Raw genomic sequence first — 144095 nt, forward strand, 5'->3', positions numbered from 1 at the left:
GCTTAGTGCGTGGAGCAGCAACGGGCCGGACCGGGCTGACGATACGCACTCCTGGCTTGGTGCGTGGAGCAGGAACGGGCTGGACCGGGCTGACGACTCGCACCCCTGGCTTGGTGCGAGTGGCAGGAACAGGCCGACCCGGGCTGGCGACGCGCACCATAGGCTTGGTGCGGGGAGCAGGAACAGGCCGGACCGGGCTGACGATACGCACCCCTGGCTTGGTGCGTGGAGCAGGAACAGGCTGGACCGGGCTGGAGACTCGCACCATAGGCCTGGTGCGGGGAGCAGGAACAGGCCGGACCGTACTGGGGACACACACCACTGGCCCTACGCAGGGATCTGGAATGGGCCGGACCGGACTGGTAACACACCCCAGTACCTCTCGCCGTGCCTCTACACCTTCCATCCCCTCTTCGACCAGTGGCCCCCGTAAACTGGCGGCCTCCTCTGCCAACCCGCTGGGCCGCTCTGTCGCGGTCTCCTGCTGGCCCGTCGTCCACGGCGTTAGCCCCCCCCTAAAAAAATTCTGGTCGTCTCTCCTACCCGTGGACCAGGTCTCCATGTCCCTCGCCAGACTTTCGCCCTTCTGCTTCCAAGTCCGGCCCTTCTCTTCCTCACCCGGCTTGACCCAGTCGAGGAGGCGAAGGAGATCTGCTAGAGATCTCCCTGGCGATGGCTCCTGGACACGCTGCTTGGTCCAGTCTTGGTGGGATCTTCTGTCACGTTCGTCAGTAAGAGATGAGGACGAAGGCGCAGCGTTGCAGACGAACATACTCTTTATTTATGATACACGATCGAAAACAACAAAACGATAACGTGACAGTCAATGGTCAAACACAAACCAACACGAACAAGATCCCACAACCACTGTGGGCAAACAGCCTGATTAAATGTGGTTCCCAATCAGAGACAACCAGCCACAGCTGACACTCGTTGCCTCTGATTGAGAACCACACTGGCCAACATAGAAATGAAATACATAGATCTACACACCCTGGCTCAACATAACAGTGTCCCCAGAGCCAGGGCGTGACAGTTACGTTACAGCCTTATTCTAAATTGGATTAAATTGTTTTTTCTTCTTCATCAATCTACACACAATACCCCAGAATGACAAAGCAAAAACTGGTTTTTAAATTTAGCAAATAAAAAAATTAAAAATAAACGGAAATAACACATTTACACAAGTATTCAGACCCTTTACTCAGTACTTTATTGAAGCACTTTTGGCAGCAATTACAGCCTCAAACCTTCTTGGGTATTACACTACAAGCTTGGCACACCTGTATTTGGGGAGTTTCTCTCATTCTTCTCTAAAAATCCTCTCAAGCTCTGTCAGGTTAGATTGGGGAGCGTCACTGCACAGCTATTTTCAGGTCTCTCCAGAGATGTTCGATAGGGTTCAAGTCCGGGATCTGGCTGGGCCACTCAAGGACATTCAGAGACTTGTCCTGTTGGAAGGTGAACCTTCGCCCCAGTCTGAGGTCCTGAGCACTCTGGAGCAGGTTTTCATAAAGGATCTCTCTGTACTTTGCTCTGTTCATCTTTCCTACTACTCTCCCTTTCCCTGCCGCTGAAAAACATGCCCCACAGCATGATGCTGCCACCTCCATGCTTCACCGTAAGGATGGTGCCAGGTTTCCTCCAGATGTGACATTGGTATTCAGGACAAAGAGTTCAATCTTGGTTTCATCAGACCAGATAATTTTGTTTCTCATGGTCTGAGAGTCTTTAAGTGCCTTTTGGCAAACTCCAAGCAGGCTGTCATGTGCCTTTTACTGAGGAGTGGCTTCTGTCTGTTCACTCTACCATAAAGGCCTGATTGGTGGAGTGCTGCAGAGATGGTTGTCTTTCTGGAAGGTTCTCCCGTCTCCACAGAGGAACTCTGGAGCTCTGTCAGCGTGACCATCGGGTTCTTGGTCATCTCCCTGACCAAGGCCCCTCTCCCCCGATTGCTCAGTTTGGCCGGGCGGCCAGCTCTAGGAAGAGTCTTGGTGGTTCCAAACTTCTTCTATTTAAGAGTGATGGAGGCCACTGTGTTCTTGGGGACCTTCAATGCTGCAGAAATGTTTTGGCACCCTTCCCCAGATCTGTGCCTCGACACAATCCTGTCTCAGAGCATTCCTTCGACCTCATGGCTTGGTTGTTGCTCTGACATGCACTGTCAATTGTGGGACCTTATATAGACAGGTGTGTGCCTTTCCAAATCATGTTCAATCAATTGAATATACCACAGTTGGACTCCAATCAAGTTATAGAAACATCTCAAGGATGATCAGTGGAAACAGGATGCACCTGAGCTTAATTTAGAGTCTCATAGAAAAGGGTCTGAATACTTATGTAAATAAAAACCTGTTTTCGCTTTGTCATTATAGGGTATTGTGTGTAGATTAATTAAGAAACATTATTTATTTAATCCATTTTAGAATAAGGCTGTAACGTTTTTAAAAATGTAGAAAAAGTCAAGGGGTCTGAATACTTTCCAAATGTATATATTTTTTTATTTATTTTTACAAAAATGTAACCTCTTATTTTTGTTGGCACAAACCTACTTATATACTTTCATTTGTTTGTATGGGTTACCTTCAGACGAGTCCCATGACACCAGTGTTAGTGAGAGTCTCCCCTTTCCTATGTTCGGTATGTCTGATGGTCTGACAAACACTGCTGTAGCTCGGCCACCTTCCACCGCAGATGCTAAAGGCCAACATCAGTGGATAAGTGGATTGAGACGCAGCCCATGCAACAAACCTGATATCTCTAGCTTAAACTGACACATTTTTAAGTGGCTTTTTGTATTATGTGACTTAGATTGAAGCACAGGTGTGTCAATAGACTCTTAAACGGGCGCAAATGGCGCAAGGCGTGGGGCCCGAGGAATAAACACACACTGGCATAAACTCACACAGATGATCCTGGATTCCAGGCCTAAGTCTGAAAACATGATATGTGTGTTGAATTATTGATTTTAAATGATGTGATAAATGCAATAACTGTATTCCTAAATATCATGGTTAGTCTACATAGTTTATTAATTTCATAAATATGTGTGCGTAAAATGTGTGCCTATCAATTACTCATAAAGATCAAATAGTGTGTGATGTTATATTTAAAGGTGTTATGTTCTAATTCATAGTAATTAATTCAAGGAAATTGATACTTTTTTCTTTAAACTCTGGGATTTAAGGATATGTGGTGGTTCAGCATTTCTCCCAGAACACGACTGTAATCATTTAGGTTGTGTTTAGTAGAAATCCAATGCACTTAACTTCCAGAGCGAATAACAGGGGGCTGCAGAAGAGAGGTACATTTATCGATAAAATAATTAATTCCAACCAAATCCCTCCTCCCGTGAAACGTTCACATCCCCTGGCTCCTCCATCACAGAAAAAAAGGAGCGAACCTCCCTTGTCACACACTCACTCATTGACCGCGCGGTCCATAGAAATGTTAATAATTCTTTCCGGATAGTGAACGGTGAGGACCGCTGAAGGAACCGGAAGAGAGGGAGAGAGAGAGAGATAAAGAAAAAGAAAGAGACGGTATTTGGAGAAATCTCCAGCCCAAACTGACCATTAGAAAGCTCAGAAAACCAGTGCTGGCTCGCAATGAGATGCTGAGCGCCACTCTTCGCCAACCGGCTGCTGTTTCATCCAGGGGCAGACTCCCGGTGAAGAAAACTCTACATGGGCGTTTTTACCATCTCTGTTGATTCTCAAGGATCCACGGTTGGATATTTTCGAAATGAACCGAATGCAAGATGTGAGCATCGAGAAGTGTTGTAGAGTGTATCCGCTGCCTCCTCAGCCGCAACAGTCATGTCCACTGAACACAGTGATTCAGTGATTTAGTATTTATTTTAATGATAAATGCGAAAAAGGATTTACATTTTGACATTAGGACTTCCCAACTTTTCGCTGTGTTTTGTTGTCAGTTTTGCAGTCTCTGTCTGTGAAACAAAGATCTCAGGCTACATCAAGTCCGTGGAAAACAGCGACTTGAGATCTTTCCCAGACTGAACAACATTTTACGGCTGTTTCCCCCCTCTCCCTCTGCAAGCATCTCCTCTGGGTGGGATTGCGCCCGATGCTTGCCCATTGTTTGTTTTTTGTTCTGTCTTGTCATTTGTTTGCTTGTTTCACATAATGGTATGATGATTAACATGCTTAGCCATAAAAGCCAAGGAAATTTATTGAAATCATGCATGCAACGTGACAGTCATGCGTTTTACTATGCAAAATCACTATGACTGAATGAAAAAGCAAGCATGGGCTTATTATATGGATCTATTTCGGGGTTGCCTTTTTGTACGACTTGGCAGATCCATCCTAACTTCCTTTGTGTGTGCATGCGAGTGTGTGCGTTCTTGTCTGTGTGTTGCCACTGATAGCCCCTTTAGACGGCATTAAAGACCTGTCTGTGTGTGCCTGGTTGCAGTTACACTGGAAGTCGCCACCCATGTGGCCCTCGAGAGTGGGGAGCAGGCAGCCCTGTCCGCGGGAGTCAGCGCTCCGCAGGGCGGCCATCAGTGGCAATGTCCTCGCCCTGCCGCAGCACCACGTCCCCACTGGCAGGAGTGTCCGGGTTTTCATCTGCGCCAACCCCGACGGTAAGACAGTTCTGGCCAGGGAACAAATGTGCTAGTCCTTGGATGACACATGGAGAAACTTTTTAATCGATGACCCAATCTGCAGAAAAGTGGGATGCTGTGTAATCATAATAGGCCTATATTCCTGGCGCTTGGTGACACATGTAGGCCAATATTTCTGGTGCATGCATGGTGACACCTGTTACGCACAAGCAATGATAGGCCTACCCAAATCAGTACAATTACAGACATAAAGATTGATTTAGAATTCGCACTGCCCATGAGCAAATTTTATTAATCTAATTTCAAAGATTTATGTCAGATCTTTCCAGTTCTTGAGAAAAAAAAGGAGCGTTGAACGAGGGGATAGGTAGGTCTGTAATCTATTGTGTCCCCATCATAAGAGTCCATATAAACGACAGGACAGGAGAGTGCCATATCACAATGCTCTACCAGCCCTGTCCCTGACTAATGTGTTGAGGAGAGCACAGGGTGTGATGCGGAATGGTCCCCGGTTCAACAATCACAATAGCCTTGTTCAATTCACTTAGTTACAAGCCAAACCCACTCGACCGAAGAGGGTCGATTATGCTTGTAGTATTCTAGGTGGTCTACCGTTCAGTCAACGATGGTCATAATGGGTGAATAGCCAATTATAATATATGTCACTTTGTTTTGAAGTGCTATTTTAATTGTTATTCAGGTTAGTCTCAAGCAATGTCAGAGATACTATGAGGTAGGGATACTCCATAAGGTTTGTGAGAAAACGTCAATGATGCACAAGGCTGTGGGGTGGAGAGGCGGGCCTGGCTACACAAGGGGGGAAAGGGCGGCTTAGCCCCCTCAGTTAAAACGTGTGTCCCTTCAGTTTGATGTCCCTATATAAAAATAGCAAAAGTTCAAATGATTGAGTGACAGGTTGGTGCAAAATCTATATCTCCGTTGCGCTGTGTCAGCAGAGCGAACTGCGGTGTGTGTAGGGGGGCTATGGAAAGCCACTGGGGTGGTTAGGTATGACTCCTTTGGGTTTCCATAAAAAGTTGAAAAAGCACTTCTCATATGTGGTAGGCTAAGTGAATAACATGATACGCCTCCGTCTGTAGCATTTGATTTTGATTGAAAAGGGTGGGGTCAAGTTTAGCGTTGAAGCTGCTTCACTCAACTCTGCCTCAAGTCCCACCACTACAGAGTTTAGTTAGCTTATTAGCGCGCTGTAAAAAGTGTTAGTTGTGACAGCATTGTGAAGTTCCTCTCTGACATCAAATGCAAGCCTTTGTACAACACAGAAGTAAGACTCTAGTCCACCAACCTGGTCTCAGAGCATTTCGTATTATTCTGTACGTAAATCCAAGACGCTCCAATTAGTATGATGTGTTATGTTTTGTATGGTATGTATTAATTTGTGGATGTCCATCAACCATTTCGTATTATATGTTACGAATTACAATTGGTATTATATGTTACGTATTTGCAAACTTACAATATCTTACGAATTTTCACAATATACAATATGTGACGAATTTGCTATACGTATGATATGTTACGAATTCTAGCTAGGTGGCTAACGTTAGCTGGCTGGCTAACGTTAGCTAGATTAGGGGTTAGGGTTAAAGTTAGGGTTAAGTGTAGGAGTTGGGTTAAAGGGTTAGGGTTAGGGGAAGGGGAAGGGTTAGCTAAAATGGTTAAGGTTAGGGGAAGGATTAGCATGCTAAGTAGTTGCAAAGTAGTTAAAAAGTAGCAAGTAGTTGAAAAGTTGCTAATTAGCTAAAGTGCTAAAGTCGTCCGTGATGAGATACGAACAAGCCATCCAGCCCAACTGACCAACAACCCTACTTTCAGTAAGTAATCATCTGTCTTATGTAACCTTACCAAACGTAACATAAACTATATTTACAAAATCATGTAAACACCCCTTCAAATTAGTGGATTGGGCTATTTCAGCCACACCCGTTGCTGACAGGTTTATAAAATTGAGCACACAGCCATGCAATCTCCATAGACAAACATTGGCAGTAGAATGGCCTTACTGAAGAGCTCAGTGACTTTCAACGTGGCACTGTCATAGGATGCCACCTTTCCAACAAGTCAGTTTGTCAAATGTCTGCCCTGCTAAGAGCTGCCCTGGTAAACTGTACGTGCTGTTTTTGTGAAGGGAAAACATCTAGGAGCAACAACGGCTCAACCGAGAAGTGGTAGGCCACACAAGCTCACAGAATGGGACCGGCGAGTGTTGAAGCGCGTAGCGCCTAAAAATTGTCTGTCCTCGGTTGCAATACTCACTACCGAGTTCCAAACTGCCTCTTGAAGCAACGTCAGCACAATAACTGTTCATCGGGAGCTTCATGAAATGGGTTTCCGTGGCCGAGTACCCGCACATGCCAAGCGGCGGCTGGAGTGGTGTAAAACTCGTCGCCATTGGACTCTGGAGCGTGGAAATGCGTTCTCTGGAGTGATGTATTACACTTCACCATCTGGCAGTCCAACGGACGAATCTAGGTTTGGCGGATGCCAGGAGAATGCTACCTGCCCCAATGCATAGTGCCAACTAAAGTTTGGTGGAGGAGGAATAATGGTCTGGGGCTAGGCCCCTTAGTTCCAGTGAAGGAAAATCTTAACGCTACAGCAAACAATGACATGTTAGATGATTCTGTGCCTCCAACTTTGTGGCAACAGTTTAGGGAAGGCCCTTTCCTGTTTCAGCATGACAATGCCCCCGTGCACAAAGCGAGGTCCATACAGAAATGGTTTGTCGAGATTGGTGTGGAAGAACTTGACTGGCCTGCACAGAGCCCTGACCTCAACCCCATCGAACATCTTTGGGATTAATTGGAACGTCGACTGCGAGCCAGAATTAATCGCCCAATATCAGTGCCTGACCTCACTAATACTCTTGTGGCTGAATGGAAACAAGTCCCAACATCTAGTGAAAAGCCTTCCCAGAAGAGTGGAGGCTGTTATAGCAGCAAATGGGGGACCAACTCCATATTAATGCCAATGATTTTGGAATGAGATGTTCAATGAGCAGGTGTCCACATACTTTTGGTTATGTGGTGTATCATACTAATTTCAGGGTCCCGGATTTACATTTACTACTGTTATGTCTAGTCTATGAGACCAGGCTGAGGCTACAGGGCTGCTGAAGGCAGTTTAAGTTTACAGCCACCATGATACACAGAATCCTCAGTCTTCTCGGTCCTCCAAAATAAGTACTCCAGTCAAAAGCAACGGATCTTTACACTGGAGTCAAAGTGGTCTGCAGTGCGTTGGAGTGCATGGAGAAGCTGAGGTGCGACAGCGAGTTTGAAGCCATTTGGGCACAGTGCAGTGCCAGCTGGCACTGACGCACCACCAGCTCCAAGCAAACAACGACGTTATGTAAGTACAAGCTCCAGCAATACCTGGTGGACAGTACAGTAGGCCAGCAGGACAGAGGTGAAGAGTGTAGATTTCACGCCAACCTGTCACTTCTTGGTCAAAAGCACTTGGTATTTGAACTTTTATGTTTATTGTGGGATAGCGTGATATAAGCAGAATTCAATTAAATTCCAATGCAAGAACCCAAATGATGCCCCTTTATAGCTAGATATCAGTATTTTTCAACATAGAAATAGATGCATTCTATTATGGTTTTCGTGGTTGTAAATGGAACTGTACATATTGGAAACATGTTTATGGTAGGCTGGCATTGCTTAATTAATTACGTGGGTCGAATTTGATCCACAGAAGTGTATTGTGCCATATCACAATGTGTTGCTGTACTCATGAGTGGCATGATTTTCCATGTTTGAAGTGGCTTATTTGTTTGTCAAAACAGATGTGCATGGCTGCATCTCACTGTAGTAGGCTGTAGGCTATGTTTTGGTTATTTGGATCTCCATTCACCTTTTGTTTACTGCGTTTGTTTACTGTTAATGTAACTAGCCTAATTATAAATTGTGTCATGCCTTTATCGATCTGATATTTTGTTTACTAGGCCTACTTGGTAATGGTGTTCTGTTCTGTACGCATTCATTCGTTCGCATTCGCAGTTGTGTCAGTATTCTAAGCCAAATTGCAATCCAGTATTTCAAATCAAATCAAATCAAATCAAATGTTATTGGTCACATGCGCCGAATACAACAGGTGCAGACATTACAGTGAAATGCTTACTTACAGCCCTTAACCAACAGTGCATTTATTTTTAACAAAAAAAGTACAAATAAAACAACAACAAAAAAAGTGTTGAGAAAAAAAGAGCTGAATGGCAGGAAGCTTTTTTGAGGATCTGAGGACCCATGCCAAATCTTTTCAGTCTCCTGAGGGGGAATAGGCTTTGTCGTGCCCTCTTCACGACTGTCTTGGTGTGTTTGGACCATGATAGTTCGTTGGTGATGTGGACACCAAGGAACTTGAAGCTCTCAACCTGTTCCACTACAGCCCCGTCGATGAGAATGGGGGCATGCTCAGTCCTCTTTTTTTTTCCTGTAGTCCATAATCATCTCCTTTTGTCTTGGTCACGTTGAGGGAGAGGTTGTTATCCTAGCACCACACGGCCAGGTCTCTGACCTCCTCCCTATAGGCTGTCTCATCGTTGTCGGTGATCAGGCCTACCACTGTTGTGTCGTTGGCAAACTTAATGATGGTGTTGGAATAATGCCTGGCCATGCAGTCATGGGTGAACAGGGAGTACAGAAGGGGACTGAGCACGCACCCCTGAGGGGCCCCCGTGTTGAGGATCAGTGTGGCAGATGTGTTGTTACCTACCCTTACCACCTGGGGGCGGCCCGTCAGGAAGTCCAGGATCCAGTTGCAGAGGGAGGTGTTTAGTCCCAGGATCCTTAGCTTAGTGATGAGCTTAGAGGGCACTATGGTGTTGAATGCTGAGCTGTAGTCAATGAATAGCATTCTCACGTAGGTGTTCCTCTTGTCCAGGTGGGAAAGGGCAGTGTGGAGTGCAATAGAGATTGCATCATCTGTGGATCTGTTTGCATGCATGATTACTAGGCTATTACTTTCATCATTTAGTTTGCATTATTTTACACACAGACAGAGTGTACGGCTGCATTCACATAGGCTGTTTGTAATATGTGAACAACCTTATCTATCTTGTAGCCTATATTCATTACCAAAACGACCTTGCTTTAACCTACAAATTTCACGCCAACCTGTCACTTCAAAAGCACTCAATCAATATACTCTGCATATTCAATCATGAGTCTCTGCATTTGAACTTTATGTTTATTGTGGTATAGCGTGATATAAGCAGAATTCAATATAATTCCAATGCAAGAACCCCCCAAAATTGTGCCCCCTCACCGATTTCAACTAACCTTAGTCACTTTATCCTGGCACCGGGTCGAGAGGTGCAGGCATTCACTTGCAGAGTTGCTCTGTTTAAATACGGCCTCAGGGAGGGTGTAAAAATAGGCTTTCTTAAACAGGAAAAAAACAAGGCAAGAGAAGTAGTGTAAGACACACACACAGAGATGGCAAGATGGAGGGTGGGATTAAGGGAAAGAGGGAGAGAGAGAGGAAGGCACACCCATAGACAAAAACAGAACCAATTATGCATGATTACCCTGAATATACAATAAATGTCAATAGAGTGATCAAATGACCTAAAATTCCTCTGATTTTGTACCGGTTTTATCCATATCCAATGGCACACATAGTAGGCTTAATTTGCCAACTGTTGTTCGTACAATCATTAGTTGTGGGCAACATGCAAATGTTACTAGGAAGAGCACGCACAGTAACTCTGAAGATGCTTAGGAATCAGAGGTCCAATAGGAATGGATGAAAAATATTATGTTTTTGTATGGCTGTACATTTGACACACTGTTTAAGGAAAGATATTGACACACTGTTGACAAACTGTTGCTATACAACAAAATACTTATCACGTTACAGCATACAGAACTAGACATTTTGTTGTGAATTCATGATACTGCTGCATGGATCTAGCCTACACATTGATTCTACACCAAAGCACAGATACATTGTTGTGGAGAGAGAGAGAGAGAGAGAGAGAGAGAGAGAGAGAGAGAGAGAGAGAGAGAGAGAGAGAGAGAGAGAGAGAGAGAGAGAGAGAGAGAGAGAGAGAGAATTGGTGTGGCGAGAGAGAGAGAGAGCGAGAGAAAGACAGAGAGAGAGAGAGAGAGAGAGAGAGAGAGAGAGAGAGAGAGAGAGAGAGAGAGAGAGAGAGAGAGAGAGAGAGAGAGAGAGAGAGAGAAATAAGAACAGAGCTTCAGGCCTTCTGCTCCTGAATTAACTCCTTCAGTATCTGTGACCAGCACCAAATGAACAGCAACTCTTATGAACTGGAAAGTGTTTTTCCAGAAATAATACAGTAATACCCTGCAGTGCAGGTGCAGTGCTGTTCCACTATGGGCTCTAGAGGGCGCAATTTATGCACTATATTGAGTTACAGTGGTATTATCATAATAACCATGACAAAGCTGGAATAATTATATGATTGCCTACACCTGGATACTGCCAGGTGGTTTTAATATCAGGTGTCCGATCATAACAAGATTAGCTTTTGTTCTTGTCTCATACCCATTAAATAATTTGAATATTCAGACAATTAGGCTACACACTTTCTCTTGACACTTGAACCTTGCATGCAATATGACAGTGTCATATTATAATTTGTCATAACCTGACATGTTATAACTCTTAATTACATCTACTATGTCAGCCTTATGACTGATTATCTAGGTCTTATGACATATGGCTTAAGTAGTGTTGCCACCTCGGACCTCGGGGAAAAGTTATCTAAAAGTATAAGGCACACTAGGGGAACGAAAATCACTTCAGATATAGTGTGCACTAAGGAAGAGATGACCTTAAATATGGTGTGCTCATGCTTTCCCAGAAATAAGTACAGTATCATAACAGTTTTACTGCCTTTTTTACTGTGTTACAGTGTTACAGGTTTATGTGCTCTCTGTCTGGTTGTGGATGTAGCCTGTGATGCACCATACTGTCACTGTCCAGACCAGTATAGTCAAAGACCATAGACCATCTTCTCACTCTCTTATTGATGATTCTGCCTTTAAGAAGTATCTTACCGACCACTGCAACAATGTGTCTGCCACTACTTCAAGGGGCAATCTGGGATTCAGGAGTCGTTCAAGAATCAATGCTTATATAATTAATTTCAAAGTCGAAACATGTCTGGACCTTTAAAATGTCCCTTTAAATGTATGTAGCAGTGGAGGCTGCTGAGGGGAGCATGGCTCATAATAATGGCTGGAATGGACTGTAATGGATAGAATAGAGTGAATGGAATGGAATGGTATCAAACACATAAAAAACATGTTTTTGATACCATTCCATTTACTCCATTCCAGCCATTATTATTAGCCATTCTTCCATCAGCAGCTTCCACTGGTATGTAGGGTATGTGCACATTAAAACCGAGATGAATTGTGGTGAACAGATCTTTGTCACAATCTTGCCAATGAATCATTCTGACTTCAGGCTGGGCTTTAATTTTCAGCGTCAGAGCAGTTCACTGCTCAACCTGTGTGTGTGAGTGTGCGTGCGCGTGTGTGTGCCTGTGTGTGTATCTGTCTGTGTGTGTGTGTGTGTGTGTGTGTGTGTGTGTGTGTGTGTGTGTGCGCGCGTGTGGGTGTGTGTTTGCATGATCTGCCATGGCTACTTTTCCTGATCAATTAAAAACACCCCCTTATCACTCTGTCACTTCCCAGACAGCTGCTGTATGCCAAAGAAAAGGCTATGGCAATTCATATTCTTCCATATCTATGGTCACTTATTAGAATTTGTGTGTGTGTGTGTGTTTGTGTGTGTGTAGGGCTGTGGCGGTCACAACATTTTGTCAGCCGGTTATTGTCAAGCAAATAACTGTTGGTCTTACGGCAATTGACCGTTAATTAACATAAACACATTTAGTATCTCCTGGCTTCCACACATAGCCTACAAGCCACTGATGCAGACCTTTGGAACATCTACATTTAATAAAGTATAATAAATCAATGTAATATAGCCTACACCTTCACAATAAATCCTTTATTTATTTTAGACAGGTCTAAAGAAGCATGATATGAAGAAAATGTAGTCTATTTCAGAAGAAAATAATAGCATACTCCGAGTTGTCCTAATGTTAGGTCCTGATGTGGCCATGCCAAATGGCTGTTAATTTATCAGACAAGATTTGCTTAGAATTCCATGGCATTATTTTATATTATTTAATAGTATGAAGAATAGAATTGAACAAAGCTGAATAAAATATAAATATTTTCTCCAAACAATTTAAGGGAGTGTGCACATGCGGCTATTCTGTGTTGAGCGGTTAACATAGAAATAGGTACTACTATATGCTTAATTTAGAGTTATTAATGTAACTTTAGTTGTTCTACAAACGTTGGGCTATATGTTTTGATTTTTAATACATTGTAAGGCTGCATGATGAGACTCTAATGATGATTTGAAAAAAGTTGCTTGAAAGGCATGAGCTCTGCTTAGTTTTTTGTGCAGGCTGTACACACTTCATCAGTCTCTCATTCACAATTTGACAAGCACTTAATAATGCCTCGAATTTCACAGCGGCATCCCCTTTGTGGCAGTAATTCACCCTAAAAAAATCAATGCCTTTTGAGGCCTGGAGTGCTGCGCAATCGCAATCCCTGAGTGCTGCGCAATCCGAAGCGACTCTCACTCACATGGCTCTCCATCACGTCATCGGGTCCTTCTCACAGGCTACAAGTGAAGACAGACACATTGGGGATGCAACTGCGCACGTCCTTATCCAATTCCGAGGTGCATATTGAAGATATTAGAAGAACTGTCCACATTTACTTTTTGTCAGCCAACAAAATGAGTAGGCCTAACGAACAGAAAAAGCACTAGCCTATGTCAATCTACTATACCCCATAGTACAAAAGTCGACCTATTCTATTCTGTGCAATAAATAAATATTCCAAACATAGTCTGGGACAGATCCCAAATTAATACAACCGCTAGCATCAAAAAAACATTTTTTACGCAATGTGGCTGACGCAGCAGATCAGAACGTTTAGCTTAAAGTGTTGATAAACTATTAGGCTATTTCTTCACATTATAAGCGCAGCAATGCACACATGGGAGTAGGCTATAAGCGCGAATGTTCCATTAGTGGGAAAACACCATTATCAAAAGACCGCAAATGTGATTATGCATGTAATGCTTTTACTATAAAGGTGCATTTTTATGGTGAAAATGATCTTCCCAAAACTTGAAACTCACGCGCTGCTTATGTATGCCAGTTAGGCTCTACACCCCTTTTAAAGCAGATTAATGTGCTTCATTTTAAGAAGTTATTTGGCCACTTTAGTTGTGGTACAAACCTTATCAAAACATATAGGCCTATGGGCTAGGCTACATGAGGTGTGCGACTATGATTCCAAAAAGTCACAAAAAAAAGGCAGTTTCTTATGCTGGGCATCATTCACAAGTGATAATATATCATTCACAAGTGTTAGGCTAAAATTGTCACCCAACAGACTATTCTTGATTTAATCTTGTCTTTACATATACTAAATAATATATGTGGGAAATTTAGAATGGCCCATTATCATGCACCTGTCTCGAAACAGGGGCAGCGGGAAAAAATACATGTCATCAATGCACTTAAATAGCGAATGGAGGACGCTTTTCCTGTGGCTCATTGTCATGTCAGCCAGGTAGGCTATACTCCTGTTGTAAAGATAAACAATGTACTTAATATTAGGAAAGTTGAGAAATAAATATAGTAGGCCTAGCCTATAGAAAGCTGATGGGATCCTTCTCTTTTTAGTAGAGGCCATCACTCTGTTTTCACGCGCAATTGCATAGCCTATAGAAATGTTGTGCAACATGAGCTCATGGGCTCTCATTAAGTGTTTGATTAGATTTTCTATTACATTTGCATTTATGTCAGAGTGATTAGAGGGACAATAGAGTGCGGAGTACCAGGCAGTTAGCAAGTTTGGTAGGCTACTAATGACCATTAGCAGCATCAGCGCTTGGAGAAGCCTAATTACCGTGACTAAACTGTCACATAGAATTTGACTGCCTTCATGACTCATGACCGCCGGTGTGGCGGTAAAACGGTCACCGCAACAGCCCTATGTGTGTGTGCGTGTGTGTATACGTGTTGCTGCGTGTGCGTGTGTATGTGAGTGTGTACTCGATAAACCTACCTACAGTATTTAGCTCCATATTACCTCCATAGAAGATGCCTTGGGTGTCTAAAAGCATTGGTGATGTTATTAATAATAGTATGTCATTTAGCACACGCTTTTTTCCAAAGCTACTTACAGTCATGTGTGCATACATTTTTACGTATGGGTGGTCCCGGGGATCGAACCCACTACCCTGGCGTTACAAGCGCCATGCTCTACCAATTGAGCTACAGAGGACCACAGTTTAGTGAGTGTATACATTTTCATACTGGCCCCCCGTGGGAATCGAACCCACAACCCTGGCGTTGCAAGCGCCATGCTCTACCAACTGAACTACACGGAGCCTGCATTTTGTATGCAAGCTCGAGGGTGGTTCTCCTTGGGATACGATGCATAAAATGATATATTCCTCCGCATGCACACTATCAGACAATCTATAACTCTCCTCTGAGATGAGAATTTTTTTACCCTGGATTTCTTTTTTTTTTTACTTAAAAAATGCTTTTTAGTTAGACACTCTGATTCTATTGGAGATATTATTCAAGGTCTCCAACTTTCCTCTCTGTATATATATTTTCTCTTTCACTTTCTCTGGTTTAGAATCTCAATCCTCTCCTCATCCTTTCATTTTAGTCATTTAGCAGACGCTCTCATCCAGAGCGACTTACAGTTTTTAGTGAGTGCATACATTTTTCACACTGGCCCCCCGTGGGAATCAAACCCACAACCCTGGTGTGCAAGTGCCATGCTCTACCAAATGAGCTACAGGAGGCCTCCTTCTATCTCTCTGTCTATCTAGCCTTCACTTCCCTCCATCTGGTCTAGAATATCGCTTTCTCTCTCCCTCCATCCTTTCTTCTTCTCTTGCTCCTTCAGATCATTGTCAATCATGTCAGAGGTTTAACTTTGAAATCTATAAAGCCAGTGAGAATGTTACAGCCCGGGCCATTTCAGGATCCAATCTGCTGAAAGAGAGGGAACGCTATGGAGGGGACTGACAGTGTCACCGGTGGCTCTTATTTAATAGATTTGTTTCTCGGGGAGAAGAGGAGCGATTGAGTCAGTTAAGCGTCTCTCTCTCTCTCTCTCTCTCTCTCTCTCTCTCTCTCTCTCTCTCTCTCTCTCTCTCTCTCTCTCTCTCTCTCTCTCTCTCTCTCTCTCTCTCTCTACGGCTTCTGGTTGGGGTATGTACGTACGGTCACTGTGGGGACGACGTCATCGATGCACTTATTGATGAAGCCAGTGACTGTTTTGCTAGCACAGACTGGAACATGTTCCGGGATTCTTCAGATAGCATTGAGGAGTACACCACATCAGTCACTGGCTTCATCAATAAGTGCATCGATGACGTCGTCCCCACAGTGACCGTACGTACATACCCCAACCAGAAGCCATGGATTACAGGCAACATCCACACTGAGCTAAAGGTTAGAGCTGCCACTTTCAAGGAGCGGGACTCTAACCCGGACGCTTATAAGAAATCCCGCTATGACCTCTGACGAACCATCAAACAGGCAAAGAGTCAATACAGGACTAAGATTGCATCGTACTACACCGGCTCTGATGCTCGTCGGATGTGGCAGGGCTTGAAAACTATTACAGACTACAAAGGGAAGCACAGCTGCGAGCTGCCCAGTGACACAAGACTTCCAGACGAGCTAAACCACTTCTATGCTCGCTTCGAGGCAAGCAATACTGAAGCATGCATGAGAGCACCAGCTGTTCCGGATGACTATGTGATCACGCTCTCCGTAGCCAATGTGAGTAAGGCTTTTAAGCAGGTCAACATTCACAAGGCCGCAGGGCCAGATGGATTACCAGGACGTGTACTCCGAGCATGTGCTGACCAACTGGCAAGTGTCTTCACTGACATTTTCAACATGTCCCTGACTGAGTCTGTAATACCAACATGTTTCAAGCAGACCACCATAGTCCCCATGCCCAAGGACACTAAGATAACCTGCCTAAATGACTACCGACCCGTAGCACTGACGTCTGTAGCCATGAAGTGATTTGAAAGGCTGGTCATGGCTCACATCAACACCATTATCCCAGAAACCCTAGACCCACTCCAATTTGCATACCGCCCCAACAGATCCACAGATGATGCAATCTCTATTGCACTCCACACTGCCCTGTCCCACCTGGACAAGAGGAACACTTACGTGAGAATGCTATTCATTGACTACAGCTCAGCATTCAACACCATAGTGCACTCAAAGCTCATTACTAAGCTAAGGATCCTGGGACTAAACACCTCCCTCTGCAACTGGATCCTGGACTTCCTGACGGGCCGCCCCCAGGTGGTAAGGGTGGGTAACAACACATCTGCCATGCTGATCCTCAACACGGGGGCCCCTCAGGGGTGCGTGCTCAGTCCCCTCCTGTACTCCCTGTTCACCCATGACTGCATGGCCAGGCACGACTGCAACACCATCATTAAGTTTGCTGACGGCACAACAGTGGTATGCCTGATCACAGACAACGATGAGACAGCCTATAGGGAGGAGGTCAGAGACCTGGCCGTATGGTGCCAGGATAACAACCTCTCCCTCAACGTGACCAAGACAAAGGAGATGATTGTGGACTACAGGAAAAAAAAGAGGACTGAGCACGCCCCCATTCTCATCGACGGGCTGTAGTGAAACAGGTTGAGAGCTTCAAGTTCCTTGGTGTCCACATCACCAACGAACTGTCATGGTCCAAACACACCAAGACAGTCGTGAAGAGGGCACAACAAAGTATATTCCCCCTCAGGAGACTGAAAAGATTTGGCATGGGTCCTCAGATCCTCAAAAAATTATACAGCTGCACCATGGAGAGCATCCTGACTGGTTGCATCACCGCCTGGTATGGCAACTGCTCGGCCTCCGACCGCAAGGCACTACAGAGGGTAGTGCGTACGGCCCAGTACATCACTGGAGCCAACTTTCCTGCCATTCAGGACCTCTATACCAGGCGGTGTCAGAGGAAGGCCCTCAAAATTGTCAAAGACTCCAGCCACCCTAGTCATAGACTGTTCTCTCTGCTACCGCACGGCAAGCGGTACCGGAGTGCCAAGTCTAGGTCCAAAATACTTCTCAACAGCTTCTACCCCCAAGCCATAAGACTCCTGAACAGCTAATCATGGCTACCCGGACTATTTGCACTGCCCCCCCCCCACACCCTATCTTTTTACGCTGCTGCTACTCTGTTAATTAGTTATGCATAGTCACTTTAACTCTACCCACATGTACATATTACCTCAACTACCTCAACTAGCCGGTGCCCCCGCACATTGACTCTGCACTGGTACCCCCCTGTATATATAGCCTCCCTTCTGTTATTTTATTTTACTTCTGCTCTTTTTTTCTCAACACTTTTTAGTTCTTGTTGTTTTATTTTACTTTTTTATTAAAAAATAAATGCATTGTTGGTTAAGGGCTGTAAGTAAGCATTTCACGGTAATGTCTACACCTGTTGTATTCGGCGCATGTGGCCAGTAAAATTTGATTTTATTTTATTTGAATACCAGTGAGACTCTTCTCAGGCAATTTTGGCACCTTGCTGCCACTTAACTGATGTACTGTTACTGAGGGACAGATTTTCTGAGCGTAAGTTAACCTGTAGACCTATCTACCTGTATCTTTCCAGAAGTAATTAAATCATAGATCCAATGAGGACCAAGAGACCTTGTCTTGGTGTTATGATTTTATGACTGGCATAATAGAGTTTAGAGTGTGCTACTTTCCCTGTTGTGTTATCATGAAGGGGAAAGGCACAGGTCTCGCTTTTCCAAAGCATTAACATTTCAGCCATGTTGACCTTAATGAGACAGCAAACGAACTGCATACAATCAATAGAAATTAGAATCAGATGCTGTAATGTGGCAAGTATATATTTGCAGTTTGAGTTGTGCTGTTGAGTTGTGTTTGACCTCCTGTCCCATACTGTAATATATTGTATGTACTAATATTTGAAAGAAATATATCTAAATAAATGTATTACTCATATACATTGTATATAAAACATTCCTAATATTGAGTATTTTTAAGCCTTGAGACAATTGAGACATGGATTGTGCATGTGTGCCATTCAGAGGATGAATGGGCAAGATAAAATATTGAAGTGCCTTTGAACAGGGTATGGTATTAGGTGTGAGGCTAATTGAGGCTGGGTTTTTCACGTTTAACAGTTTCCCGTGTATTGAGAGTGGTTCACCACCCAAAGGACATCCAGCCAACTTGACACAACTGTGGGAAGTATTGAAGTCAACAAGGGCCAGCATCCCTGTGGAACGCTTTCGACACCTTGTAGAGTCCATGCCCCGACGAATTGAGGCTGTTCTGATGGCAAAAGGGGGGATGCAACTCAATATTAGGAAGGTGTTCTTAATGTTGTGTACACTCAGTGTATGTACATATATTATAATAGATGCATTTTCCGTAGACATAATTTACAAACAAAGCATTTATGTTTAGTGAGTCCGCCAGATCAGAGGCAGTAGGAATGACCAGGGATGTTCTCTTGATAAGTGTGTGAATTTGACAATTTTCCTGTCCTGCAAGCTTTCGAAATGTAACAAGTACTTTTGGGTGTCATTAAAATATCAATAGTAAAGTAAAGGACAGATACCCCAAAGAACGACTTAAGTAGTACTTTCAAGTATTCTTACTTAAGTACTTTACACCACTGCCCAGGACATATTGCAACACATGTTGCCACGTACAGCATATTGCCCGTAGCATGTTCCTTTCTCTCCCTTTGTAGCAGTACATTTACTATACTCTACATTCACTATATGTGATGCTACCCTATAGCATGTGCCAATGTGATTGACAGTGTCCCATGACTAAGACCCTTTGCTGAAACATTGGGTTTATGAACTGGGTAACTGGCTACTAATGTTTGACATTTAAAAATAGATAAACACTCAGGAGATGCTGTATACTGAGTTCTGATTGTTTTTCAACACTGTTTGGCATCATATCCTCACAAACGCTTCTATGCAGCAAAGCTTTTTGCTTAGTTGACAATGTCCTGCATCGTTTTCAACGTGTCTGACACATTATTCTAGCATGTACCTATACATACACACATGCTCTCTGCTCATGTTAACCCAATGAGTCCCACCGTAACCTTGGCGCGTTTTGGACTTCTAACCCCTTTTAAACATTGTGTTTGAGCTATGCAGACCTCTGGGTTGCACCATTGGATTAGTCTATTTATTCTGCATCCGTCCAACCATTAGCCATTTGTGGGATTAATGGGGGCTGAGCTAGAGCGGCGTTTGTGAGACAAGGGCAGATCCCGAAGGGGCCTGGGGCCGGTTTTCTATTACAAAAACGTCTGTAGAGTCCGAATGGTTTGACCTACGAACTATAAAAAGCAATCTATGAAAAGATGAGACTCTCACAAACACTTTTTAAATTTTTATTTATGACGCTCACAAGCTACATGAGTCGTTAAAATGTAAGGGGTTCTTCAACATAGAAGATAATAGGAAATCCCAGGACATAGTGTCTATAATACTGTAAACTCCACACAGTTGTCACTGACTAGTTAGATATTAATTTCCCAGTGAGGAAACAATTTATGTACTTACAGCATTCATAAAAAAATATTTTTATCAGATCTTTGCTTTGGCTGACCTTTTAAAAAAATTGACATTTGTCAATAAAATGTATAAATGCAACTGTTTATGTCAAATTGTTTTGTGTTCTACTTGTAGCCCTGGTTATCCTGAAAGGAAAATGGTAAAATACTTCATTGTGAGGCTAAATATACAGGCTGGACATGCAGATAAATTAAAAGCCCATTTTTGCTGGGATCTCGGGACTGATAGGGTTAACTAACTGACACTAATACATGGCTGTAGACAGACAGGCTTCTCCCACACACACACACGCTGTGTGCTGTGATGTCCATGTTAATGACCATGGCCTCATTGTCATATCGCTGTCGGCCATGCCGAGAGACTTGGCCTATCGGACACATCCTCTCTCTCTCTCTCTCTCTCTCTCTCTCTCTCTCTCTCTCTCTCTCTCTCTCTCTCTCTCTCTCTCTCTCTCTCTCTCTCTCTCTCTCTCTCTCTCTCTCTCTCTCTCTCTCTCTCTCTCTCTCTCTCTCTCTCTCTCTCTCTCTCTCTCTCTCTCTCTCTCTCTCTCTCAGAAATGATGGCAGCATAAGAGCCTACATGCCAGAGTAAGAGCCTACAACATGGACATTTCAGCTGTAGCTGTCAGTAAGAGCTCTGGCATGGGTTTGAAGAGAGAGACTGTGTGTGTGTGTGTTTCCGAGATAACAGGCGCTTCCACTCTGCCATGTCTGCCACACACACTTTATACACACACACACATCTCTGTGCCCGGCCGATGTCAACATGCCATACCTCATCATATCTGGGGAAAAGAGCTGTGGTTTACCATATAGTTCAGCTGGGCCAAGCAAGGAAGATATAGAGTGCTGAGAAAAGTGTTTACTTTTTAGAAATGCACATATTTTATAACAGAAAAGAAGCCTGTGTCATCCAAATGCCAACAAAATGATCTAACCCTAAAAATTGTGCCCTAGTTTTGTAGCATGACACAGTCTTGAGCGGGGGACACATTTGAGTGTGACACATTCATTTTGATGATGTGTTCCATCATCAAAGGGACTTTGGCTCTCCTGGGCAGGTTCTATTTTTAACTGTCTGTCCATCCAGACCTATCCCCCTGGAGTTGGGGGGGGGCGGGCCCTGTCCTCTCCAATTATTGTAGCCCAGGGGAGGGCAGTGGAAAGGAGAGAAAGACAGAAGGAAGGAGGAAAGGAATTAAAGAGGGACAGAATAATGACCCATAGGCCCTCATTAGTCTGAGACACCCCACAGACCCTAATTATGCCATGCCATGTAATATCCTACATACAATACTTCCCAATTATAACAACCTCAGTAACCTAATCTGTCAACACTGCCATTGTTGACCCTTCCCAATTTATGACCTTCGTTGTAGCATAATAATAATAATAATAATAATAATAATAATAATAATAATAATAATAATAATAATAATAATAATAATAATAATAATAATAAATGAAGACACTTTTATCCAAAACAACTTACAGTTATGCGTTTTTTAAGTATAGATGGTCCCAGGAATATAACCCACTTCCTGGCTTTCCAAGCTCCATGCTCTACCAACTAAGCTACAGAGGACCATGTTGCCATATTGGGAAGTCTGTTATAATCATATCAATGAAAATATTTTTTTGTGGATGTCTTCATACTAATCAATGTGTTCTCTTTGTCATTTTGATTTCAGACACAGAAGCAGAGAGGAATGCACTGAAAGAGCATGTATATCCCAAACTACGAGACTTCTGCAGAGAGAACTATGGGATTGAGTTCCAGGTAAAATTACATTTCCAATCTTTCTCTTTTGCAGTCTTGCAATGCAAGAAATATGTTTTTAAGAGGTTTCCAATATTGATCAAAAAGAGGTTTAAAATTATTTCAAATACAATTGTATACAATTGTATTCATCGCATGCTTCGTAAACAACAGGTGTAGACTAACAGTGAAATGCTTACTTACGGGCCCTTCCCAACAGTGCAGAGAGAAAGAAAATAGAGAAATAATAGAAAAATAAAACACGTATTAATAAATACACTATGAGTAATCAAAACTTAGCTTTATACACGGGGTACCAGTACCGAGTCGATGTGCAGGGGTATGAGGTAATTGAGGTACAGTGGCTTGCGAAAGTATTCACCCCCCTTCGCATTTTTCTTATTTTGTTGCATTACAACCTGGAATTAAAATAGATTTTTTGGGGGGTTTGTATCATTTGATGTACACAACATGCCTCCCACTTTGAAGATGCAAAATATATTTTATTGTGAAACAAACAAGAAATAAGACAAAAAAAATCTTGACACATCTAGCCACTGGGATTTTTGCCCATTCTTCAAGGCAAAACTGCTCCAGCTCCATCAAGTTGGATGGGTTCCGCTGGTGTACAGCAATCTTTAAGTCATACCACAGATTCTCAATTGGATTGAGGTCTGGGCTTTGACTAGGACATTCCAAGACATTTAAATGGTGAACCACCGTCCCAGTCTCAAATCTCTGGAAGACTGAAACAGGTTTCCCTCAAGAATTTCCCTGTATTTAGCGCCATCCATCGTTTCAATTCTGACCAATTTTTTGTCCCTGCCGATGAAAAACATCCCCACAGCATGATGCTGCCACCACCATGCTTCACTGTGGGGATGGTGTTCTCTGGGTGATGAGAGGTGTTGGGTTTTCGCCAGACATAGCATTTTCCTTGATGGCCAAAAGCTCAATTTTAGTCTCATCTGACCAGAGTACCTTCTTCATATGTTTGGGGAGTCTCCCACATGCCTTTTGACTTATTTTTTTCGTTAAGCAATGGCTTTTTTTCTGTAAAGCCCAGCTCTGTGGAGTGTACGGCTTAAAGTGGTCCTATGGACAGATACTCCAATCTCCGCTGTGGAGCTTTGCAGCTCCTTCAGGGTTATCTTTGGTCTCTTTGCTGCCTCTCTAATTAATGCCCTCCTTTCCTGGTCCGTGAGTTTTGGTGGGCGGCCCTCTCTTGGCAGGTTTGTTGTGGTGCCATATTCTTTCCATTTTTTAAATAATGGATTTAATGGTGCTCTGTGGGATATTCAAAGCTTCTGATATGTTTTTATAACCCAACCCTGATCTGTACTTCTCCACAACTTTGTCCCTGACCTGTTTGGAGAGCTCCTTGGTCTTCATGGTGCCGCTTGCTTGGTGGTGCCCCTTGCTTAGTGGTGTTGCATACTCTGGGGCCTTTCAGAACAGGTGTATATATACTGAGATCATGTGACAGATCATGTGACACTTAGATTGCACACAGGTGGACTTTATTTAACTAATTATGTGACTTCTGAAGGTAATTGGTTGCACCAGATCTTATTTAGGAGCTTCATAGCAAAGTGGGTGAATAGATATGCACGCACCACTTTTCCGTTATTATTATTTTTTGAATTTTCTGAAACAAGTTATTTTTTTCATGTCCTTCACCAATTTGGACTATTTAGTGTATGTCCATTACATAAAATCCCCCCCCAAAAAATTACAGGTTGTAATGCAACAAAATAGGAAAAACGCCAACGGGGATGAATACTTTTGCAAGGCACTGTAGATATGTACATACAACTAGGAATAACGTGACAGATAATAAACAGTTACAGCAGAGTATGTGATTAGTCAAAAAAGTTTGTGCGAAATAGTTAAATAGTTAACCAATAGCTACCCAGACTAACTACTTAGCAGTCTTAAGGCTTGGGGGTAGAAGCTGTTCAGGGTCCTGTTGGTTCCAGACTTGGTGCATCGGAACCGCTTGCCATGCGGTAGCAGAGAGAACAGTCAATGACTTGGGTGGCTGGAGTCTTTGACCATTTATAGGGCCTTCCTCTGACACTGTCTAGTATATAGGTCCTGGATGGCAGTGAGCTCAGCGCCAGTGATGTACTGGGCCATATGGACTACTCTATGTAGCACCTTGCGGTCGGATGCCAAGCAGTTACCATACCAAGAGTTGATGCAGCCAGTCAAGATGCCCTCATTGGGGCAGCTGTGGAACTTTTTGAGGATCTGAGGGCCCATGCCAAATCTTTTCAGCCTCCTGAGGGGGAAGAGGTGTTATAACGCCCTCTCCATGACTGTGTTGGTGTGTGTGGACCATGATAGAGCCTTAGTGATGTGGACACCGAGGAACTTGAAGCTTTCGACACTCTCCACTACAGCCCCGTCGATGTGCTCGGCCCTCCGTTTCCTGTAGTCCACGATCAGCTCCTTTGTCTTGCTGAAGTTGAGGGAGAGGTTGTTGTCCTGGCACCACACTACCAGGTCTCTGACCTCCACCATATTAGCTGTCTCATCGTTGTCGGTGATCAGGACTACCACCGTTGTGACGTCGGAAAAAGTAATGATAGTGTTGGAGTCATGCGTGGCCACACAGTTGAGGGTTAACAGGGAGTACAGGAGGGGACTAAGCACGCACCCCTGAGGGGGTTGAGGATCAGCGTGGCGGATGTGTTGTTGCCTACTCTCACCACCTGGGGGCGCCCGTCAGGAAGTCCAGGATCCAGTTGCAGAGGGAGGTGTTCAGTCCCAGGGTCCTGAGCTTAGTGATGACCTTGGAGGGCACTATGGTGTTGAACACTGAGCTGTAGTCAATGAACAGCATTCTAACATAGGTGTTCCTATGTTAGTCCCCTGTAGCTCAGTTGGTAGAGCATGGCGCTTGCAACACTAGGGTTGTGGGTTCGTTTCCCATGGGGGGCCAGTATGTAAAGGTATGCAATCACTAAATGTAAGTCGCTCTGGATAAGATATAATCCATCTGGCCCTGAGGCCTTGTAAAAGTTAACCTGTTTAAATGTCTACGGGGAGCGTGATCACAGTCGTCCGGAACAGCTGATGCTCCCATGCATGGTTCAGTGTTGCTTGCCTCAAAGCGAGCATAGAAGGCATTTAGCTCGTCTGGTAGGCTTGGGTCACTGGGCAGCTTGCGGCTGGGTTTTCCTTTGTAATCCGTGATAGTTTACAAGCCCTGCCACATCCAACAAGCTTCAGAGCCGGTGTAGTAGGATTCTATCTTAGTCCTGTATTGACGCTTTGCCAGTTTGATGGTTCGTCGGAGGGTTTAGTGGGATTTCTTATAATCATCCGGATTAATCTCATGCTCCTTGAAAGCAGCAGCTCTAGCCTTTACCTCAGTGCGGATGTTGCCTGTAATCCATGGCTACTGTTTGGGATATGTACAGTGGGGAGAACAAGTATTTGATACACTGCCGATTTTGCAAGTTTCCTACTTACAAACATGTTAAAAATCCAGAAAATCACATTGTATGATTTTTAAGTAATTAATTTGCATTTAATTGCATGACATAAGTATTTGATCACCTACCAACCAGTAAGAATTCCGGCTCTCACAGACCTGTTAGTTTTTCTTTAAGAAGCCCATTTTTAACATGTACATATTACCTCAACTACCTCAACTAGCCGGTGCCCCCGCACATTGACTCTGCAACGGTACCCCCCTGTATATATAGCCTCCCTACTGTCACTTTATTTTACTTCTGCTCTTTTTTTTCTCAACACTTTTTTTGTTTAAAATAAATGCACTGTTGGTTAAGGGCTGTAAGCATTTCACTGTAATGTCTGCACCTGTTGTATTCGGCGCATGTGACCAATACAATTTGATTTGATTTGATTTGATTTGATTTGATTTGTTCTCCACTCATTACCTGTATTAACTGCACCTGTTTGAACTCATTACCTGTATAAAAGACACCTGTCCACACACTCAATCAAACAGACTCCAACCTCTCCACAATGGCCAAGACCAGAGAGCTGTGTAAGGACATCAGGGATACAATTGTAGACCTGCACAAGGCTGGGATGGGCTACAGGACAATAGGCAAGCAGCTTGGTGAGAAGGCAACAACTGTTGGCGCAATTATTAGAAAATGGAAGAAGTTCAAGATGACGGTCAATCACCCTCGGTCTGGGGCTCCATGCAAGATCTCACCTCGTGGGGCATCAATGATCATGAGGAAGGTGAGGGATCAGCCCAGAACTACACGGCAGGACCTGGTCAATGACCTGAAGAGAGCTGGGACCACAGTCTCAAAGAAAACCATTAGTAACACACTACGCCGTCATGGATTAAAATCCTGCAGCGCACGCAAGGTCCCCCTGCTCAAGCCAGCGCATGTCCAGGCCCGTCTGAAGTTTGCCAATGACCATCTGGATGATCCAGAGGAGGAATGGGAGAAGGTCATGTGGTCTGATGAGACAAAAATAGTGCTTTTTGGTCTAAACTCCACTCGCCGTACAACCCCAAGAACACCATCCCAACCGTGAAGCATGGAGGTGGAAACATCATTCTTTGGGGATGCTTTTCAGCAAAGGGGACAGGACGACTGCATCGTATTGAGGGGAGGATGGATGGGGCCATGTATCGCGAGATCTTGGCCAACAATCTCCTTCCCTCAGTAAGAGCATTGAAGATGGGTCGTGGCTGGGTCTTCCAGCATGACAACGACCCGAAACACACAGCCAGGGCAACTAAGGAGTGGCTCCGTAAGAAGCATTTCAAGGTCCTGGAGTGGCCTAGCCAGTCTCCAGACCTGAACCCAATAGAACATCTTTGGAGGGAGCTGAAAGTCCGTATTGCCCAGCGACAGCCCCGAAACCTGAAGGATCTGGAGAAGGTCTGTATGGAGGAGTGGGCCAAAATCCCTGCTGCAGTGTGTGCAAACCTGGTCAAGACCTACAGGAAACGTATGATCTCTGTAATTGCAAACAAAGGTTTCTGTACCAAATATTAAGTTCTGCTTTTCTGATGTATCAAATACTTATGTCATGCAATAAAATGCAAATTAATTACTTAAAAATCATACAATGTGATTTTCTGGATTTTTGTTATAGATTCCGTCTCTCACAGTTGAAGTGTACCTATGATAAAAATTACAGACCTCTACATACTTTGTAAGTAGGAAAACCTGCAAAATCGGCAGTGTATCAAGTAGTTGTTCTCCCCACTGTACGTAAGGTCACTCTGGGGATGACGTCGTCGATGCACTTACTGTATTAATGAAGCCTGTGACTGATGTGATAAACTCCTCAGTGCCATCGATTTAAATCACTGAGTAAGGTTACATTCACACAATAAAATGATTATTGTTGATAGTCAGATTAATATAATAGTTTGCTTAAAACGTTTACATGCTTTGCAAGAAGAACAATTTCCCTAATAATCCTGTTTACTTGGACACCTCTGAAATCAGGCTACCTGATGGGACTTAAATTAATGCAGAAATCGGCAATCAAAATCAACGTTCTACAACAGAGACCATTTTATTTTTGCTAAGCCTATTTGATTCTGAGTTCGAACATACATAATACCTTTAGAAAGTTTTCAAACCCTGTGACTTTTTCCACATTTTGTGGATTTTGTGTCACTGGCCTACACACAATAACTCATAATGTCAAAGTGGAATTATGTTTTTAGACATTTTTACAAATTAATTAAAAATGAAAAGCTGAAATGTCTTGAGTCAATAAGTATTCAACCTCTTTGTTATGGCAAGCCTAAATAAGTTCAGGAGTAAACATTTGCTTAACAAGTCACATAATAAGTTGCATGGACTCACCACTCTGTGTGCAATAATAGTGTTTAACATGATTTTTGAATGACTGCCTCATCTCTGTACCCCACACATACAATTATCTGTAAGGTCCCTCAGTCGAGCAGTGAATTTCAAACACAGATTCAACCACAAAGCGCAGGGACTTTTTCCAATTCCTCGCAAAGGGCACCTATTGGTAGATGGGTAAAGCATAGTGAAGTTATTAATTACACTTTGGATGGTGTATCAATACACCCAGTCACTACAAATATACAGGCGTCCTTTCTAACTCAGTTCCGGAGAGGAAGGGATTTCACCATGAGGCCAAATGTGACTTTAAAACAGTTACAGGCTGAGATAGGAGAAAACTGAGGATGGATCAACAACATTGTAGTTACTCCACAATACTAACCTAAGTGACAGAGTGAAAAGAAGGAATCCTTTACAGAATAAAAATATTCCAAAACATGTACTGTATCCTGTTTGCAATAAGGCTTTATGTCCTGAATACAAAGCATTTTGTTTGGGACAAATCCAATACAACACATCACTGAGTACCACTCTTCATATTTTCAAGCATGGTGGTGGCTGCATCATGTTATGGAGATGCTTGTCATCGGCAAGGAATAATTCGTTTTTTTAGGATAAAAAGGAATGGAATAGAGCTAAGCACAGGCAAAATTCTAGAGGAAAACCTGGTTCAGTCTGCTTTCCAACAGACACTGGGAGACAAATTCACCTTTCAGCAGACAATAACATAAAACACTAGTGGCCTAGTTACAGTTTTGAAAACCCATGGCAAGACTTGAAAATGGCTGTCAAGCAATGATCAACAACCAATTTGACAGAGCTTGAATCATTTTTTAAAGAATTATGTACAAATATTGTACAATCCAGGTGTGCAAAGCTCTTAGAGACTTACCCAGAAAGACTCTGGGTAAGACAACTGTAATCGCTGCCAAAGGTGATTCTAACATGTATTGATTCAGGGGTGTGAATACTTATGTAAATGAGATATTTACATACTTCATTTTCAATACATTTGCTAAAATGTCAAAAAACATGTTTTCACTTTGTCATTATGGGGTATTTTGTGTAGATGGGTGAGAAAAAACTAACAATTTAATTAATTTTGAATTCAGACACAACAAAATGTTGAATAAATTAGGGGTATGAATACTTTCTGAAGGCACTGTATAAAGTTTGTATGTGAAAACTATTTCTATGATGCATACTTTCAGTTTTTCCGAACTCACTTCACTCGCACATAAGAGGGAGGTTTACGCTACCGGTGCTGTCACATGCGCAGATCAAATACACTGCTGGATTAAGCTGTTTGCATATTTTCATAATTTAAAAGTTTGCTCAGAAAACCAGGTGTTTTAATTGACGTATGCTTACTTCGATTTTGACCTTACCCCAATTAAGATAAGCAGAGTAAAGTGTTTACAAGACAATTTGCCATACTAGGCCTACTGCCATAAATCAGTTTAATACCGAATTATTAGTCTGCATGTAAACTTACTCACTTTATTGACTGGTTCATTGATGAAAGCAGAAACAAACTCAGCCACATGCCTTGAAGGGTCCCACGAGCGATCTGCGCAGACTTTAAGGCAGACAGAAGGGCAGTGGAGATAAGGAATGATGGTGAACTCTGTAGGATATCTCCCTTTGATAAGACTGTGTTTGTGTGTGTTTGTGTGTGTGTGTGTGTGTGTGTGTGTGTGTGTGTGTGTGTGTGTGTGTGTGTGTGTGTGTGTGTGTGTGTGTGTGTGTGTGTGTGTGTGTTTGTGTGCACATTGTCGTGAATGAGCCTGGTCAATATGACCGGAGGACTCCTCCAGTCTCCAGACAGGACTCTGGTAACACTGAAACAAGGAAGAACAAAGACTCAATCACAAGCAGCTGGAGAGCAGCATAACCCAGTCAAAGGCAGGGAGGAAATGACGGGTGTGGGTAGACTGTATGCAGATGTTCCTCTGCTGGAGGGCGGAGGTTCATCTTATATCGCGACATCCCCGTCGAACTCAAGCCCTGGGTTAGAGCTGGTGGAGCTGCCGGATGGCACATGGGCGTCTTCACGTATGAAGGAAACTTTGCTTAAATGTCACGTGTAAGGGAGAGGATGTGTTGCGTGGCTGTAGTCAGGTGAGGCATAGTGTCACGGTTTCGGCCGAGGCTGCCTCTCTTCCTTGCTCGGGCAGGCTTCGGCGTTCATCGTCTCCGGAATACTAGCTGCCACCGTTGTATGTTTCTATGTTCGTTTGTTCTGGTCTGGTATTGTACACCTGTTATCGTTTAGTGTCATTAGTGTCCTATAAGTTCTCGTTGTGTTTGTCAGGTGTTGTGTGCAAGGTAAGCACAGAGCTTAAGTGTTAGAAGCAACTGTAGAGTGTAATTTCTATAACAAATCAATAAAATCTATCAGTTGTGAAACCAAAAAAGGAAGTGTTACTAGTTTTCATTAAGTAGTTAATTTATTTGTTGAATAAAGTGTTAGGAAGTAAAGTAACATTATAACAACTATAGGCTTAGGGGGTTCACCTTCGGTGCACCATGGCCAGACCATATTGTTGACTCAAGCAGGAAACCAAAAGGGGAGCTCGAGGGTAACTGTGTTTAAGGCATACTAAAGGAGTACTGGGAGTCTAGCCTATAGGGTGTTTGTCCTCTACCCAGACAAAGTGCTGAACCCCTGCTTTCAGTTGTTAGATTCTAAATAAACAGAGTAAAACTCACGGACGACTAGTAAAGCTCAAACCAAGTTTATTCACCCACTGGGTCACACAGCTGCATAAGACAAAGACATGTTTACACAAGCACATATTTATACTTTCATCCTATGCTGAGTCTCCTCCTTGCACATCTGGACAGCCAATACATCTCTGTTGCTAGACAGGACTCTAGTGACTCTAGTGCTAGACAGGACTCTGTTTATTATCTATGCATAGTCACTTTAACTCTACCCACATGTACATATTACCTCAATTACCTTGACTAACCGGTGCCCCAGCACATTGACTCTGTACCTGTACCCCCTGTATATAGCCTCCCTACTGATATTTTATTTTACTGCTGCTCTTTAATTATTTGCTATTTTTATATTCACTTATCTATTTTTTACTAAACACTTTTTTTATTTTCTTAAAACTGCATTGTTGGTTAAGGGCTTGTAAGTAAGCATTTCACTGTAAGGCATTTCACACCTGTTGTATTTGGCACATTTTGATTTGATTTGATGCCTGTTCTTTCTCACTTCATCTGACCTGACCACTGCACAAATTCCTCACTCCTCCCAACTCACATCTGTCCTACCTTATCTGTTGACTGGAACCAGACTGTGACCCTTCTCCTCTCCATAGGATACCTGAGATTTAACAATAACATGTTATTCCTGCACTCCCCTTTCTCACTCAGTAGATGTATATACCCTCAGTTCTAATATGGTAACATGAATAAGGATATTTAATATTTCAAGTTTAAAGTTAGTACCCAACACAGTTAAAGATAATTTAACTGAAACCCTATACCCGGGACTTTGCGAGTGTGACTCTCCCGTGAGCATGCTGTCCGGTCAATTAGAAAGGGAGGACCAGCCGCTAGCAGGAGTGTCTGGGATTATACCGCGCTTATAACAAATAGTTAAACCTCGTGGCGGAACGTAACCTGCATGAACAGTGAGAAACCACACAGTAAGAGCCGCGCCACGTATTAAAATAGTACAGAGCAAACTATACATAAATATTGGATTACTCGTTGGTGTTATACCCAAAAAAGCCCCCGCTGATACGTAGTGTACCGTATCACAAACTACCTATGAAGTGTAATCAGTAGGTACACAGTAAAAACAGAAGTGTTAATTTAACTCCTATCGAGTTGAATTTAACTCTGTTTCAGATAACATTTGGTCCCACTCAAAATCAGTGTAAAATGTACTCTTTGGTCAGTGTAAAACTTTTAGAGTTAATTCTACTCCATATTGTGTAAAAAATAACAATGAAATGTGTCAAAATATTTAACACTGTAGTTTAATCACACTGTTGAGAGTAATATGATTACACTGTATAGAGTTAAGTCAACTACAATTTTACTTTAAAAAATGACACTTTAAAGTGTAATGATATTTACTTTTCATTTCTCTACAGTGTTTTTTTATTTTTTATTTAAATCATATGATGTAGTGTTACTGAATTATAGAAATATCAATACTATCAAATAAAACAAAGCACAATAATACAAGATGAGAGCACCCACATGTATTGAAAAAAAAAAGTATAATTTCAATGTCCGTGAATTTACATTGTACACCCATTGCCTTGTCTATGACAGAAGTATAACATCATAAAAATGTTCACCAGAGAAAGCAATATGGCACAACAAGGAGAGCTGTGTCATTTCCTCCATATGACCTTTGTATGTCAAAAGGTCTAGGGTAGTGCAGGTTGTCGACATGAAAAAAAACTAAATCATGCTTTGATCTGATCACCTCATATGCATGGAAATGTTCTTGAAAAGTTACTGTAACTAAAGGCACTGTGAGTAGTAACAGTTTTTCACACATTATCAGAACTGACTCAATCTGATAAAACAAGGGCACTTCAGAGTCAACTTCGCCACAGATAACCAAGTGTGGGCGATAAACATACCCATTATGTTTAGCCCAATTAACCTTCATAACCTGAATGCTACTGGGCACTTGCATTGCCAAAGCAATTTCAGAACCTCCTTTTACCATATTTAAAGCCACCATTTTTCCTGGACCAATATCTAACCGACTAAAAGTTGTTGATCTTCGCCAACTATATGCCATATGATTCTGATGCTTTTTTGCCAGCGTTTTGGTAATATTTTTAAACGATTTAAGCTGTTTTTTGAAAAAATTATGTTTGCCTTCATACCTCATACACCAACTATGAAGTACAGGCCCTATTTTCTGGATGCAGCGGGGATAGTGGATAAGAAAATGGTGCTTTGGTAAAAGTTTTTTCTGAGGATACAACTTCTTAAACAGTGTATGGTGATCAACAATCAAATGTTTTAAATATACACATAGACCTTGAGATAACATGGGCGAGAATATAATGTTAATTATTTGCAATAATAAAAGAAGCAGGCCCCAGTGTTGGTCAGTAGAAGTTACAAAATCTCCAAAGATAAGAGGAACATTCCTAAGTAAGCACCAGGACTGAATTGCATTCAGTCCCAGATCATTAGATCCTTCACTTAAATTAACAGTCACAGGCCTGTTATTTCTCTCTGTGAAACCATAATCAAAACTTTGTATTCTTGAATGTATTTCTCCTGATGTAACATGTTTTTCATTCAAATACAGAAATAATAACTTCAATTCGTACTGGCCAACCCCTTCTAACACATCATGCATCACATCAACTGAGAAGTTCTCAGTTGTGTGAAAATACCTCAATGAATTTAATATGCATGACCTTTTCACACCAAAAACATACGGAAGGGATGGATTACAAGCCATTTCTTGACAGTGAGCAGTATGCATATCTTTGGTGCGTAAAACTATTTTGGAAGAATCTTCAGAGAATTCTGTTTGAAAGTCCTCCTTTTCTGCTAAACAGAACCTGCAACAGTACCTTGCACTGAAAGACTCCACCAGACCAAACAAACTATGCAAACCCAAATTATCACCTGTTACCTGTACTACAGTGCCACGTACATAACCACTGTATAATGGAATCTCAATACCATCGCTCTCTAACACTTTAATGTCTCGAACAATGGGAGCAAAAATTTCACTAAAACCATATCGTTTAACATCTTGAGTATGAAATAAGGCGCACAGGCGTATGTTAGCCAAAAAAGAATTCCATTTTGGAGAGAAGTTTCTTAAAGTAAAATATACTCCACCCAATTTATGAATACCTCGCTTGGAACCCAATGGGTTGGCGACCTCAAAATCATCATAGAACATCTGGACCTGTATTGTCTGCTTCTCAGTTGAGAACAGGGGGTGACTTTAAAAAAAAGATCCATCACAAATATCTCTCAGTCTAGAGTTGCTGGTAGCTGAGCTTTGCAACATTTCTGCAAAATACTGACTTTTAAATATTGACTGCAGTGTAGATAAAATTGGAATATACATGAATTTATCTTGAACTACTACCTGATCATATGTTCCAGTCTTTTTATTTCGTCTTGTGTCAAATCTTGAACCAATCACACATTCAACTGGTTCTACTATTTCCCACTTGGCAGTCATAAATTTTGATCGCTTGTATTCCGAATTTAGAACTGTGAAAGGATTCTCTAACCCCTCAAAACACGCCTCAACTTTCTTGCACATTTCTGTTTCTCTTTCATTACTAAATACATGCTTTATCACTGTTTCTTTAGCATGCTGATGAATATCGTGAACAATCTCTTCCATGGAAATCACTACAGTATTTACTGTACTTTGACCAACACCTGCTGCCTTTAGATCAGAAATAACAGCTGCACAACTATTTACAATGTATGGCGAAGATAACTCTGACTCAGCCTCTAAACATTCAGTCGACACTTCAACATGAGAAATATTACTGGTGTTGACGGTACTTTGAGGGTCTTCTTCTATAGAATCTACTAAACTTTCTCCGTGGCACTTGTTAAGATGTTTTCTAAAACCAGAAAAGCTACCAAAAGAACGTGAGCATCCTTCTTGACCACATTTCAGAAAAAGAGTCCTGCCTGTACATAGCCCATGAATTATCTTAAGGTGCTTAACAAGGTTGTTTGGACTTCCATGGTCACTTTTGCAAAGAAAACACTTCATAGTTTTATCTCAACTAACGCACCATTCTTGCTCGCAACTCAGCAACTCTAGGAGTCTCCTTTGTTTCCCCCATGTCGATGTTATAGATGGTTGTTTGCACAAAAGTGAAAAAGCTGCTCAAGGAAGAACTGTATGACGTACCAAATACGTAATGGGCTTTAAAGACTTCGTCAAAAGCTCCTACTGAACCTGTTGCCTTGCATGGAAGAGCATGCTTGTCAACCACAATGAAGTAGGAGTGAATGCTGCTCTGTGTGGATCCCTGGGCGAGAAGGTAGGGCTGACTGCTTTGGGTGATGTTGTCAAGATGCTGCTGCACACTGGTTCCAACCTACAAAAAAAACACATTCAACAGAATTGTTTTGGTGACTAACCTCTGACAATAGATAAGATCACCTCAAACTGTGCACAAGATTGAGATGATGGAATATATATTTTAAACAACTGTTAAGCATACCTTTTGAAATCTGATGAGCTGATCTACAGCTTGATATGCAGACATCTTTCCCGGCCTCTTTCTACCTTGTGCAGATGGTGGTAGCAAATGTAGCAGCAGCAAGATGGCAGACATGTCACTGTCCCAGCCTACAAATAAGTAAATAAAAACCTGGTTAACATTGTGCCGTAGCATAACATTCTTATTCACAACTTGCACCATTATGGACATATAATGCACACCTACATTATCCACATAAAAAGTAAAACAGTTCATTCATACCATTCTCAACTTCAGCAGCTGACTCAGCATTGCGCATCAAATCCAAGAGTTCTGTGGTGGATACAAGTCCATGGCTTTCCTTTATTACTTTTGCTTTGAAAGTGGTTGGCCACTTCTCCAAGAATTTGTTGGCTGTGGCCTCACCAAACAGAAGTCTGAAATCTTGTTCTATCTGCAATGTAACACACAAAGACAGAAATAATGAGTGTTACCTTATTCTTCATTGGATATTTTTGGTGATGCAGTGAATTAAGTTGTCATACCAGTCCTGGTGTGTCCAGAAATCTTGGGAAGACCGAGAAGACATCTGATGATTTGGCTTCATCGTTGACCATTGCTTGCCGATATATGAAGGTCATTTTCATCTTCTCACGGACAGTGTTTTCATCAGCAGAGTGTCTCAAAACAGCAATAGCTGCTTCCACATCCTCATCAGATGGCTCTCTGTCATAGGTGAAGGGCTGACGATCACGGCCTGGCCCACCAACATAAGACAAAATACAGTGTTAAGAAATCCTTTCTGTACAATTCACAGGTCACCATTATAATTACATGTCACTGATCAGAAAACATACCTTTAGGAGATTTGCTGACTGAGGCACCTCTTTCCTCTGCTGTTTTTCTTTGTATGGTCTTCAATCGCCATGCAAGGTATCCGGAACCACTCTCCGGATCGTAGTAATGATCCTATATTATTATAAATAAATTATAAAGGAGTACTATTCCCATTTCATAGAGTGAATATGTGCATAATGTTGCAATAACCCATTTACTTACATATCCATGTTGTGAGTATGGGTCTTCTAGATAGGGAAACAAAGCTACTATCCCCTGTGCATACATCACTCTGACACTTTTGGGGGGGGATGTCCTAGCATATGAATTCAAAGTTAACATCACACTGAATTGATATTGCACAACACATTTTACATAATTAATAACCGGAAAATAATAACAATGTTTCTTTACAGCCCATCTATATGCTTAATGCTTACCCATGTGTTTCTGTCATCTCAGCAGCAAGTATGTTGATCATCTGTCTTCTGGTGGCATCTGTCAGAGATTTGGTTTTTCCATACTCTTGCATAATGCGTTCACCACCAGGCTTTGATGTTAGGATTTTTTCAATCAGCTATAGGTGGAAAGAAATGTGCTTTCCGTAATTGTAAAACAATATGTAATGCTGTCACATGATGAAACAACATTCAGATTGGACTTAACAGCAATGTTCACCACTTACTGCTTTTGCCTCATAGTTTATGTGGCATGGCCTTTTAGGCTGGCTTCCTTCGCCAGCCGCTACTTCTTCAACATCGTCACACACAGTGAAATTCAGAATGATGGTGTCATCAGATGTACCCGAGCATGATGATGAATGAGAGGTATCTGTTCATTATGAAATTTGTGCAAAACATAGAAACATATTACAATAAACTGTTATTTTTAAGACAATAAAGGTTCTCATTCTGGCCTTTAAACTAAAAAACTAATTGAATGAATGAATACCAAGTCCATTGCCCAGCATGATTCTGAAAGTTCCAGGTGACTCCTTTACTAATTCTTCAAAAACATCTGAGTCAACTTCTGTGTCAGACTGGTCATACACCTTAATGTCTGGCTTTCTGCTTTCTGGTATGTTGAATTTTAGACACACTGTTAAAAAAAGAAGAAAAAAAAGAAAAACATGCATTCCCTTCTCACAAGAATCCAAGTTCATACTTAAGGTTGCCTCATGTGTTCACAAAATGATGAAAGACAAGGATCTGCACCTGATTTTATGTTACTGAAAATATAAAGCACAGCAGAAATGACTATAGACCTAAATAGATATCATAAGATAATAGCTTAATGCTGTATTATTTTGTCAGTAGGGTGATATGTATTGCTTTAACCTATTATACCTACCTTCTTTCAAGAAAGCATTGAATGTCAGCTCAGATAGCTTGACGTATTTCTGCTCTTCCCCGAGCTGAACACGCAACAGCATTTTGCCTCTGTTAACAAAGAAAATATATATTCAAAATCATCATTTAGTGCTGGTTCAACTAAGCGTTAGCTAACTATCCATTTATCTCAGTAGTACTAGCTACGCAATGCACTATGCATTACTTAGACGTTACACTGCAATTACAAAGGCTGAAGTAGACAAAGTTGTGCTGGTTGAATATAACGTTAAGCTGCCATTTTCTGCAGCAAATGGGTGTAGGCTAGTTCAAGTTTAGAGGCACATTGTCCCATTAGCTACCAAATAATTAGCTATGTGTCAAAGTTAGCTAGCTCATTAGCCATTTTAGTTCGAACAGTAGCTAACCATTAAAATGGTTAAGCAATGTTAAACAAACCCGTCATGCAAATCAGTGATCTAAGTTATCGTTTTATAACACCAACATTAGCTGGCTAACTATCAGAAGCATGCTAACATTACCGTTATATATAGCTTTATAAAAAACAGTTAACGTTAGTGTAAGGAAGCCTGGGAAGCTATACAATAACGTTAGCTAACAATACTATCTGTATAAATGTTTTGTTGTTAGCGAACGTTATTTTACGTATTTACCATTCTGACAAACTTCATTCGTGAAAATATTGCAACACAAAGAAAGACAGTTACCGATACTGATTGCAAGCTAGCTAACCGCATGACAAGCACAATCTGCGCTCATGCCAAACGGTGGTGTCCTTCAAACGAACTGATTAGCTAAGTTAACGTTACCTATTTTTAGCCATATGAAACAGCAAGCCATTCACAAAAATATCAAACATATTCCATGGGTATATCATATAACAGTTATTACTGTCAACCATCTGAACTTACAAGCTAATTTAGCTGGCTGATGACGAGGTCACTGCAAGGGGGACCGCCGCATGGAACTCGTAACTTAAAATATGACCTTGACATCAGCACAACTCTAAAATTATGTAAAGTTAAAAAATACCGGTTTGGTGTTGAAAAAACGGGGATGTAACTTACCTAGCAATATCTGTGGCCTAGCTACTCCTTCGCAATCTTCCTCCACCAACGTACGTGCCAAACTTCAGCAAAGCAGAGTGGCGGGTATTCATCACTGCTGTAGAGTTGAAATTGTCACTGCGTATCTGCAGATTTTTACACTCACTTTTAACTCCACTGATAGAGCAACTTTACTCTCAAAAATGTTGAAAATACTCTATCTGGGTTAAAATAACTTTACTCTGAAATATTAACACCCCATTTTTTACTGTGTAGGAGTGAGCTAGCCTCTGTGGCAAGCAGGGATAGACCAAGAGGAATTACCAAGTAGTTAAGTGGAGAGAGAGAGAGAGAGAGAGAGAGAGAGAGAGAGAGAGAGAGAGAGAGAGAGAGAGAGAGAGAGAGAGAGAGAGAGAGAGAGAGAGAGAGAGAAAGAGGGGGCTTAGCTGTGGTAGGCTGGAAGGATCTTTGTCCCTCCATCCGTCCCACGAATTGGTTTGTAAATTAGACTCACAAAAAGCTTTACAACAATGTTGCTAATAGTCCATGAGATCCAAGGAATGAACAGTCCCAACAGCTTCCAAACACCTAGTAGAGTGGTACACGCCGATCTGACTTAAAACTTTCCTAAAATACGTTAGAGGAAAAACTAAAAGAAATGGAGGAACTTATTCAAGAAAGATCAAGTGTAATATGTTATAAAAAAATTAAGCGAACTGGGTGGAATATGGGGAAAAATGCACCATTTAAAAAAAAATCTTCAACATAGAAATGCTACCAAAAAGAATTTACTGAAACTTGTTACAAATGACGGAGTCACCCATGATTCACCAAATTATATTTTGAAAGAGGAAGCAAAGTACTTTAAGCGTATGTTTTCTCCAATAACCAGGCAGGCCAATAGGAAAACTCGTAATTATCAGCTTCCATTCTGTCAGCGCATAAAACCCCTTCGCCAGGCCAAATATATACACTCCTTTCTTGAAACATTAATATCTTAACAGCCTTATCTATTATAGACATGTTACGCAGTGGCGAACCTATAGGCCTTTAGTATGTGACAGGTTCGTGATTCTGAAAGATCAACAACCGTAATACCAGCGCACTCAAGTAGGAGAGTGGTGTAGTGGAGGGTATACACAGGTATAAATCGTACACCCACTTTTTTTCAGTGGGCATTGTGTATACTCACTTCTTAATCCCTACTGATGCATACAAAGTAGTGTGGTGGAGGTATATGACTTATCAATGATGTAGTGCAATAGAGAAATCATGCACAAAGTAGCCTACACAATCGCAAAGCACTTGAAATATATCAACATACGCGCCACACACATAGCCTAGTCTCAGCAGAATATCATCTGCAGGCAACAAGAGTGTGCAGCTCTCAACAGGTTTTGGCATGGAGCAGCTCACAGAAGAATGACATTGGTAGCCGGTAGGGTAGGAAAGACATTTCAACAACCAGTAAATGCTAACTAAGGCAACAATGGGTATGCAAACAGGTACATGTATTGAAAAAAATGTGTCCAAAGTGTTGGTTAGTAGGCTGTTTGTGTTGCGCAATGGTCATCATGCGCTGTTTGCATCAGGGGCATAGACATGGATGGGTCTGGGTGGAAACAGGCCCTCCCACTGGGGAGCCAGGCCCTGACAAGCCCACCCAATCAGATTGATGTCGTTTAAGCGTTGTTGTGGACTTAGACCATCACATTTTTAAATTTTTTAAATTAAAAAAATCAGTGATTTTGAGAGTGACAATCTGAAAAATATATTAGAAAACTCATAAAAAACAGGAAAATATTGGATTTTTTCACACAGGGTGCCTTTCCTTCACTGGGCGGGCCATTTGGGAACTTTTTGGCAAAAGTAGAGTATACCCACTTCTCCATGCACAACTACACCACTGCATAGGGCCGATGGAAAGACAGCAGTCACACACAGTATGATGTTAAAGGATACGCAGTCCATAAACTCGGACATAATAAGCCAGTAGGTTCCAATCATAAGAAGCCAGCTCTGCTACGGCGTGTAAAATGGTCAGAGTGAGGTGTTCTCTCATTTGTGTCTGGAAGTAGCTAGCTAGCAAGCTAGCCAACTTTAGCCAGTTAGCTTGGGTGCTTGGTTGGGACAAGCATGCATTTGCAGGCAAGCTGCAGAAGGACGAGGAGGCTACAATTCTCTATCGTTTATCAGTGCAATTTTGACGGCCAACTAGCTGAATAAGTTTGAGAGGGTTTATCTAATGTTCCTTCATTAGATTTTAGCTCATCTTGCTCTGGCTAGCATTAGTTGTTGATCTTGTTATTGTGGATAACTGAGGGAGAGAGAGCCTACCTTTTCATTGTTGTTTGAACAATAGGACTGTAAAGTTCCCAAATGTACGAGGACTCCCGTGGTGTTTACATATTTGGATAAATCTATTCAGGTGTATTTTGGCGAATGTATTTGGTTTAATTTACTGCAGTGTCTATTAGTTGTCCAAACGCACAGCTGCTTTCCCACTCTATATTGCTATCGAATGTTCACAAATGCCTTAGCATACATAATTCACAAACATTCTAAGAATTTATGAAAATCTGAAAATGACCATATCTAAGTGGTCGCTTGTCAGAAAATGTTTTTAAAAAGTGTCATGTTCTTCCTGGGGGTGTATATGAACAGATTTTAATAAGGTTTCATGTTGCGGAAATGCTGTCAGTTCCACTTTAAATGCAACAATGTTTCACACACATAAGTTACTTTTAAAGAGCTGGCTAACAACAGCAAGCGCGCTGTAATAAAAAACACAGTTCCACTCACCAGATGATGATCATTTGAAACTTTACTTTTTGTTGAAAGTTATTCTTGAAAAGGGAGAAGCTAACAAATTAGCAACAACATCCTCTTTGATAACACCTGCTGCAGCTGCTGTAAACTAGCCGACAACAAAAGCTATCTAGCTAGACTGTGGGAAAACTACTGCTCGCTATTGCACAGTAACTTGTTGGCCTTCAAGAAGGCAGAAGTTTACATAAATGTTTGTAAAAACGATGCCACCAATTAAGTCAAAATGTGATTGGTTGATTCCACTGTCACTCCAAAATGTTGCCCTAATACAGTTGAATGGCAGATGCCTTTATCTAGCTTCTGATGGCCTAGCCAACGGCTGACTTAGCTAGCTAGATTTATCTCCCCAGAGACCAGCAAAGAAAAATCCTGATTAGATATTTTTTTCTCTTCAGTGTTACCCATTTCCTTTCCAACAAAAACTGAAGAGATTAAATTACAACATTATTGAAAATAAAATATGATATATATATATTATAATTATTATTAATTCATAAATCCTTAGCCCTTCTCTGAAAGTTTAGAAGGACCATTGTTCCCTACTGTGTTTGGGTTAGTAATAATAATAATAATAATAATAATAATATGCCATTTAGCAGACGCTTTTATCCAAAGCGACTTACAGTCATGCGTGCATACATTTTTTTTTGTGTATGGGTGGTCCCGGGGATCGAACCCACTACCTTGGCGTTACAAGCGCCGTGCTCTACCAGCTGAGCTATAATTTGTAGAGTGGGCAATAATTTGTAGAGTGGATCTATTTTCCCTCAGCATATATTTTTTCACTATTCTGAATGTCTAAAGAATCCATATGTTGTCCTGAAATATGAACACAGAAATACTGGACATTTTTAACTTATTATTGTGGTGATTTGACAAAATTACAATCATGGTCTTGAATTGGACTCACATGTTTCTGGTCTCAGTCTTGACTTGGTCTCGGACTTTTGTATGTTTGCCCACTGACAAAGACATGATCAGTCTATAATTTTAATGGTATGTTTATTTGAAGAGTGAGAGACAGAATAAAAAAAATAAAAAAATAAAAACGCATGTCAAAAATGTTATGAATTGATTTGTATTTTAATGAGGGAAATAAGTATTTGACCCCTCTGCAAAACATGACTTAGTACTTAGGGAAAAACCCTTGTTGGCAATCAAAGAGGTCAGACGTTTCTTGTAGTTGGCACCCAGGTTTGCACACATCTCAGGAGGGATTTTGTCCCACTCCTCTTTGCAGATCTTCTCCAAGTCATTAAGGTTTCGAGCCTGACGTTTGGCAACTCGAACCTTCAGCTCCCTCCACAGATTTTCTATGGCATTAAGGTCTGGAGACGGGCTAGGCCACTCCAGGACCTTAATGTGCTTCTTCTTGAGCCACTCCTTTGTTGCCTTGGCCATGAGTTTTGAGTCATTGTCATGCTGGAATACCCATCCACGACCCATTTTCAATGCCCTGGCTGAGGGATGGAGGTTCTCACCCAAGATTTGACGGTACATGGCGCCGTCCATCGTCCCTTTGATGCGGTGAAGTTGTCCTGTCCCCTTAGCAGAAAAACACCCCCAAAGCATAATGTTTCCACCTCCATGTTTGACGGTGGGGATGGTGTTCTTGGGGTCATAGGCAGCATTCCTCCTCCTCCAAACACGGCGAGTTGAGTTGATAACAAAGAGCTTGATTTTGGTCTCATTTGACCACAACACTTTCACCCAGTTCTCCTCTGAATCATTCAGATGTTCATTGGCAAACTTCAGACAGGCTTGTATTTGTGCTTTCTTGAGCAGGGGGACCTTGCGGGCGCTGCATGATTTCAGTCCTTCACGGCGTAGTGTGTTACCAATTGTTTTCTTGGTGACTATGGTCCCAGCTGCCTTGAGATCATTGACAAGATCCTCCAGTGAAGTTCTGGGCTGATTCCTCACCGTTCTCATGATCATTGCAACTCCACAAGGTGAGATCTTGCATGGAGAACCCAGGCCGAGGGAGATTGACAGTTCTTTTGTGTTTCTTCCATTTGCGAATAATCGCACCAACTGTTGTCACCTTCTCACCAAGCTGCTTGGCGATGGTCTTGTAGCCCATTCCAGCCTTGTGTAGGTCTACAATCTTGTCCCTGACATCCTTGGTGAGCTCTTTGGTCTTGGCCATGGTGGAGAGTTTGGAATCTGATTGATTGATTGCTTCTGTGGACAGGTGTCTTGTATACAGGTAACAAACTGAGATTAGGAGCACTCCCTTTAAGAGTGTGCTCCTAATCTCAGCTCGTTACCTGTATAAAAGACACCTGGGAGCCAGAAATCTTTCCGATTGAGAGGGGGTCAAATACTTATTTCCCTCATTAAAATGCAAATCAATTTATACCATTTTTGACATGTGTTTTTCTGGATTTTGTTGTTGTTATTCTGTCTGTCACTGTTCATATAAACCTACCATTAAAATTATAGACTGATCATTTCTTTGTCAGTGGGCAAACGTACAAAATAAGCAGGGGATCAAATACTTTTTTCCCTCACTGTATGAAATTATGTAGTAACCAAAAAAGTGTTAAACAAATCCAAATATATTTTATATTTGAGATTCTTCAAAGTAGCCACCCTTTGCCTTGATGACAGCTTTGCACACTTTTGGCATTCTCTCAACCAGCCTCATGAGGTAGCCACCTGGAATGCATTTCAATTAACAGGTGTGCCTTGTTAAAACATAATGTGTGGAATTTCTTTCCTCCTTAATGCGTTTGAGCATATCAGTTGTGTTGTGACAAGTTAGGGGTGTTATACAGAAGATAGCCCTATTTGGTAAAAGACCAAGTTCATATTATGGCAAGAACAGCTCAAATAAGCAAAGAGAAATGACAGTCCATCATTACTTTAAGAAATGAAGGTCAGTCAATCCGGAACATTAGAAGAACTTTTCAAGTTTCTTCAAGTGCAGTCGCAAAAACCATCAAGTGCTATGATGAAACTGGCTCTCATGAGGACTGCCACAGGAAAGGAAGACCCAGAGTTACCTCTGCTGCAGAGGATAAATTCATTAGAGTTACAAGTCTCAGAAATTATAGCCAAAATAAATGCTTCACAGAGTTCAAGTAACAGACACATCTCAACATCAACTGTTCAGAGGAGACTGTGTGAATCAGGCCTTCATGGTCGAATTCCTGCAAAGAAACCACTACTAAAGGACACCAATAAGAAGAAGAGACTTGCTTGGGCCAAGAAACATGAGCAATGGACATTAGACCGGTGGAAATCTGTCCTTTGGTCTAATTAGTCCAAATTTGAGATTTTTGGTTCCAACTGCCTTGTCTTTGTGAGACTCAGAGTAGGTGAACAGATGATCTCTGTAAGTGTGGTTCCCACCGTGAAGCATGGAGGAGGAGGTGTGATGTAGCTCAGTTGGTAGAGCATGGTGCTTGCAACGCCAGGGTTGTGGGTTCGTTTCCCACGGGGGGCCAGTATGAAAAATGTATGCACTCACTAACTGTAAGTCACTCTGGATAAGAGCGTCTGCTAAATGACTAACATGTAAATGTAAATGGTGCTTTGCTGGTGACACTGTCTGTGATTTATTTAGAATTCAAGTCACACTTAACCAGCATGGCTACCACAGCATTCTGCAGTGATACGCCATCCCACCTGGTTTGCGCTTAGTGGGACTATCATTTGCTTTTCAACAGGACAATGACCCAAAACACACCTCCAGGCTGTGTAAGGGCTATTTGACCAAGGAGAGTGATGGAGTGCTGGGTCAGATGACCTTGCCTCCAAAATCACCCGACCTCAACCCAATTGAGATGGTTTTAGATGAGTTGGACAGCAGAGTGAAGGAAAAGCAGCCAACAAGTGCCTAGCATATGTGAGAACTCCTTCAAAACTGTTGGAAAAGCATTCCTCATGAAGCTGGTTGAGAAAATACCAAGAGTGTGCAAAGCTGTCATCAAGGCAAAGGTGGCTACTTTGAAGAATCTCAAATATATAATATATTTTGATTTGTTTAACACTTTTTTGGTTACTACATGAGTCCATATGTGTTATTTCATAGTTTTGATGTCTTCACTATTATTCTACAATGTAGAAAATAGTAAAAACAAAGAAAAAACATTGAATGAGTAGGTCAAATCAAATCAAATCAAATTCCATTTGCCACATGCGCCGAATACAAAAGGTGTAGACATTACCGTGAAATGCTTACTTACAGCCCTTAACCAACAATGCATTTATTTTTTTATAAAAAAGTAAACTAAAAGAACAACAACAAAAACGTGTTGAGAAAAAAAGAGCAGAAGAAAAATAAAAGAACAGTAGGGAGGCTATATATACAGGGGGGTACCGGTGCAGAGTCAATGTGCGGGGGCACCGGCTAGTTGAGGTAGTTGAGGTAATATGTACATGTGGGTAGAGTTAAAGTGACTATGCATAAATAATTAACAGAGTAGCAGCAGCGTAAAAAGATGGGGTGGGGGGGCAGTGCAAATAGTCCGGGTAGCCATGATTAGCTGTTCAGGAGTCTTATGGCTTGGGGGTAGAAGCTGTTGAGAAGTATTTTGGACCTAGACTTGGCACTCCGGTACCGCTTGCCGTGCGGTAGCAGAGAGAACAGTCTATGACTAGGGTGGCTGGAGTCTTTGACAATTTTGAGGGCTTTTTTCTGACACCGCCTGGTATAGAGGTCCTGGATGGCAGGAAGCTTGGCCCCAGTGATGTACTGGGCCGTACGCATTACCCTCTGTAGTGCCTTGCGGTCGGAGCCTGAGCAGTTGCCATACCAAGTGGTGCTGCAACCAGTCAGGATGCTCTCGATGGTGCAGCTGTAGAACCTTTTAAGGATCTGAGGACCCATGCCAAATCTATTCAGTCTCCTTAGGGGGAATAGGGTTTGTCGTGCTCTCTTCATGACTGTCTTGGTGTGTTTGGATAGTTCGTTGGGGATGTGGACACCAAGGAACTTGAAGCTCTCAACTGTTCCACTACAGCCCCGTCGATGAGAATGGGGGCGTGCTCAGTCCTCTGTTTTTTCCTGAAGTCCACAATCATCTCCTTTGTCTTGGTCACGTTGAAGGAGAGGTTGTTATGCTGGCACCACACGGCCAGGTCTCTGACCTCCTCCCTATAGGCTGTCTCATCGTTGTCGTGATCAGGCCTACCACTGTTGTGCCGTCGGCAAACGTAATGATGGTGTTGGAGTCGTGCCTGGCCATGCAGTCATGGGTGAACAGGGAGTACAGGAGGGGACTGAGCACGCACCCCTGAGGGGCCCCCGTGTTGAGGATCAGCGTGGCAGATGTGTTGTTACCTACCCTGTGTCCAAACTTTTGACTGGTACTGTATATATATATTTTGTATGTGTATATTTGTGAGGGAAAATATGTGGGGGATTGGAGATGATGCAGACAGTTACATTGATGGAAGCCACAATCTATCTGCAATATTAAAACGTTCCTAAACTAAGCATGCTGAAAACAAACAAGACCTCTGCAGAGTTGCACACACTGTCAAAACTGCCACGCCAAGCCGGAAGAGCCATATTTACGTTCTCCTTCCTGACAGCTGGTGCGCACTTAAAGTGGCAGCACACAGTGAAGGCTCCGTGCAGGATTTCGCCACAACCTCGCACAAGTGTGTGTGTGTGTCTTCCCTTTATTGTCTCTTCCTACCATGAATTTATTAGCCCCATTTTCCCCCTGTGGCTCTCACAGATCTGGTATCATTTACATTACAAATGGCTGGTGTGGCACTGCGAGGAGAGATTTTGTAAACAAATCCAGGAGAGCCTTTGGAGTGAAGATTGTTTTTGGAGGATTTGTCAAGCTTTTCCCATTGATATCCGACATGTGATGCTTTGTCGGGCCGAGCGACCTCTGAAATTGGTGATTTGGAAGTATAGTAACAGGACTCATTGAAATTGCTCTTCAAACCAGAGGGGGCACTACTATGGTAGTATGCTACTCTGCCATTAGTCAAGCTGCAGTGATTGTAGAGTGGCCACATGCCTGGCTGGTGAGTCATGGGGCTGCCGTGGTTACAGCTGATATGATATATGGAGTGCCTGGGAGACTGTGAGTGAGTCACCATTGGTTAAAGTGAGTAACCTCCGGTTACCATGTCTCCTGTCTTAAAGGGGACCTCATCCAACAGGGTGTGAGTATGTACTACTGTAGGGCTAAGCTTACACGTCTGCCTTTGTGTACTACAGATTGTGTATAGTACACGCGTGAGGCAGAAGATTCACTGGCTGTATGTGCTTTTGCAATTTCTAATCTGGTTTGAAAGCCTTCAACAAGTGGTCATAACAGTCCAAGTAATAAGTCCCTCAAGATATCCAGAGATATGAACGGCTAGTTACATTTGATATGGTTTTCCATAGATGCTTCAGTGTTTCAGAAGTCAGCACAGTTACATAAACAGTCACAATGCCATACATCAACACACACACTAGCATAGACACACAAACGCACACACACAAACAAAGTCTAATAAGTGGCCGTAGATATGGCAGAAGATGAATTGCCATAGCCTTTTCTTTGGCATACAGCAGCTGTCTGGGAAGTAACGGAGAGATAAGGGGGTGTGTTTAATTGATCAGGAAAAGTAGTCGCGGCGGATCATGCACAAATACACCCACACGTGCGCACACACACACACTCAGGCATGCACACAGCCTGTGTGTTGATACGACGTAGCGAATCCCGATTCTTCTCGGCTCTTCGTCAATTGACTTCGTTTGCATCCTGAACGTTTTTCATAACGGAATGGAGAGGGGAAATCCGTATGACACGGGGCTAGGAGCCTTGGGCTGCGTTCCCATTCAGTCAGTTGCAGAGTGGCCTTTCCATGGTTTTCTCTGCGGTAAGGGGATCAGGATGGGAGGTGGGGACTTGAGACGGGAATATGGGAATGTAGATGGGTTTATGGGTTTAGTCTTTAAACACACTCTAAAGCCAACCACCACACAAGGTCATGCAGGATCTTGTGTGGCTGTTTAATGTACAGACGGTGGAGGTGGTTATTTGGAGTTGCTGTTGTGGACCATTTGGAAATATTGATACTAGGATATTGATAAGATTACAATTTGTGATTGTGTGTGTGTGTGTACGTGCGTGCATGTGTGCGTGATTCGGCTCAGTATACCGTAGATTTATGTCTGAGAAATGGCATTCGTTTCTCACTAGTCTGGAAACTAATTTGTCTTTCTCAGTCATCACAATTGGGTTCATGCTATATAGAGATAAGCCTTCTGTGCAACACTTCATTGTGATATGACACACTTTTGATACAGTAAAATAACTATCACAGTAAATAATTGTTTTGATAATGGGGTACCAGTGAGAAAGTAAATGCTTTATTATGGTTGGCAAAACATGGCTGCCATTCTCTGAGCTAATCTCAGTCATAGACACACCCATCATACACACACACACAGATACACAAACACACACACACACCTGTCACCACCAGAGATGAATTACAATAGCAGCTCTTCCGCTACAGTTGATGGGATATTGTTTAATGGCTGTCAGTCAAACGTCTCTCCAGCGGCCTAACAATACTAGCTACCGAAGAGAGAGACAGAGGAGAGGTGAAACTCGCTTTCAGTTTTTCTTTGACTATTTACGCACTCTATAATGCCACGGTTTGAAGTCGATGAAATAAGCTTGTCATTTTAGCTTTATCAAAAAGCCAGAGAGTCTGAATATATCATCCACACAAGGCGACGGCTTCAAAAACACTCTCAGAGCTGTGTTTTCGTAATTATTTCTCTTCTTTAAGCCTCTCAAAGTGTTTTCTGAAGAAGAAAACACGTCATCAATGTATTTTTCTCAAACCTGCTAAGTTGTAGGCTTGATATGCTTACCTGGTTTGTTGTTCTGAGGAGTGCTTTCAGGATAATTATTTTAGTGCTTCGAAACCACATCACAAACACAGTTCTAGGATCAAACGGTGTAAGACAGATGGGAGAGTTGAGATGTTTTCCTTGTCTTCGTTAGAATGCCCTAGTTTACCAACTGTTTTCCAGTTACATTAATTGAACTTGTGCTCCTCTAAGAGAGAGTGTGGGTGAAAACTGAAATTGAGCGTTGGCAGGACAGCAAAAATGCGGATAGTCAAGTACATTGTATACCTTTCTCTGTCTCTGTATCTCCGTCTTCCTCTCTCTCTCTCCCTCGTTATATCTCTATCTCTCTCTCTCTATCCCTCTCTCCTAGGGATCGGGGTTTGAAATAATTCACTATTCTAATAGTATCATTCATTTTTGACGGATATCCAGATATTCGAAATACATGTGTTTTTTTCAACGTTACGTTTTAAACTTGAGCACTGCTGCACGAGGTTGAGACTGGCGCTCTATTGCTGCAGCTGCCTGCGAAGGTTATAAAGGGGCGGTGTATGTAGCGAGCAGACAGAGGGAAAGAGAGAGACGCCAAGGCAATTCGGCAACAGCCAAGACTAGCTAACTTGTAGCAGCCACAATATTATTTATCATCCCATAAAACAGTGCCTGTCTTGACTGGAGTAGCCTAATGAAGCTAGCTAGCTATAGCTAGCTAGGCTAATTGAGGCCACAGGCTGCGCTTTCTCCCCAACCCCATTCAGATAAAACAATAGCCTACCTGTTGGTTGCTCGTTGTAGCTTACTCTTTCTCATTTCACTAACTTGTAATTCCGTAATTTTATTCCATCTTGCATTACATTAGTGAACTCTCACTTCACTTGCTACACATTGAGCATCTTTGCCGCTTTCATTGGCCAACATAAACAACAAGCTACACACGTGAAGGCTACCGGTCGGCTACCAGTCTTTTTTATGAGGCGCACCGTGCACCTCATAACAACTACATTGAAAAGTTTGTTGTTTTATTACATGTATAATTTGAAATGTCATGGTATATCCTTTTATGTAACAATGTAACATGGATCATTTAATTTAGAAAAAGCTTTTTCTGTGTTCAAATCAGGTTAAAATAGGCCTATATTAGGCCATTTTTTAAAAACTGGGCAAAACTGTATACTCACAGAAGTATTTAAATACTAACGTCGGTTCGGATATTCGAATATTCGAATAACGGTGCTCATCCCTACTCTCTCCCTCCCCTCATCTCCTGCCGTTGGTCCAGCATCTCCATTCACTGTCCTGGTCTCCCTCCCTGTCTGCTACACAGAGGTCAGATAGGTGACCCTTCTCCTCGCCACTGTCCTCCACTAAAATTGAAAAGAAAGATCGGGAGCGACGATTGCCCTCACACGTTAACGCAATTATTCAGCCACTCAGCACCCAAAGAAGTCAAAACCAATCCCAAGAGGATGTTCCTTTCCGCCTTCTGAGTTGAGGAGCTGTTTCTCTTCAGAAACAGCCCCATTATAATACAGTAAAACCATGTCGTTCCTGCCCTCACGTCTTCATTCTGGACCTTAACATGGTGAACTTCACCCATGGGTGAGCCAAAATGTCAGGGGTTTATCTCTAATTGGCCCTAAGTGACATTTTGGATCTGTATCATTAGCGGCTGTCTGAGACTAAATGTTTGACCGCCTGCAGCATGAAAAATGCCAACGGCGCTGCAATGCTCTCTGTCGGGGACCACAGGAATTCAGCTCTCTACCACTAGCTAGCGAGCCATTCACATCCGTAGTGGCACGACATGAGCATGAGCAGTCCCACTGTGCCCCCATAGCTAGCTAGCTAGAGAGCTAGCTAGTCACAAGAGCTCACAATGGCTTTTCATTGGATCTGCAAACTGTCCATGAAATTTCAGCAATATGATTCGCAGAAACAAAATGGACAGTTTGCAGATCCAATGAAAAGGTATTGAGAGCTCTTGTGTCAGTGAATCATATCGCTGAAATTGGAAGAAGGGTGGGATTTACTAACACAACAACACATCAGAAGCAAGTTTATCTGCTAATGCAAACCAACAGGAAATAACATAGATAATAACGTTAGCTAGTTAGAATGAGTTCAACGGCATGTAGTTATTAAGATGAAAAAGTTGTTGCGTTTAAAGTGTATGTGAAAGATGCCTTTACTCATACATATGTAAATTCACTAATGACAGCTTATGACACATGTTATAATGTGTTATATAGCTGTTATAATGGCCTTATGAATGCATGCATAAGGACACCTACAGTAAAGTGCAACTTCTTTTTTACACGGAAGCAGGTTTGTTGTTTAGTTCCATTTACAGACAGGAAGACTTCCCACACAGAGCAGATGAGTTAAACAGCAGCTCATAAGGATATGAGGGTTATAATATTCATCACATGCTTAATGATACACACCACACTATTGTTGAGTTGGTAATTCTAAATCAACAGTCTTTTAATATTAACTCTATTTATTTCGGTGTTATTTTGCCTCAGAGGGATTCTGTTGTTTTTATATTAGATTTTTTTGCCTGATAGGCATGGAGGCCTAATCCTCAAGTCTAGTAGTCTGACATTCAATAAAGAAAAAGTCTTATTTTGCACTTGACCTGCCACGAGCAAACAAACTTCCATGGGCAATAGAAAGCAGCTTAACTGAAGCTGCCTCTGCCTCTTATGTAAGAAGCCAGAACCCCTCATCTACCACAGAGGGATGGAGAGATGAGAAAAGGATGGAGGGAGGGAGAGAGAGAGGGGGTGGAGGAGAGAGAAACATATATATAGAGAGAGAGGGGGGATGGAGGAGGAGATAGGGAGGGAAGGATGGAGAGAGAGAGAAATACAGGGGAGATGTAATGTTGTGGCTTTTACATTGTGTAAAGTGTCCTTGGGATCTGAAAGGTACTATACAATTAAATGTACAGTATGTAATTATTATAATCATGGCTAATGGCAAGGAGAGAGACATGGAGGACGAGAGATATGAAAGAGAGAGGAAAGAGAGGTTGGGGCGGGAGGCACAGTGAGAAGGAAAGTGACAGAGAAATAAGAACTCTGCAGAATGATTGAAACCTAAAGCCAATGCCAGTAGGGAACATTCTCCATCTATACTGTATTCTCTCTTTTATTCATCCCTTCGTCCCAATCCCCCTATCCAAACACCTCTAACACCTCTCTGAATTCCTGGAGACCGTGTCACAGCTTTTTCCTCCTTCTTCATTCCTCCATCCATCCCCTTCTTTGCTCAGACCAACGGGGATGTGGGTCAGAGGTGGAAATTGAATTAGCGAGGCGGCTTCCCCCGCGGCGCTAGGTGAGAGAGATGACTAATGTCTTCATTTGGGTTTTAATTACTGGGCCTTTACCAAATCCTCCACCTGCCAGCTGTACTGACTGAGAGAGGAAAACTCTTTATTATGACACACACAATGTTCTGTTACACCTCTCTAATCTCCCATAAACACAAGGGTGATTTGAGCTTATGGCCCCCAGTGCAACTAATCGTGACATATAAGGAATCGGAGGCTATTATTGAGTTGGTACGCTGAGGGGCGTCATGATATTAGGTTATGAGGTTTTTTTTGTGTACCTAATGAGTGTTGATTGATTGATTTTGTCACATGTTTGGGTTGATTGTGCTGTTTATTTTTGATTGTATGATTTGTCTTCATTATGTGACTGTTACACTGCTATCGCCCCTATTGGCCACCCAACCCAAAATATTTTAATTTTAAAAGATGTAATGAAATTAAAACAACAGTTTGACTATAGCACGAAATTGAATGCAACTGGACGAATCATGACGAAATATAATGTTGTTGAAGGCCAGAGGCTAAGTACAGGCAATGGCAAATCATTTTTAAGATTCCTTTCTGGTGGGGAGGAGGTGTGTGTGTGTGTGTGTCTGTCTGTGTCTGTGTCTGTGTGTGTCTGTGTGGTGCTTATATGATGGAGCAGTGACTATCTGATGAGGAAAGGGTTGTCTTACCATAAGTAGGGAGGTTATAGGCCTACATCATGGGCTGGATAGAAGCAGTCTACCATCTTCTGAACTGGATAATAATTGCTTTATTTGCCTCATCAATAATAGAAACATAAATAATATTGTTTGTTCTATCTCTCATAAAGCTGTGATTGAGAATAGCCTAGGCTTAGGCTATTGACTTTCATTCTTGTTATTTTTGAAAGCCACAATAACTTTAGGAAAACACCTTTATAGGATAGAATATTGGGGAAATAAGCTACTGTTCATAACTTTAACTTGTCTTAAAGCTTTTATGATAGGCTTAGTAGGAGGATAGGTTATTGGCCATTTGGTTTTTAACCTGTCATGGAGGGTTTTTCCCATCCCGCGTGGATCAAATCCTTAAACGAATCACGACGCGGCATAGGATATTAACAGTGACAACAATTGGCTGCTATTTAAGTTATAGTTTGACTGTCAAGTCCATGTATTGGTGTGTGGCCAGCGACTTTTATAGATAGACCACCCCGGATTTTCCGTGCCATTTCCTGGCCATTTACAGTGCATTCGGAAAGTTTTCAGACCCCTTGATGTTTTCCACATTTTGTTACGTTACAGCCTTATTCTAAAATTGATTAAATCGTTATTCCCCCTCATCAATCTACACACAATACCCCATAATGACAGAGCAAAACCAGATTTTTTGAAAATGTAAAATAAACTGAAATATCACATTTACATAAGTATTCAGACCCTTTTGTAAGTACTTTGTTGAAGCACCTTTGGCAGCGATTACACCCTTGAGTCTTCTTGGGTATGACGCTACAAGCTTGGCACACCTGTATTTGGGGAGTTTCTTCCATTCTTCTCTGACAGGTTTTATGAGGAGCGTCGCTGCACTGCTATTTTCAGGTCTCTCCAGAGATGTTCGATCGGGTTCAAGTTCGGGCTCTGGCTGGGCGGCTCAAGGACATTCAGAGACTTGTCCCAAAGCCACTCCTGCATTGTCTTGGCTGTGTGCTTAGGGTCATTGTCCTGTTGGAAGGTGAACATTCGCCCCAGTCTGAGGTCCTGGGTGCTCTGGTGCAGCTTTTCATCAAGGATCTCTCTGTACTTTGCTCCGTTGATCTTTACCTCGATCCTGACTAGTCTCCCAGTCCCTGCTGCTTAAAAACATCCCCACAGCATGATGCTGCCACCACCATGCCTTTTGGCAAACTCCAAGCAGGCTGTCATGTGCCTTTTACTGAGGAGTGGCTTCAGTCTGGCCATTCTACCATAAAGGCCTGATTGGTGGAGTGCTGCAGAGATGGTTGTCCTTCTGGAAGGTTCTCCCATCTCCACAGAGGAACTCTGGAGCTCTTGGTTACCTCCCTGACCAAGGCCCTTCTCCCCTTATTGCTCAGTTTGGCCAGGCGGCAAGCTCTAGCAAGAGTCTTGGTGGTTCCAAACTTCTTCCATTTAAGAATGATGGAGGCCACTGTGTTCTTGGGGACCTTCAATGCTGCAGAAATGTCTTGGGGACCTTCAATGCTGCAGAAATGTTTTGGTAACCTTCTCCAGATCTGTGCCTCGACACAATTACGGACAAGTCCTTCGACCTCATGGCTTGGTTTTTGCTATGACATGCACTGTCAACTGTGAGACCTTATATAGACAGGTGTGTGCCTTTCCAAATCATGTCCAATTAATTGAATTTACCACAGGTGGACTCCAATCAAGTTGTAGAAACATCTCAAGGATTATCAATTTCGAGTCTCATGACAAAGTGTCTGAATACTTATGTAAATAATGTATTTCTGTTTTTTATTTTTAATACATTTGCAAAAATTAAAATAAAACTTTTTTCGCGCTGTCATGATGGGGTAATTTTATTTTATTTAATCAATTTTAGAATAAGGCTGTAAAGTAACAAAATGTGGAAAAAGGGAAGGGCTCTGAATACTTTCTGAATGAACTGTAATTAACTCTGCGTAAGTCCTGCTCATCCCAACAGTACAAAACCAAAGATATTGATCTGTTTTAAGAAATCAATCTTATGTCACCGTGATGACTGTAAACTTTTATGCTAAACAGGTGTAGACCTTACTGTGAAATGCTTACTTACAAGCCCTTAACTAACAATGTATTTTTAAGAAAATAAGAGTTAAGAAAATATTTACTAAATAAAATAAAGTTTTAAAAAATTAACACAGTAAAATAACAATAACAAGGCTATATACAGGGAGTAACCGTGCCGAGTCAATGTTCGGGGGTACAGGTGTGACGAGGTAATTGAGGTAATGTGTACAGTACCAGTCAAAAGTTTGGACACACTTAAGGGTTTTTCTTTATTTTTACTATTTTCTACATTATAGAATAATAGTGAAGACATAAATAAACATGAAATGACACATATGGAGAAGTGTTAAACAAATCCAAATATATTTTATATTTGAGAATCTTGCTAGCTCACATGTCAAAAACCTTGGAAATGAACTATTTTCCTTTAGCAATCATACAATATTTTTTTTATTATAATAAAGGACAGGCTTTAAAGTATCCAAAACAACCCAAATCAAAATGTTCATCCCAAACATTCTTTGTTGAATTGGGGCTTTTTGCCAACAATGAGTGGGCGCTACATCCGACGGGTTCTTGTAGGCCGCCACCCTTTACAGCTCTATGCCAGTGAGCCCTAGCCCAGCCTCCGGGTGATAGCAGAGAAAGAAGACGAAGCGAGACACCCCACTCCCTAATTTTTGAACTAAGTAGACCAGACCCAGCTGCTATCGCAATGGGCCCGGTTTCCTGATGGAACTTAGGCTTGCGAGTGTTTTAACGATGCATCTTTCCTACAATGGCCAAAGATGTAACATGCATTTCCCAAAACACCACGCTGAGAGAGCAGTCACTAAATGCGTCGGAGCATGGTTCGATACTGAAATGGTCGAAGGAAAGGGAGCGCTGCTCTCAGATCAGCTTTCTCCATTCAAATTATTTCACAATACTGATGAGCAGAGCAGCTCCTAGAGAGATATTACCACCTACGGCTGCAAATACTGAGGTAGCTTATTATAGTAACCGATTTAGCACATCATTGCGCGCACATCATTGCGCACGTTAGGCTACACATCATTAAATATATTGGGACAAATTACAGACAGTAGCATGAAAGCAGCAAAATAAAACTCAATTGATTGAACATGGAATGTTTTTCAATATGATTGAATATGAATGTTTATATTGTAATGCAGTAATCTCAGCATAATTTTATACATCGCTTTTTTGTATCAATTGCAAAGGCATTGGCTACTTTGTATTTGTAGTCAACTTCGTTCTGAAGTTATCAGCAGTCAAAGAGAGACAGACAAACCTTGTGGTTCTATGTTTAACGGAGACCTTCTGTGTATAAAGTAATGCAGGAGGGCAAAAAAAGCATCTAACAACGCACTTAGCTGTTCTACAAGTGTTCTGAGGCAGGTGTTCGATTACGAGTGTTTTCAATTGCAACGTTAATAACGATGGTTTGGAAAACAGATCAGAGATTTAACTATGCTCCTACGAAGGTTTTAACGATGAGCTTAGCCTTAAAACGCTTTTGGGAAACCGGGCCCTGGTGTCTGTGGGAGAGCCACACCCTTAAGCAGACCGGAACTGACAATGATTTTCAGTGTTAAACAGCCTAAGTGAACTATCTTCATTTATCCACCATCTTTGCTGATAGCACCAACCACTAGCCTGCAGGTCCACAACAACCCAGCCAATGAACACGGGCTAAGCTCCAGCCCTTCCTGCCACTCCTGCCAATCATTTGGAGGATAGCTCCCCAGAGGGCTGTAAGTCAAACAGAAGGCCCACCCACCCTCCGTTTGCAGTGAATAGTTGCTATTTGCGGTGTTCAATTATTTGGCCTGTCAGTCAGTTCTGTTATGCTCACTGCCAATGTGTCAGTCAAAGTGAGTCTTTCCTTGGCTTTCTGACAAGCCTACTGAACATGATGTCTAGCATGGACTGCTAAATCATTCTGGCCTCTCCCCCATTTTGCACCTTCAACGAGTACTCAACACTAAGATGAAATTGAGAGTCAAAGGACGGTTGATATTTGAAAACACCTAAAAACTCACATCCATTTTACTCTCCAAACTATTTCCTTGTCTTGACATGCCAATCACAAGCCACCCATCTGTGGGGTTAGTAACACCATCCGGTTTTCAGGGAAAATGGAAAGAGAGCCCGTGATGTGACTTCCGCTTTTGGACGTTAACAAGGCGACACTCCATCTTAACTCCTCCTCCACATTTACTGGATTGGTTTAACAGTGCAGAAGAGATCCTCCCCAGATAGTTTTTTTCTCTCATCAGGACCAGAAAGAAAGAAATGCTGCTTAGGCATTTATTTTACGCCTGCTACATTAGGTTAATCACGAGCGAACATCCCTAATACACCTTACTCATTGTTAAGGGCAAAGTACATGGTGTGCCCATACTGCCCTATGAATGCAGGCCAACCGAGGGCACCTGGGAAATGTAGGCCAACAAGAAGAAACCCAGTGTCAAATGAGGGAATAATGGTGAATGTAGGCCAACAGACGGAACACAGGGTCAAAAGAGGGCACCATGGTAAATGTAGGGCAACAGGGCAAAAAGAGGGCACCATGGGAAATGTAGACCAACAGAGGGAACCCAGGGCCAAAAGAGGGCACCAGGGGAAATGTAGGCCAACAGAGGGAACACAGAGAGTCCAGCAGGCTCTCAGAGGCTGATTTTGTCCTGCTTCTAAAGGGCGGCAACAGCAACAGCTTGGCATGGCCACACTCGTTTATGTGGTCCTCTCTCATTCCATCCATCCGGAGGAGATTTCCCCCGCAGCGTGTTTGCACTCAGAATTCTCTGCGCCGGTGACACTGATTTTGACAAATGTGTCTGGGGAGATTGCCCCTGGCATAGCACACACACACACACACAGGTACATACACACACCCGTACGCACACACACCCCAGTGTGTTTCGGATGCCGTCTGTCACTCTCCATTCCACCTGTCCTCATCGCCCTGGATGACAGAGTGGACTCTCAGGCATGGGGAGAGTATTTGAGAGCCAAGTGGGCACTGTTCTGTTTATGTGTGTGTGTGTGTGTGTGTGTGTGTGTGTGTGTGTGTGTGTGTGTGTGTGTGTGTGTGTGTACGTGTGTGTGTGTGTACGTGTGTGTGCGTGTGTACGTGTGTGTGTGCGTGTGTGTGTGTGTGTGTGTGTGTGTGTGTGTGTGTGTGTGTGTGTGTGTGTGTGTATGTGTGTGTCAGAGGCCCTAATCAGTTCAGGGGTAATTTAATAATCCTCTGGTGTGACACAAACAGCGGCAATCAGATCTCTGTCAGGTTTCGAGCGGTGAACCTCCTGCTTTTTCTGTGCTCTATCTCTACTGTTCTCTATGTCTCATGTCAACAAAGGAGATTGGCAACCTTTGCTCTCAATATCCACGATGGAGTGGAAACTCCTAGCTATTATTTTCACTCTTCTTCTATTGGCCTTTTCATGTGGAATATGACTGTTTGGATCGGATTGTGAGCTGTATGTCTATGTGAACCTGATCTACACTATAACTGTGGTGAAAACAAAGCAAAACCCTGGTCCAAATGATTACTGGTACTTGCCAAAGAGAACGATCTAGGTTTGAGGACCAAGGACCTTGTGAACAGGAAACTGAATTCATACTGTATATGTAATATATACATTATTTATGTCATGTATTACAATCTCTCCTTTGTAGGTGGTGGACCTGTACTGGGGGATGGACCCAGAGGAGTGGGACAGTCCGAACCTGCAGCGTCTCAGGATGAAGCTACTAGAGGAGTGCCTCCAGACATCTGCAGGTCCATGTTTTGTTGTGGGTATAATAAGCATGTTTATAAGCCTTTAATTAACCGCCCTGTTCATAACACCCTGCTGAGATGTTCATTTTACTGTTTTGTGTGTCTGTTGTCACATGGTTGTTCATTGACTAGATGGATATTCTTTCCCCCCGTCAGTCTGTCTGTCTTTCCATCTGCCTGTCTGTCTGTCTAGTCATCCATCCATCCATCTAATTGTTGAACACTTTTTGCACTCAGTTCGGTACTTCCAGTTTCAACAGGTTGTTGGTTTGGAACCCTTGGCTTGCTGTTTCAGAGAGATCAGTATATTGATAAATGGTCTCGGGTTGTGTGGGTTATCAATTCTATCTCTTCTAGATCATATCTGGTCAGAGGAGGTAAAGACCCGCAGGTGTGGGATTGATAGTGAATTATGCAAATGTGAGTAAGTCATTTTGATGGAGGGGATGAGATTGTAATTATGGTCAGAGATCAGAGAGAGTGATAGGATAGTGGATAGGGGCCTTGCCCCAGGGTCTACCTTTTTACCCCTCTCTTTTAATTTACGTATCTTATATCTTCATCCCTCTGCCCCTCCAACCACTCTGTCTCTCGTCTTTTCCCTCTCCCTCATCTCTCTCTCTCTCTCTCTCTTTCTGGCCTCTCTATTTTTCTCTCTCCCTCTCCTTGCCCCTCTCTCCCCCTCCAACTCTCTGTTTCCCTCTGCCCCCTCTCAGATTGTAATAGCTGCCAAGGTAAGGGGTTGATCTGAAGCTTTGACCAGAGATGAGTCTCTTCTTCAGAAATAAAAAGTCCTGTGTGGCTCTCTGCATGCATTAATATCAACCTAGGAAGATTTGTTTAACCACCTTAACCCTGGCTGAACCTGGCCAGTAACAGACACACACACTCATGAATACACACGGTGGAGCGTATACACACACACACTGAAACACACACACGCGCATGCAGACGCATGCACGCAAACACACACGCGCGCGCACATGCACATACACAAACACACACACACACACACACAGACATAGCATCCCTAGGCAGCCCAGTCTTAAGATAAGGAGTGTATGGGTGGAAGGGAATATAGAGAGGCCTCTCTGTACAGTGGCTTGCGAAAGTATTCATCCCCCTTGGCATCTTTCCTATTTTGTTGCCTTACAACCCAGAATTAAAATGGATTTTTTGGGAGTTTGTATCATTTGATTTACACAACATGTCTACCACTTTGAAGATGCAAAATATTTTTTATTGTGAAACAAACAAGAAATAAGACATAAAAACAGAAAACTTGAGCGTGCATAACTATTCACCCCCCAAAAGGCAATACATTGTAGAGCCACCTTTTGCAGCAATTACAGCTGCAAGTCTCTTGGGGTATGTCTCTATAAATTTGGCACATCTAGCCACTGGGATTTTTGCCCATTCTTCAAGGCAAAACTGCTCCAGCTCCTTCAAGTTGGATGGGTTCTGCTGGTGTACAGCAATCTTTAAGTCATACCACAGATTCTCAATTGGATTGAGGTCTGGGCTTTGACTAGACCATTCCAAGACATTTAAATGTTTCCCCTTAAACCACTCAAGTGTTGTTTTAGCAGTATGCTTAGGGTCATTGTCCTGCAGGAAGGTGAACCTCTGTCCCAGTCTCAAATCTCTGGAAGACTGAAAAAGGTTTCCCTCAAGAATTTCCCCTGTATTTAGCGCCATCCATTATTCCTTCAATTCTGACCAGTTTCCCAGTCCTTGCCATTGAAAAACATCCCCACAGCATGATGCTGCCACCACCATGCTTCACTGTGGGGATGGTGTTCTCGGGGTGATGAGAGGTGTTGGGTTTGCACCAGACATAGCGTGTTCCTTGATGGCCAAAAAGCTCAATTTTAGTCTCATCTGACCAGAGTACCTTCTTCCATATGTTTGGGGAGTCTCCCACATGCCTTCTGGCGTGCACCAAACGTGTTTGCTTATTTTTTCTTAAAGCAATGGCTTTTTTTCTGGCCACTCTTCCGTAAAGCCTAGCTCTGTGGAGTGTACGGCTTAAAGTGGTCCTATGGACAGATACTCCAATCTCCGCTGTGGAGCTTTGCAGCTCCTTCAGGGTTATCTTTGGTCTCTTTGTTGCCTCTCTGATTAATGCCCTCCTTGCCTGGTCTGTGAGCTTTGGTGGGCGGCCCTCTCTTGGCAGGTTTGTTGTGGTGCCAAATTCTTTCCATTATTTAATAATGGATTTAATGGTGCTCCGTGGGATGTTCAAAGTTTCTGATATTTTTTTATAACCCAACCCTGATCTGTACTTCTCCACAACTTTGTCCCTGACCTGTTTGGAGAGCTCCTTGGTCTTCATGGTGCCGCTTGTTTGGTGGTGCCCCTTGCTTAGTGGTGTTGCAGACTCTGGGGTCTTTCAGAACAGGTGTATATATACTGAGATCATGTGACAGATCATGTGACACTTAGATTGCACACAGGTGGACTTTATTTAATTAATTATGTGACTTCTGAAGGTAATTGGTTGCACCAGATCTTATTTAGGGGCTTCATAGCAAAGGGGGTGAATACATATGCACACACCACTTTTCCGTTGTTTATTTTGTAGAATGTTTTGAAACAAGTTATTTTTTAATTTCACCTCACCAATTTGGACTATTTTGTGTATGTCCATTACATGAAATCCAAATAAAAATCCATTTAAATTACAGGTTGTAATGCAACAAAATAGGAAAAACACCAAGGGGGATGAATACTTTTGCAAGGCACTGTATGTGCTGGAGAGGGGGCCTTTAATCATAGGATAGCATAGATACACATGCACAAACACACACAAACTTTTGACAGCTTGCCCTGTGGATGAGCTATTGCAATCACCCGACTAGCTCTGGTTTTTCCCGGGTGGCTCAATAACTGTGTTAAGAGGCCTAACTCCTTAGCTTGAAGAAGCACTGTGTACACATACAGCACACACACACACACCAGCAGTGTGTACACACACACATATACACACACACACACACACACACTAGAACCCTCTTGAATTATACTCCCAGCACCTCCTTGCAATCTGTCTCTCTGTAGTTGAATTTTTTTGGATATATTAGAACCCTCTCTCAGTTAACGGGTTATCATCGCCTGGTGGGAGTCAATTTTTAGATCAGTGTGTCTACTCTAAGGACCCAGCCCTGCCCTAGCTTCTTTTTTCACATAGAGGGAGAGATACATTTATAGATGTGAAAGCTTGACAGATGTTGTCCCTTGGTTCTTGTGGTAATGTTGCTGAGAGCCATATTTTCCCTCCTCTGAAGTGACTGACTGATACACTTTCTTTGATCAGTGGCAGACGTGTAGTCAGAGATGCGGTTGACAGTTCAGGGTTGTGTTTGTCGATTGAGAACTAAGGGTTTTGGGTGGATTCTCCTTATTGTTTACATTGAGTCTGACAAGTGAAAAGCAGTGGTGTAAAGTACTTAAGTAAAATACTTTAATGTACTACTTAAGTAATTGTTTGGGGTATCTGTACTTTACTTTACTATTTATATTTTTGCCAACTTTTACTTTTACTTCACTACATTCCTAAAGAAAATAATGTAATTTTTACTCCATCAATTTTTCCTGACACCCAAAAGTACTCGTTACATTTTGACAGGAAAATGGTCCAATTCACACACTTATCAAGAGAACATCCCTGGTCATCCCTACCGACTCATTAAACACAGATGCATCATTTGTAAATGATGTCTGAGTGTTGGAGTGTGCCCCTGGCTATCAGTCAATAAAAATAAAATAATAATGGTGCCGTCTGGTTTGCTTAATATAAGCAATTTGAAATGATTTATACTTGTACTTTTACTTTTGATACTTAAGTACATTTGAGCAATTCCATTTACTTTTGCATGAGTCATTTTCTATTAAGGTATCTTTACTTTTACTCAAGTATGACCATTTAGTACTTTTTCCACCACTGGTGAAAAGCTGAAGACCTAAAAACTGCTATATTAGTAGAGTGCGAGAATAGAATATGACTGTAGAGATGATTTAGGATTTTTAGATACAGTAAGTACACATGTTATAAAGCAGGAGCTCAGGCTAATACAGAACTCTACACACACACACTCTACCTCACACACACACACTTTCCTTCTCACTCACACAAACTGAGGCGTACAAATCCCGCCACAGTAGCAAAACCAAACCAGAACCCTCCTCGGTCTCCCAGCTCCATGACTCACAGATCCACCCCCCACCTCCTTCCCCAGTCTTTCCCACTGCCTCCCTCCCAGGCTGAGCTGCATTTTCCCCCAGTGTCCCTGTTAGCCAGCACAGCCCCGGAGGTCCCCCTAGCCTGCCTGTCCTCCTGCCTGCTTCTCCACATGGCGGTGCGAGTCACTTCAAAGCCTGTACTGCCACTGTGCCCTGGGCGAACGCAAGGCTCAGAGGAGGGATGAAGGAATTGTGGGATGGAAAGAGAGGGAAGAAAGGGGGGATGGGGATACTTGAGGGATGTTACAGAGGCTCCTTGGTGATATGGGTTCCACCCTGGCCTGTGAGAGAGAGAGCGAGAGAGAGAGAGAGAGAGAGCGAGAGAGAGAGAGAGAGAGAGAGAGAGAGAGAGAGAGAGAGAGAGAGAGAGAGAGAGAGAGAGAGAGAGAGAGAGAGAGAGAGAGAGAGAGAGAGAGAGAGATTAAATACTCCTCCGCTGGATTCAGCAGCTTAGAGCAGGCTAAGCATTGCCTCCTGTGTCTGTCCACAGTGGATGGGTTTGGACCAGAGAAGCTTTGAAATCCTCATTGCCTCCTCCTCCCATGGTCTTTCTGTCAGTATACACAACATCACTAGTGTTTTATTGGCACTTTACTATTAGATAACATTCCTTTACAATTAATATTTACTCTAGAGGGGTGTAATAGTCATAGACCATAAAATTATGTCTCTGTCAATGATGCATACTGTTTAAACAGTGTATGATGGGTGCTTGACACTTCTTTAATGTGTTATCTGTTATGGTTATGACATTCTCACAGATAAGACAGGTGACACTACAGGGCCACTAAATACACACACACACACACACACACAAACACACACACACTCACACAAACACCCACACAGAAACCTGTCTGGGCTTTTTCAAACCTGTCAATCTGTCGCCGCAATAAAGTAGGTTTCCATGGCAATTGCAGGGGTTGGCATGGTGATGGTGTCATTGACCAGAGATTAAGCATGACAATGAGGCATGACCTGTTTTCCTAGAATTCCCACATGTAAAATGATGATTCTTTCAGAACACCACAAGGACATACAGTATATCCATTCACAAAGTACAGTTGTTTTACCTGTTTTGCTACTTTTATAAGTGAAATGCAGTAATACTATAACGCAGCATTCTTACAGTACAGTCTCCTGCGATTCAGTCTACATGATGTAGTGTTAAGGCAATATGCCTGGTTGGAGACTTGCATTCTGAGAATGTTGTTTTACAGGGCAATTGCATGAGGAAGCCATCTTAACACAAAAAGACGGTAAATCGGAAAACCCCATAATCAGACATAATCACACATCCCAGTCACCATAGCGATAAGAAGGCCTTATCAGAAGGGATTTCCCTAACGCCTGCTGTTCAAACCAGTGATTAGTGAAGATGATTGATGCTGGTTGGTATCAAACAGTTTTCAAAGCGTTCAACGTGATGTAGTATGTAGATTTGTACCAGTCTCTGTGAAGTATCCCTTTACTGTGATTCTTCTGATAGATTATTCTAGTTCCATGACATCTTGATTCAGATTTTCCATGTATACATTTGTTCTCCTGTATTCCAATAGCACCAATATATGTGTTCCTTTCCCCTCACATGCAATGTGCAGCACAATGGAAAGGTTTGATAGAGAGCGATTTTATAGGCAGATTTATTCATTGATTTGTTGATTGATTTATGTGTCTCCTATAACAGTCCATCTTATTCAATCTGTACCCCACACCTCAAAAGCCAAATTGCATATAGGCTGGAGTGAAACCCTCCCAAGCATGTGAGGGAAGAGCAGGGCAGCTAAAAATTGCTATTTTTATCCCATTCTGTTAAGTGCAAGGAGACAAAGCGCTCCGTTCCAAACCTTTGGGCCGCCTCCTTGCTCCCTTCTCCTCCATCCCTCCCTCCCTCCAACCCTCCCTCCTCTCCATAAAAACATAAAAAGTCAACCTTGGTGACAGAGAGAGGGACAGCAGGCGGGAGGGAGAGCTAGGGATAAGATGGAGAAAGAGGGATGAGTGAGAAAGAGGGGGAGAGAGGGTAGGATTCATACCCCTTGACTTATTCCACATTTTGTTGTGTTACAGGCTAAATTCTACATGGATTAAATATATTGTTTTTCTCACCCATCTACACACCATACCCCATAATGATAAAGTAAAAGCGTGTTTTTAAGAAATGTTTGCACATTTATAGAAAATTAAATACAGCAATATCCCCTGGGTCAATACTTTGTAGAAACACCTTTGGCAGTGATTACAGATTCTCCCGAGTGGCGCAGTGGTCTAAGGCACTGCATCGCAGTGCTAGCTGTGCCACTACAGATCCTGGTTTGAATCTAGGCTCTGTCGTAGCCGGCCGCGACCGGGAGACCCGTGGGGGGGTGCACAATTGTCCCAGCGTCGTCCAGGGTGTGGAAGGGAATGGCCGGCAGGGATGTAGCTCAGTTGGTAGCGCATGGTGTTTGCAACGCCAGGGTTGTGGGTTCGATTCCCACGGGGGGCCAGTATGAAATAAAAATTAAAAAATTAAAAAATTCAATTAAAAATAATGTATGCACTCACTAACTGTAAGTCGCTCTGGATAAGAGCGTCTGCTAAATGACTAAAATGTAAATTACAGCTGTGAGTCTTTCTGGGTATGTCCCTAAGAGCTTTCCACACCTGAATTGTATAACATTTGCCCATTATTCCTTTCAAAATTCTTCAAGCTCTGTCAAAATGGTTGTTGATCATTGCTAGACAACCATTTTCAGGTCTTGCCAATTATTGTCTAGTAGATTTAAGTCAAAACTGTATCTCGGCCACTCAGGAACAGTAGCTGTCTTCTTGGTTGTCACGACTTCCTCCGAGGCTGCCTCCTCTCCTTGTTCTGGCAGGCTTCGGTGTTCATCGTCACCAGCCTTCTAGCCACTGCCGCTCCTCATCTCATCATTCCATTTGTTTTGTCTTGTTTATTACACACACCTGGTTCATATCCCCTCATCAGTACCTGTATAAGTGTTCCCACTGCCCCCTTGTCTTTGTGTGGGATTGTTTATTGTGGAGGATAATGAAGCTCAGTGGAGCTCCGTGTATTTTGTATCGCCAGGATATTTCCCTGTGTATTTTCCAGTGCTCCTTTTTTGCGCACTGGAGTGTTTATGACGCATTATTGCTTAACTCTGTATTTGCGGAATAAAGCCTGTTATTCTGTGATTTACCATCCTGCGCCTGACTCCTTCAACATCACCTCATCACATTGGTAAGCAGCTCCAGTGTAAATTTGGCCTTGTGTTTAAGGTTATTGTCCTGCTGAAAGGTGAATTCATCTCCCAGTGTCTGGTGGAAAGCAGACTGAACCAGGTTTTCCTCTAGGATTTTGCCTGTGCTTAGCTCCATTCCGTTTCTTTTTTATCCTGAAAAACTCCCCAGTTCTTAATGATTACAAACATACCCATAACATGACGCAACCACCACTATGCTTGAAAATATGGAGTGTGGTACTCAATAATGTGTTGTTTTGGATTTGCCCCAAACATAACTCATTGTATTCAGGCCAAAAAGTGAATTGCTTTGCCACATTATTTGCAGTATTACTTTAGTGCCTTGTTGCAAACAGGATTAATGTTTTGGAATATTTTTATTCTGTACAGACTTCCTTATTTTCACTATGTCAATTAGGTTATTATTGTGGAGTAACTACAATGTTGTTGAGAAACACTCAGTTTTCTCCTATCACAGCCATTAAACTGTTTTAAAGTCACCATTGGCCTCATTGTCACGCTCGTCGGGAACAGAGGAGGACCAAGGCGCAGCGTGGAATGCGAACATTTTATTATTATAAAGTATCACACGAACCAAACAACAAAACGAAAACGTGACGTCCCTGGTTACATACACAAACCAACACGGAACAAGAAACCACACCAAATGAATGCCTAACGGTTACTTAAGTATGGCTCCCAATCAGAGACAACGAGCTACAGCCATCTCTGATTGGGAGCCACCCTGGCCAACATAGAAATACAACAACTAGAACAAACACAAATGAAAACTCACACCCTGGCTCAACATACTAGAGTCCCCAGAGCCAGGGCGTGACACTCATGGTGAAATCCCTGAGCGGTTTCCTAACTCTTCGGCAACTGAGTTAGGAAGGATGCCTGTACCTTTGTAGTGATTGGGAGTATTGATACAACATCCATGAAATGAATAACTTCACCATGCTTAAAGGGATATTCAATGTCTGTTATTTATTTTTGTACCCACCTACCAATAGGTGCCCTTTGCAAGGCATTGGAAAAACTCCCTGGTCTTAGTCATTCAAAAGTAATGTTAAACACTAGTATTGCACACAGAGTGAGTTCATGCAACTTATTATGTGACTTCTTAAGCACATTTTTACTCCTGAACTTATTTAGGCTTGCCATAACATAGGGGTTGAATACTTATTGACTCAAGACATTTCAGCTTTTCATTTTGAATTAATGTGTAACATTTAAAAAAACATAATTCCACTTTAACATTACGGAGTATTTTGTGTAGGCCAGTGACATGTTTTCTTCTTAAATTTAATCAATTTTAAATTCAGGCTATTGCACAACAAAATGTGGAAAAAGTCAAGGGTGTGAATACTTTCTGAAGGCACTGTACATAGAGAGAGGTACAAGTGAGAGAGAGGGAGGGAAGAGAAGCGAGGGGGAGAAAGGGAGAGGAGATAGCATCTGTGCAAGTGTGTGTGACAGGACAGTACATAAAGGGCCAACCCACATGAAAAAATACTATGGTATTCACTGTAGTGTTTTTGAGGACTAAAGTCTGCAAAAACACTACAGCAAATACTAAAGTATTTACTGTAGTGTACTGTAGTATTTACAGATAGCTATAGCATAAATACTGTACTAAAAGAAAACTGTACACACACTCGCAGTCACTCACCCATCAAGTCCTTTCCTGCAAGGCAAGCTGACAGAGACTTTGTCAGCAGCTCATATAATTACTCTCCCTCACGCTCTCCTTCTATCTCACTCTCTCTCTTTCCATCTCTCTCTCTCAATCTCCCTAAGCTTAGTTCAGCTCTTTCCCAGATGTCTCTATCCCCCAATGACAAACTGATCTGCAGCACCCACAAAAAGCTGGCTCTGGCTCTGTTAAAGAAAACAGCTGATGGAAGGTTTTGATTGGAACTGTCGATAGTTCCTAATGAGGAGAATGTATCTCATCTCCCGCTGTCTTTTGAAACATTCCATTCCCTTTATGTCAGGGAGTTTGTTGTGATCTCGGTCAGCATCTATGCACAAACGACTGTCACTTTTTTTCATGTCTTGAAACAGCCGACATACCTCAACTTTCTCCCTCAGATCTCTTGCCAAGCAATTTCAGGGGAACTGCCTCAATTTTGTTCAGCAGGCCCCGAATCGAAATTGGTTTGGGTAGAAAAAAATAGCTAGCTAACCCTATTCATTTGTCTTTTGCTGTACCTCCAACTTGTTTTCCCAAGAAAAGGTAGGACACAAATACAAATACTAATTTGATCTTGGTCAGTCTTTTTCATAAAAAATACTTAGACTTGATGGTACGATAAAAGTCACGTATATGGACAACACATAGAAAAGCCACTAATTTGATATCGTTTGTCAGAGATAGAGCTGATCTTACACTATGCAATGACTGCAAAGGCGCGTTCTGGCATTAATGTGCCTTTGCCGATGGCAGACTGACATCCTTTTTTCTTGAGAGAGTTCAAAGTCATCTCCATCCCTTCTCTCTGCCCCACGGGTATCAGTGTGTGGTTCCTACTCATGGCGAAGTACTGTAGTAGGGATCAGCTGGCTATTCGCTATGCTTTCCAGTGATGTTCTGCTCCCATTCTCCTCGCACGTGTTTGATTCTGCACATCATGCCTCGACTGGTAATTGTTCCTAATAATGAAAATGAATTGGTCGTCGCTCAAAAGCATATGTATCACATTTCAGGAGAAGACACAGATGCAGACAGTGTTGAAGTAACAACAGTTTATTACAAAAACAGGAGTCCAAAAGGTACAGAACGGCAGGCAGTCTCAGGGTCAGGGCAGGCAGAGGTCAATAATCCAGGGTGGCGTGACAAGTTACAGATGGGCAGGCAGGCTCAGGATCAGGGCAGGCAGAATGGTCAAAACTAGAAAACAGGAACTTGAAAAAGACAGGAGCAAGGGAAAAAACGCTGGTAGGCTTGACAAAACTAAACGAACTGGCAACAGACAAACAGATGTATACACAGATGTATACACTGGGGATAATGGGGAAGATGGGCGACACCTGGAGGGGGATGTAGACAATCACAAAGACAGGTGAAACAGACCAGGGTGTGACAGTTGGCTCGCTCCGACTGGCCGTTGGACTGAGGGTGGAAACCGGAGGACAGGCTGGCCTACGACCCAATGAGTGTGCAGAACGCCTTCCAGAATCGGGACGAGAACTGAGGACCCCGGTCGGAGACCATGTCCACTGGGAGTCCATGGATCCGGAAGACGTGCTGCACCATGAGCTGGGCCGTCTCTTTGGCGGAGGGTAGCTTGGGGAGAGGAATGAAGTGGGCGGCTTTGGAAAACCGGTCCACAACTGTCAGGATGGTGGTGTTGCCATCAGACGGGGGAAGACCTGTGACAAAGTCCAGGGATATGTGAGACCAGGGACGGTGAGGAACAGGCAGAGGTTGGAGGAGACCAACCTGTCAGACGTGGAGCATGTGTTCTTGGGCGGAGCGGGAGAAGATGAGGATGTCAGCGAGGTAGAAGAAGATGAACCGCTTCAACATGTCGTGGAGAACATCATTAACCAGGGGCAGGAACACAGCTGGAGCATTGGTAAGGCCAAATGGCATGAACAGATACTCGTAATGACCACCGGCCGTGTTGAAGGCAGTCTTCCACTTGTCTCCCTCCCGTACCCGTACCAGGTGGTAGGCGTTCCGTAGGTCAAGCTTGGAGAACACATTGGCCCCCTGGAGCGGCTTGAAGGCTGAGGAGATGAGTGGGAGCGGGTAGCGGTTCTTCACTGTGATGTCGTTGAGGCCCCGGTAGTCGATGGACGGGCGCAGGGTTTTGTCCTTCTCCACAAAGAAGAACTCTGCGCCGGCGGGGGAGGCAGAAAAACGGATGAACCCGGCAGCTAGGGTGTCCTCAATGTAGGTCTCCATAGCCTTGGTCTCCGGACACAACAGTGAGTACAGTCGTCCCTGGGGCGGTGTGGTGCCTGGGAGAAGGTTGATTCCGCAGTCGAAGGGTCGGTGCGGCAAAAGCAAAGTGACCCGGGCCTTACTGAACACCTCCCGAGGTCCTGGTACTCCGTGGGAATGGCGGAGAGGTCCGAGGCAACTTCCGAGCCCCCAGGAAGATGTCCCGGGGCAGGCTGCGCTGACTTCAGGCAATGAGCGTGGCAGAACGGGCTCCAGCCCATGATGGCACCAGTAGACCAGTCAATAAAGGGGTTGTGTCGCTGGAGCCAAGAGAAACCCAATACCACGGGAAACTGAGGAGACTTAATTAGCAGGAATTGGATCGTCTCGCTGTGGTTCCCTGATACTCATAGGTTGATGGAGGTGGGATTGTGGGTGAACCAGCCTATAGTGCGCTGGTCCAGTGCTCTAACGTCCATGTGAATGGAGAGGGGCTGAGTGGAGATGCCCAGCTCGGACGCCAGGGTAGCATCCATAAAGCTCTCATCGGCCCCAGAGTAGATGAGTACCCAGAGAGATTTCGACTAGTTCCCCCACAGCAAGATCGCATGAAAGGGGGATTGAGTAAGGGGAGAGGAAAAGTTATCCGTATGGCCCACCAGAGTACTCGCTCCTACCGGTGAGCCTGGTCTTTTAGTGGACAGGTGGACACAAAATGACCAGTAGTCCCGCAATACAGGCAACTCTTCGTGTGAAGCCTGTATTGCCGTTCGGCTGGAGACAGCCTAGCTCTGCCTAGTTGCATCGGCTCGGGTAGAGGTTTATATGCAGACTTCGGAGACTCTCGGGGGAACTCGGGTAGCCTCGGGTTCTCTTGGCAAAGGAGCCATTGGGGACTTCCGGGATGCCTCGGAGACGAGGTGGAATCCTTCGTCTCCTTCCTTCCTTCCCCATAGTCTCCCATTGTTCCGAATGGTCAAAGCGATGAGCGAGTCGAGATCCGTCAGTAGTTCACAGGCTGCATGTCCTTTACTTCATCCGATACTCCTTGCAGGAACGTGTCGAACAGCACTTCCGGGTTCCAAGCTCACTCAGCTGCCAACGTGCGGAAATCCACTGCATAGTCTGCCACACTGCGGGATTCTTGCCGAAGCTGAATTAACTTCCGGGCAGCCTCTCTCCCAGACAATGGAGCATCGAAAACCTTTTTTACCTCCTGCATGAACTCCTCCAGACTGAAGCATACAGCCGACTGTTGTTCCCACACTGCCGTAGCCCAGGCGAGAGCCCTCCCGGACACCAGCGTGATGAGGTACGCTATCTTAGAGCGGTCCGAGGGGAAGGAGGAGGGCTGCAGCTCGATGATGAGCGAACACTGAGCGAGAAATGCCCGACAGGTTCCTGACTCTCCAGCGAAGCGTTACGGGGGAGGTAAGCGGGTTTCTCTGGAAACCGGGGTGGTCGCGCTGCTAACAGCTGGGTTACTGAGGGGCTGGGAGGTTACTGTCATGGTAGGCTGCCTAACAGACAACCCGCGGAATTGCTTCCAGCAATGTGTTAAACGCTCGGTCATGGCGATCGGCCAAGGTTTGGAACCCTTCCATGAACCCACGAAGCAACTCCTCGTGCCTTCCAATGGTGGCTCCTTGGGAGGAGATGGCGTTGCGGGGCTTGTCCGAGTCTGCTGGGTCAGTCATGGTCAGTTCGTACTATCACGTTTCAGGAGAAGACCCAGATGTAGACCGTGTCGAAGGAACAACAGTTTATTACAAAAACAGGGGGCTAGGCAAACGACAGGTCAAGGGCAGGCAGAGGTCAGTAATCCAGATCAGAGTCCAAAAGGTACAGAACGGCAGGCAGTCTCAGGGTCAGGGCAGGCAGAGGTCAATAATCCAGGGTGGTGTGACAAGGTACAGAATGGCAGGCAGGCTCTGGGTCAGGGCAGGCAGAATGGTCAAAACCGGGAAAACTAGAAAACAGGAACTTGAAAAAGACAGGAGCAAGGGGAATAATGCTGGTAAGCTTGACAAAACAAAACGAACTGGCAACAGAGAACACAGGTATAAATACACTGAGGATAATGGGGAAGATGAGCGACACCTGGAGGGGGGTGGAGACAATCTCAAAGACAGGTGAAACAGATCAGGGTGTGACAATATTGAGAAGTGTGGTTCTGTGTGATAAGAAAGAGAATGAGCTAGTGCAAATTATTTCAGTGTGGTAGACAAAGAAAGTATGATTAAATAAAACACTATTATTCTATCAAGCATGTGCGAGCAGTTTGGCTTTATATAATTTTGTATCCCTGGCCAAGTTATTATAGGAGACCGTGGTGATGATCAATAATGGTGGTGTTGCTGTTGACAATGATAATGATGAAGATTATGGCATTCATGACAACAGTACACCTTTAATCTTTGGTTACTGGCCCAATGCTCTTAACCACCAGGGTATCTTCCACTCTGTACCAACAGACATACCCATTCTCCATTATTCCATTCCATACAATTAATTTACATTCAAAGCAGCTACCCACACACTGACAAAGAACACAGACAAATGAATAGCAAAAGCAATACAATTCTGATACACTCAGCACGTCACCCTTCAATGGCTGGCCCTGACCATTTATTTTGCCTAGTTGTGTACCTTTCAGTCTAGCCGTGTACTGTGAATTCACTTTCGAAAAGGAAGAAAAGAAAACAGAAAAAATGAACTCTAAGCCCAGGCTGACAGAGCAGACCGGTACACATGAGACACACAAATGAAAGGCTGTCATTGTCTCCCTGTTTGCCTGGATGCCTTCACACAATAAGCACTTCAAGGCGAAAGGCAGTGCAGAAAGTCATAATCATAGTCTCAAAGATACTCCAAGATTGAGTGTAACTATAAACCTTGAAACCAATGATCATAGAAAGTCAAGCGGTGATGATGATGACCGTTCTACCTCTCTCTATCTTTCTTTCCTCCTACCTTCATTCCTCGTTCCTTCCTTGCTCATAGGGGCTGGTGGGGGAGAAGTATGGCAGTATCCGCGTGCCAGGGGAAGTGGAGGCTCCAGAGTTTGAGATGATCCTGGATGCGGCGTTGGAGGCGGGGCTGGACACACACGTCCTGGAGGAGTGGTACTGCCGAGATGAGAATGCCGTGCCACCAGCCTACTACCTCAAACCCAAAGCCCAGATGTTGAAGAACTACCAGAACTCAGTAAGATTTGAACCCTTCTGCCTCAAACCCTGCCACTCCAAACCATACTACTTTAAACCCAAAGCCCGAACTACAAACCTCAGTAAAATGAACCCTGAACCCTTCGGCCTTAAACCAATAGAACATTATGCCAAGACCCTAACCCAGTTGTTCTGGAATGGTAGTTGAGTGGGCCGTGGCCAGTTTCACTTGGATCATGGCAAAGACTAACTGAGTAGGTCTCGGTTAGACTTACCCAAGATACTGAAACATCATTACGGACAGCCAAAACTTTGTTCAGTATCACATTCACATTTGAAGAGCGAGCTTTTCTGCTGTGTTTTTGTCTAAGCCAACTGTTATGCTTGAACAAATGTCCTTGGGTTAACATTCACAAAAAGTTTTTTTAAAGCGCCAGTAAAACTAGCTAATAGAAGTCATTTGTCAACAATTCTCAACCCTTCTTTTATACAAAACGTTTAAACTTCAACTTTCTGCCCTCATTAGAATGTGTTGGCCTAGTGGAAGGTTTATGAGAGCTATAAAGATTTTCCCTATATTTTCTTAAAATAATTAAAAGCTTGGTAATCTTACTGTGAGTTGGGACTAGCAGTAAACATATCTGCAGATATCTACCTATCCATTTAACTATAGTGCTAGGCCAGTTAGTTTTAAGGTAAACATATTACATATACTGTAGTCGCTAGCTAAATGTTTGTGTATACCTGTGTAACAGTCACCATGTAAGTACAGCTGTTTTGTCTAACTAAACGTTAGCGCCTGTGTCACTGTGTGCTAGGTTAGCATGCTGTGAAAGCTAGCTAAACATTAGCGCTTTTGTCACTCAATGCGGCTCTTCCTCTTGGTTGGAGGTAGGAGGGAAATGAGAAAAACAGCAGGGTTTGCATCCTGGAAACTTATCTCATGAATCTCATTGACTTCCTCTCTCCAGGGATGTCTACTGCAGCTCTAGGGTATTGGACACAAAAATAAACACAATAGGATCAGCAGGTATAGATTGTGTTTCTTCTATACTGTGACTCTGTGGTCCAGTTCAGCTTGTGGAGATAATGCACTATATTGCATCGGTTTGCCGTGGGCCAAAACAACTCCAACAGTTTCTACTATATACCAACTCAACTTTCTTCCTTTTGCCAACTTCTATAGGTCTCTGGCTTTGTTAGTTTATCAATTGAGCTAGCTACGTACTCTCTAATCTACTATATACACTACATGACCAAAAGTATGTGGACACTTGCTCGTCAAACATTCCAAAATCATGGGCATTAATATGGAGTTGGTCCCCCCTTTGCTGCCATAACTGCCTCCACTGTTCTGGGAAGGCATTCCACAAGCTGTTGGAACATTGCTGCAGGGACTTGCTTCTATTCAGCCACAAGAGGATTAGTGAGGTCGGGCACGGATGTTGGGCGATTAGGCCTGGCTCGCAGTTGGCTTTCCAATTCATCCCAAAGGTGTTCGATGGAGTTGAGGTCAGTGCTTTGTGCAGGCCAGTCAAGTTCTTCCACACCGATCTCGACAAACCAATTCTGTATGGACCTCACTTTGTGCACGGTGGCATTGTCATTCGGAAACAGGAAAGGGCCTTCCCCAAACTATTGCCACAAGGTTGGAAGCACAGAATCCTCTAAAATGTCATTGTATACTGTAGTGTTAAAATGTCCCTTCACTGGAACTAAGGGGCCTAGCCCGAACCATGAAAAACTGCCCCAGACCATTATTACTCCACCAAACTTTCAGTTGGTGTCACGTCTCCTCCCCCTCCGGCGCTCTGATTCGCCGGTCTACTGAGCCACCGGTCTGAGCGCACCACCTCGGCAACACCGGAATGGAAACCGAACGGACCCTAATCACCTCCAGCGCACCTGCACCTCATCATCACCCCTATTTAGTTCTGGATGATGTTGTGTGTGATTGTTTAGCTTCGTGTCGTTTACTGTATCTTTGTTATTTCTCTTGCTCATTGTTAAGTAAACCTTGACCCTGTTAATTCCTGCGTCTGCCTCTTCGCGTCACAGAATCACACACCAAACGAAAATGGATGCAGCAGGATTTACCCAGTGCCTCGACCAGCACCAGCAGCAGCTTGCCCAGTTGAACGCTGCCATGCAGGAAGTGCTCCAAACGTTGCATAATCTGCCCAGCACTCCGGTTCCACCTCAGGGAGAGGCGAGTGCCCCCAATCCACTTGTTCCCGTGCTATCACCCACACCTGCGGGAACCCTCGCCTTACCGGAGCGCTATGACGTTAAAACTACTAAATGTAGCGGCTTCCTGCTACAGGTTTCCCTTTATCTGGTGTGTCAGCCTGGGGCATATCCATCTGACCAAGCCAGGATAGTGCTGGTTATTTCGCTTCTTAAAGGAAAGGCACTGGATTGGGCCACGGCAGTCTGTGAAGGAGAGGAGGCAGTGGCGCTTCCCTACCCCACCTTCCTCGCTAGGTTCAGGGCGGTGTTTGATCATCCCACGGAGGGGAAGGACGGGGGTGAGCGTCTCCTCCATCTACAACAGAGAGAGGGGCCTGTGTCCGAGTACGCTCTAAGCTTTCGCACGGTGGCGGCGTCTTACGGCTGGAATGAGCGTGCTCTGCGCACAGTCTTCAGGAGAGGCTTACGGGAGGACATCAAGACGGAACTCGCATGTCGGGACGACGAGATGGACCTTGATACCCTCATCACCACGTCCATCTGTCTTGACGACATGTTGAGAGAGAGACGGCGTTCCCAACACCTCCCGGCGCATAGACGCTCACCCCATCTGAGATATGGAAGCCACCCTGCTTCCGAGTCCTCACCCATGGTGGTGGGCAGCACCCCCTACACCACCACCGACCACAGATCTCCTGGCGGCTCCCTATCTAGGCGGTATGACTCCCGTCGCCGCTCCGTGAGTGTTACGTCAGCTCCTGTCACAAAACCATTGTTTTTAGTTCCCATAACAGTGACTGGTTATTCCTTCTCTTCCATTTCTACCGCAATGATAGTACGCATATCTTTCCGATGTCTTCTCTTCATTAATGGCTACGTGTCTCCCTCCTCACAGGCCCTGGGACTCTGCCATTGACCTGCTGGAGGGACAACACCCCCCGAAGAGTCGCATTTACCCCCTTTCCATGGCGGAGACTGAGGCCATTGAGAAGTATGTGGCGGAGACCCTGAAACAGGGGTGGCCAAAAAAGACGGAGGACTGAGACCATGCATTGACTACAGGGGGCTGAGCGCAATCACCACCAAGTACCGGTACCCCCTCCCTCTGGTTCCGTTGGCCATCAAGCAGCTACGAGGGGCCCGGTACTTTACCAAGTTGGACCTGAGGAGTGCCTACAACCTGATCCGAATCCGGGAAGGAGACGAGTGGAAGACGGCATTCAGCACTACCTCAGGCCACTATGAATACTGCGTCATGCCCTACGGCCTCGCCAACGCACCTTCTGTGTTCCAGTCCTTTGTCAATGACGTGTTCCGGGACTTGCTGAGTAGACAGGTGGTGGTGTACATTGACGATATCCTGATCTACTCGGCTACGTTCGAGGAGCACATCAGGGACGTCCGAATAGTTATTGTGCTGACGTTGCTTCAAGAGGCAGTTTGAAACTCGGTAGTGAGTGTTGCAACCGAGGACAGAGGATGTCTACGCGCTTCAGCACATGGCGGTCCCATTCTTTGAGCTTCACAATAACAGCACTTACAGTTAACCGGGGCAGCTCTAGCAGGGCAGAAATTTGACGAACTGGCTTGTTGGAAAGGTGGCATCCTATGACGGTGCCATGTTGAAAGTCACTGAGCTCTTCAGTGAGGCCATTTTAATGCCAATGTTTGTGCTCAATTTTACACACCTGTAAACAGGTGTGGCTGAAATAGTGTAATCCACTAATTTGTTTACATATACTTTTGTATAGATAGTTCTGCTTTTTTGAACATACACTGTGTGCCAATTTCAATATTAAAAACTCCCTTTATCTCCCTCTCTTCTACAGATGGAGTCGAGCAGTGCAGCCAAGTTGAAGAACGACAAGGCGTGGAGGAACGTGTCTGAGGAGATCAAGAGGATCTTCCGTAGGTCTGTCCTGCAGCTCCAGGAGAAGGGCACCATGAAGCCCCCTCAAGCCAAGAAATTCCTCTGCTCTGGTATGTAGGCTACTCCTGTGTTCTCTTCTTCTTCTTCCTCTTCTTCTGTGTTTATTTGCTGTTCTTCTTCTACGTCTGTTTTCTTCTTAGTTTTTTCCTTCTTCTTCTTCTACTAGAGTGTTTTACCATGAAAGTCAGTATAGTACTTTGTGTTATTTAGTGCTGTGGTGTTCTCTTGTTTACATCATTATGTTAATTGAGCTATACTGTACAACCAAGATATGTTTGTGGGTCCATTAATTGTGCCGAGAACATTTAACTGGGGGAGTAGTTCTCAGGCTTTAGTTAAAACATTTAAGAAATTATTATGATTATTTTATGGTAGCAATCAGTTTTCCTCATGAGCCAATGCAAATATACCATCAGAGAGTCTTCGGTTTAAAGAAAAATACAGATAAACCTTCTCATAAAGCCCAGATATAACCCTAAACAGATGTAATTGAATATTCTTTGTCACCCTCTGTGTTTACCATTTTAAAGTATGTATGCTGTAGTATGTATGCTGTACCAAGTTAGCTAGCTGAATAAACTAAGTTAGAGTCTATTCCTTGAAAACATTGAACCGCTGTAGTTTACAACAATTATAAAAAGTGGAAGTTGGGAGAGTTATATTTGAGTGTTTCAGTGAAACGTAAGTGAGGGAGGCCCCGCTCTCTCGCTTTCCCAGATGTTTAGTTCATTTCATTTCGATCTCCTTTGCATTATTGTAGCCTTTTTCTGTAGCCTGTCAACTATGTGTCTGTCTATCCCTGTTCTCTCCTCTCTGCACAGGCCATACAAATGCTTCACACCGTGTGGCTGCTGCCACTCTAATCTGGTGGTCCCTGCGTGCACGACCCACGTGGAATTCCAGGTCTCCGGCAGCCTCTGGAACTGCCGTTCTGCGGCCAACAAGGCAGAGTTGATCTCAGCCTATGCTACCCTCCAGTCCCTCGACTTCTTGGCGCTGACGGAAACATGGATTACCACAAAAAACACTGCTACTCCTACAGCTCTTTCCTCGTCTGACCATGTGTTCTCGCATACCCCGACAGCATCTGGTCAGCGTGGCGGTGGCACAGGAATCCTCATCTCTCCCAAGTGGACATTCTCTCTTTTTCCCCTGACCCATCTGTCTATCTCTTCATTTGAATTCCATGCTGTCACAGTCACTAGCCCATTCAAGCTTAATATCCTTGTCATTAATCGCCCTCCAGGTTCCCTTGGAGAGTTCATCAATGTGCTTGATGCCTTGATAAGTTCCTTTCCTGAGGATGGCTCACCCCTCACTGTTCTGGGTGACTTTAACCTCCCTACGTCTGCCTTTGACTCATTTCTCTCTGCCTCCTTCTTTCCACTCCTTTCCTCTTTTGACCTCACCCTCTCACCGTCCCCCCCTACTCACAAGGCAGGCAATACGCTTGACCTCATCTTTACTAGATGCTGTTCTTCTACTAATCTCACTGCAACTCCCCTCCAAGTCTCCAACCACTACTTTGTATACTTTTCTCTCTCGCTCTCCTCCAACACTACTCACTCTGCCCCTACTCAGATGGTAATGTGCTGTCGCAACCTTCGCTCTCTCTCTCTCCCGCTACTCTCTCCTCTTCCATCCTATCATCTCTTCCCTCTGCTAAATCCTTCTCCCTCCGATCTCCTGATTCTGCCTCCTCAACCCTCCTCTCCTCCCTTTCTGCATCTTTTGACTCTATGTCCCCTATCCTCCCAGCCGGCTCGGTCCTCCACTCTTGCTCATGGCTTGACGACTCATTGCGAGCTCACAGAAGAGGGCTCCAGGCAGCCGAGCGGAAATGGAGGGAAACTAGACTCCCTGCGGACCTGTCATCTTTTCACTCCCTCCTCTCTACATTCTCTTCCTCTGTTTCCACTGCTAAAGCCACTTTCTACCACTCTAAATTTCAAGCCTCTTCCTCTAACCCTAGGAAGCTCTTTGCCACCTTCTCCTCCCTGCTGAATCCTCCTCCTCCTCCCCCTCCCTTCTCCCTCTCTGTGGATGACTTCGTCAACCATTTTGAAAAGAAGGTTGACGACATCCAATCCTCATTTATTAAGTCAAATGACACCGCTGGTCCTGCTCACACTGCCCTACCCTATGCTTTGACTTCTTTCTCCCCTCTCTCTAGATGAAATCTTGCGACTTGTGATGGCCCAACAACCTGCCACATTGACCCTATCCCCTCCTCTCTTCTCCAGACCATTTCAGGAGACCTTCTCCCTTACCTCACCTCGCTCATCAACTCTGACCACTGGCCATGTCTTCCATCTTCAAGAGAGCGAGAGTTGCACCCCTCCTCAAAAAACCTACACTCGATCCCTCCGATGTCAACAACTACAGACCAGTATCCCTTTCTTTTCTCTCCAAAACTCTTGAGCGTGCCGTCTCTAGCCAACTCTCCTGCTATCTCTCTCAGAATGACCTTCTTGATGCAAACCAGTCAGGTTTCAAGACTGGTCATTCAACTGAGACTGCTCTTCTCTGTGTCTCGGAGGCTGTCCGCACTGCTAAAGCTAACTCTCTCTCCTCTGTTCTTATTCTTCTAGACAGATCCGCTGCCTTTGATACTGTGAACCATTAGATCCTCCTCTCCACCCTCTCCGAGTTGGGCATCTCCGGCGCTGCTCACTCTTGGATTGCGTCCTACCTGACAGGTCGCTCCTACCAGGTGTCGTGGCGAGAATCTGTCTCCGCTCCACGTGCTCTCACCACTGGTGTCCCCCAGGGCTCAGTTCTAGCCCCTCTCCTATTCTCTCTATACACCAAGTCACTTGGCTCTGTCATATCCTCACATGGTCTCTCCTATCATTGCTACGCAGACAACACACAATTAATTCTCTCCTTTCCCCTTCTGATAACCAGGTGGCGAATCGCATCTCTGCATGTCTGGCAGACATATCAGTGTGGATGTCGGATCACCACCTCAAGCTGAACCTTGGCAAGACGGAGCTGCTCTTCCTCCCGCGGAAGGACTGCCCGCTCCATGATCTCGCCATCACGGTTGACAACTCCATTGTGTCCTCCTCCCAGAGTGCAAAGAACCTTGGCGTGACCCTGGACAACACCCTGTCGTTCTCCGCTAACATCAAAGCGGTGACCCGATCCTGCAGGTTCATGCTCTACAACATTCGCAGAGTACGACCCTACCTTACACAGAAAGTGGCACAGGTCCTAATCCAGACACTTGTCATCTCCCGTCTGGATTACTGCAACTCGCTGTTGGCTGGGCTCCCTGCCTGTGCCATTAAACCCCTACAACTTATCCAGAACGCTGCAGCCCGTCTGATGTTCAACCTTCCCAAGTTCTCTCATGTCTCCCCGCACCTCCGCACACTCCACTGGCTTCCAGTTGAGGCTCGCATCTACTACAAGACCATGGTGCTTGCCTACGGAGCTGTGAGGGGAACGGCACCTCCTTACCTTCAGGCTCTGACCAAACGAGGGCATTACGTTCATCCACCTCTGGCCTGCTAGCTCCCCTACCTCTACGAAAGCACAGTTCCAGCTCAGCTCAGTCAAAACTATTCGCTGCTCTGGCACCCCAATGGTGGAACAAGCTCCCCCACGACGCCAGGACAGCGGAGTCACTGACCACCTTCCGGAGACACTTGAAACCCTACTTCTTTGAGGAATACCTGGAATAGCATAAAAGTAATCCTTCTTCCTCCACCCCCCATTAAAAAAAAAAAAAAAAAAAAAAAGTGGTTGTCCCACTGGCTATCATAAGTTGAATGCACCAATTTGTAAGTCGCTCTGGATAAGAGCGTCTGCTAAATGATGTAAATGTAAATGTATGCCCTAGAGTTCTCAAAATTGGGTCTAATTAGACTAAAGGTCACTCTATTTGGGATAATCTAATAAACACTGATCCAATTGGGCACGATCATCCATTTTGAGGGTGAGAGAAAAATAAGTATATTCCCGTTATCTGCAAGGCATTTCTCTAGCATCTCTCTGTAGCCTTTTTTTGGCTGTTGTACCGTGCAATGTTTGTTGTGTTTTGTGGGACATTGGCATCATGGGTGCCGGCTGGGTTTCTTTGTAGGCCAGGCATTTGTACCTAGAGAGAAAGCAGCAACACTGCTAGCGGCAGCCTACTTTTTAATGAATATATGGGGAATTTCGAGGTTGTTTTCTATGTTCCCCTGCTGAGCCATATACGCTGTGGACATTACAAATTCACACAAAGTAATTTAACTTAATTACCATGCAGATTTCTATGTTTGATTCATTCAAAGGCATAGCCAAGGCCTTTGTGTAGCCTAAGGAAAAAATACATTCAGTATGCCAGTTATTGACTATACCGAGCTTCAAACAGTGTTTTCATACGCTCGCTTCTCTCCCCCTCCAGCCGCTCTCCCCTTCTTTTCTCTCTGTTGCTTCTATAGCACGCTGCAGTGTGAGCGATACCACACAGGAGATGCTGGCAGAGTTTCAGTACACTCTTAGAAAAAAGGGTTCCAAAACAGTTATTCAGCTGTCCCCATAGGTTAACAATATTTGGTTCTAGGTAGAACCCTTTTGGGGTTCATGTAGAACTCTGTGGAAAGGGTTGTATATGGAACCCAAAAGGGTTCTATTTGGAACCAAAAGTGTTCTACCTGGAACCAAAAGGGTTCTTTGAAGGGTTCTCCTGTGGGGACAGCCAAAGAACCCTTTAAGGTTCTAGATAACACCTTTTTTTCTAAGAGTGTAGAGCTGGCTCTTTGGGGGTCTTTGATAAGGCTGCAATGCTGGATTATGTGATTGTATCAACCATGTTTCTCCTTAAACAAGGCTTAGGGGAAACATCTCTCCTTAAACAAGGCTTAGGGGAAACATATCTAATCGCAGACTAAAGACAGGCTAAAAAAAGACTGCCAGAATCTGTGCAGCTTTACTTTAGACTCCCAAATCTCAAAATGTGTCTGTTTTGAAGACAATCGTTGGAGCACACAACAGCATCCAGTGCTCGCATTTTCAAACTACTTAGAAAATGGGTAGGCCTGTTAGTAGCCTGGCTACTTCAGGGACACATTTTCAAGTAACTTTGAACAATATTAGGACTCCAAATCATCCGTGGGTTTTATATAATAGCATTGGATGCACAAGGTTAGCCTAACTCCTCAGAAACATTATATAGCAATTTTTCTTTATGGTCAAAACTTTCTAACTTTGAATTGATTGACTGTATGTTTGTTTTTTTCCTATTTTCCAGCCTTGGAGGATGAACTGGACTTTGCATTGGGCAAACAAACGCCAGCCTTCCTCAAGAAGTGTGTCTGCTACATCCGCAAGATCTCCAACTTTGACCGACATGCGAAGCTCCCGGAGATGGCCAAGTACATGGACATCATCGTCGCTGAGGACCGCGTCATGCGTAACCAGGAAGCCTACGAACGTCTCTTAAAGGTGCGGGATGAGTTTATCCCAACAGTGGTGGCCTCGTCGAACCTCCGCGTCTACTCTTCTGTGACGCATTGCGACATGAAGCTAGGCTACTCCCAGGAGGTGGAGAGCCACTACGTCGAAGGCTTGTGTAAACAGTTCTACGAGGATATGGTGGACATCATCCAGGCCACAGTCCAGCAGAACTTTGACACAGAGACGGACCCCTTGTACGATGAGATCCTCCAGCACCTGTCCCTGTGTAAGAACTTCTCTGCGTTCTACGATTATACGAGCGAGACGCTGGACCTCGTGCAGGAGTATCTGCTGCCGTCTAAGGGGAGTAGGATGAGCCCTCTGGTTGTTTACGGCGGGCCATGCACGGGGAAGACACTGCTGCTAGCGGAGGTGGCCAAACAGGTGAGAGTCATGCCATTGTACTGTGGGGGGTGGAATTCTGGTCTTTGGGACTTAATGGGACTTCCTGGTTTAGATCAATGTTGATTTAAGAAATAAAAGGATGGCTTTAGCTAGCACAACAGGCATTCATGTGAGAGAGAATGTGCATTTTTGTGTCTCTCTGTGTTTGTCCGTGTGAGTGTGTCCATCTGTGTGTGTACCTCCTTCTGTGCGCGAGAGTATGCAAGGGTGTGCGTATGCTCGCTACACATGCATTATCCATCTGTATGTGTTTGTTTGATGCACGTGAGTCCATCCATCACTATGCACAGGTGCCTATGTTTGTGAATTCATGGATGTGTGCCTGTATGCCCGTGTGCCCTTACATGTGTGTGTCAGGTCAGTGTTCACTCACTGGCCTGTCTGTTGCTGGGCCATCTGGCTGCCCGGCCAGTCGGGCCCATTAGGGTCATGTTCCAGGAAGCCCACAGTGCAGTCACCCGGGGCGGCTCTACCCTGCGTCTCTCTTCAACCTTTATAATGGATGCCATGAAATTGCCTTCTTGTAAGATAAAGTGATTTACTTTATGGAATACAGGCAGGGAGCCACGCTCGACTAAGCCACACATATTTGGGCACAAAGCCAAACTCGCACACTTTCATTCTGCTGCTCCATTGTGTTGAAGATTTCTCCCCTAATTCACTGAAAGGCAGGCAAGCGGAGTGCTGCAAAATGCTTTTTATAGATTGAGACAGAACAACATTTTTACATACACTCTTATCCAGAGCGACTTACAGTTAGTGAGTGCATACCTTTTTTTCTTTTTTTTTTCTATTTTCTCCATACTGGTCCCCCGTGGGAATCGAACCCACAACCCTGGCGTTGCAAGCACCATGCTCTACCAACTGAGCTACACGGGGCCCAACGGAGGAGATGAGAGGGATGGATAGAAGGAGTTAGAGGAGGACTGTGGTAGGCTACACTAGCATAGTTGTGTACACACACACAGTAAGATTATTTCACCTGTAATATATTACGGTTGACACATAATTTATCATAGGTGAAATAGATTGTTCAGATCTTTGCTTCGAATACATAACTCCAGCAGAGATCAGTGCTAGATATAAAAGTGTGATACCCCTGTTATTCTTTATTTGCTTCTGGAGTTATACATTGCGAGGATGAGTGGGGAGGTGGTCTGTGTTTTTGGATAAGAGGAGTGATGGGGGAATGGAGGGAAGTATGGAATGATGGGTCTGTTGCGACAGCCTATCGCCCGGAGCAGACTCACAGATTTTAGTCACTAACGCTAGCTCTGTCATGATGACCTCTGAGACCTGCCGTACTCTCCTTGGAGTTGCCATGCACACCACACACACACATGCTCACATATTTGCTCACACACGTCACTCACACAGAAATACACACACCAACTCACATATGCACATACATATTTGCTCAGACATGTGTACACACACACACACACACACACACACACACACACACACACACACACAGTCCCACATATAGGCACACACACACACTCACACACATTGGCTCTCTCACACACTCTCACACACCCATACTTCTGTAGCCTATCTCAGAGCCTCAAGAATTGCTCCAAAAGTATCAAATTATGTTTAATGATTCTAGGAATCACAGCAGGGGTCTTCATTAATTTCTGGAATTAAATTATGAATATGGATGAAACAAGGGAAACAGGGAGGAGCGCTGATTCATAAAATCTCTCTCATTATGGGAAAGTCATTGGGCGTTTCTATCTTAGCCTTGGTGCCAGTCTGTTTCTGCTCTCTTGCCAACTCCTTATGGAATTGTCTTGCAAAACATGTTTGGCTTGACAATGACAATGGAGTAGGCAAAAGCACAAACAGATCTAGGACCAGGCTATTTCTATCTAACTCTTGAGAATGTTTTTCTGTTTAGCTCATGGCCTTGGCAAGGAGAGGACAGCTTAAAATGTTCACAGGATTGGATCTGTTGAATACTGTATTAGTTCTACAAACTAAGGCAGACTAAGGCAGTGCTATTTGCTAAGTAGGCCTACAGTGCCGTGAACAAGTATTTGCCCCCTTTCTAATTCTCTCTACTTTTGCATATTTTTGATACTGAATATTATCAGATCTTCAACGATGAATTATTATTCTAAAATGTTTTACCTTTATTTAACTAGGCAAGTCAGTTAAGAACAAATTCTTATATACAATGATGGCCTACCAAGAGGCAAAAGGCCTCCTGCGGGTACGGGGGCTGGGATTAAAAATAGAAATGTAGGGCAAAACACACATCATGACAAGAGAGACACCACAACACTACAGAAAGAGAGACCTAAGACAACACAGCATGGCAGCAACACAACATGGCAGCAACACAACATGACAACAACACAGTAGCAACACAACATGGCAGCAGCACAACATGGTAGCAGCACAAACATGGAACAACCATTGTTGGGCACAGACTACAGCACAAAGGGCAAAAAGATGGAGACAACTATACATCACGCGAAGCAGCCACAAGTGTCAGCAAGAGTGTGAATGAGTCTTTGAATGTAGAGATGGAGATAAAACTGTCCAGTTTGAGAGTTTTCTTTGTAGCTCGTTCCATTCGCTAGCTGCAGCGAACTGAAAAGAGGAGCGACCCAGGGATGTGTGTGCTTTGGGGACCTTTAACAGAATGTGACTGGCAGAATGGGTGTTGTATGTGGAGGATGAGGGCTGCAGTCAGTATCTCAGATAGGGGGGAGTGAGGCCTAAGAGGGTTTTATAAATAAGCATCAACCAGTGGGTCTTGCGGCAGGTATACAGAGATGACCAGTTTACAGAGGAGTATAGAGTGCAGTGTTGTGTCCTATAAGGACCATTGGTGGCAAATCTGATGGCTGAATGGTAAAGAACATCTAGCCGCCCAAGAGCACCCTTACTGTACCTGCCGATCTATAAATTACTTCTCCGTAATCTAGCATGGATAGGATGGTCATCTGAATCAGGGTTTGTTTGGCAGCTGGGGTAAAAGAGGAGCAATTATGATAGAGGAAACCAAGTCTAGATTTAACCATAGCCTGCAGCTTGGATATGTGCTGAGAGAAGGACAGTGTACTGTCTAGCCATACTCCCAAGTACTTGTATGAGGTGACTACCTCAAGCTCTAAATCCTCAGAGGTAGTAATCACACCGGTGGGGAGAGGGGCAATCTTCTTACTGAACCACATGACCTTTTGTTTTGGAAGTGTTCAGAACAAGGTTAAGGGCAGAGAAAGCTTGTTGGACACTAAAAAAGCTTTGTTGTAGAGCCTTTAACACAAAATCCAGGGAGGGGCCAGCTGAGTATAAGACTGTATCATCTGCATACAAATGGATAAGAGAGCTTCCTACTGCCTGAGCTATGTTTGCTGATGTAAATTGAGAAGAGTGTGGGGCCTAGGATCGAGCCTTGGGGTACTCCCTTGGTGACAGGCAGTGGCTGAGACAGCAGATGTGCTGACTTTATACACTGCACTCTTTCAGAGAGGTAGTTAGAAAACCAGTCCAAAGACCCCTCAGAGACACCAATACTCCTTAACCGACCCACAAGAATGGAATGGTCTACCGAATCAAATGCAGTGTTTTCTGTTTGCCAGACATAATGGGTCCCATGTTGTCCAAAAAGTTATACTTTTGACTCATCTGTCCATAGAACATTCTTCCAAGGGTCTTGATGATCATCTAGGTGCTTCCAGGTGCTTTTTGGCAAACTTGAGTCAACTTTTGGACGACATAGGTGCCATTATGCCTGGTGAAAACCAGACGCTGCATTCCACAGTAAGAACCTCATACCAACTGTCAAGCATGTTGGTGGTAGTGTGATGGTTTGGGGATGCTTTTCTGCCTCAGGACCTGGATGACTTGCCTTAATAGAAGGAACCATGAGTTCTGCTCTGTATCAGAGAATTCTACAGGAGAATGTCAGGCCATCCGTCTGTAAGCTGAAGCGCAGCTGGGTCACGCAGCAAGACAATGATCCAAAACACACAATCAAGTATATAATATGCCATTTAGCAGACGCTTTTATCCAAAGCGACTTAGTCATGTGTGCATACATTTTTACGTATGGGTGGTCCCGGGGATTCGAACCCACTACCCTGGCGTTACAAGCGCCATGCTCTACCAATTGAGTCTACATGAAAATGGCTAAAAAGCAACAAATTTGAAGTTTTGGAATTAAGTCCAGACCTAATCCCAATTGAGACATGGCAGGACTTGAAACAAGCAGTTCATGCTTGAAAACCCCCAAATGTCGCTGAGTTAAAGCAGTTCTGCGATGTGAGAGACTGATCAACAACTACAGGAAGCACTTGGTTGCAGTCATTGCAGCTAAAGGTGGTACAACCAGTTGTTGAGTGTAAGGGGGCAATTACTTTTTCACACAGGGGAGTTGGATGTTGCATAACTTTGATAATTAAATAAGTATATTTTTTATGTATAAACTCAGGTTCCCTTTATCTAATATTAGGTTTTGGTTAAAGATCTGATAAAATAGTGAAAATCAGAAAGGGGGCGAATACTTTTTCACGGCACTGTATATGGCCTCAGGGGACAAAATACCCGGTATTGAAGCAAATATCTCTCTGCACGCATCTTGCCGGTTCCTGCTCGACTTTGCTTTTTTATGGCTATGTTTGCGTTCATTATTACTTTATTTGCTCAGATGTTCGTGCAATTATTTCCGACGATCGACAAACACTTCTGGATCATGAATCAGAAGCTCCTGTATTATAATTATGCTAAAATGTTTATTTTATTCTACTGAGCCATTTACTTTATGTTCGTATTCTTCTTTTTTTTTCTTATTTCTTATTGTTGTTGCATTGTCGAGAAGGAACCTGCAAGTAAGTGCTTCTACAGCTGCATTGCTTGCTGTTTAGGGTTTTAGACTGGGTTTCTGTATAGCACTTTGTGACATCTGCTGATGTAAAAAGGGCTTTATAAATACATTTGATTGATTGATTGATTCGTTGGACAGTGTATACCGTACATATGACTAATACAACTTGAAACTCCAAACATGGCATCATATTTCAGCTCCCTCCACTTTAGTAGAGCTTTATGTTGCCTGCTGATTGTCTATTGTCTCCTGAGTCAGACAGGGTTAATATGGATTGCATACAGTATAATTATTGAAACTCATTTTAAAGTGTAACGTGTGTGGGAAATGATTGCAAAAAGTTAAAGCTTGTAAAAAAATGACACAATTACTCAAATGAGGGCTTGTAAGTAAACCATTTCACTGTAAGGTCTACACCTGTTGTATTTTGCACATGTGACAAATACAATTTGATTTGAAATTTGATTAGATTTTTACAAAACTAGTTACTTCTTTCACAGAAGTCCTTTCTCAGTTTAGATAAAGTGCTTTCCACTTTGAGGAAAGGGTTGAGATACTTTGAGACTTTGAAAACTGTTTTTATAAATGCAATCCATTATTGAAAACATGGCCTGGTATCTGTGTTGAGCTCTTTCATGAAAGACACCCCAACCTTGAGAAAGTGACAAAATCTATTTTCTCTCTCTTTGTTGTTTCCAGGCCTACACGTGGCTCCAGACGGAGATGGGCCCTGAAACAGACCCGGTTGTCATTGTCCGCTTTGTGGGCTCCTCCGAGTTCGCCACAAACCTGTGCACCCTCCTCCAGAGCATCTGTGAGCAGATAGCCATCAACTACAATTGCCTGATCCACTTCCTGCCCAACAAGATCCAGGAGATGAGGGAGCTGCTAGTCAACCTCCTGGGGGAGCCCTCTTTCCACCGGCCCCTGGTTATCATCTTGGATGCCTTGGAGCAGCTCTCAGAGGCCGACGAGGCCCGCAAGCTGTGGTGGCTCCCCACCCACCTGCCTCGCACTGTCCGCATCGTGGTCTCCACATTACCCAACAAGCACGGAATCCTCCAGAAGCTCCGCTGTTTGATTCATGATGAAGGACGCTACGTAGAGCTGGTGCAGCGGGACCGTAAGGCCTGTAGTCAGATACTGAAGCAGCAGTTGCTGGGGTTGAAGAGGAAGGTGACCTCGGGACAGCAGATCTACGTCAACGAGGCGCTGGCCAAGTGCACGCTACCCATGTTTGTCAACCTCATCTACCGGGAGGTGGTGCATTGGCGCTCACACAAGGATGTGGATGACCGCTCACTGTGCTCCACCGTGCATGAGAGCATCGAGCAGCTCTTCTACTCGGTGGAGAACAAGTTGGGGCAGCGGTTTGTGTTCAGGGCGCTAGGATACATCACCATGGCCAAGGTGGGGTTAACGGAGGTAGAGCTGGAGGATATTCTGTCATTGGATAACAGTGTGTTGGGAGATATCATGGTGAGTTCAAATCTAAAAAACCCGCTGAGGATCTCTTATGACCTGGTGGCGAGGCTGAAAGAGGAACTGGAGGGGTACCTGCTGGAAAGGCAGGTGCATAATGTTACCCTGATGGTGTGGGCCAACAGACACCTGCAACTCATCGCCCAGAAGCTGTATCTTAGCAATGAGGAGGACGTGCACCAGATGCACAGCCTCCTGGCCGAATACTTCCTGGGGGCGTGGTCGGGCGGCAGGAAAAAGATATTCCACTGTGACAACAACCACTTTGCCTCGCTTAACATCTCCCAACATAAGAATCCACACTCCCAGCAGCCATCCCACAAAGAAGCATCCGCCGAGAAGTACTCCTATGACAGGCAGACCCCCGAGCAGCCCTGGGTGTTCCAGTGCAACCTCCTGGAGCCTGATATATTCTTTGTCAACCACAGGAAGATGACCGAGCTCCTCTACCACCTAACTCGGAGCGGTCGCATGGATGACCTCATGTACGGGATCATCATGAACTTCAGCTGGCTCTACACCATGATCAAGATAGGGCAGTTTGAGAAGGCACTGACCGACATAGATGTAGCCTACAGCTACTCCCAGGAGAAAGAACTAAAGTTTTTGGCCACCACGCTGCGCAGCATCAAGGTCAAAGTGATGAAGAACCCGGCGTCCCTGTCCGCAGAGCTGCAGCAGAGGCTCCTCCCCGTGGTCACCTCTTTACCCAAGCTTCGACACCTCCTCCTGGAGTGCGACAAGGACGGACCCAAATACTGCTCCATTGTGCCCCTCCACTCCTCCATGGATGTCACCTACAGCCCTGAAAGGCTGCCGCTGTGCTCCAGCTACATGCAGATCGTGGAGATCCTGCCCACCCTAGCCCCCAACATCGTACTTGTGGCCCTGGAGGATGGGTCCGTGAGCACATGGGATGTGGAGAGCAGGCAGCTCCTCCGGCAGATAGACACGGCCCGCTCGGTTGTCCTGGGAATCAGGCTAACCAGCGATGAGAAGTACCTGGTCGTGGCAACCACCAAGAACACACTGCTCATATATGACAACCATAAGTCTTGCCTGCTGTCCGAAGTGGACATCAAAGGCTCCAAACACTGTGGTATCACAGGAGGGGTGGCTTTCATCAACGGGTTCAACCTGTCCAGCCATCATGCCTTGGCCTGGCTAGAGGCCAGTAAAGATGTCAATGTCATCGATCTGCTCTATGGCTGGCCCCTCTACCAGTTCCACTGCTGGTATGAGGTCACCTGCGTCCAATGCTCCCCGGATGGAATGTATGCCTTCTGTGGTCAGTACCTCAACACCACATCCATCTTCCATCTGGGGACCGGGGACAAGCTAGCTACGGTCACGTCGGAGTTCTCCGGGGGATTTGTCAAGTCCATCTTGGTCTTGGACACCATTCACCAGATGGTGATGATCGATAATGAGGGGAGCCTGTCAGTGTGGAACACCAAAGAGATCACCAATCCCAGACTGATGGAAGATTATGACTGCCGGGGGGACGAGAACGAGGTGGTAGGTATCGAGCTGTCAGAAGACCAGCGCTCCATCCTCATCTGCAAAGACAAGAGCATCGAGGTCCTAGACACCAAGTTGTGGAAGATGGCAGAGAAGTTCAAGGCCAAGCGCGCTGAGCGATTCGTGGCTGCAGTCCTCTCCAAAAATGGCCAAAGTATCGTGGCCTCCATGGAGAACACGTCGTCCATATTTGTGTGGAGGAGGGACAGTGGACAGTGCATGGCCAGCCTGATTGAGATCTCTGGGGCCATTGTCAAACTCATCAAGTCCACCCACCATAACCTGCTCCTGTCTGTGGCCAGCAGTGGCGTGCTATCAGTCTGGGACATTGACATCATTACAGCCATGTCCAACATCGACAAAACAGGCAAGAGGATCCAGAGCTTACAGCTCTCTGGCAGGGAGGACTTTGTGTTCACCATGGACGGCTCCGAAGCCATCCACAAGTGGAACTTCAGCACAGGCTTCATAGAGACGGTCTTCAAGCATGAGGGCTTGGTGGAAAACTGTGTCCTGACATCCTCCGGGGATCTCATGGTGACGTCTGATGACAAGTGCAGCCAGTACATCTGGCACACGGCCACTGGCGAAAACATCTTCCGCATTAACGGACAGAAGATATCCCAACTCCTGATGACCCACAACGACCAGTTTGTGGTTTCCCTCTGTGAACAGAACTGCTCCCGAGTCTGGAGGCTGGCCACTGGACACAAGGTGTGCAACATCCTGGTGACCCTCCAGAATGCACTGATCACCACCGCAAACACCTTCCTGGTGGGGACCACTAAAAACAAGCTGCTCGCCGTTAGCCTCTGGTCAGGCAGTATTTCGAAGAAGTTTGTCTGTGACGATGGCATTAGCATTGTCAACTTCAAGCTCATTCCTGACTGCCCTGACTTTGTTGTCTTCATCACATCTACAGAGACTGTGTTTATATGGAGTGTGGCAGATGAGTCTGTCTGCAGACGGGTCCAGCTGCCTACTAACTTCCTAAAAAATCTGGAGGAGTTCCAAATTTCACCAAACGGGAAACTGGGCATCATCTCCAAAGGCGACGAGAACATTAACGTGTTGGATCTTCATAGTGGGAAGCTGAGGCTTGTCCACGCCGCCGGTATCATCTGGCGGCAGAAGCTGTCGAGGGACGGGCGCTACCTGGTCTATGTCTGCTTCCGGAACAGTGATGAGGACGATGAGGCGGGCGTGGTGTCCAACCTGATCGTGATGCGTCTGGCGGACGGAAAGAGCATCGGGACATGCTCCCTCTACAAGACGCCCACCTTCCTCTGCCTGTGCCAGCGAGCGCTCAACATCATCATCGGCTTCGAGGATGGCAGCATCGGCACCTATACGGTGGTGGACAGGGTGGACGCCGCGCTCAAGATCAAGATTGCCACATCCAACAGTCGGCAGATTGTCAACAACGCCTCACAAAAGATAAGGCCCAAGTGTGGCAACCACACCTTCAAGACCATTGCAGACTGCGTGTGGAGGGAGTCCACCGAGGTCTTCTCCAGGGATAGCCCCATCAATGTGTCTGACTCTGGGGAGGCTGAGACCACCATCCCCACCAAAAAGAGCGAACTGTTGCAGTGAGAGTGTGGGAGGGTGGAGCAATGGGTGAAGATGCTAGGTGGATGTGTGATGTTTCTTGGGGTGTTGAAGTTTACTCTTGTTTACAGTCGCCTGATTCAGCTGCAGATGTCAGTCCTCTGGGTATGAACTGACTGCTACTATAACGTTGCACTCAAGTCATGTATTACAACCTTTATGGTGTCATTTTAGTTTTTTTCTTCACATGATGACTGTTAGAATTCAAGTAGTTTTTTATGGTTTGAAAACAAGAGGAAATATAGAAGATATATTTAATCTATTGGTTTGCCATTGTGTCCTTTTGCATTCGAAGAACAAAGTCTATTTATATTTATCTGTTTTACATATCCAAAGCCATTCCAGTGAGCTTGAATACTCTTCCTTATACATGTAATTCTTAAGAAATGTTTAGTTTTGTTTTATTTACGTCTACTGGGACTGTACAAAAAAAAGGAAGAACTATAAATATGTGTACATATCTCTTTTGGCTGCTGCAATTTGTGCAACTCCTTAACAAATGTTATGTTGTGCTTAATGCAATCAAAGTGAGTGCCTGGATTTAAAAATATATTTTATTTTCATGCAGACTACTGAGAACTACGAAGATGCAGGGAATTTGTAAACACAGTATATACAGAGATACATATACTAGCATACATAATCAATTTTATTGATTTAAATTATCAAAGAAGAAAAATTATTGAGAGTTAAGGTACTTTAGTGGCAGTGTTGAATTTGAGGAGGAGATTTGGAGATTATACATCCATGTATAAACATCTATTAACAGCTGGTCTAAGTTTACCTGCAGTTTCTGGTTCATGAATTCCTTGTTTTTACGCAGACACCACTGTAAGCATCCACACCACATTTTGTGAGAGAGAGAGAGAGAGAGAGAGAGAGAGAGAGAGAGAGAGAGAGAGAGAGAGAGAGAGAGAGAGGAGAGAGAGAGAGAGAGAGAGAGAGAGAGAGAGAGAGAGAGAGAGAGAGAGAGAGAGAGAGAGAGAGAGAGAGAGAGAGAGAGGAGAGAGAGAGAGAGAGAGAGAGAGAGAGAGAGAGAGAGAGAGAGAGAGAGAGAGAGAGAGAGAGAGAGAGAGAGAATATTACATGTGTGTGAGAATATCAAAGGATTTTCGGGAAAGGTGTTCATGTGGATTCTGATTAAAAAATATTAGTGTTATTTATTAGTCATATTGATAATTGTTTGTGTGTCTTTGTTCTTAAAACAGGTGTTGGTTTTTGCTTTTGTTTACCACACAGTCACAGGGAGTTTAAATTAAAGGATATCATCAGTCAAGGATGACTCATCAGAACCCTAGCGTTTTTGTTTTCCATTACACCTTTTCAGGGCTATTCTGTCTAACTGTATATCACCTTCTTTTCAGCAGTTGAGACGCTGGTCCAAGGGTAATTTAAGGACTTAAGTAGCAGTATTAAGCTTTAGCATATTTCACTGCTCTCAAAGCAAACATTCTAAATCTAGAACTATCAAACAGTTTTTTTTCTAAATTCCAGATATTAGTTTGTTTTGTTCTGTTGACAATGGTCCATTTGTTTTAAGGCTTGTATAACTTACATCATAACCAAATTATTTGAGTGTTTTACTGTGATTATGTTGAACAATTATAGAGAAAATGTACTATCTTTGCTAAAGAAGACGTTTAAGTGAGTCCACTTATAATATATTGGAATACCAGTTTAAGAGTATATTTGAATGTGTCCATATGGAAGCCAGTAGATGGTATTATAGTATGTCATGTAACTTGAATTACTTTTAATAACGTACATGTTTGCGACACAGTTGACATACTGGTAATGAATGTTTCTACGGTATTCTTTGTATGGTCAGGACTGACTTACCTGTTTAGAGATATTTATATTTTCAAAATGTTGTATTTGCACTTTGTTACACAGTTGTTAACTGGAATTATTCTAACAGAAAGAAAAAAAACGTACATCTGAAGGAATATGAAATAGTGTGTATGCATTGTTTGTATGGAACATTTTAATGTAATAAAATTGTTAACTTTTTGCCTCCAGACCTTCATCATGCTTCTCATTGCAGCGGTCTGAGGTTGTTACTGATCGTCTAGGCCAGTGGTTCCCAAACTGTGGGGCGCGCCCCACCCTCCAACAAAAACAATTTATTTTTAAGGAACTCAGTCTAGCTTTAAACTTACTCTTGAAGGTTGTAATAGTAGAATGCACAAGGCGCAATTATCGAAATTGGGTAGTGCATCATCAGTTTTCATCTTGTCATGTAAGTCATTGGATACCTTAGAGAGCTATTTATAACTTTATGTCCAGCTCAACGCCGCTTGATGTTCCCCAATGCTGGAAGGTGGGCCTGAGTGAAAAAGTTCCAGTCTAGACTACCTGAAATAGTTAGGGTTCTTTCCCCGCTGGTTAAGAAAGTATTTTCTTGCTCCTCTTGGCTCCAAACAGCCACACGCAGGTGCAGTATGTGTACTCATTGAACCTGAACTGAACTCTCTCTCTCTCTCTCTCTCTCTCTCTCTCTCTCTCTCTCTCTCTCTCTCTCTCTCTCTCTCTCTCTCTCTCTCTCTCTCTCTCTCTCTCTCTCTCTCTCTCTCTCTCCTCTCTCTCTCTCTCTCTCTCTCTCTCTCTCTCTCTCTCTCTCTCTCTCTCTCTCTCTCTCTCTCTCTCACAAGCAGAGATGTAACATGAGTTGATGGGTAAAGTAATTGCCCTGCCTGTTCTGCGCGCAGCTCCAGACAAGCATGCTGAATATTTTCCAAACACTGTTGGACAGCGTCATTATCATTTGGTTATGTACAGAGCACCTGGAGCTCTCTGACACTACCCTGCAGCCACAGCCACACACACACACACAAAAACACACACCCACAAAAACACACACACACAGGTAAACACATTCAGGCCATGTGATTGGCCGGCTGAAGCCTTTTGCTTTGGGTTGCCAATTTAATTATCCGCGGCCGGTGTCTGATCTGCTGTGTGCCGTCTCCATGGTGACCACTGTTCCAGAGTGGCGGGCGGTGAGCAAGTGGCCACGCCTCACATTGTAACGACAGAGGGTGAACTTATGTCTCATGGCGTCCACGATAAATCCCTCTGAAAACAGAATGAGGGCATGGCTGGCTGCAGCAAACACATTACTCGTACACAACAGACAGCAGCAGACATCTCCACACACACACGCCTGATAATTACACAGTTTTTCAAACCGGGAGTACTCGCTAGATCACAAATCTAACCTGTGTGTGTCTTTACAGTAGGCTATGCACAGTATGACGTTAGCTGTATTTACTCTGCCCAAAATAACTGCCTTATTGTGTATTCGTATTGACACTTGAGCATAGGGGCCTCCCTTTGTCATCACCCTCTTTTTCCATCTTTCATTATACAACCTGTGATCAGAAGGGTTTGACTGTGACTCACCCTCCTCTCTCTCTCTCTCTCTCTCTCTATATATATATATATATATCCCTCTCTTCCTCCCTCTCTCTCTGTCAAGTACTATAAGATTAAACCACCGAAGACTACATACAGTACATTCATCTTGCTGTGAGCTGAAGTGTTAATGAAAGCTCTGCACTTACATAGCTAGCCACTTCGCTGTTGGGAAAAACAATCCACTACATCCTTGTATTGATACGGCCAATCACGGCCAATCATATTATACTATGTATTTACTATAGTATTCTACAGCATACTACAACATTCTATATCAATCAATCAATCAAATGTATTTATAAAGCCCTTTATAAAGGGGGGGGGGGGGGACAGCAGGTCCGGGACAAGGTAGCACGTCCGGTGAACAGGTCAGTGTTCCACAGCCGTAGGCAGAACAGCAGAAACTGGATCAACAGCACGACCAGATGGACTGGGGACGTGGACAGCCAGGAGTCATCATGGCAGGTAGTCCTGAGGCATGGTCCTAGGGCTCAGGTCCTCGGGACCTGAAAGAAAGAAAGAAAGGGGATAATTAGAGGGAGCATCCCAAAGATCACACAGGATACCAGATAGGACAGGATAATTACACCAGATATGACAGACTGAACCTAGCCCCACAGCACATAGACTATTGCAGCATAGATACTGGAGACTGAGACAGGGGGGGGTTGGGGGACACTGTGGCCCCATCCAAAGTTACCCCTAGACAGAGCCAACCAGGCAGGACATAACCTCACCAACCTTGCCAAAGCACAGCCCTCACCGCACTAAAGGGATATCAACAGACCACTAACTTACTCTCTACCCTGAGACAAGGCAAGGGAGTATAGCCCATGAAGAGCTCCCCCACTGCACAAGCCTGAGGACAGGAAGGTTGGGAGAGCACGAGTAAGCCAGTGACCCCGTAATAGGGTCAGAGGCAGAGAATCCCAGTGGAGAGAGGGGAGCAGGCCAGGCAGCGACAACAAGGGTGGTTCGTCACTCCAGTGCCTTGCCGTTCACCTTCACACCCCAGGGCCAGACTACACTCAATCATAGGACCTACTAAAGAGATGAGTCTTCAGTAAAGACTTAAAGGTTGATACTGAGTCTGCGTCTCTCACATGGATCGGCAGACCATTCCATAAAAATGTAGCTCTATAGGAGAAAGCCCTGCCTCCAGCTGTTTGCTTAGAAATTCGAGAAACAGTAAGGAGGCCTGCATCTTGTGACTAGCGTATGTACAGGTACTGTATGTACAGCAGGACCAAATCAGCGAGATAGGTAGGAGCAAGTCCATGAATTGCTTTGTAGGTTAGCAGTAAAACCTTGAAAATCAGCCCTAGGCTTAACAGGAAGCCATGAACCTAGCGACGTTAGCACTGGAGTAATATTATCAAATTTTCTCGTTCTAGTCAAGATTCTAGCAGCCATATTTAGCACTAGCTGAAGTTTATTTAGAGCATTGCAGTAGTCTAATATTGAAGTGACAAAAGCATGGATTAGCTTTTCTGCATGCTTTTTTGACAAAAAGTTAAAGGTTTTTGCAATGTTACAAAGATGGAAAAAGGCTGCTCTTTAAATATGTTTGATATGTTCGTCAAAAGAAAGATCAGGGTCCAGAGTAGCATAGGTCCTTCACAGTTTTATTTGAGACAACTGTACAACCATCATGTTTTCCGAATGACATCACCAAAAGATAGCATATACAGTGGGGGAAAAAAGTATTTAGTCAGCCACCAATTGTGCAAGTTCTCCCACTTAAAAAGATGAGAGAGGCCTGTAATTTTCATAATAGGTACACGTCAACTATGACAGACAAAATGAGAAAAAGAAATCCAGAAAATCACATTGTAAGATTTTTAATGAATTTATTTGCAAATTATGGTGGAAAATAAGTATTTGGTCAATAACAAAAGTTTCTCAATACTTTGTTATATACCCTTTGTTGGCAATGACACAGATCAAACGTTTTCTGTAAGTCTTCACAAGGTTTTCACACACTGTTGCTGGTATTTTGGTCCATTCCTCCATGCAGATCTCCTCTAGAGCTGTGATGTTTTGGGGCTGTCGCTGGGCAACACAGACTTTCAACTCCCTCCAAAGATTTTCTATGGGATTGAGATCTGGAGAATGGCTAGGCCACTCCAGGACCTTGAAATGCTTCTTACGAAGCCACTCCTTCGTTGCCCGGGCGGTGTGTTTGGGATCATTGTCATGCTGAAAGACCCAGCCACGTTTCATTTTCAATGCCCTTGCTGATGGAAGGATGTTTTCACTCAAAATCTCACGATACATGGCCCCATTCATTCTTTCCTTTACACGGATCAGTCGTCCTGGTCCCTTTTCAGAAAAACAGCCCCAAAGCATGATGTTTCCACCCCCATGCTTCACAGTAGGTATGGTGTTCTTTGGATGCAACTCGGCATTCTTTGTCCTCCAAACACGACAAGTTGAGTTTTTACCAAAAAGTTATATTTTGGTTTCATCTGACCATATGACATTCTCCCAATCCTCTTCTGGATCATCCAAATGCACTATAGCAAACATCAGACGGGCCTGGACATGTACTGGCTTAAGCAGGGGGACACGTCTGGCACTGCAGGATTTGAGTCCCTGGCGGCGTAGTGTGTTACTGATGGTAGGCTTTGTTACTTTGGTCCCAGCTCTCTGCAGGTCATTCACTAGGTCCCCCCGTGTGGTTCTGGGATTTTTGCTCACCGTTCTTGTGATCATTTTGACCCCACGGGGTGAGATCTTGCGTGGAGCCCCAGATCTAGGGAGATTATCAGTGGTCTTGTATGTCTTCCATTTCCTAATAATTGCTCCCACAGTTGATTTCTTCAAACCAAGCTGCTTACCTATTGCAGATTCAGTCTTCCCAGCCTGGTGCAGGTCTACAATTTTGTTTCTAGTGTCCTTTGACAGCTCTTTGGTCTTGGCCATAGTGGAGTTTGGAGTGTGATTGTTTGAGGTTGTGGACAGGTGTCTTTTATACTGAAAACAGGTGCCATTAATACAGGTAACGAGTGGAGGACAGAGGAGCCTCTTAAAGAAGAAGTTACAGGTCTGTGAGAGCCAGAAATCGTGCTTGTTTGTAGGTGACCAAATACTTATTTTCCACCATAATTTGCAAATAAATTCATAAAAAATCCTACAATGTGATTTTCTGGAAAAATTGTTCTCAATTTGTCTGTCATAGTTGACGTGTACCTATGATGCAAATTACAGGCCTCTCTCATCTTTTTAAGTGGGAGAACTTGCACAATTGGTGGCTGACTAAATACTTTTTTCCCCCACTGTATAGTGAAAAAAATTGTGGTCCTAGAACAGAACCTTGAGAAACACCAAAACGTATCATTGATTTGTCAGAGGACAAACCATCCAGAGATACGAACTGATATCTTTCCGACAGATAAGATCTAAACCAGGCAAGAACTTGTCCGCGTAGACAAATTAGAGTTTCCAATCTCTCCAAAATAATGTGATGATCAATGGTGTCAAAAGCTGCACTAAGGACTAGGAACACGAGCATAGACGCAGAGCCTTGGTCTGACGCCATTAAAAGGTCATTTATCACCTTCATGAGTGCGGTCTCAGTACTATGATGGGATCTAAAACCAGACGTTTCATATACATTTTCTGTCTTCAGGAAGGCAGTGAGTTACTGAGCAACAGCTTCATTTTTTAATGAAAGGAATGGGTGCTTTTTCAGGAGATGCTTTATTACTGGCACTTTTAGTGAGGGCCAAGCACAGGAAGAAGCTCTTTCAGTAGTTTAGTTGGAATAGGGTCCAGTAGACAGCTGGAAGGTTTAGAGGCCAGGACTATTTTCTTGAATATTTTGAGCAGGGGCGCAACTTTGGTTTTAGAATTGTGGGGGACAGACTGCCCAGCCAGCCCGAGCTGCCTGCATGCCCGACCCCCACCATTCTAGTATATAACTAAACTCTCTCCCAACACAATTTCCAGCCACAATTTCCAGCCAACCAAGGTTTGGAAACAAAAGTAAAGAAAAAAACAAAACAAAAAACATACACCTCAAATATACATTGACACACAGAATCAGCAAATCCTCCACATACACTGAACAAAAATATACATGCAAAAGCAACATGTAAAGTGTTGGTCTCATGTTACATGAGCTGAAATAAAAGATCCCAGAAATGTTCCATGTGCACAAAAAGCTTATTTCTCTCAAATGTTGTGCACTAATGTGTTTACATCCCTGTTAGTGAGCATTTTATCCTTTGTCAAGATAATCCATCCACCTGACAGCTGTGGCATATCAAGAAGCTCATCAAACAGCATGATCCTTACATAGGTGCACCTTGTGCTGGGATCAGTAAAAGGCCACTCTAAAATGTGCAGTTTTGTCAAACAACACAATGCCAAAGATATCTCACGTTTTGAGGGAGCGTGCAATTGTCATGATGGTTGCAGGAAATCTCCACCAGAGCTGTTGACAGAGAATTTAATTTTAATTTGTCTACCATAAGCCACCTTGGGGAGGGGGGAGGTGGGGGGGGGGGGGGGGGTCGCCCCGTCCTGTCCCTAAGGATCCACCGCCCTGCAGCGCTCCAACCCAACATCCTCTGAACCTTCTAGAAGGACAATCTCTGCAGCACTCCACCAATCATGCCTTTATGGTAGAGTGGCCAGACGGAAACCACTCCTCAGTAAAAGGCACATGACAGCCCGCTTGGAGTTTGCCAAAAGGGACCTAAAGGACACAGACCATGAGAAACAAGATTCTCTGGTCTGATGAAACCAATATTTAACTATTTGGCCTGAATGCCAAGCGTTACATCTGGAGGAAACCTGGCACCATCTCTACGGTGAAGCATGGTGGTGGCAGCATCATCCTGTGGGGATGTTTTTCAGCGGCAGGGACTGGGAGAGTAGTCAGGATCGAGGGAAAGTACAGAGAGATCCTTGAAGAAAACCTGCTCCAGAGCGCTCAGGACCTCAGACTGGGGTGAAGGTTCACTTTCCAACAGGACAACGACCCTAAACACACAGCCAAGACAACGCAGAAGTGGCTTCAGGACAAGTCTCTGAATGTCCTTGAGTGGCCCAGCCAAAGCCCGGACTTGAACCTGATCGAACATCTCTGGAAAGACCTGAAAATATCTGTGCAGCGATGCTCCCCATCCAACCTGACAGAGCTTGAGAGGATCTGCAGAGAAGAATGGGAGAAACCCCAAATACAGGTGTGCCAAGCTTGTAGCACCAAACCCAAGAAGACTCGAGGCTGTAATCGCTGCCAAAGGTGCTTAGGTAGGGGCGGCAGGTAGCTTAGTGGTTAAGAGCGTTGTGCCAGTAACCGAAAGGTCGCTGGTTCTAATCCCCGAGCCGACTAGGTGAAAAATCTGTCGATGTGCCCTTGAGCAAGGCACTTAACCCTAATTGCTCCTGTAAGTCGCTCTGGATAAGAGCGTCTGCTAAACGAATAAAATGTAATGTAAAATGTGCTTCAACAAAGTACTGAGTAAAGGGTCTAAATACTTACGTAAATGTGATATTTCTGTTTTTTATTTGCAAACATTTCTAAAAACCTGTTTTCGCTTTGTCATTATAGTGTTCTATGTGTAGATTGATGAGGGAAAATAAACAATTTAATCCATTTTAGAATAAGGCTGTGATGTAACAAAATGTGGAAAAAGTCAAGGGGTCTGAATACTTTCCGAATGCACTGTATCTCCCCTGACGTGGGCATGTTTTCAATACAGACTCCTTTTGTTGTACTGTATTCCATATAAGACATCCAGACCTAACGAAAGCTAACCTCTAAACCCTTAATCTTGTAATAAATCAAATCTAGTGATACATAACTTGACATTTCTGCCATCCATTGTGATATTGTGGGAGGATAACCAACCTTCCAATTAATTAAATGCATTTCTTAGCCGCTATAAATGCTTGGTTACACAGTTTCTTCTGATAACAGTCTCCAGTATCAACATTTCCAAACAAACACAAACAGGGAGAAGGGAGAATCTGTAGACATGCTGAGATAAAATAACATACTCTTTGCCAGAATTCAGCCAGCCTTCACAAGACCATAACATATGCAAATGTATCCTCTTTTGTCTTTTACACCTCCAGCAGAGGAATTACATTTCTGAGTGCATGTAATTCAGTTTCACTGGCATATAGTATGTTCTATGGATGGCCTTAAACTGCAGTAATTTATGTCTGAGATTATATGAACATGACTGGGCATTCAAACATATCTGTTTCCATTCATCATCATCAATAGCTTCTACCAGGTATTTTTCACATTTTTGTTTTACATGTTTTGTGCCATCGGGAAAATACTCTTTCAACCCATGATACAGTTTGGAAATCAACTTTGGAGGTTTGTCAGACTGCCTTAAAATAGTTTCAATCTTTGAAGCATCTGGCTTGTCCAGTGTTTGCTGCACAGAGAGAATAACATTTAAAATGCAAAAATTCACCTCAGCTCCGTCACAGACTGGTCTTCCCTGGCTGCCTGACCCTGCTGAGACCCCTGTCATCATCTGATCCTCCTAAGATGAGGCATGACAAATAATTACTTTGGTGTACATTTATACATTTTATTTCCATGAATATAATCAATGGTTCAATAATGGAAATGACCATTATTCCCAGATTCCAGACTATAACTTTAAGATTAAGCTGCTGTCCTGTACTGTCGGGGAATTCATTTTATTTTATTTGTAGCTACTGTAGGTCTACCCATCAACTCAAGATGGAACTTTGTATAATTCACTGATATTGTTAATATACTGCAAAATTCACCTGAGCTCCGTAGGCCCTGCTGGGAAACCTGTCACCATCAAATCCTGCTAAGACATGATGAGCGTAGTGTTGTGTTCTGACTGTGCAACATGACAGTGAGGCCTGGAGAGCTGTTTATTACTGTGTTTGTGTGAAAAGTAGGGAATTAGCTAGGGAAACTGACAGATCAATAATGTTACATTGCTATACTGACTAATAAAAACTCACATAGCACTAGTTTCATTGTTTGATTCAGGTCTAGTGTGATTGAGGTAAAAAGAATAGCTAACGTTAGCCAACTTTTAGCCAGCTCTCTCTCTAACGGTACATCTACTGGTGAAAGCTAGCCAAGGGCAACCATGGCATCTGTTGATTCTTACAGCATTGCACATGGTCAGGCAAGCTGTACAAACAAACCAAAATGACACAGGACGTCTTATTTAATGAAAGGGGTTGCATTCTGCCCTGAAACGTTCATCCATGTACACAGGTAAGAGTCTAGCTACATTTTCAGATATTATACATTTCTAATTTAGTCATGAAGTCGTTTTCATTGCAAGTTAAAGCGTACTTTTAGCTACTTAGCTAACGTTAGCTGGTTGGCTCGCTAGCTAACATTAAGTGTTTGATCTGTGTAGTAATATTATCTCAGAAATTCATTTGCATTGCTAGTTATAGACTAACGTTAGCTAGATAATTAACATTGAACCTAGTTGGTTAGCTTAAGCTAGCAATGACAATTGGTTTGTATTGCTAGTACTCTATGGATTGGGATTATGGTTAATTGTTTAACTAGCTAGCAAGCTGCATGTCTAAACAAAAGACTCCACTTCGCCAGATGATTACATGGCCCATCAAGTTAGCCAGGTGTGTCTGGCGGTGATTACGGCTATCTATTGTATAATAATGCTAAAATATTTGTATCTGGAATTTGTCTTTCAGTGTCAGTAGAACACGCCTGACTCTCCTCCACCAGTCATACAACGAGAATGGTCTAATGCCTCACATCAAAAAGAGAGCCAGCCCAAGCAAGCGCAGGTTACACCTGAATCATGAGGACTTGCAACGAGTTGTGAACTTCATCAACAACTATACAGAGGATAATGCAATAGTATAACCAGGACGCCACCCAGGAAACAAACACTTTGGTGGAAAGCTGCTGCCATCTCGTGACAAAAACAGTGGCGCGGCGTCTCTACAAGGAATCGATGACAACACCTGGTATGTAAAGCATAAACAACACATCTTTTGATTATTTAATTTACCTCCAACATGATTGGCACTACTTTTATTGATTTCACATTATTTGTGTATTTTTCAGGGGTACGTGTAGTCAGGCTGTCTTCCTTCAGGAATCTGTGGAGAGATTGCTGGTGAAGGACAGCACTGTGACAGGGGTATCCCACAGCTGGATGGACTGGAGCATGGTACGGCGCTGGTGGAAAGTTATGGCTGGCAACAAACACCTAACGGTGTACTTCAACGTCGTTTTAGAGATTTTGGTCATCTCCCTGACCTCCACATCCGGCTTCTTCACCTGCGGGATCGTCGGAGACCAGCCACCCGGACAGCTGACGAAACTGAGTAGTATTTCTGTCTGTAATAAAGCCCTTTTGTGGGGAAAAATTCTGATTGGCTGGGCCTGGCTCCCCAGTGGGTGGGCCTGGCCCCAAGTGGGTGGGCCCATGGCTGCACCTCTGCCCAGTCAGGTGAAATCCATAGATTTGGGCCTAACGAATTCATTTTAATTGACTGATTTCATTGACTGATTTCGTTATATGAACTGTAACTCAGTAAAAACATTGAAATTGTTGCATGTTGCGTTTATATTTTTGTTCAGTATAGATCCCATTGTTCATGTGTGGTGCGGACGGACCAGTTCATCACTGGGGACGAGTTCCCAGTCATCCGGACTATCTGCAGTGCTTCTATGCATATTCACGACTCTCTCCTAACACACACACACGACATACGTTGCTGCTACTATTTTTTTTTTTTTTATCCTGCTGCTCAGCCACTTTACCCCTTATTGTATGCATATAACTACCTTGTCTATCACCAGTATCACTGATATCATTATTGATATTGTTCTTGTACATACTGTATATTATTTTGTTCTTTCTCTACTGGCATTGACACTTTTTGTTTAAAAAAATTATATTGATACATTCTATTTTTGATATTGCTACTATGTAAGTAACCATTTCACTGTACCGTTTACACCTTCTGTAGAGACCCATCCACTTAGCAAGATGTGGCTGGGGGTTATAGCATTTATGTGTGTCTGGGTAAGCGTCATCTAATATGTTTTTGATATTGCTTCTATGCAAATATGCAAGTAACCATTCCGCTGTACCATTTACACCTTCTGTATCCTGTGCATGTGACAAATAAACGTTGATTTTATTTGATATAGTGTGTGTTTACCAGAGACGGTAACGTGAAGAACAACATGGCCTCCACCAAAGTCAGATTAGGATATAGGCCAAGGACTAGACATAGTGTACTTTTACCTGGAGTATTTCCTTATTGTAGGCTACTACTTTTACATTACATTACATTTACATTTTAGTCATTTAGCAGACGCTCTTAACCAGAGCGACTTACAGGAGCAATTAGGGTTAAGTGCCTTGCTCAAGGGCACATTAACGTCATTTAGCAGACGCTCTTAGCCAGAGCGACTCACAAATTGGTGCGTTCACCCTATAGCCAGTGGGATAACCACTTTACAATTTGGGGGGGGGGGGGGGGGGGGGGGGGGGGGGGGGGGGTTAGAAGGAATACTTTAGCCTATCCCAGGTATTCCTTAAAGAGGTGGGGTTTCAAATGTCTCCGGAAGGTGGTGAGTGACTCCGCTGTCCTGGCGTCGTGAGGGAGCTTGTTCCACCATTGGGGTGCCAGAGCAGCGAACAGTTTTGACTGGGCTGAGGGGGAGCTGTGCTTCCGCAGAGGAAGGGGAGCCAGCAGGCCAGAGGTGGATGAACGCAATGTCCTCGTTTGGGTGTAGGGACTGATCAGAGCCTGAAGGTACAGGGGTGCCGTTCCCCTCACTGCTCCAAAGGCAAGCACCATGGTCTTGTAGCGGATGCGAGCTTCAATTGGAAGCCAGTGGAGTGTGCGGAGGAGGGGGGTTTAGTCTTTTAGTCTTGAAAATGTTGGTTGTTTACTACACTACTCACTCTGTTTTAGCCTCACATGTGAATCCTTAAAGAGATGGGTGGGGCTAAGGCTTAAGAGGGTGTGAACGATGCTCAACGGGTGTAAACAGAGACAAGCTCTCCAGTAGGTGTACCAAAACATTCAAGAGCCATTTTCTCAAAAGTGGGGTTACAAGTTGATCAACTTTCAAAGCATTATTACTTTCCCATTGTTCCTCAACTGCAGTTTATGATATACCATTTTGTAGCTCTGACTCTGTACTTTTATCCAATGTAAAAAACACAATTAAAAATGTTGCTACATAGTACCAAATCAAGGTGGTCAGTCACATGTACTGCTGTTGAAACTGGACAAAACAAAGGCTACAAAACATTTCCATACAAACAACAGCTGTTAGATAGTAACAATAGCCACATTATATCGCTATCTGATAGATAGCTAGAGGCTAGAGCTGAACTGGCTATGGTAAGTTAGCTATTAGCTAGCAAATTCATTCACCTCAGTCGAGAGGGGATGAAACATTAGCTCACGTTACATGTCAGTTACACTAGCTAATAGCTCAGCACTGGGAATAAACACTAGTTTAGTTTTTTCTGTTAAGTTAAACAGCAGTTACCTTGCCAGCTACATCAGTCAACTAAAGGGTAGCCAGTTTCTATTCTGCTTGCTTTTACAACTCAGAGAAATAGTGCAACACACTGACAGCAGCTGCCTCTGTTCAACTTTCCCATGCTGGTCCAGCCAGCCTTCCAGAAGCTTTGCCTTTCACACAGCCTGTCCTCCCGCTCTGTGGTGTCCACACGGTCCTAAACCCAGCCAGCCGAAAACTCCAAACAGCGTACCCGACTGCACTGAGGAGTCCACATGGTTCTAAAGCACACTGTTGCAGCTTTTTCTATCACTTTGCAATTATAAAACTGGGGGGGACAAAAGTGCAATTTCAGAACGTGTGTGTGGGGGGGAACTCCCCCAGTGAAACTCCCCCAGTGAAAGTTGCACCCCTGGTTTCGAAAGATACAGGATAAAAACTTGAGTGTCTCCATTGATCTGAGGTCCTGGCAGTTCTACGTTTTGGAAAAATATGCATATTCAAGGAAGAGTCCGTCATTTGTATTCTAATGATCATGATCTTTTCATCGAAGAAGAAATTATTGAATTCATCACTGCTGAAGTGAAGGCCATCCTCACTTGGGGAATGTTGCTTTTTAGTTAGCTTTGAGACAGTATCAAAAAGAAACGTTGGATTGTTATTATTCTCCTCAATCAGGTTGAAAAAGTAGGCTGATCGAGCAGCAGTGAAGGCTTTTCGATATTGTACGGTACTGTCTTTCCAAGCTAGTCGGAAGACTTCCAATTTGGTGGAGTGCCATTTCCATTCCAATTTTCTTGAAGCTTGCTTCGGGGCTCTGGTATTTTCAGTATACCAGGGAGCTAGTTTTTTGTAAGAGATTTGTTTTGTTTTTAGCAGTGCGACTGCATCTAGTGTTTAGATCCTCGGTTAGGTGGTACAGATTGTTGTACTCCGGCGTCCTTTGGTAGGTGGAGGGAGTCTGGAAGGGCATCTCGGAAACGTTGTGTTGTCCGATAATTTATAGCGCAGCTTTTGATAATCCATGGTTGTGGTCTAAGCAAATTATTTGTTGCTATTGCAAATATAATAAGATGGTGGTCCGATAGTCCAGGATTCTGAGGAAAAACATTTAGATCCACAAAATCTATTCCATGGGACAAAACTAGATGCAAGGTATGATTGTGGCAAAGCGTAGGTCCCGAGACATGTTGGACAAAACCCACTGAGTCGATGACGGCTCCAAATGCCTTTTGGAATTGGTCTGTGGACTTCTCCATGTGAATATTTGAATATTATCTGCCATGACTACGAGGTCCGATAGGAATTCAGGGAACTCAGTGAGGAATGTTGTATATGGCCCAGGAGGTCTGTAAACAGTAGCTATAAAAAGTGATTGAGTACGCTGCATAGATTTCATGACTATAACCTTAACCTGTCATAAATGTTAGCAACACCCACACCTTTGTGGGATACACTAGTGTAACCAGGAGGAGAGGCCTCATTTAACGTAGTAAATTCACCAGGCTTAAGCCATGTTTCAGTCAGGCAAATCACATCAAGTTTATGATCAGTGATTAGTTCATTGACTATGACTGCCTTGGAAGTGAGGGATCTAATATTAAGTAGTCCTATTTTGAGATGTGAGGTATTATCACAATCACTTAAAAAAATGACAGGGATGGATGAGGTCTTTATTCCAGTGAGATTGCTAAGGCGAACACCGCCATGTTTAGTTTTGCTAGACCTAGATCGAAGCATAGACACAGTCTCAATGGGGAAAACTGAACTGACTGTGCCAAGGGCAGACTCCACTAGGCTGGCAGGCTGGCTAACAGCCTGCTGCCTTGCCTGCAACCTATCTCATTGTGGAGCTAGAGGAGTTAGAGCCCAGTCTATGTTGGTAGATAAGATGAGAACACCCCTCCAGCTAGGATGGAGTCCGTCACTCCTCAGCAGGCCAGGTTTGGTCCTGTTTGTGGGTGAGTCCCAGAAAGAGGGCCAATTATCTACAAACTCAATCTTTTGGAAGGGGCAAAAAATAGTTTTCAACTAGCGATTGAGTTGTGCGAGTCTGCTGTAGAGCTCATCACTCCCTCTAACTGGGAGAGGGCCAGAGACAATTACCCGATACCGACACATCTTTCTAGCTAAGTTACACGCTGAAGCTATGTTGCGAAGGGTGACCTCTGACTGTTTCATCCTAACATTGTTTGTGCCGACATGGATAACAATATCCGATGTATGATCGCTAGATGATTATTTTTTATTTTAATATTGTGGTTAATGGAGACGTCAATGACTAGGGTTTTCAATTTGTCAGAGCTAATGGTGGGAGGTTTCGGCGGCTCAGACCCTGTAAAGGGTGGAGGAAAGACCGAGAATGCTTGGGCTCTGACTCCGACTTGTTGCTTAGTGGAGAAAACCGGTTAAAAGTTTATATTGGCTGAATGAGCGACACCGGTTGAGCATGCCAACAGCATTTCTTTCCAGAAGCTGTGAGAAAATTGTTGGCTGTGGGGACTGTGCAGGGGGATTAACACTACTACCTGTACTTACTGGTGGCACAGACGCTGTTTCATCCTTTCCTACACTTAAATTGCCCTTGCCTAACGATTGAGTCTGAAGCTGGGCTTGCAACTCGATAATCCTCACCATAAGGCGGTAGTTCTCCTGCATATTATGAGTACAGCGACTGCAATTAGAAGGCATAACGTTGCTTAGCTTTTTCGGCTGGTGGAGGTCCTGCAGATCCATGTCCAGATAAAGCGCCAGGGGTGAAAAAGTTGAAATTAAAAAAGTTGAGTGAGGACAAAAGTAAGACGTTGGTAAATTTGGTAAATACAATAAAAACAAATCAGATGTTATTGGTCACATACACATATTTAGCAGATTATATTGAGGGTGTAGTGAAATGCTTGTGTTCCTAGTTCCAACAGTGCAGTAGTATCTACCAATTCACAACAATACACACTAATCTAAAAGTAAAATAATGGAATTAAGAAATATATAAATATTAGGACGAGAAATGTCGGAATGGCATTGACTAAAATACAATAGAATAGAATACAGTATATACATATGAAATGAATAAAGCAGTATGTAAACATTATTAAAGTGACTAGTGTTCCATTATTAAAGTGACCAGTGATTCCATGTCTATGTATATAGGGCAGCAGCTTCTAAGGTGCAGGGTTGAGTAACTGGGCGGTAGACGGCTGGTGATGGCTATTTAACAGTCTGATGGCCTTGAGATAGAAGCTGTTTTTCAGTCTGTCGGCCCCAGTGTTGATGCACCTGTACTGACCTCGCGTTCTGGATGGTAGCAGGGTGAACAGGCCGTGGCTCGGGTGGTTGATGTCCTTGATCATCATTTTGGCCTTCCTGTGACATCGGGTGCAGTAGGTGTCCTGTAGAGCAGGCAGTATGCCCCCGGTGATGCGTTGGGCAGACCGCACCACCCTCTGGAGAGCCCTGCGGATGCGGGCGGTGTAGTTGCCGTACCAGGCGGTGATACAGCCCGACAGGATGCTCTCAATTGTACATCTGTAAAAGTTTGTGAGGGTCTTACGGGCCAAGCCAAATTTCTTCAGCCTCCTGAAGTTGAAGAGGCGCTGTTGCGCCTTCTTCACCACACTGTTTGTGTGGTGGACCATTTCAGATTGTCAGTGATGTGTACAACGAGGAACTTGAAGCTTTTCACCTTCTCCACTGCGGTCCCGTCGATGTGGATAGGGGAGTGCTCCCTCTGTTGTTTTCTGAAGTCCACGATCAGCTCCTTCGTTTTGTTGACTTTGAGGGAGAGATTATCTTCCTGGCACCACTCCGCCAGGGCCCTCACCTCCTCCCTGTAGGCTGTCTCATAATTGTTAGTAATCAGGCTGTTGTGTCGCCTGCAAACTTGATGATTGAGTTGGAGGCATACGTGGCCATGCAGTCATGGGTGAACAGGGAGTACAGGAGGGGGCTGAGCACGCACCCTTGTGGGGCCCCTGTTTTGAGGATCAGCGAAGCGGAGGTGTTGTTTCCTACCTTCACCACCTGGGGGGGTGGACCGTCAGGAAGTCCAGGATCCTGTTGCAAAGGGCGGGGTTCAGACCCAGGGCCCCAAGCTTAATGATGAGCTTGGAGGGTACTATGGTGTTGAAGGCTGAGCTATAGTCAATGAACAGCACTCTTACATAGGTATTCCTCTTGTCCAGATGGGATAGGACAGTGTGAAGTGCGAAGGCAATTGCATCGTCTGTGGATCTACTGGGGCGGTAAGCAAATTGAAGTGGGTCCAGGGTGTCAGGTAAGGCAGCGGTGATATGATCCTTAACTAGCCTCTCAAAGCACTTCATGATGACAGACTACGGGGCGATAGTCAATTAGTTCAGTTACCTTTGCTTTCTTGGGTACAGGAACAATGGTGGACATCTTGAAGCAAGTGGGGACAGCAGACTGGGATAGGGAGAGATTAAATATGTCCGTAAACACTCCAGCAAGCTGGTCCGTGCATGCTCTGAGAACGTGGCTAGGGATGCCGTCTGGGCCGGCAGCCTTGCGAGGGTTAACACGCTTAAATGACTTCAGGAGCGGGCTGCGTTTGTGGCACTGCGTTATCCTCAAAGCGGGTGAAGAAGGTGTTTAGCTTGTCATGGAGTAAGACGTCGGTGTCCACAAAGTGGCTGGTTTTCCCTTTGTATTCAGTGATTGTCTGTAGACCCTGCCACATACAATACCGGTCAAAAGTTTTAGAACACCTACTCATTCAAGGGTTTTTCTTTATTTCTACTACTATTTCCTACATTGTAGAATAACAGTGAGGATATCAAAACTATGAAATAACACATATGGAATCATGTAGTAACCAAAAAAGTGTTAAACAAATCAAAATATATTTTATATTTGAGATTCTTCAAATAGCCACCCTTTGCCTTGATGACAGCTTTGAACACTCTTGGCATTCTCTCAACCAGCTTCACCTGGAACGCTTTTCCAACACTCTTGAAGGAGTTCCCACATATGCTGAGCACCTGTTGGCTGCTTTTCCTTCACTCCGCGGTCCGACTCATCCCAGACCATCTCAATTTGGTTGAGGTGGAGGCCAGGTCATCTGATGCAGCACTCCATCACTCTCCTTCTTGGTAAAATAGCACTTACAAAGCCTAGAGGTGTGTTGGGTCAATGTCCTGTTGAAGAACGAATGATAGTCCCACTAAGCCCAAACCAGATGGGATGGCGTACCGCTGCAGAATGCTGTGGTAGCCATGCTGGTTAAGTGTGCCTTGAATTCTAAATTAATCACAGACAGTGTCACCAGCAAAGCACCCCCACACCATAACACCTCCTCCTCCATGCTTTACGGAGGGAACTACACGTGCGGAGATAATCCGTTCACCCACACCTCGTCTCACAAAGACACGGCAGTTGGAACCAAAAATCTTCAATTTGGACTCCATACCAAAGGACACATTTCCACCGGTCTAATGTCCATTGCTCGTGTTTCTTGGCCCAAGCAAGTCTCTTCTTATTATTGGTGTCCTTTAGTAGTGGTTTCTTTGAAGCAATTCGACCATGAAGGCCTGAATCACACAGTCTCCTCTGAACAGTTGATGTTGAGATGTGTCTGTTACTTGAACTCTGTGAAGCATTTATTTGGGCTGCAATTTCTGAGGCTAGTAACTCTAATGAACTTATTCTCTGCAGCAGAAGTAACTCTGGGTCTTCCATTCCTGTGGCGGTCCTCATGAGAGCCAGTTTCATTATAGAGCTTGATGGTTTTTGCGACTGCACTTGAAGAAACTTGAATAGTTCTTGAAATGTTTCGTATTGACTGACCTTCATGTCTTAAAGTAATGATGGACTGTCATTTCCCTTTGCTTATTTGAGCTGTTCTTGCCATAATATGGACTTGATCTTTTACCAAATAGGGCTATCTTCTGTATACCCCCCCCCCCACCCCCATCTTGTCACAACACAACTGATTGGCTCAAACACATTAAGAAGGAAAGAAATTCCACAAATTAACTTTTAAGAAGGCACACCTGATAATTGAAATGCATTCCAGGTGACTACCTCATGAAGCTGGTTGAGAGAATGCCAAGAGTGTGCAAAGCTATCATCAATGCAAAGGGTGGCTATTTGAAGAATCTCAAATATAAAATATATTTCTATAACCGAAAGATAATTATCTTGGGAGGTAATATGGTCGGCATTTGATTGTGAGGTATTTTAGGTTGAGTGAACAAAAGGACTTGAGTTTCTGTACGTTATCACAATGAATCATGAAACATACACCACCGCTTTTCTTCTTCCCGGCTGGCTGTATGGAGAACCCAGCTGGCTGTATGGACGGGTATAACCGGAGAGAGCCATGATTCCATGAAACAGACTATGTTACAGTCCCTGATGTCTCTCTGGAAGGAGATCCTCGTCCCTGAGCCCGCAAGTGGTGGTTGGTGTGCACGCCTCCTGAGTTGGATTAGAAGTCCACTCCGAATACCTCTTCTCCGCCAGCGGCGTCTTGGAGCAGCCTCTGGGATAAGTTAAATTGCCCTGGAGGGTACGAACAAAGGATCCAATTCGGGAAAGTCGTATTCCTGGTCGTAATGCTGGTGAGTTACCGCAGCTCTGATGTCTAAAAGTTATTTCCGGCTGTATGTAATAACACAAAAAACTTGCTGGGCTAATAATGTAAGAAATAACATACAAAAAAACAAAATACTGCAAAGTTGCTTAGGCGCTAGAAGCAGAGCTGCCATGTCTGTCGGCGCCATCTGTTCAAAAGTTTGATTAAACGGTTATTAAAAGTAAAAAGCGAAAAGTTTGGCAGGTAGTCAAGTATCAACAAATAGCACAGCAGCAAGGAGACAACGCAGAAGTGTAACGGAAGTGACGTCGATGTACTGTATAGTAAGTAATACACATGTTTACTACAGTTTACTACATAATTATATAGTAAGTACTGTAGTATTCTATAGTAAACTGTATTATTTTTTCATGTGAGCAGTCTGATTGCTTTTCAATTCACAAGCAACCGCACACCTGACCTTGTTTGTGTATGTTAAAAGATTTGTCAGGAGCCTGGAATGTTGACAAATGGCAACAACACAAGTTCTGGGACTCTTGAGACAATTATTAATTCTTACGATTGATCCTTTAAAAATAAGGGGTTCCATTCATATTCTATGAGGTGAGATACAAGTTGTCAGTTATGAGGCAGTTACAAGTTCAAACCAATTATCAGGTCAAAGAGAGGTCTGACATAGGAAGAGGATTCTAGCCATACTGTACATTTCAAGAATATTGTCTACTGTGGCTGCATTTAGACAGGCAAACCAATTCTGATACTTTTTTCACTAATTGGTCTTTTGACAAATCAAACCAGCTCTGAAAAACACATGAATTGAAAATATCTGAAGTGATCAAATACCAATTAGTGGAAGAAAGATAAAAAATGGGCTGCCTGTCTAAACGCATCCTACATGTCATTGAGATATTGTCATCAATCAAGCCCAATTTAAGGCTATTTCATTATTCACAGTGTGTCCACAGACAGTAAAATAGATCAAAATGTATATGAATAAGAGTGATTGTGTACGTTCTATGAAACAAAGAACAAGAAGGGAACACCACCGATAAAAGCAGCATTTTTACAAAACCAGACATTACGATTGAGTGCCTGATTTAAGGCTCGGTTGGGTGGAGGTGAGTTCACATAGATGCCGCCACAGCACCATTCCAATCAAGCATGCATTTTCTCTCCCTAGTATTTCTCTTAGGAGGTGGAGCTCGACAAGGGACGCAGTTTTGTCATGTAAACAATTATTGTTTGCTCATAGTGTCTCTCTCTCTCTCTCTCTCTCTCTCTCTCTGTTTTTGTTTTCATCCTGATACAGAGAAACCTATAATAGAGAGAGAGAGAGAGAGAGAGAGAAAGAGGGAGGGTGCCACCGCTGCCAATCCTTTTGAAGCAGTGACGCCAGGGACTCGACATCCCACATTTCCTGTTATTGTTGTTGTCATGTCTTGTGTCTATGCCAAATCGATGCCAAGCCAAATCTGATATTCAGTGTTTTTCACCACCTGTGTGGAAACACACACACACACACACACACACACACACACACACACCAGTGCCACCACCACATGATCAAATCCCTAGTGGCTGTTGTTAACCTAACCCTGTTTGTCAGTAAATCCAGACTAGACTTAGACTGTACCCATTCCTATCATGCCTCCAACTACAACTTGGAGTGTAGCAGGCACATTGACAAAAAAAGTGTATGACAGCATAATCAACTGCAGATCTGTGTGTGTTTTTGTTTATTTGTAAAACTTACTGATGAGCATCTTATTAAAACAATGGAACAGGTTTAGTGACAGGTGACAGGGGATGGCTGTGTCATTGTCATATAAAAGAGGGTCAATTATCTATCTGTGGATAAATGAGATAGAACAAAAAAAAAGGCACACTCTTTTAGCACCTAATAGGACCTTATGTAAATGTTGATGTGCATCAGCTCACGTTTTATGTGCACTTCGGAGTCACATGATCGCTCATTAACGCCATGCAAACTCTAGGCAGCCCAAGTCCAGGCCCTGCTTAGCCTAACTTCAGACATTCAAATAGCCGTGCTTTGCCAGAGACATGGGACACAGCAGTCACCGGGGACTTTTCCTTCGGAGCGACAGACGGCAACAAACACTACAAGGAAAGGAGCTATCATAGTCAAATATGAACAGAAGATGCTACCTTCACTTTTCGGATGGTTTGAATTTTTATCCGTGAATTGCTATCCGTCTAATCCGTGAATTGTTGATACCTACGGCGAAAGGGTGCCCACAACTTCAGTTAGCGCAACAGGTAAGGTCTCTCTCTGTCTCCTCTTCTTCTGACCGAACATGCGAAGAGAATCAAAGAACCCTGTCAAGTAGTAGATAACTAGAAAAATACGTTATTACACGTTTATAAGTCACTTATTGAGAACAACAACAACAGTGGAAAGTTGTAGTAGTTCAGTAGTTGTTGTTATGACAGGCATATGGCTATTATTTACAAACACGCACAAAGCAGGTTTTCACACCTGTTGCGCGAATTTCATAGGCTTCCCGTCGCATTTCCATGGTTAAATGTAAATCCTTGAACAATATTTGCATGGATACAATTCATAAGATCAACTTTGGAAATGCAGTTATTGAAAATAAAATACGTTTTGTTTTAGTAACTACTGCACTAACACAAGAGAATAATGGATGTCAAAGAATTAAGAATTTCCAATCAATATAATTAAGGCTATTGGTTTAAACTGTGTGTGTGTGTGTATGTGTGCTGTGTGAGTCAAAAATGGATTTGTCTTTAACTATATGCCAAACATGTGTATTGACCTGTTGAATGCCATTCAGTTGGAGACTGGAAAGAGACAGGGATAGATCGTTGTGTGACATGGTAGGCCTTTATGATATCAAAATATTCAGAGCTCACCCCCAATAACAGTGATGAATGGGCAGGTCTTATTTAATGTTGGCAATAGCAGTTAATAAAGTTAATGATTGAACAGTAATATCGGTTTGGTCCATTCAGTGGACCATTTAGTAAATCAGTTAAAAGCTGTTTGCTTAGCCTTGGCCACTGTTTGCACTTTCCGATGTGTGCCTAATGCCATGTGAACTTCATATCTATCAGCTGTTGCAAATCTCATCAATTTGCCAAATTTAGGCCTAGCTATTTCTATATGTGGATCATGCAGTACACCACTATTGTGTGTTTCACAGGTAGTGAGACTGCTGTACACACATAGAACTGACCTTATAGGTGTGGGTGTTGTTGAAAATACTCTGAGACATAATGTCGTTGGTAAAGGCAACGTATCAGTGCAATGTTGATCAGTGTGGCTCTCTCCTGCCTAAGAACACCTTACGCTGAAGAAGAAGAAGAAGAAGTGTCCTAGTACCCATTTTACCCCTCTTGTAACCTAGTGACCACCAGGAAGTGTCCGCAGGGTCCATTTGCCCTTGGCATACTCAGTTTACCATCCCCCATAACCTTAGGATGAGAACACTGAACTGACCTTAGATCAGTGTATATAGAGTAACTTCCTATTCAGTGGCTCAGTACTGAGACCAACAGCAGGTTTGTTGGCACTATGGGGGTAGTGGGGTTGGGTGAAAATAAAAGCTGATAAGAGTTTGAGAGAGAGAGCGAGAGAGAGGGAAGAGAGGTTTGTTTTTAGCTAATGCCCAAGGCCATTTAAAAGGGACATTTGGGGAATACACACACACAACCAAACACACAAACATTGTGTCTATGTGACCTCACCACCCCAACCCACATACAAAAATACTACAGTTTACTATATAATACTATAGTACTTACTATAGTATCCCTCGATCGTGTAGTACTAACTATATAATGTTGTAGTATACTGCGGAATACTAAACTACACACTGTAGTATCCCTTGATCGTGTAGTGCTTACTATCACATTTTGTAGTATACTGCAGAATACACTGTAGTGTTGTCATGATACCAGTATTGCAATACTACGATACCAGATTTTCCTTGGCAAAAAAAGAAAACATGAAGCATACTAAACTCTATGGTCCTTTAAAACCTACTTTTGTAAAATATTGTGTGCTATAGCTTGCAAAATAAACAAATGTGACTCTGGGTGACAACATAATGCTGTTTTTTCCAACATTAGGACTGTTTTCCTCAAGAAATGTTGTCCGCTTCATGTTTTGTTTCCTTTCCTTCTTTACTTCCTAGTATCGCGATACTGGTATCGTGACAACACTAAAACACTGTAGTATCCTTTGACCGTGTAGTGCTTACTATAGAATTTTCTGGTATACTGTAGAATAATATATTAAATACTACAGTAATGTCCGCAAAAACACTACGTTTTTTAAACTATAGTAATACTACATTATCCAATTTGCATGTGCTCCACCTCTTCCCATCCGCCATATCCAAATTTGTGCCACCCATGAGTGAAAAACCTACATGTACACTACCGGTCAAAAGTTTTAAAACACCTACTCATTCAATGGTTTTTCTTTATTTTTTACTATTTTCTACATTGTAGAATAATAGCGAAGACATCAAACCAAAAAAGTGTTTAACAAATCAAAATATATTTTATATTTGTGATTCTTCAAATAGCCACCCTTTGCCTTGATGACAGCATTGCACACTCTTGGCATTCTCTCAACCAGCATTCACCTGGAATGCTTTTCCAATAGTCTTGAAGGAGTTCCCACATATGCTGAGCACTTGTTGGCTGCTTTTCCTTCATTCTGCAGTCCGACTCATCCCAAACCATCTCAATTTGGTTGAGGTCGGGGGATTGTGGAGGCCAGGTCATCTGATGCAGCACTCCATCACTCTCCTTCTTGGTAAAATAGCCCTTACACAGTTTGGAGGTGTGTTGGGTCATTGTCCTGTTGAAAACAAATGATAGTCCCACTAAGCCCAAACCAGATGGGATGGCGTATTGCTGCAGAATGCTGTGGTAGCCATGCTGGTTATATGTGCCTTGAATTCTAAATAAATCACAGACAGTGTCACCAGCAAAGCACCCCCACACCATAACACCTCCTCCTGCATGCTTTACGGTGGGAACTACACATGCGAAGATAATCCGTTCACCCACACCTCGTCTCACAAAGACACGGCAGTTGTAACCAAAAATCTTCAATTTGGACTCCAGACCAAAGGACACATTTCCACCGGTCTAATGTCCATTGCTCGTGTTTCTTGGCCCAAGCAAGTCTCTTCTTATTATTGGTGTCCTTTAGTAGTCGTTTCTTTGCAGCAGTTCGACCATGAAGGCCTGATTCACACAGTCTCCTCTGAACAGTTAATGTTGAGATGTGTCTGTTACTTGAACTCTATGAAGCATTTATTTGGGCTGCAATTTCTGAGGCTGGTAACTCTAATGAACTTATCCTCTGCAGCAGAGGTAACTCTGGGTCTTCCATTCCTGTGGCGGTCCTCATGAGAGCCAGTTTCATCATAGTGATTAATGGTTTTTGCGACAGCACTTGAAGAAACATTCAAAGTTCTTGAAATTGTCCGTATTGACTGACCTTCTTGTCTTAAAGTAATGATGGACTGTCGTTTCTCTTTGCTTATTTGAGCTGTTCTTGCCATAATATGGACTTGGTCTTTTACCAAATAGGGCTATCTTCAAACTCATTAAGAAGGAAAGAAATTCCACAAATTAACTTTTAAGAAGGCATCCCTGTTAATTGAAATGCACCTCATGAAGCTGGTTGAGAGAATGCCAAGAGTGTGCAAAGCTGTCATCAAGGCAAAGCCTGGGTATTTGAAGAATCTCACATATAAAATATATTTGGATATGTTTAACACTTTTTTGGTTACTACATGATTCCATATGTGTTATTTCATAGTTTTGATGTCTTCACTATTTTTCTACAATGTAGAAAATAGTAAAAATAAATAAAAACCCTTGAATGAGTAGGTGTTCTAAAACTTTTGACCAATAGTGTATAGTATAGACCATATAGCTCAGTTGGTAGAGCATGGCGCTTGCAATGCCAGGGTTGTGGGTTCGTTTCCCACGGGGGGCCAGTATGAAAATGTATGCACTCACTAACTGTAAGTCGCTCTGGATAAGAGCGTCTGCTAAATGACTAAAATGTAAAAATGTAAATATATTGCGTTCCCTACAGGTTATAGAAAAGAGCAGAAGTGCTGAACTATCTGTTCAGACTCCAGTCATACCTTCCTACAGGTTATGGAACATTTCCTCTTAGTATGTGCCTAGTAGGTTTCCTCAAGGAGAAAGCCCCCACTTCTATGTCAAAGATAGTAAAAGAAAATACAGTATAGTAAATACTACAGTAATATCCACAAAAATACTACAGCAATTATTATAGTATATATTATAGTTTGTACTATAGTAAACTTTAGTACAGTATACTACAGTCATGTCCACAAAAACAGTGAATACTACAGTAAAGTCCGCAGATACACTACAGAGAATACTGTAGTATACTACAGTAATGTCGGCAAAAACGCTACAGTGAATACTATAGTATAGTTCTGCAAAAACACTACAGTGAATACTATAGTATAGTTCCGCAAAAACATTACAGTGAATACTATAGTATATAAATATAGTAATACTACAGTATTTAGAGCATAGTATACCATGGTATACTTTTTTCATATGGTTATCACCCAGTGTATTTTGCATGATTTTGGCCATTGGTAACATTTCAGTGACAGTGAGTTTTACATGGGCTGTGTCAGTGTCAAACAGCTTACATCAATCATGTTAAAAGTCACCAATTTTACTTGACACAGCTTTTTACAGGACAAAAATAATTTTATAGACTAATTTCAGTTTCCTGGAAGTCAATACTGATATGTGTGCTCGTTATATATTGTGTGTATTTGATAATCTAATGAGGTCCTATTGCAATCCATCTCATGAGACCACATTTTGTGTACTTTAGTCATCACCATGGCTATGGGCACCAGGGTAACCCATCTGGCCTTACCTGACCTTATTCAAATAAACCCACTTTAAATGCTGTGTCATTGTGTGTTCATGGCTCGCATTTCGCTCCGAGAAAATCTGTAGGCTGATGACTTTTGGACTGAGGCGTTATATCTGTTAAACGTATTATGATGGCATCACAAACTACTATATTGTGTTTACTTAATTCAGTCACAGTATCAGCTTTTCTGTGAAAGTGCTTTGGTTATCAAGAGCGAGATAAATCTACGCAAAGCTTGTTGCAACTGATTTCCTCTTGTAGCTAGTATAGGCTTGATAAGCTCTCACACTCATCTAACTGCCAAATGCCAAATGCAGAAGAATAAGAGTGAATGAATGGGTGAGGCATAGATTTTGAATCATTTCGTAGGATCTTAAACGCCACAAAGTTGATAAGAGGGGTCCGAAATGGTCCTCCTATGAAGAAAAGGTGGGCTGTCCTATAAAAACTCACTAACACACATTAACATCCACACACGCACGCGTGCTAGCACACACACACACACTCACACACAGTACATTATGTGTTTAAAAAACGCTGAAGTTACAGTATGTATTTTCATTGTATTACCACAAGCCAACCTTTCTAAAGGTCTACGGGAGTCACCAGGAAGTAACATTCTGTTCTTGTCTTCCATCTCTTTGTTTGAATAGTCAAAGGGCCCTTCTTCTTTGTTTGATACTGTAGCTTTCTTTTACAGTGGAGAGACTGAGATACAGACTTTTTACAGCTTATATTATTGCCCATCATTGGCCAAATGCTAGCGGATCCCCAGTGTTTAATTAAATAAGCTCTCAGAGGAGAGTTTCAGAGATTGATATTCAACATCTATCTCTCAGGTAAACTATTCTGATGAATAATCATAACATGAAAAATAAATCTTATAGCCCTGTGTTTTGTACATTATGCTACCTGTATTTGGTCTTATTTGGTATGGTGCAATGTTTAGACCATCAACATGAATGTGCAGTGTAATAGATATGGTGGATGGCTTTCACCTATTTAAGATAAGAACAGCAATCACAAAACGGAAAACATTGAATTATCTCCAAGTGACTGAGGATTGTGATGGGTTTGGTTGTGCGAGGCACACTTATGGAAAAGTTAAATCAACAACTCGACATCAATTTGAAGTCAACAACTATCATGGTGTTTATTATACTACACACACAATCAAAGGTAATCAAACTATCCACAAAGTATATAACTACAGTGTATATGTCTTACGTCACTTTGCCTGCAGTATTTTTGTAACAGACAGACCATCAGGCATCTCTAGATATGAGAGACGGAACACTCATTTTTCATGTAAAGATTAAACCGGCTAGTGTCTTTTCAGTTCAATACTTTGGGCTGAAACCTAGCTTCAGGCCATATGTGAAGCCTATATCCAGAAAAAAGAAGAAAAAAAAACTTATTCCCCTTGGCTTTTCTCAAATGGATCTGACTGGCAATGCGATGGCTTGCCCCCGATTTTAATCCGATTCACATTTAAGGAACAATCTGCAGCAATCCAACTTTTATTGCCTACTTTTCCAAGATGGAACATTTCAATTTCCTCCCAAGGAAAACGACTAGGAGTATGGGCTCTGCCAAAGGTGATAGGCCTGGAGTTTTTTTATCACCCTCTTTTTTAATCTTCTTTTTATCATCTCATATCGTAAGAAACAGTACTAGGCAACACAATCATAAAATGCAGATAAAATGCTATTACCGCCGAAGAACAAAGACCAATATTGGAATCAATGATAGTTATCTGACACACAGATTGAAATCCGAAGCTCATTATGCCGTTGGAAGTTCTCCACGGGAGAACAATGATTGGTCATTTTGATACTTTTTGATACTCCTGAGTGGCGCAGTGGTCTAAGGCACTGCATCCCAGTGCCAACTGTGCCACTAGAGATCCTGGTTCGAATCCAGGCTCTGTCGCAGCCGGCCGCGACCGGGAGACTCATGGGCGGCGCACAATTGGCCCAGCGTCGTCCAGGGTAGGGGAGGGAATGGCCGGTAGGGATGTAGCTCAGTTGATAGAGCATGGCGTTTGCAACGCCAGGGTTGTGGGTTCGATTCCCACGGGGGGCCAGTATAAAAATAAAAATAAAATATATATATATATATATATGTGTTCACTAACTGTAAGTCGCTCTGGATAAGAGTGTCTGCTAAATGACTAAAATGTAAATGTAACTCCAAGACTGCCGTTATTGGTTACCAAGGGACCTATGAAGAGGGAGTATTGATGTGGTGTAATAATATGCTCTTTATTGACAGTAGTGACTGTTGCTCACTCATCCCTCCCTAGTTCTCCTTCTTCTGGTGTACTGTCTGTCTGTCAGTCTTTATCTTTTAGGTCAGTGGTGCACAACTCCAGTACTTGAGGGCTGCGGTGTTTGCTGATATTAATCTTTCCCTTTCAGTATCAGACTGTGTTACAGTAGTAACCATCTCTGAGTTAAATAGGTTGAATCCAAATCTAGCCGTACTCTGGCCCCCAAGGTCTGGAGTTGGGTGTGTACTGTAGCCTAGTTATAGTCAACCTCAGGTAACAGAAGTAACTCATACCTACTCACAACCAGAGGCCTGAAGTCCAAGCAGGTATTTTAGTTTTGCTTCCTTCAACAATTACCACAGAGTGTGCATGCTTGGGAGTGGTCCCGGTACTCTAAATGCTAATAGGCTACTGTTTGTTTAACAGGACGGTTCAGTTAACTTATATTCTCAGGGTCTCTCTCTTGCTCAGCGGAGCATCTTAGTTAGCCCAAGGCAGACCTGCTTTCAAAGACTATTTGAAAACGTTCAAATACTTTCAGCGTTTGCTTTAAGCCCGCCAGGAGTGCCAGGTGGGTTGAGTTTGCGCATTGGGGACTTTTCTTTTGGTTCATTTAGAAAGGCAAGTTCAATCAAGCACAGTTGAAGTTACAAGTTTTATTTGTTGTATGTACAGGATACACATGGTATACACCATCCAACATTGTGATGTGTGTATAGGATGAATGTATGTGTGTGTGTTTGTGTGTGTGTGCGTGCGTGCGTGCGTGAGTGTGTGGATGAGTGTATATCTGTGTGGTTTTGTGTGTGAGTTGGTATCAGACCTCATGCCCCGATAGCGTCTGCCCGACAGTAAGGGAGTGAACGGAATGTGGCTGGGATGTGTGGGGTCCTTGATGATTCTGCGGGCCTTCCTGAGGCACCGTTTCGAGTAGATGTCCTGGATGGGTGGGAGTATGGTCCCAGTGATGTACTGGGCCATCTTCACCACCTGCTGGAGGGCATGCGGTCGTGGACTGAGCAATTCTCCTACCAGGCCGTGATGCAACCGGTCAGGACACTCTCGATAGTGCAGCGGGAGTACTTGGAGGGCGCCCTCTTGACAAGAGTGGTGGTGTTGTTGGTCCATTTCAAGCAGCTTGTACCTGCTTGCGTTGTACACGCACGCGCCACCGAGTCATCGGGGTTCGTTCTGCTGACATTGAATGCTGCAGTACGGGCTCTCCGCATGGTACGGATATCTCTGTTCATCCAGGGTTTTTGGTTGGGGTGTGTCCGGATTGTTATTGTGGGTACAACATCATCACCACATTTTGTAATGGAGCCTGTGACTGAAGATGTATATTCCTCAATGTACCTAAAACAGGTTTTGCTTTGCAAATATCCCCCATCCCTATCTCATTTCAATGGAAACAACAAGCATTTTCTCGAACATATCATGACAACCATTTCCAGGTATATGTTTATCTGTTTTGAACGAGACCATCTGGCGTTAGCATTACATTTTTTACATTTTAATCATTTAGCAGACGCTCTTACATTTACATTTACATTTTTGTCATTTAGCAGACGCTCTTATCCAGAGCGACTTACAGTTAGTGAGTGCATACATTTTTCATACAGCATGCTCTGATTACTGTTGGCTCTGGTTGAGGTTAGCAGAGAGAGAGACTAGCAAGAGGAGGATTCACCCATCAATGAATCGCTTCTAGCTTTGAACAGCACTGAAACATGTGGATTGGTACTTCTGTCCTCTCAGAATGGGCTATCAATGGGTTTGAGATCACTGTGGCAAGTGGAGAGACACAAAACTAATGGTCAGAAGCACAATTTGCGTTATAATGGGTTTAAAAGATGAATTAATGAGAAAGGAAATATATTTTTATCATGCGAATAGGGTCATCCACTGGGTAATCGCACGGAAGCGCACACACACACAGTAAAGAGAGTGGTTGACCCAGCTCCTCAACACAGTGATATTTGTGAAATGTTTGCTCTAGCTAGCTCTGGTTGACTTTGCCCCATGGCCAGGCCAAAGACCCTGTATTGTAAATAACAACACTAACCCTAGGCTTCTGACTGAGAACATTTCGACACTGAAACACACAGCAATGTGCCTCCGGTGTAACACACACCACTGAAGATGAGAAAGGAATTCAGATCATAATAAATCTGGAGCAGGTTTTCATCAAGGATCTCTCTGAACTTTGCTCCGTTCATCTTTTCCTCGATCCTGACTAGTCTCTCAGTCCCTGCCGCTGAAAAACATCCCCACAGCATGATGCTGCCACCACCATGCGTCACCATAGGGATTGTGCCAGGTTTCTTCCAGACGTGACGCTTGGCATTCAGGCCAAAGAGTTAAATCTTGGTTTCATCAGAGCAGAGAATCTTGTTTCTCATGGTCTCAGAGTCTTTATATGCCTTTTGGCAAACTCCCAAGCGGGCTGTCATGTGCCTTTTACTGTGGAGTGGCTTTCCTCTGGCCACTCTTCCATAAAGGCCTGATTGGTGGAGTGCTGCAGAGATTGTTGTCCTTCTGGAAGGTTCTCCCATCTCCACAGAGGAACTTTGGAGCTCTGTCAGAGTGACCATCGGGTTCTCGGTTACCTCCCTGACCAAGGCCCTTCTCCCCTTATTGCTCAGTTTGGCCAGGCGGCAAGCTCTAGGAAGAGTCTTGGTGGTTCCAAACTTCTTCCATTTAAGAATGATGGAGGCCACTGTGTTCTTGGGGACCTTCAATGCTTCAAAAAAAAAGTGGTACCCTTCCCCAGATCTGTGCCTCGACACAATCCTGTCTGGAAGCTCTACGGACAATTCCTTCTCTCATGGCTTCATTTTTGCTCTGACATGTGCTGTCAACTGTGTGTGCCTTTCCAAATCATGTCCAATTTATCACAGGCGGACTCCAATCAAGTTATAGAAACATCTCAAGGATGATCAATGGAAACAGAGAAACTTGAGCTTAATTTCGAGTCTCATATCAAAGGGTCTGAATACTTATGTAAATAAGTTATTTCTGTTTTTTATTTGTAATACATTTGCAAACATTTCTAAAAACCTGTTTTCGCTTTGTCATTATGGGGTACCGTGTGTAGATTGATGAGAAAAAAAAAATACATCAATTTTAGAATAAGGCTGTACCGTAACAAAATGTGGAAAAAGTCAAGGGGTCTGAATACTTTCCGAATGCGCTGTATGTTTGGAGTGTTGACAGTGAACATTGTAATTGGCTTCAACGAGTATAGGCCTTTACACATCGCACTTCTCAAAAAAAAAATGCTAGGCTCCTGTAAATTGTAATGTATGTGTGAGACACATTCTCAATAAGCAAGATATAGTCTAGACCTTTTGATATGGCGTTATAGGACAGAAAATGTTGAAAAGCCTATGTTAGGAGGAACGTTTCTTTGGTAACCGGATAAGAGGTGCTCTTTGGAAATAGGGATGAATACAAGCCGAATGGAGCGCCAGAACGAATCAGTTGGATGGGCATTTGATTTCCAATAAGGGGGCACGTTTTTTTCATGGGACATCTTACACTTGCATGTGCACATTTTTGAAATCGTTTTTTAGTAAAGACTAATTTAACTGTAAAAATGTATTACCTTTTAATGTGGCATGCATGAACATAACCAGTCATGATGTTTTCATCTGATTGTCAAACAAATCACTTCAAAAAGTTGGTTATATTTGCAAGAATGTTCAAAATAATCCCAGCATCCGAACAGTGCACTGTGCACTCGGCAATTTCTTTCAATTCCAGTGATATAGTACAATTTTTTTTAGGTGAGGGAGTGCAAAATACATTTTTTAAATGATGTCATTTCTCAATTTAAGTTTGTATCGAGAGATGTAGCCTGTTGAGTATCATTGTAGAATAGGCCTATGCATAAAATGCATCCTCCAATGCAACATCTGCCTGTGCCCACACACAGTCTCAATAACATTTTCAATTTTAATACCCTCAAACACCAAGTTAAACATACCTTATTTCAAAACAGGCCATCATAACTGTCAATTGTGAATGATAATTCTTCACGTTTTACCGGTGAAATGTCCAAACTGCATGCCAATAAGTTTCATGGGAATATGTTTTTAGATCTTCTTGAATTACTGTTTTGTGAGTGAATTAAAGCAGATGGTGTTTACAAACTATTAGCCTTTCTTGTATGCATATTTTGTTTCAATCAAAGCATATATCCTGTCTAGTGGCGCCCGCTGTAGAGTTTTGGCCGCATGAGGAATTACATTTGACTATTCAGCTTTAGATAAAGAATGACTGAGGATGTGTTTTTGGTGTAACATATTATAGGCCTACTATGCTACATTATGCTATTATATGCGGTTCTATTATGTAAAATACTAATTCATCATTTTGATCTTGCGAGACTTTCATCTAACTTTACTAAAGGAGCACCATTGTGAGAAGTGATAATTTCCTATTTGTAATAATAATATTGATGAGTAGGACTATTAGGCGTATGCAACAGAACCTGAGGGTTATTTTAAGCGATTTGAGCGCCCTTCGAATCGTGGTGCTGAAAGGACAGCACTCTAACCATGTGGTCACATATCTATCTGGGTCCACTGCGCAAGAGGGGGTCCTCTGAGTTATATGAACATCAAGGCAGACACGCAGTGAATTTGGATCCTAGATCTCGTTGGTGTGATGATAAGATTTGTGTGGTAGATCAGTTTGTCTGCATACACCAGTGGTTCCCAAACTTTTATCCCTTCAAACATTCAACCACCAGCTGCGTACCCCATCTAGCACCAGGGTCAGCGCACTCTCAAATGTTGTTTTTTGCCATCTTTGTAAGCCTGCCACACACACACTAAACAATACATTTATTAAACATATGAATGAGTGTGAGTTTTTGTCACAACCCGGCTCGTGGGAAATGACAAAGAGCTCTTATCAGACCAGGGCACAAATAATAATATAATAATAATCAATAATTTTGCTCTTTATTTAGCCCTCTTACATATAAAGCCTTATTTGTTCATCAAAAATTGTGAATAACTCACCACAGGTTAATGAGAAGGGTGCACATAACTCTGCAATGTAGGGTTGTATTGGAGAGAGTCTCAGTCTTAAATCATTTTCCACACACAATCTGTGCCTGTATTTAGTTTTCATGCTAGTGAGGGCCGAGAATCCACTCTCACATAGGTACGTGGTTGCAAAGGGCATCAGTGTCTTAACAGCGTGATTTGCCAAGGCAGGATACTCTGAGCGCAGCCCTATCCAGAAATCTGGCAGTGGCTTCTGATTAAATACAATTTTCACAGAACCGCTTGTTGCAATTTCGATGAGGCTCTCTTGTTCAGATATCGGTAAGTGGACTGGAGGCAGGGCATGAAAGGGATAACGAATCCAGTTGTTTGTGTCGTCCGTTTCGGGAAAGTACCTGCATAATTGCGCACCCAGCTCACTCAGGCGCTTCGCTAAATCACATTTGACATTGTCCGTAAGCTTGAGTTCATTTGTACACAAAAATCATACAATGATGGAAAGACCCGTGTGTCAATACTTTGCGCCTTGATAACCAGCGCACTTCTGTATGTTGTAAATGTGTTACATGGTCGCTGCCCATATCATTGCATAATGCACAAAATACACAAGAGTTCAGGGGCCTTGCTTTAACAAAGTTAACCATTTTCACTGTAGTGTCCAAAAATTATTTCAAGCTGTCAGGCATTCTTGGCAGCAAGAGCCTCTCGGTGGATGCTGCAGTGTACCCAAGTGGCGTCGGGAGCAACTACTTGCACGCGTGTTACCACTCCACTATGTCTCCCTGTCATGGCTTTTGCGCCATCAGTACAGATATCAACACATCTTGACCACCAAAGTCCATTTGTTGTCACAAAGCTGTCCAGTACTTTAGAAATATTGTCTCCTGTTGTCCTGGTTTCCAGTGGTTTGCAGAAGAGGATGTCTTCCTTAATTGACCCCTCATAAACGTAACAGACATATACCAGGAGCTGTGCCAGGCCCGCCACGTCTGTTGACTTGTCCAGCTGTAATGCATAGAATTCACTGGCTTGTATGCAAAGCAGTAATTGTTTCAAAACATCTCCCGCCATGTCACTGATGCGTCGTGAAACAGTGTTGTTTGATGAAGGCATTGTCTATATAGGTATTCATCATTCATGCCACCACCAGTAGCGAGAAGATATGGAAGAAACCACCATTTACCTACATATAGGCTGCTATAGCTTACATATTTATTTACCTTGTCATTCTATCATTTTCATGGAATTTTAGTAGAAATTAAATAATTTATTTAGAATTTATCCAAATACATTTTCTAGAAATATTTTTACCAGCTTCATGTATTCTGCGCCGCTCCCCAGCGCTACGGCCCAATACATTTTCCATGACCAGCCTCTCGAAGCACTTCATGATGACCGGGGTGAGTGCGATGTGGGCGATAGTCATTTGGGCATGTCACCTTGGGCACTAAGACCATGGTGGTCTCCTTGAAGCAGGCGGGGACTACTGCCTGGGAGAGGGACAGGATGAAGATGTCCGAGAAGACACCGCCAGCTGGTCAGCACACACTGAGGACTAGCCAAGGTATGCAATCTGGGCCAGCGGTTTTGTGAGGATACACATCAGCCTCAGAGAGTGAGAGTCTGTACCACTCTATCATTTTCATGGAATTTTAGTAGCAATTAAATACTTTATTAAATTAATTTATCCAAATTCATTTTTTAGAAATATTTTTACCAGCTTCATGTATTCTGCGCTGCTCCCCCGCGCTAGGGCAGCACTACATCCCAGTTCAATTCGCAAGTGGACGAAACTATCTCACCGGAAAAAGCATCTGAGCGAGCGTAACAGCGCCCCTCTGTCGTATTATATGTAGCCCATGTATCTGATGCTGTCTGGACATAAAGAGTATGACATGCCATACTCTTTTTGTCCAGACAGCAGCAGATACATGGGCTACACATACTGAGACAGAGGGGCGCTGTTTCGCTCGTTCGGATGCTTTATCTGAGAATGTCAGCGCGCGTCTCGGTCAAATAAATTATCAATATTTGTACATGTTATTTGGAAGGGCAAGGAGGTACAGTGGGGAAAAAAAGTATTTAGTCAGCCAACAATTGTGCAAGTTCTCCCACTTAAAAAGATGAGAGAGGCCTGTAATTTTCATCATAGGTACACGTCAACTATGACAGACAAAATGAGAAAACAAAATCCAGAAAATCACATTGTAAGATTTTTAATGAATTTATTTGCAAATTATGGTGGAAAATAAGTATTTGGTCAATAACAAAAGTTTCTCAATACTTTGTTATATACCCTTTGTTGGCAATGACACAGGTCAAACGTTTTCTGTAAGTCTTTCTGTTAGTCTTTTCACACACTGTTGCTGGTATTTTGGCCCATTCCTCCATGCAGATCTCCTCTAGAGCAGTGATGTTTTGGGGCTGTCGCTGGGCAACACGGACTTTCAACTCCCTCCAAAGATTTTCTATGGGGTTGAGATCTGGAGACTGGCTAGGCCACTCCAGGACCTTGAAATGCTTCTTACGAAGCCACTCCTTCGTTGCCCGGGCGGTGTGTTTGGGATCATTCTCATGCTGAAAGACCCCAGCCACGTTTCATCTTCAATGCCCTTGCTGATGGAAGGAGGTTTTCACTCAAAATCTCACGATACATGGCCCCATTCATTCTTTCCTTTACACGGATCAGTCGTCCTGGTCCCTTTGCAGAAAAACAGCCCCAAAGCATGATGTTTCCACCCCCATGCTTCACAGTAGGTATGGTGTTCTTTGGATGCAACTCAACATTCTTTGTCCTCCAAACACGACGAGTTGAGTTTTTACCAAAAAGTTCTATTTTGGTTTCATCTGACCATATGACATTCTCCCAATCCTCTTCTGGATCATCCAAATGCACTCTAGCAAACTTCAGACGGGCCTGGACATGTACTGGCTTAAGCAGGGTGACATGTCTTGCACTGCAGGATTTGAGTCCCTGGCGGCGTAGTGTGTTACTGATGGTAGGCTTTGTTACTTTGGTCCCAGCTCTCTGCAGGTCATTCACTAGGTCCCCCCGTGTGGTTCTGGGATTTTTGCTCACCGTTCTTGTGATCATTTTGACCCCACAGGGTGAGATCTTGCGTGGAGCCCCAGATCGAGGGAGATTATCAGTGGTCTTGTATGTCTTCCATTTCCTAATAATTGCTCCCACAGTTGATTTCTTCAAACCAAGCTGCTTACCTATTGCAGATTCAGTCTTCCCAGCCTGGTGCAGGTCTATAATTTTGTTTCTGGTGTCCTTTGACAGCTCTTTGGTCTTGGCCATAGTGGAGTTTGGAGTGTGACTGTTTGAGGTTGTGGACAGGTGTCTTTTATACTGATAACAAGTTCAAACAGGTGCCATTAATACAGGTAACGAGTGGAGGACAGAGAAGCCTCTTAAATAAGAAGTTACAGGTCTGTGAGAGCCAGAAATCTTGCTTGTTTGTAGGTGACCAAATACTTATTTTCCACCATAATTTGCAAAAAATTCATTAAAAATCCTACAATGTGATTTTCTGGATTTTTTTTCCTCATTTTGTCTGTCATAGTTGACGTGTACCTATGATGAAAATTACAGGCCTCTCTCATCTTTTTAAGTGGGAGAACTTGCACAGTTGGTGGCTGACTAAATACTTTTTTTCCCCACTGTATGATAGGGCGGGCCAGGCCCACTAAGGCCTGCCAATAACGCCGGCCCTGACTGCAGGTAGGCCTACAGTGTGTGAATTGTGAATAATGCGAAAGCATATAGCAAAAGCGTCACTAGCAGACCATTGAGAAACCATTTATGAACAGCTACTTGTGCATAGCCAGCATAAGAACGACACCAGATGCATTGCTGCTGAACCAGCTTTCGCTATAGTAGATTAAGGGTTTTTTAATCAAACAAAACAGAAAACAAGAAATTGTTAAGGGAAAATAGTTTCAAGTTTTGGTAGTCATATGTACGGGATACATTTTTCTAAATACGAGTGTCACCGAATTATCTAATCTCTCGTTCCATGATGGGAATATAGCCTACATCATGGAGGGGTTTTTACATACATAAAATAATAACAGGAGCTGGCTAAAATAAAGAGTTTTATCACTGTTTTGCTGTTGCCAAACTTGATATTTTAATAAAGCTTTGGTGATTAAGATTTATTTCAAAGCGGTCTCACGAGCCAAAACCCTTTATCGATAGTCTTGACGACTTGTCAAATGCATTGGGCATGACAAAACAAACTGCCTTCATAAATATCCCCACCAGCGCATACTGAGATTGCCACTGGCACATGTTTTTAAGGACACACCTCAGATATTACCACCCTTCCCACCTCAAGCGAACTCATTTAAGAGAGGTAAATTACCAATTATGGCGCTATGATTTGAAAATAGAAGAGTGCCGGCTTTAACAGGTTGAAATTGCAAATGAGCATGCGTTTGACAATTGCGCTGGTTTAACACCAGCCGGAAATAGAGCCCTATATGTTTTTGGTACTGATTTAGTACTGATTTAGTGTGATCTTGGCGGTTATTAAAGGTGGGTCAAATCACAGAATTGTGCTGTTTATGCCATAGCTAAATCACATGGGAATATTGACTTATTATCTCCCAAAGCCCAGAGCAAGGTTACTTGTTTCTTTTCCTGCACCTGCACTGACTTCAGAGAACTGGATGTAAAAAAAAAAAAATGGGTAGGGATTCTCATATACTCATCTCCCAAATGTTTTCAGAACACTAAATATCTAGAGGACATGCAGAAGGAAGCTACTTTTAAAATTGTGTAGACGATCAAGAGAACTCTCCTTTCCGACAACCCAACAGGTGTCATTGAGGGGATTGGCTGAAGCTAATGACCCAATTGAAGGCTTAGCTAAGTGATAGACACGTCCATCCCTGGCATTTGACTGGATCTCTCTATCAAACGGTCCAAAGCCCTTTTAAACCTGCTGTGCCCCTGACCTATCAGTCCTGGGTCATGTTCAGTAGGAAACATTGTAGGAAAACATGATGCAACAGAAGAAGAAAAAATATCTGTGTTATTGTATAGGTAAACATAACCCTGTAACATATATTGTTACTTGTTTCAGTTGAAGTGAATATCAATGTGAATAACAATTTCGAATGCCAACAATTCATTGTCTTTATATCTTAATCATTTCTTACTTCACACTAATGTTTATTTATGTCATAATGCTGTCCGTAAGCACCACATTGTCTCTTGGAAAGAAAAAAAAGTCAGTGCCTTTAAGATGTGCAAGGGGTCATTGGATTTTTTTTCACTTTTTTTCTGTTTCTCAGTAAAGACCAAAGCTGGGGGAGAAAGATAATGTGTCCTTGCTACTCCATCTCTCTCTTGCTAGCAGACAGACCCATTCAATACTCTCTGGTTAATTATTTATCCAGGCAAAGAAATGTTAGACTCTTTCTTTCACACACACAGAAAAATTGTGATGGCTGAATACCAAAGCTTTATCAGCGCTTCAGACAGACACACTGCATCATCCCTGAACACAGCGCTCAGGCGTCACCATGGACACAGAGGGCAAGCCAAGTCTAAACCTGACCTATGAGGTTCAAATCCTCCCGATAGTTCAACAAAGCCTACCTCTATGTCACAGGACAGGTGAGAAGAGAACTCTTGGATCAATACATTTAGACTTCTTGAAAGTGTGTTGCTCAGACAGTCTGGGATATAACCTTTCTATCATCTGGGGTTTAAAGAAAATGTCACTGATTGAAAATGTCACCCAGGTTTGATGGGGCCTTGCTTGTCGTTAGAGTTATTGACGCGTGGTGCCCCTAACCTTTCTCTGTGTTTCTACATTGGAGTGGTTATTTATCATTTTAAGTTTGCTTTTTTAGTAACAAAATGCTTTTTGTCCCTTCACAGCTTCACTGACCAGCTGGCCAGATGGGGTGCCAATGCTGTAGGATGATTAAAAGGTGAGTAGGAGCATTTGTGTGTGTTTGTGTGTGTTTGTGTGTGTGTGTGTGTGTGTGTGTGTGTGCGCGTCAGGGTTTCCATTAGACTGCTTTCGACAGATAAAAAAATATGAAAAGCCGATAAATTGTTGCCGGCCAAATTGACCGGGAGAAAAAACAATCCCATTGCAAAATAATGCTTTTTATTCATTGATAGAAATATCTGTTGACGTAAATTAATTTGACCGACATGCGTATTGGTCTATAGGTTAATTAGCAACATTTTTGAATTAAATTGGGGTGTGTGTATTTTCGGTAGTCATCATGTATGCATGTATCACAAGCGCACAGCATACAGAGCCTGTTTTGAGCTAAATATCACTTGTCAGACACCGCTAGAACTGCTACTGCAGCACCTCAGCTCGTTGCTGCTGGAGTGAAAAGTGCTTTTGCACAACAATTGTAAATGCAATCACGTGTTAAAAATAGTTTTGATGGCCACGATTAAAAAGAGCTACTATTTTTATTTCTCAACTAGTAACTGAAGCATGCCTGTCATTCACCATTCAAGTGCATAGGTAACAGTAGGCAGGCTATCATCAGCACGTCACCCACCACTTTGCAATGTGAGCTAGAGGCAGTATGCATTTTGAAAACATATATTTAATTGTTTGAAACCTGAATGTTTTACTACATATTATGAGGCATGTCTTACCTTGCTTCAAAGTAGCTTAGGCAAAATCCAACAATAGAAATGTCATATGGCATTGAAACCAGGATTTCTCTCCTGTTCTCTTGGTTTTCATATCAAATGTATTTTTTGTCCAGAAGCCAAAGGCACAATCCTAGTTGTTGCATCTTTAGATTCCCCCTCTTTCTAAGTTTCAAACTGAGATTTTCATTTCTGTCACATATGGAACCGCTCACATCAGGTGTGCTGTTTAGAATGGTGTTTTCCTAGAATTACATTTAGGCAAACATTTCATTATAGGAGTTGCATGTTCTGTTTAGATGAATTACCATAATTGAAATGTGATTTCTGTCATCCTGAGCACGGTGGGCAGATGCCATAATGGGTTATGCACCCAATGCATATGGGTCCGGTAAATTTCTCAAATGGCCGTTAAATTAAAATCTTCCTGGTCACGTTGTCCGGTGTCACATTTTCCTAACGGAAACCCTGGTGTGGGTGTGCGTGCATGAGGGCTTCTGAAGTTTGTCTGTATTAACCCATTGTATTTATGTTTGTGTGAGGAGAGGGGGAAGGTTTACATATTGACAACAGCTCTCCATCTCTAAGCGAAGGTCACACTGCTAAACAAAAAATGTAAGATGGTTTTCAAAATCCAGTCCTTATTCTTACTGTCACGAGCTACAGCTACAGTATTCCCTGTATAGCCTTATCTATCCTATTGAACCAGATAGATGTTCTGAATGTCACTGTACATTCTCCTCCCATCCTAATGATTTCTTGCCTTCTGTTTCATGTAGATAGACATTATAAAGTGTCCCGACTCACAGTGACCTATAACATTGGCTTTCTGTATAAACATCGGGTCAATATGCCCATACTCATCTCATCACCCTCCTCTCTCGGCTTACTTTGCTGTAAGTGTGAATGTAAGAGGAAAGGGGGAAGGAGTAATACTTTTTGATTGAATATAAATGAAAAGGGATACACCGATTCACATACCGTAGTCTGTAATCCCTCCAACACACACACACACACACACACACACACACACACACACACACACACACACACACACACGCCTCTCTTTCGCATGTACAGGAAGGTAGAAAGACACACACACACACACACAACCTCTCTGTTTCTCACACTTTAAAATGCATGTGCACACACACTCACACACACACACACACCTCCCCTTAATTATTCTCAGTGTCACATTTCTTGGCTTAGCCATCTCCTGAGCGTATTAAACGGATTGGCTGGGTGGGACTGTACTGTAGGTTACTGGGTCAGGTCCCACTTTGGCTGCCTGCCCCCTCTCTCCAGTCTCTCACACCTTCTCATACCTGATCACAAATCACACAGGACTCCTGTGAAATCTATCAAGGCTGTTTTAGAAGACCAAATAGGTTACTACACCTCTTATGGCTGAAACACTTGCCTAGAACCACTTCGATTAGAATAGTAGCTAGCAGTAGTAGATGGATAGATTTTTGGTTTGCTTAAAAAACTTGCAGACATCTGTATGATTTATCCTCTAACTTTTTGCATTCCTTTGTTCAGGGAATTGATTGCCTCTACTACCTGCATTTCCTCTTTAGCATTAGACTGGCACTTCTTTGTATTGTAGTCACATCCGGAGTGGTATCTTGTGTGTTGTTGTGGCATCTCATCTATATAGTTAGCTCCACCATGTTCACCCAATCAGCCGATTTACATCACAGACATTCTTCGGTGGCACAAGCTGAAAATCCACCTCCTCTTTCCCCCTGCCTTGGCTATCACAATGAGACCCAATTCCCCAGCTCTTATTAGAAAGGAAATACACTATGTACAGTTGAAGTCGGAAGTTTACATACACTTAGGTTGGAGGCATTAAAACTATTTTTCAACCACTCCACAAATGTCTTGTTAACAAACTATAGTTTTGGCAAATCTACTTTGTGCATGACACAAGTCATTTTTCCAACAATTGTTTACAGACAGATTATTTCACTTATAATTCACTGTGTCACAATTCCAGTGGGTCAGAAGTTTACATACACTAAGTTGACTGTGCCTTTAAACAGCTTGGAAAATTCCAGAAAATGATGTCATGGCTTTATAAGCTTCTGATAGGCTAATTGACATCATTTGAGTTAATTGGAGGTGTACATGTGGATGTATTTCAAGGCTTACCTTCAAACTCAGTGCCTCTTTGCTTGACATCATGGGAAAATGAAAAGAAATTAGCCAAGACCTCATCCTTGGCTGATTTCTTGGGAGCAATTTCCAAACGCCTGAAGGTACCATGTTCACCTGTACAAACAATAGTACGCAAGTATAAACACCATGGGACCACGCAGCCATCATACCGCTCAGGAAGGTGACGCGTTCTGTCTCCTAGAGATGAACGTACTTTGGTGCGAAAAGTGCAAATCAATCCCAGAACAACAGCAAAGGACCTTGTGAAGATGCTGGAGGAAACAGGTACAAAAGTATCTATATCCACAGTAAAACGAGTCCTTTATCGACACAACCTGAAAGGACGCTCAGCAAGGAAGAAGCCACTGCTCCAAAACCACCATAACAAAAGCCAGACTACAGTTTGCAACTGCACATGGGGACAAAGATCGTACTTTTTGGAGAAATGTCCTCTGGTCTGATGGCCATAATGACCATCGTTATGTTTGGAGGAAAAAGGGGGTGCTTGCAAGCCGAAGAACACCATCCCAACCGTGAAGAACGGGGGTGGCAGCATCATGCTGTGGGGGTGCTTCACTGCAGGAGGGACTGGTGCACTTCACAAAATAGATGGCATCATGAGGAAGGAAAATTATGTGGATATAGTGAAGCAACATCTCAAGACATCAGTCAGGAAGTTAAAGCTTGGTAGCAAATGGGTCTTCCAAATGGATAATGACCCCAAGCATACTTCCAAAGTTGTGGCAAAATGGCTTAAGGACAAAAAAGTCAAGGTATTGGAGTGGCCATCACAAAGCCCTGACCTCAATCCTATAGAAAATGTGTGGCCAGAACTGAAAAAGCGTATGCGAGCAAGGAGGCCTACAATCCTGACTCAGTTACACCAGCTCTGTCAGGAGGAATGGGCCAAAATTCACCCAACTTATTTTGGGAAGCTTGTGGAAGGCTACCCGAAACGTTTGACCCAAGTTAAACAATTTAAAGGCAATGCTACCAATACTAATTCAGTGTATGTAAACGTCTGACCCACTGGGAATGTGATGAAATAAATAAAAGCTGAAATAAATCATTCTCTCTACTATTATTCTTACATTTCACATTCTTAAAATAAAGTGGTGATCCTAACTGACCTAAGACAGGGCATTTTTACTAGGATTAAATGTCAGGAATTGTGAAAAACTGAGTTTAAATGTATTTGGCTAAGGTGTATGTAAACTTCTGACTTCAACTGTATCAGAATAGGAACCGATGGGGTTGCTTTTTCTATTTATTCACAGAAGACTCATGCAATACACTTGCCAATTTGTCTGTTTTGTGAAGAAATAGTATTTGGGTTGTTATTGGGGTTTTTTCTGGGAATCCTACCTAAGCTTCTGTCTCACTTTTTGAAAGAAGCCTGAAATTCCACCTTGGCAGACACAGCTGTAGCCTGAACTTGGAGGAAAGACAAAATGGAAAACATTATTTTCTCAGTTTATAATTGTGAGGAGAGAGGGAGGGAGGGAGCAGGTAGAGGGAAGAAACTCAAGTGAAGGATACATTGGGGAGAGGACAATTGTGGGGAGAGAGAAGAAAGAAAGAAAGAAAGAAAGAAAGAAAGAAAGAAAGAAAGAAAGAAAGAAAGAAAGAAAGAAAGAAAGAAAGAAAGAAAGAAAGAAAGAAAGAAAGAAAGAAAGAAAGAAAGAAAGAAAGAAAGAAAGAAGGGTGGGGGAAAACTTGAAGGAAGATACTCGAGTGAGGGAATGAGAAGAGGACTGGAGAGAGGGAGAGGTTGTGGAGGACAATATCATACAGCGAGAGGATGAGTGCTCAAACACAGAGAGGAGAGAGGGGTGAGGTTGAAGCGAGAGGGAGAGGTAAAGGGTTGAGGACAGACAAGCTGAGCAAGAGACACCACACTTTGAGGTGTGAGATGGTGTGTGGGGGTTGTGTGATTTGTGGGGTATGAGGAGTGCTCAGGGAGTGCATGGTGAAAGAGAGAGGGAGTGTGTGATCAGCATAAGGTGCTCACAGCTGGAAGTGTCTGACAGCCTGTTACAAAGTCCACAAATAAAGGCCCCTATCTATACTGCCCCTGTACTATCTGTGTTAGTGTTTACCTTTTTCACTCTCTGTCTCTCTGATCTCTCTCTGTTGCTCTCTCTCTATTTCTGTCGCTCTCTCTCTCTCTGTCATTCTCTGTCTCCCTCTACCTCTATTCTCTCTCCTCAGACACAGGGGCATACAACAACAAAACAGAGAAAGGAGAAATATGCATAACATTTGTTTACATCAGACATTTTGAAAAAGACACTCAGGGGTACCTTTGCATCAGCGTCCTCTGAACTAATGTGGTCTCTTATCTCAAACCCCTGTTATTGTTCTTCACAGATGTTTTTTCTATTGCTGATGCATATTTTATCTTAAACAAAAGGTGTGTGTCCACTCCGTGTGTGTGTGTGTGTGGTGTGAGGTGTATTGGTAGTGTCTTTCACTACTAGGAGAGGTGTCCTTGTTTTGACAGTGTGCAAGGGAGTGTGTGAGGGTGTTTAATCGATTCTCAGGCAAAGCTGACACCCTGAGACTACTGTGTCAATGTGCCTAAATAGCCTGCCTCTCGTATTTCTTCTCTGTGTCTTAGAGAAACAATGAAAGTCATGCGTGACTGGTCCTTGGAAGTTGACAGTTCTCTATAGAACACAGGGACTGTTGACAAGACGGGAATAATAACTATTGTTATTGAATTGCTATTTGATTTATTCACATTTGTAAATAAACGTGAACTGCTGAATTAACTAAACATGCTATCTATGTGTTTATCTTTGTCTGTATCTAATGGTCTCCCTCTCCCCTTTCTCTATCTCTCTCTATCTCTTCCTCTCTTCTTCCCTCTCTCAGTTACATCTATGATCCGACCGTTCCGGTGGATGTCCACGGCAGGAAGAGGGACCCGGCAGAGAGCTCTCTCTACCGGCCCCACTACCTCCCAGCAGACGGTGTGGACCAGTCCAACACCAAGCAGAAGCAGGGCTTCCACAACCTGGGCTTCAGCAACAACAACAAGTACAACGATGAAGGAGGTGGAGGACGAGGAGGAGGCCTCAAGCTGGAGATCGACAACAACCAGATCAACAAGCTTCACGCCGTGCCCGCCAACCCAGAGAGGGGGCAGGCAGTCAAGCCTTGGGCAGGGGAGGGTGGTGGTGGTCTGTATATCCTCCATCCAGAGGGCCAGGTGCCAAGACAAGATCCATCTAAGGGCCCCAGCCAAGTCCCAATCTACCCCAACACACTCTCCCTGGATCATAGTCACAATCTGACCCACTTGGGTGACAATGACTCCCACAAGATTAGGATGGTCCAAAATGGCTTGGACGCCTCCATAGGGGACCGGTCCGGAGTTGGGTGCTACACCTCGTTGACGGACGAGCTGGATGAGGGGGTGGGGGGCACGCCTGAGTACCTGTGCGACACGGGGGACGAGGCGAGCGTCCTGTCTGCGGACATTCCAACCAGTACGACTAGCCTGTCCTCGGCAGACACGAAGGATGATAGGAGGGCGCCGGACGCCACTACCGTAGAGAGTGGGATCGGGATCTCGGTAACGAAGAGCGACGATCAGGGAGGGGAAGAAGATGACGTGCAGAGCGTCACAGACTCTATGGTGGCGGAAGCTCTGGGGGCTCTAGAGGCAGCGACCGCCGGGGAGGACTATGAGGACTAACTCTTTAAAAACTCTTCAATCTTTTCTACAAGGCCTCTAACTATTCCAAAAAACACAATCTAACTTTGATATCTATTTAGCTTCAATATCTGCTGGGGTGAACAGAACAATATTTTTTTTTAAACAAAAACATGGATTCATTTTTTAACATACTGTAGATCATACATATTCTTCAAGTGAGTCACGGACATATGTGTGACTATTTTTCCAAGGATTGGGTTGCGTAACGGTTGTCTGTTGCCTTAATGTTTGTTGTACTCTGAGGAGCAAGAGAGAATAATACTCTTGGCACTCGACTGTGAACATTCCCAGTGTCTTAATCCTAATTCCTAAACTACAGTACATTTGACACTCCTTGGTCTACACTGAGTATACCAAACATTAGGAACACCGTCCTAATGTTGAGTTGCAACCCCCGCCCCCCATTAGAACAGCCTCAATTCATCGGGGCATGGACTCTACAAGGTGTCGAAAGTGTTTCACAGGGATGCTGGCCCATATTGACTCCAATGCTTCCCACAGTTGTGTCAAATTGGCTGTATGTCATTTGGGTTGTGGACCATTTTTGATACACACGGGAAACTGTTGAGCGTGAAAAACCCAGCAGCGTTGCAGTTTTTGACACAAACCAGTGCGCCTGGCACAACCGGTGCGCCTGGCACCTACTACCAAACCACGTTCAAAGGCACTTACATTTTTGTCTTGCCCATTCACCCTCTGAATGGCACACATACACAATCCATGTGTCAATTGTCTCAAGGCTTAAAAATAATTATTTCACCTGTCTCATCCCCTTCATCTACACTGATTGAAGTGGATTTAACAAGCGACATCAGTAAGGGATCATGCAGTAGCTTTCACCTGGATTCACCTGGTCAGTCTGCCATGGAAAGAGCAGGTGTTCTTAATGTTTTGTACACCTTGTGTATAGTTCTAAATTTCTATGTTCCACCAACATAGTTCTACAGTGCTTATAGAATTTATATTTCTATATTATGTTCTATAAATGTTCTATTCAGTGGACATACATTAAGTACACGCTTAGAAAAAAGGTTTCCAAAGGGGTTCTTCGGCTGAACCCTCTGGAAAGGGTTCTACATGGAACCAAACATTTTTTTCAAAGGGTTCTGCTATGGGGACAGCCAAGGAACCCTTTTAGGTTCTAGATAGGTTATTGCCATGGCTTTGTTTGTCTTCAGAGAGCTTGCTGTGCTTCATTGTATGAACACACATTGACAGGTCATCTCCAGCTATCTATTTTTGTATTGTATCCATGTTGTTGTTGTTTTTTTTACTAGTTTTTCCTATGTTATTTATATCCTGACTGGTTGGCCCAGACCTTTCAGAGACATTGCCCAAAGCTTGGAGAAGAGAATTAGACAAGTGAAGAAAAATATAATAGAGGTAACCACATGGGTTGTTGTTGTTCCTGTCTGTTGTCTGACCAGTGACGTTAGTTCAGCTTACAACCTCCCATTGTGAAGCATACTGGGCTGACCGAGGGGAGACATGATGACATAAGACCCTATGAAAGGAAGGAATGATATCACTGATATACTTAGCATTTTCCCTCGTATGAAAACATTATACATTTGTGAAGGGTCTTTGTTTCAATGAAGGAACATTCTTTTTTTTATCATGACTATCCTTTTAAAGTCATTGTTTGTTTGCCAAAATCATTTCAATTCAAATGTATATATACATAAAAGGCATTTAGATATTTAATTTGCTATGATATGTACTGCAAAGTAGCCATAAATTATTTTTTAATCAAAGCACAGACATTTTCAGGGGCACAATATTTTAAGAAAGATAATTGGTCATGTTTCTATGGTTGCTCAAAAATCCCTATATTCCTCTCATACACACCCCTCTCCCTCTTCTCAAAATCTTTATTTTTTCCCCTTTATCTTTCTTTCTTTCTTTGTCTCTTTCCATCCCAGTTCCAATTATGTGCAAGAAAGACAAAACCCAGCTTGTAACACCTGTGTAGCCTGTGTGTGTGAGTGTGTGTGCATATGCGTACGTGTGTGTCTGTGTTTCTTTATTCGTTCCCTCATTCATTTGTTCTCTGAGGTCTGAGTGTGGGGTGTGTGTTTAGGGGATGGTAGCTGAAATGTTCCTCTGACAGCCCTATGATGTGCCTTGCAGGCAGAGCCTTGGGTCCAGGCTTAACGAAGGCCCCAGAGCATTAATCAGGCCAAAAGAAGACGCCAGGGACTCACAAACACCCGCTTAAGTACAACACCCTGGCTAAGGCGGTAAACATGCTAACTTTGGCTCACCACATGATAGCTGTTAGTATGTCTCTCCCAAAAAGCTTTTTTAGAAGATCTTTTGACGTTTCTTTTTTTTTGCCGCTTTCTCTCGCCAATCCCTTTTTCGATTTTCTTCCCCAAGTTTTGTCTCTGTTTGTCTTGGTATAATCACACACCATTTTTTTTTTTTGGATGGGGGGTTACGTTTAAAAGGAGCATCCACCCACCAACCTATCTTTGTTACTGTGGCATTATAGGGTCAAGTGCTTTTTGCCAGGTCTTTAAGCTGTAATGTGATTGCTTCTGCCTTAAACAGTGGCCTTCCTCTTAGGGCTCGATTCAATGTGTATCGCTAAAGATCTGCGCTATAGCACGATTGAAATTTAAAGGCAATGTTACCGCGTTCTCGGAGACTGCATTCCTGGTAAACGTTGCATATGTCGGCTCAATCGGAAATGACCTTTTTATTTCAATCGCGCTATAGCACAGATCTTCAGTGCTACGGATTGAATCGAGCCCTTAATATCGCCTTGTAAAGTTGCTCTTTTCATTAGAAGGAAAACTGAAATGTGACTCAGCTACTAAATCCTCTCAGACAGAGATCACATGGTGTGGAGGCTGTTATTACACATCTCACACAATAGTACCAAAGATTTCATCTCACTACTGAATGACAGACAGTATGGGCTTCATAATGGCCTGCGATGTCACACACAGTGGGATAAACTAGCTACTACCCCTTCAACCATCTTGGGATCTTACTTTTGGTGTGTGTATGTGTGTGTGTGTGTGCTTGCATGTTTGTGTGTGTATGAACAGTAGACAGAGGGGTACAGTTCCAACTCTGATACCTGGGGTTGAAGGTCAGATAGAAATCTATATGTTGAAGAGTGAATGGAGCTTTGTCTGTCCAACCTGTACAGTAGATTGTCTATTTCTCATTATAAACAGAACAGTACCCTTGAGAAGAACCGCACATTGTGAAGAAAGACAGATTTCAGTGGACAAATAAAGGGTTCTATTTTAAAATGTGTGTACATTGTACGGTCTCTGTAAAATTCACATAAATAAAATGGCCATGAAAATAATTGTTGGCACCGGTGATATGTTTGATTTCCGTATATGGTGTTTTAATTAGTTCCTAGTCCCTTATGTACATTGGGTTAGAGAGATGTGGGGTGTACATTTAAAAATGTTGGTTTTCTCAAGGCTGTTGGGTTTGTCAACGATAATTATGGTGTAGTTACTTAAAGGGATAGATCACATAACTTAAATACCCTGTTAGTCTACACCGGGACAGTGGGTTTGATTCATGGGACAACCCATACGTAAAATGTATGCATGCATGACTGTTTTGGATAAGAGTCTGCAAATGGCATATATATATATATATATATATATACATATATATACATATATATATATATATATATATATATATATATATATATATATATATATATATATATATATATATATATTAATAATATATTATTTAGAGGAGAGCTGGTCTGAAATCAGTTTTTAACGACAGAAAATAACTACTGTAACCATTGAAGCTCTGCCTAAGGATGAGTTACATTTCCCTAATCATGTGACCTACATGACATCCCTGGTAAACTTCACTCTGGGAGATATAGTGTGAACAGCACGCAGGGAAGCAGGACAGCATTTATTTTGTATTTACAGATTCATGTTTCACACCACAGTTAAATACACAACACTGAGAGGAGGGTATCAGTTAAGTAATTGAACTATTACTACTGCCAGAGAAATAAGCCCAGAATAAATTAGTTATTTTGAGAAGGGCTGTTGCGGTGACCATATTACCACCACA

The 144095-nt window shown here is 43.2% G+C and overlaps 2 protein-coding genes and 2 long non-coding RNA genes across 7 annotated transcripts; 2 read left to right on the plus strand and 2 right to left on the minus strand.

The window, feature by feature from the left end:
* Positions 1-4458: 4458 nt before the first annotated feature.
* Positions 4459-92784, plus strand: LOC311113016 (NACHT and WD repeat domain-containing protein 2-like; the record flags this gene model as incomplete). The annotated part of the gene is made up of 7 exons (XM_084156134.1): positions 4459-4609; positions 22020-22108; positions 58739-58855; positions 73209-73412; positions 77392-77542; positions 82735-83324; positions 88885-92784. 7 exons carry the CDS (start codon positions 4459-4461, stop codon positions 92782-92784), a joined length of 5202 nt encoding a protein of 1733 aa, XP_084012260.1.
* LOC311113018 lies at positions 34474-35699 on the minus strand. Its single transcript, XR_014610948.1, has 4 exons — positions 35651-35699; positions 35388-35559; positions 35127-35254; positions 34474-35000 (listed from the first exon to the last, which is right to left on the minus strand). It is a non-coding gene; the product is annotated as an uncharacterized lncRNA (long non-coding RNA).
* Positions 35969-37243, minus strand: LOC311113017. Its single transcript, XR_014610947.1, has 5 exons — positions 36894-37243; positions 36628-36773; positions 36383-36519; positions 36165-36258; positions 35969-36074 (listed from the first exon to the last, which is right to left on the minus strand). It is a non-coding gene; the product is annotated as an uncharacterized lncRNA (long non-coding RNA).
* Positions 92785-114895: 22111 nt separating the features above from the next.
* On the plus strand, positions 114896-143346 carry LOC311113185 (uncharacterized protein). Of its 4 annotated transcripts, none has more exons than XM_084156377.1 (4): positions 114896-115538; positions 132938-133120; positions 133388-133440; positions 139175-143346. In XM_084156377.1, exons 3-4 carry the CDS (start codon positions 133409-133411, stop codon positions 139998-140000), a joined length of 858 nt encoding a protein of 285 aa, XP_084012503.1. In that variant the 5' UTR covers positions 114896-115538; positions 132938-133120; positions 133388-133408; the 3' UTR covers positions 140001-143346. The 4 variants fall into 4 exon arrangements, with proteins under 4 accessions (XP_084012503.1, XP_084012502.1, XP_084012501.1 ...); XM_084156376.1 differs by lacking the exon at positions 132938-133120 and having other exon boundaries at positions 114896-115050; positions 115096-115538; XM_084156375.1 differs by lacking the exon at positions 132938-133120.
* Positions 143347-144095: the final 749 nt, after the last annotated feature.

The sequence above is a fragment of the Coregonus lavaretus genome, assembly GCF_964263955.1.
Source record: "Coregonus lavaretus genome assembly, chromosome: 39".
NCBI classification, from domain to species: Eukaryota; Metazoa; Chordata; class Actinopteri; order Salmoniformes; family Salmonidae; genus Coregonus; species Coregonus lavaretus.

What these genes read in the sequence shown, in the direction of transcription:
- LOC311113185 (XM_084156377.1), top strand. Translation starts at nt 133,409, where the DNA reads ATGGGGTGCCAATGCTGTAGGATGATTAAAAG. An exon ending in TGCTGTAGGATGATTAAAAG is followed by an intron (nt 133,441 to 139,174) that starts GTGAGTAGGAGC and finishes TCCCTCTCTCAG; the next exon opens with TTACATCTATGATCCGACCG.